The sequence below is a fragment of the Heterocephalus glaber genome, unplaced genomic scaffold (assembly GCF_053883595.1).
Source record: "Heterocephalus glaber isolate CG9 unplaced genomic scaffold, H.glaber_assembly_v1.0 deba00000331, whole genome shotgun sequence".
Classification (NCBI taxonomy): Eukaryota; Metazoa; Chordata; class Mammalia; order Rodentia; family Bathyergidae; genus Heterocephalus; species Heterocephalus glaber.
The window spans coordinates 3,199,074-3,333,800 of record NW_028258142.1 but is presented as its reverse complement, the minus strand read 5'-3'; the positions used below and the strand labels follow the sequence as shown (position 1 = coordinate 3,333,800).

At 39.6% G+C, this 134,727-nt stretch overlaps 1 protein-coding gene and 1 long non-coding RNA gene across 2 annotated transcripts; both read left to right on the top strand.

Moving 5' to 3' along the window:
- Positions 1 to 28,956: 28,956 nt before the first annotated feature.
- On the top strand, positions 28,957 to 52,242 carry Galr1 (galanin receptor 1). The gene is made up of 3 exons (XM_004861929.3): positions 28,957 to 30,917; positions 35,038 to 35,103; positions 42,697 to 52,242. Exons 1-3 carry the CDS (start codon positions 30,252 to 30,254, stop codon positions 43,012 to 43,014), a joined length of 1,050 nt encoding a protein of 349 aa, XP_004861986.1. The 5' UTR covers positions 28,957 to 30,251; the 3' UTR covers positions 43,015 to 52,242.
- A 7-nt stretch (positions 52,243 to 52,249) lies between these two features.
- LOC110345278 (uncharacterized) lies at positions 52,250 to 86,773 on the top strand. The gene is made up of 2 exons (XR_002388496.2): positions 52,250 to 67,090; positions 86,211 to 86,773. It is a non-coding gene; the product is annotated as an uncharacterized LOC110345278 (long non-coding RNA).
- The last annotated feature ends 47,954 nt before the right edge of the window (positions 86,774 to 134,727 follow it).

Here is a 134,727-nt window from a genome sequence, read left to right as displayed (position 1 = left end):
GGACTCTTACACAATATATAAGACACACACCTATACATATATACTTATATGTATATTCTCACTTTAGCATCACTATACCACTGCACCAGACACACATGTCCCCTTTACTTAATGTCTAACTCTAAGCTATCCTTGGATGAAGCTTGCCCTGCACTTATCCATTACAAAAGGGAAGGAAAGAATCAAAGGGAACAAAGAATGTAGATAGAGGTACTTAGGTTAGGGTAAAAGATAGCCAGAGAGCCAATCAGATGGTGACAACTTCCAAGTGCCCACATGGTATTAGATAGATGAGTTAGGTAAAAATACTATAGGCCATCAGATAGGGCTAAGTTCTCGAGAGGGCCAGGACAAAGGTGAAACAAACCACAGCTCCACATCAGCTGAAAACCAGGCCTTAAGATGGAGACAAGATGACCAGACCCACATACTTCTTCAAAGAGCTGGGCTTAGTGAAGTATAGATAGGCATCAACCACCTGGGAGTGACCAGACACCTCTGGAAGCCCCCTAGGAGAATCCTTGTTCTTCCCATCCACATTTGTTACATGACTTGCTTCCCAATTGGACTACCATTACCTAAGTGACTATACTTGTAACCTTATTGGATGTTCATGGCTGTGGCCCACATTGTACCCATGTGGGCTTCACCCTATAAAACTTCTCCATAAAATTGGGTCCTTGGGCTACCTATTCGGGACCCATCCTGCCCTCAGGAGATTTCCTATCTATAAATGTCTTCCTACTTTTAACCTCCATCATTCCTAGGACTCATTCTTCAACTTCTAGAGAACAAGAACTTGGCATATCATACAGTTAACAGGTTGAGAGATATAATATTTCATATTTCATATTTTCTTTGACAATGGGAGATGGGAGAAATCACCCGTCCTAAATAAAAAGAAGCTGAGGACAAAAATTTATTAGTATTCATTTCTGATGTCCCCTGCTCTTCCAGAGTAACTGTCTATCTTCTCTTTTTGCTTCCTTTTCCAAATAAACTGTCTTCCTTTATTTTAAACTCTGCCTCTTTATTACATTTCTGAAGCTGAGAGTTTATGTTCCCAGTAATTATGTGTTCCAGATGAGGAGTGGTGTGTACATCCCATCCTGCCTCAAAAGTGGTTCATCTGATTAATCAGGTTCAAGGAAAACACTTGACAAGTACACTGTTCAGTTAGAAACATCAATGTTACTTATATATAATTGCCACCTAATATCCCTTTCTCCAATCTCTTTTGATTCTTTAACATTTTTCTTTGTAGCAAAAATTACAATTTCTCTTTTCAACTATATTTTTCTGCCTGGCTTTGTCTTCTCACAAACATTTATTGAGAGAGGTCTTTAAAGCTATACTATTTTTCAAATACTTCTGGAAAAGTTCAAATTCTCTATAGGCACTTCTTATGGCTTATATCTAGATGTCCCCCCAAAACCTCGTGTGTTTATAGATGGGCTTTTGGAGGTGGTTGATTCTAGGGTGGATTAAGGGTGTGTGGTTCTAGATTAACCCACTGATTGGTTTAGCAGTTCTGGGTATGGATAATGTGAAGCCCCACCCTAGGTGTGGGGGGCACCAATCAATAGGTTTATAGCCTGGATAGAACATAAAGGGAAAAGAAGGAAGACTTGCTGATGCTTCTTGCTGCTTCCTGCCTACCCTGCTGTGGACTGTTTTTTCCTCTGCCATGCTGCCCTGTCTTGCAGCCAACTGACTATGGATTGAAACCTCTACAAACTGAGCTTTCCTCCTCTGACTTGGGGATGTCAGGTATTTTGTCCCAGAAACAAGAAAAATAACTAAGATAGCACTACTCCTTCAACTCAGTTATAATTCAGTTCAATACAGTGGTTGGATGACAGGTAATGAACCTCTATGTCTGTGACCTCCCATTGGTGATAAACTCCAGACTTTCCTCAGTCTGCCTAGTTTTAATATGGAGTCTTCTCTTACAAGCCATGATATATGACAATCTTTAAAATCAACTATATACAAGAGATTACAAAATTATATTCAAGAAAGTATAACTATTTTAATACATCACCATATCACACAATCTAGCGTATATTTGATGGGATGTCAGTATTCAGTAGCATAAACAACACTGAAGTGAACTCTGAATTATCTCAGATTCTAAAATTAAAATGAGGTTCTATCATGTTAAAATTTTGGTAGCATGAAAATCTGGGTCATCAGTAAGTAGGTACCTGAATGTACAACTATGATTTGGGGAGGTACTCATAGAAATTTCTGTATGAAAAGTACAAACCTGTTGTTTATGCTTTCATCTTAAGAGAATCCTTTTTGGGGATACTATTGGCGTTTTCAATAAAATGCAAATTCCCTGGAAAAAAAGCATATCTTTCATTTTTATTAACTAAACCTGGAAATGATTCTAGGGGTTAGACAACTAAAAGCAAGACACTGAGAATGGCAATTTTAGCACCGCAATCTCACATCGACTGAGGCCCCTGGAGCCCATCAGGAGGGTAGAATGCATGCAGGGAACCTTGGGTAGATGGCAAAGGGCAGGTTTATGCCTGGTGGCCCATGGGAATGTGGTGCAGATTTAAGTTCTGTTGTGCAGTTGGAATTGGAGATCAGCCACAGAATTAGATATGACTGCATTGGGGAGGTAGGTAGGAAAATGATATTAATAATCAAAGAGTGGCCTAGCATTGGCAGAGAACATACAGAGCACTCCTCGGGGGTTCACCATGTTATTTGATATTATTTCATGTTTGCATATCTCTGAAGGCTACATGTGAAAACATTTCCACCACTTCCATTGCAGCTTTGGAAGTTTCTTCAAGCCAGCTCTGGACATCTGAGAACAAATGAAACAGAAAGGTTAAAATAACTTAGGTTCCTATATCTGCCACCTTTTCTGAGCTTGTTCTTTTTGGATTGTTAAAGAAAGGAGAAAGGGTGCCTGGTCTAAGACTCTTCTTTGTCTCAGTGGTGTATGTGTCATTATAGCTTCAAATGCATGGGAAAGGAGTTTGTGTCTGGAGCTCCTATGACCAGGATTCTGTCCTCCTGAGGCATATAAGGGGCACGGGGCACAGTGCAGTGTCTCCATGGCTCATTGAGAATCATGTGCCAGCATGTCTAATTTCTGAAAATGTTGCCATCAAAATGGTTTCTCTTCCTTCTTAGTCCTCTTAGGACCCATAACAGGGGGGTGGGTGACTGATCCCACCAGGTGCAACCAGATGGGCATCTTGATGACTGCACTTCCACAGAAAACTACTCCAGAATCTAAGCAATCAATTCACCAGCTTAAAAACAATAACAAAATGCCTTCTATTTCTGCAGACTGCCTGGCTCTGAATCCACACAAAATCTTAGACACTTCAATTCTTTTTTTGACTGCCAGGTTAGTCATAATAAGTAAATGGAGTAAAAGTCGATTCTTCGATGTATGCAACGCCTCAGGCGATCCAGTATAAATGTCAGTTATAAATGTAGACACTGAAGATCTTTATCTAATTGAAAGTTTACACAGTCTTAAAGTTCCTGAGCTGTAAGCTTGTTTACTTTCTTTCTCACCAAAAGAGAAGAGAAAAAGATGACCTGAAAGTAGAGAAGAGACTTTTAGGGATTGGAAAAGGTAGTGGGAGGAATAGAACAAAGGAATGTGATCAAAGGTCCACATGAGCATGAAGGAAATGCCTCAGTGAAACCCATTCATAGGTACAATTAATTCATATACATTATTAATTATAATACAAATAGAAAAAAGGTGAAAATATTTTGAATACTTACTGTCAGATGATTCTTTTATTTAATGTTGAATTTCAATAGGACCGTTGACATTGATATGGTTATTATTCATTGTCATTTATGAACCTCTGAACACATAATAATTTGAGTTTTAAGTCAATTGAAATGCCACTGTCTGTGAAAGTACACAGAGTGAGTCCCTAGCTAATGAAGAGCTTTGTCAATCACTTGTCATTTGCATCTCAGTGCATCTTTGCTCTTGTAGATCAGCTCTTCATATTCATGAGTTGGGCAATTCAAGCGTCATGGAGAGTATCCTGAGACTAGAAGTCAGGAATCTAATGTAGATAATTCTTAGAATGAGTTTGAGGTTTTTTAGTCTTATCATTTAACACATTAAACACAGATGTCCTGAAATCTGTTTTGTCCACTTTACATCTGCAACCAATCATTATCTTGTAATGATGCTTCAACATTTTCATTAATTTGCATGTTCCCTAGTGCAGTAGTTTACTTCCCATTCAGATTAGAAATTACTCTATTAATTGAGCAGCTTCTTGCTGGCAATAGCACAGGATTATGATTTAGCAACATTTTTATTCTAATTACTTTCAGCCTGAATCTTAATTATGGAAATGACTTTCCTCTTCCTTCTGGCACTGACTGGGCAGAGCCTCTGTGATTCCCATGGGAACGAGGGCCTAGGCTCATCACGTCTTTTGATCTAGAAAGAGCAGAGCTTGTCCTTACCATTTTGTGCTTCCCAGGCTCTGGTACCCACAGCTCCCTGGCTCCCCATAGAGGGAAGCTTGTGTGGTGTAATTCCTTTCCAAAAGAGTCTGAAACAGAGGCCATCACAGTCTTTTAACTCTAGTTTTAGTAGTTTCTGTGAGTTACTTGCTTAAGGAACATGAACTTGTAGCTACTAGTGTCATTTGCTGAAGTCACTTGAATTCTTTAGAATAATAGTCTCCAGCTACATCACATTTGAAAAAAATCTTTGTGGTCTCCTTTACCCACATTACAACCCACTCCAAAGTTATCCATGTTATGGTACATGGAACACATGGGTCTAATGCTTGTAGACACATGCATATATACAGTCATACTGACACGTGCATATATGCACAAGTGCCCTCACAGGGACATAAAGGGAAGTCCTTTCTTTTTGTTTAACAGGATCATATTAATCATGCATTTCAACAACTTCAATCATGCAATAATATTGTAAAAAAGGCTCTAGAAAATGTGGTATAGATGTAATTCTCTTCCTTCTGATTGCATTGTTTTTCCTGGGGTTGTGTTGCCTATTTGTTCAGCCCATTTCTTATTGATGAGTATCATTGTTTTCAGCTTCTTCAATATAAACAATGCAATGGCACTTCAAACATTTGTTAGTCTTAGCGATGTAATTACTATGGGATAAATCCTCAGAGTAGGATTTTGGGGTTGAAAAATTTGTGTGTTTTTAATTAAAGACCTGTTTCCACATTGGTTTTGAAAAGAGCTACAGAGCATCACATTCCTACATTTACAATGTAGGAGAGTAACCTTTCCAAAATAAGGATTTCCTGAGGTCAAAACCTTTTCATCAACTCCCCTTTTTCTAGCCATAGCAAAAAGGCCTTTACTTGCTGCATGAATGAATTCTCACGACTGCCCAGGCATGGGATGGCAAAATACAAGATTCCTCTCTGGTGGTAAAACATGTTTATTTCATCCAGCTTTCACTGGATCTCTTGAGCCCTCTTTTCTGTGAGCCTGGGCTTGCCTGCTGTGGCTGCTCATCCACTTGGCTCCATCCTGGAAAACTTACCATTCTTCATCCCAAAGCACTGATTTCAACTCCTTTTCCCAAGTTTAATATTTGTTTGTGAATGCTACTTTAGATTTTAGAAATGAGAAATAGTTTGTGGCTCTTGCTTTTGCTACTTGCTATGGGTTAAAATTCTTGCAATTAAATTATCTTTTCTAAAATGACTGCCACGTTTTGAAAGTATGTAAGAGAGAGAAAGAAAAATTTGCTTCAGTTTTCTACTAAGATGGCCTGCTACTAGGAAGAACAGATTTAGCATCCTCTGGATAGTTAGTAGCATCAGTCTCTGAAGTAGCATAAGCCTGTGATAAGTGAGAAGATCTGCTTCATTCAATTTATTCTGTGTGTAGGAGAATAAATCCTGATATTAAAAACAAAACAAAAAATGCTTCAAAGGAGCAAGAGGTGTAAAAGACTGAGCAAACAAATGAAAACACTACTCAAAGCTCAGCTATCTTTTAGTCCTAGAATGTATGAGAATGGCTTCATGCACACACACAAAAGCTATTTGAAGTTGAGCCGGGAAGAACGTGTGGCTGTTCCCAGAGGACAGGTGCAGACAGGACCAGCCTAGACAGAAAACAACTTCTGCAAAAGCTCACCAAGTGCAAGAAGAGTGCTGGGAGTCAGGTGGCCCCTCTGGGTGTGGGGTGAGAAGGGAAGCTAAGACTGAAGAGACAAAACACGGAGAAACAGCAGCACATTCACGTACCCACTCATTCCTTAGTCATTCAACACGTATCTACTGCAGGCCTACTCTGTAGGAAGCTACTAAGGGCTGGAAATATGCTAGCAGGAGAAGAAGTGGGTACCAGTGGGGGACACTAGTCAAACAGGTACTTAAAAAAATAGGAAACTGGAATTGAGTCTGGAAGGATAGCAATTGTTGACTTCAACACATAAAGGCCATTTTAAAGAGATGGGAGGTTGTTGTGCTCTTCCTTACAATGAAAACAAAACAAAATAAGGGAGCAACTGAAAACCAAGGCTTTTCCTAGTCCCACCAGAAAACCTGGATTATATGGCAAACTGTCACCCAGACTCTGGAGAGACAGATGGGTGCATACTGGGTCACAACTGAGACCTGGTTACCCAGGGGAAAAGCAACTGGAGCCTTAGCCGCTGGGAAATATGACATCATCCTTTGAGGACCTGCTGCTGTGGGAGCACGAGGGGAGAGCCCTGGAGCTGTGATGTTGGAGGGGCACACTTTCGGGTTTTTAGTTGATGGAACTCACTGACAGAATCTCATGATCCCAGTGTTAAGCGAAAGAAGCCTCACACAGAAAAGTTCCTGCTGTATGACTGCACTATCAGGAGAGTTTAGAACAGGAAAAGCCAGTTAACATTTTATCTGTGCTCCTTGAGTCCCTCCTGGGAGGAGCCAGTTCCAGTGGCTTTTGCTCCAGGTAGCCAGGTCTTGGCTGTGACCCAGTATGCACCCATCTGTCTCTCCAGAGTCCGGGTGACAGTTTGCCATATAATTCCAGTTTTCCGATGGGACTAAGAAAAGAATTGATTATCAGTGGTTTTGTTTTCATTGGAAGGAAGGGCATGAGTTTGAAGTAATTACAGATTCTCAAGAATTTTTAAAAAATAAAAAGTATAAAGAGGGTCCAATCACTGTTCTTCCAATTTCCCTGCTGACAGTATAACAGGGACTTAGACGCAGCCCTGCAGACTCCCAGTGGGTAATTAAAAGCAAGACAAAGCTTGGTGTCTCTGCCTTCTCTTGATATCAGGTGTCTTTATTCCCTGAAGGTAAACCTTGGGTCAGGCCCCTGCCCAGTTCTCCATGTAGGGATGTTAATCACTTAAGGAGGATCTATTTATTAGCCCTAAGTTTACCCATCCTATCTTCCCCCCTTCAAAACTGAAGCCCTCAGAATAAGAGTCACTAAGGTCATCGTTATGATTTGCTGGACATCCAGTCGCCAGCTTTTAGACCTTCACTAATTCTGTCCTTGTCCTCTCCTCTCTACTCGGAAGCCCATTACCTGAAGTTTTTTTGTTTGGTTTTGATTATTGCATTTTTCAATTTTTGTTATTTCATTTGTTCTTTTTTCATTTCTTTGTTGAAATTTTCTAATTTTTATTTGTTCCATGAGAATTAAGTTACTTGCAGAAACGTACTTATGACAGTTATGCTAAAATCCTCAGATAATTCCGTCTCTAATTCATCTCTGTGCTATTAGATTTTTCTGATTCAAATTGTGTTTATCCTAGTTCTTAGCATAATGAATGGTTTAGAAGAATAGCCTGAACATTTTAGATATTATATCAAGGAGACTCTGGGTCTTTCTTCTACTGGACTGTTGTGTGTGTGTGTGTGTGTGTGTGTGTGTGTGTGTGTATGCATGCACATGTGGGTCCTGTTTGGTCTGCTGGTGCCACCAGCCATAAAGGAACACTGACCACACTGCTGACTGACTGCAAACAGGTGGGCAGACCCTCCCCTTCCTCCTGGCCCTTCCAGCACCTTCCAGGTGAAAGTGAAGCTTTGACCATACTCAGCCCCCTGCCCAGGCCCTGCTGACCCCAGGGAAGGAAAAGGGAGAGTTGGGTACCTACTAGTCCAGCCTCCTACCACCTGCTTCTGCCTCTTTGGTGCCACCCAGGGATGGAGCTCCCTTCTGAGCCCTGTTAATATGCTTTGAAATCAGTGACCCCAGATCTACTTAACATCAGGCCAGGAGAAGATTGTGTATTGCAGATGAATTTTGCAAATGACATTTCAAAGATAATCTTTTTAACCTAATTTAAGTGCATTCCATTGTGATTCACTACAAATTGCTTGTGAATAAAAATCTAATTACTGTAGCTAGACAAATTAAAATGTTTCTGGATGCAGCAATCCTTCCTTCCTTCCTTCCTTCCTTCCTTCCTTCCTTCCTTTCTTCTTTCCTTGAGAATGACAAAGAATGTTGCCTGATGTTATAGAAAGCAAATGCTGACATGCACAGACATGCTACAGGCTTGAAGTTTTCCTGTTCTTGTGAATTTCTGTCGAACTCTTATCTCAGTTTGTTGGGTCCTTGCCTCTGTAACAGCTGTGGAAAAGTTGTAATAATGTTTTCCTTATGGTAACTGTACTGCATTTTAACTATGTTGCCATCAAGTGATGATAAAAAGATACTTAATAGATCTGAACTGTTTATAGAATTGGATGCTAGAAATCATTATATGCTTTCAAGTCTTTTAAAAAGAAATTTATTTTAGAAATTAAACTGTGGCTGTATATGTTACATCTTTCATGTATTAAAAGTCAGATAAGAAAGGAAATGGTCTCTTTTTTAAGTCTTTACAGTCTGTATAAAAATCTAGCGGAACCCTCTTTACTCTGCTCCACTTTCCGGCTTATTTTCTTGGTCTGTGTTACCTTCCCACAGGGACTGTATATTTCTCACTCCTTGCTATTTGGCCCTGTTGCAGAAATCTCAGAAAGAAATACACGGAGACACAGAATTCAGATAAAATAATAAAATTTCTTCTCGCAAGTGGGCGGAAAGTCCAGAAACCAGCCTGGTTAGTATCCCACCCCCTTTGTTCAGCATTTCCCTTTTTATATCCTTTTTAGGCATTATCTCATCCCTAGTGGTCTTTGATGTGTAAATACAATTCCAGTTCCTATTTACAAGTCACAGACACAAGATAGGCACATACACATTGTAAATTCATGCTGGCATTGTAACTTTGTTAGGTTAATGAAGTTACTGGTTGAAGAGTCAGATGACCATCACCTTAAACAAGGAGTTATGGGAAAAGCAAATCATAAAAGAACTCATTACTCATTTTGCTTCTACAACTACCTTAATATTCAATCTATTAAATTATCTAAAACTTCCCTATCAGCCCCAGCTCATCAATTCTTTGGCCAAGTACTGTATTTTGCTCTTGTCCACAAAGTCCTTAGTATTTGCTTTGCTTAGGTAACTGGTACATTTTTTAGGAACACCCATGAGGAAAGTGTCAACCCAAGTTTGATTTAGTACAGAGACACAGAGGTTGCTGCATTTAGCCCATCTTTGTACAAGAACATGTTGATTTCTCTCTTATGAAGGTTCAGTCATCTGCCTTAGTTATTTTCGTTTACTCTCCAGAAAATTAGAAGATTAGCACTATGAAGACAACATAAAATCAGGTTAAATTATAAAATACCTTAGAAAAAGAATGAAAAAATGTCCAGAAACTTAAAAGTGACCATATTCCCTCCTTGGTGAGGCTTACCTTTCCATGGGTATCACTTCTCTGGATGGTCAATAATTTTGCATTTCATAAATATTCTGCGCCATACAAAAATACTTGTGTAATCATCTATTTTCCCTTAAAACAAGGCATCATCTTTACACACCTTTTCTGCAAGTTGGTTTCTTATCATAATTTTGAAAAACTATGCTCACTGTTATAAATCTGCTTCACTCTGTTGCAATTAAAATATTTGGTCATAATGAATATGTGTATGGTAAGAAACAAAATAGTACAAATGGGCTTCAGACGAAAACCACAACTATACCAGGCTTCTTCCCCCTAGTCTACTGTCATCCAGAGGGATTGCTCTGATCTGTTTCTACTTTCAGTTCTTCGGGAAGTTATCCCCAAACTCTAGATAATATATCTATACATTTTATAAAAATTTTTTTGCACTAGTATTCCAGGCCACCATACCACTGCTCTGAGCAGAGAGGAGCAGAGCCCCACCACCACTGAGGAGGTGAGCACACATACCCCTCCTCTCGCCTTTGAAATGAGAAAACATGTGAAAAAGTTTGAAAATCAGACTTCCATACCACCTACAGCAACCCCAAAGGGAAACGAGATGGAATACACTGTTACTCAACCACCTGGACTCCCTGAACTGGCAACAAAAAGGGATCTGGAAAAAATGAAATCAGAAATAATTTTTCAGATAACAGGAGAGATTGTGCCCATAGTGCAAGACATGATTAATAAATCTAGAGCAGACACAGATTAAAAAAATAGAGGAGCTGAGGAACATGATGGAATCCCAACATAGGAAACAAATGAAATCCATAAAACAGATGCAAACAGATTTCCAGGAGATTAAAAACTCCACTGAAAGTTTACAAAGTAGAATGAGCCAAGTGAGGACAGAATTTCAGATATAGAAGATAAGATTATAATTAATGACCAGGAAAAGAAAAATTTCTTAAAAATAGTAAGGGACCATGAGAAATCAATCCAGTAGCTGCTAGATGATGCAAAGAAGAATAACATAAGACTGATTGGAGTCAAAGAAGAAACAGGAGAGAGTGCAGATGACATAAAAAAACTGTTCACAGAAGTGATGGCAGAAAACTTCCCAAGCAGAGGAAAAGAACTTGACACACAGATCAGTGAGGCATATAGGACTCCAACTAGCCCTGATCAAAAAAAAAAAAAAGAAATCTACATATAGGCATACAATAGTTAAGATTCCAGAAACCCAACAGAAGAACAAAATTCTACAAGCAGTTAGAGAAAAGAAACAAATCACATACAAAGGAAAGCCTATCAGAATCACAGTACACTTCTCAACACAAACCCTCAAGGCAAGAGGAGCTTGGAGTGACATATTTCAAGCCCTAAAGGAAAACAGCCTGCAACCCAGATTGATGTACCCTGCAAAACTATCTTTCAAAATTGATGGAGAAATAAGATACTTTCATGACAAGGACTTCATGAATACCAAACCAGCACTCCAAAAATTTTTAGAAAATATCCTAGAAAAAGACAATGAGCATCACAACCCAAGAAAGCCCAGCAGAATGAATCCATTGGACATGACAAGAAATTAAATGCAAAGGGGGAGAATCCAACAGAAAGAAAAAGTCATAACAAGGACAAGTCAATACATATCAATTATAACCATCAATGTTAATGGTCTCTAATCACCAATCAAAAGAAATAGACTGGCAGAATGGGTCAAAAAGGAAGGCCCAACAATGTGCTGCATACAAGAAACACACTTAATTCAAAAAGAAACTCATAGACTGAAAGTTAAAGGGTGGAAAATAATATTCCATGTGACAGGAATCCTAAGAAAAGGAAGAGGAGTTATGCTCTTTGCAGATTAAGTGGATTTCAAACCAACACTGATTAAGAGAGACAAAGATGAACACTACATCCTTGTAAAGGGGACAATCCAACAGGAAGAGATGACAAGCATTAATATATAAGCACCAAACACTAGTGCACCCAACTATATGAAACAAATACTAACGGACATGAAAAATCAAATAAGCACCAATACAATAGTAGTGGGGGACCTCAATACCCCATGGTAACAAATTGATAGATCAACTAGACAAAAAATAAGCAACAAAAGAATTTCATAAACTCATGGAAATTGAACAACACACTTCTGAATAACCAATGGGTCACAGAAAAAATTAAAGAAGAAATCGGACATTTCCTACAATTAAATGACAATGACAATAGAACATACCAGAAAAACTCAATCGAGCTCTTGAACAAATGAACTTAACAGATATTTACAGAGTCTTCCACCCCACAAAATCAGAATACACATTCTTCTCAGCTGCACATGGGTCATTCTCAAAAATAGGCCACATACTCACACATAGAACATGGTTAAGTAAGTGCAAAGGAATTGGAGTTATCCCCTGTATATTATCAGACCATAGTGCAATGAAATTGGAGAACCATAGCAAAAGAAACTCAAAACATTTCATAAACATGTGGAAATTGAACAACACACTTCTGAATAAGCAATGGGTCACAGAGGAAATTAAAGAAGAAATCAGAGAGATGATGTGGTCCCAGGCAGCCACATCAACATCACCAGTTATCTGGCCTCACCCTGGACCTGCAGAGCAGAAACTATGGGGAAACTCGTGACTCAGCAAGGACTCCAGGGGATCCCAGGGAAGCACACTCCACAGTACTGAGGGTGGTTGTCACACTCTCCCCCTTCACCAGTTCTCAGCCTTCCTGAGAATAGGCTCAAGTGGTTGGCCAAGCACTTAGGACACATTCCCAAACTCTCAAACCAGCATGTGAAATCTCCAGACCTATGCCAATCAGGCAGGCCCTTGATTTTGTCACTTCATTATTTTTTCACAAACCTCACTAGAATACACTTCTGTGTAGGTGCCAGGTTACCATTTGATGTAAAATTTCCTTGAGTGGGCAGGTACCACTCCTGGAGCTGGCTTTCTCCTCCTCCTACACCACACCTGAGTGTCCAGAGAAAATAAAGATGCTTGGGAGGTAGGTTCTGGGGATCAGGGTCAGTTTGGGGAAAACCTGAGATGCAGTTACTGAAAAGCGATTATGCAGGAAAAGATGGTTCCTTGGGGAGCCGGGGCTTCAGGAGAGCTCAGGGACCTCAGCATCACCAGAATCTGTGTAAATGTCACCTCTCCCTCACCAGAGTTCCACTGCATGAGGCCTGCTAGCTCCCTCACCTGAGCAGAAGGCACCTGGGCAGGTGGTTGTTTGTGCCACACAGGCACATGCAGCCAGCTGGCTGGAGACTTACCTACTGTCCCTGCAACTCCAGGAGAAAGGGCACTGTCAGAGCCTTGGGGAGGCATCCGATCATTTCATGTTCTCAGTAGAGCATTTATAGTTTTTAATTTCCCCTTCTATGCTCTCTGGAGCAATCAGAAAAGCAACAGACTCCAAACATCTGTATCACAGCAGCCAAATGGATGGCCACGAATGTCCCAGTGAATACCTCTCCACCTGCACTCATCCAGACCCTTGCCTGTGACAAGCTTCTGTATAGGGGCAATCCATCTCAGGTAATAGCTCATCGCACCAGTGTGACAAGCCTGGTGGCTGCCACACCAGCCCTGCTTCTCACTAAAGTAACTGTCCTCACCTTGTCTAAGGAGTAAATAAACCACCAGCCCCTCTGATGTTGTTAGCATCTCTCTTCCCCACCCAGCCCAATGATCTCATTCTGTGACAGAGTTGGGAATGTGGGTACCTGTGGGCAGAGGGTTTCTACAGGGTCAGCCTCCTCTCAAAATCTCACAAAGACTCAGGTGTGCTGAGTCCACAAGAGCCCCCTGGTAGCTTATTCTCATCTCTGCTTGGGCCCCCAGGGATTCAGACTGAGCAGATTGGAGATCTGGTAAGTGGAAGGTTTCCAGCTTGCATGTCTGCTGTTTCCAGGAGACATATATAATTTATAATTTCCTCCCTTGTATGAGCTCTGGGGTTGTCCTGTTCTTCTTTTTCTAGAAGCTTGAGGTGCAGCATCAGGTTGTTTAATTGGGCTCGTTCTGTTTTCCTAATATGTCTATTCACTGCTATGAATTTCCCTTGTAAGACTGCTTTCATTGTGTCCCATAGCTTCTGATATGTTGTATTGTCATTGTCATTTAATTGAAGGAACTGTCTGATTTCTTCTTTAATTTCCTCTGTGACCCATTGGTTATTCAGAAGTGTGTTGTTCAATTTCCACATGTTTATGAAATTTTTCCAGTTTCTTTTGGTATGGATCTCCAATTTCATTGCACTATGGTCTGATAATATACAGGCGATAACTTCAATTCCTTTGCACTTACTTAACCATGTTCTATGTGTGAGTATGTGGCCTATTTTTGAGAATGACCCATGTGCAGCTGAGAAGAATGTGTATTCTGATTTTGTGGGGTGGAACACTCTGTAAACATCTGTTAAGTTCATTTGTTCAAGAGTTCAATTGAGTTCTAGTATTTCATTACTTATTTTTAGTCTAGTTGATCTATTTGTGACAATGGGGTGTTGAGGTCCCCCACTATAATTGTATTAGTGCATATATGACTTTTCATGTCTGTTAGTATTTGTTTTATATAGTTGGGTGCACTAGTGTTTGGTGCATAGATATTTATGATTGTCATCTCTTCCTCTTGGATTCTTCCCTTTACAAGGATGTAGTGTCCTTCTTCATCTCTCTTCATCAGTGTTGGTTTGAAATCTACTTGATCTGCCAAGAGGATAGCTACTCATGCTTTTTCTGGGTTCCTGTCACATGAAGTATTGTTTTCCACCCTTTAACTTTCAGTCTATGAATTTCCTTTTGAATTAAGTGTGTTTCTTGTATGCAGCATATTGTTGGATTTTGATTTTTACCCATTCTGCCAGTCTATTTCTTTTGATTGGTGAATTGAGACCATTAACACTGATGGTTATAATTGAAACGTATTGACTTGTCATTGCCATGACTTTTTCTTTTTGTTGGGCTCTCGCCCTTTACATTTAATTTCTTGTCATGCCAGATGGGTTCATTCTGCTTTGCTTCCTGGGGTTGTGATCCTCAATGTCTGTTCCTAGGATATTGTGTAAAATTCTTTGGAGAGCTGGACTGGTATTCATGAAGTTCCTGAGGTGCTCTTTATCATGAAAGTATCTTATTTCTCCATCCATTTTGAAAGATAGTTTTCCAGGGTACTTCAATCTGGGTCGGAGGCTGTTTGCTTTTAGGGCTTGGAATATGTCACTCCAAGCTCTTCTTGCCTTGATAGTTTGTGTTGAGAAGTCTGCTGTGATTCTGGTGAGCTTTCCTTTGTACGTGATTTGTTTCTTTTCTCTAACTGCTTGTAGAACTTTGTTCTTCTGCCCCTGGCTGGATTCTTTGGCATGTCTCTAACATGTGGACATATCACTTGACTCTTCTGCATTTGACTTTTTGGATGAATATTATAAATTAATCCGATAAATAATGTGTCCTGTATTAATCTATTCCTTGAAAACCTTGACTAAAACACCTACCAACTAAGAAAAGCCTAGGTCCAGATGGGTTCACTGCTGAATTCTACAAAAACTTTAGGGAAGTTTTAATACCAATATACCTCAAGCTTCTGAATGAAATTGAAAGGGAAGGAATACTCCCAAACTCAGTGCTGGAAGCTACCATTACCCTGATTCCAAAGTCAGACAAGGTTCTAACCAAAACAAAACAAAACTAAAACAAACAAAAAATAGACCAATCTCTTTACTGAATATAGAAGCAAAAATCCTGAACAAGATACTAGCAAACAGAATGAAATGAATCATAAAAATCAATCACGCATCATGTCCAAGTAAGCTCCATCCCAGGGATGCAAGGATGGTTCAACAATGCGAATCAGTAGGACAAAAATCATACTAGCCTCTCAATAGATGCAGAAAATGACTGACAAAATTCCAAATCCTTTCATCATAAAAACCCTGAGGAAAATAAGTATAGAGAGACCTTCTCTCAATCTAATAAAGGCATGTATGACAAATTTACTACCAACCTCATATTAAATGAGGAAAAACTGAAAACTTTCCCTCTAAAATCAGGAGCAGGACAAGGATGTCCTCTAGTACTACTTTTGTTTAACATAGTTCTTGAAACATTAACATGAACAATTAGGCACAAAAAAGAAATGAAAGGGGTATGTATAGGAAAGGAAGAAATCAAGTTATCATTATTTGGAGATGACATGATCATCTACATAGAAGGTCTAAAAAATCCTCCAGAACACTCTTAGAATTAATAACCAAATTCAGTAACGTAGAAGAATACAAAATCAACACATAAAAATCAGGAGTGTTTCTATATACCAATAATGAACTTACTGAGTAAGAAACTGGGAAAAATACCATTCACAATAACACACACAAAAAAGTACTTAAGAATTAACCTAACTAAGGAAGTGAAATACTTCTACAGTGAAAATTATAGTACTCTGAAAAAAAAAAATACTAACGAGACATCAGAAAATGGAAAGATATTCCTTGTGTCTGAATAGGCAGAACCAATATTGTCAAAATGGCCATGCTTCTAAAATTGGTATATAGATTTAACACAATCCCAAGCAAAATATCAAAAGCATTCTTCATAGAACTGGAGAAAATAATTTTAAAATTCATATGGAACCAGAGTAGACCTAGAATTGCAAAAGCAAACCTGGGTAAAAAGAGCAAAGTGAGAGGTATTACAATCCCAGATTAAAGCTATATTACAAAGTTACTGTGATAAAACAGCATGGTACTGGTACAAAAACAGACATGAGAATCAATGGAAGAGAACAGAGGATGCAGAAATAACAGCAAACACATTCAACTATTTGATCACTGACAAAGAGGCCAAAACCGTTCACTGGGGGAAAGATAGACTCTTTAATAAATGGTGCTGGGAAAATTGGCTATGGCACATGCAGAAGATTGAATCTATACCCATATCTCTCACCATGTGCTAAACTAAAATAAAAGTGGATCAAAGAACTAAATGTTCAAACAGAAACACTTAAACTGCTGGAAGACAAAATAGGTAAAACTTTCAAAGTTATAGACATAGGCAAGGACTTTCTGAACAGATCCTCAGTTGCACGGGAAATAGTGCTGAGAATCAACAAATTGGATCATATCAAATTAAAAAACTTCTGCACAGTAAAAGAAACAACCAACACATTGAAAAGACAACTTACAGAATGGGAAAAAAATTTTCCAGCTGTTCCCCAGACAAAAGACTAACATCTGGAACATATAAAGAACTAAAAAAATTGGACCACCAAAATAAAAGACCCAACCAAAACATGGGCAAGTGAAATGAACTGACCCTTCAAAAATAAGAAGTATACACGGCCAATGAGTAAAGAAATGTTCAACATTGCTGGCCATTAAAGAAATGCAAATTAAAACAACACTGACATTTCATCTTCCATAGGAAGAATGGCCATCACCAAGAAATCAAATAATAGCAAATGCTGGAGAAACTTCAGGGTAAAAGGAACATTTCCTCATTGCTGGTAGGAATGTAGACTAGAACAACTACTATGGAAATTAGCATGGAATTCCTCAAAAAGCTGGAACTAGAAATTCCATTTGACTCAGCTGTTCCCTTTCCTGAAATTTAGTTATTTCTCTTCCAGTCTCTTCTGAAAAAGTTAAAGACATCATATTAAAGTGATACATATATCCATGTTTATAGCAGGACAATTCATAATAGCTAAATCTTGGATCCAGCTTGTATATTTATCAAGAGATAAAGAAAACGTGGTGTTTATACACAGTGGAGTACTACTGCGCCATAAAGAAGAATAAACTTGCACCACTTTTAGGAAGATGGCTGCATCTTTTTTTTTCCATTAAGTTTATTGGTACATTTTAGGTATAAAATACAGTTACATTCAGCACTGGGATCTTGTACCATTACATGAGTCTCTTGGTTCTTATTTTTTCCCCTTCCCTTTCCCTCCTTTCACCCCCTCCACCCTTCCCTACTTGCAAAGACCTTGTTTCCATTTTTTTCCTTTTCTCATATTTTTTCTTTTCCCTTTTTTCCTTTCCCCTACCCCTCCCACTTCCCCGATCCTTTAGACCTTTTCTTCCTATTATACAAAATCTAATATACATTTTAAAAATTAAAATATCATGACCTAGGAGACATTACCACAGATTTTACAGAATTTAAAAGAATATAGAAAGCATATTACAAAAATCTGTTTTGAAATAAATTTGACAACTTCTAAGAAGTACCTTGGAAGACAAATTAATGAAACTAACTCTGAAGGAAATATAACATTTGAATAGCACCTATTAAAGAACGTATATTCCTAGCTTGAAAACCTACCTATATGACAACAGCAGGTTCATATATGTTTTAACTGTTAAATTATATCAAACAAAGCAGAAAAAAGAAGGAACACTTCTCCCCTCATTTTAGGAACTCAACATTGTGCTAATCCTAAAACTGGATAAAGATAATAGAAAAAAAAAGTATGAACACAGATAGAAATTTGTTTAACAAAACAAACTATTAGAAGTCAGATTTGGCAGCATGTAGATAGTGGTTTTGTTATAGGTATGGCAGTGTTGGTTCAGCATTGGAAGATCCACCCCCAAAAGTCATCATTTTAACAGAGGAAAGGAAAAAGCCATATGATCCTGTCAGTAGTTGGAGAAAAAGTATTGGACTAAATTCTACAGCTGTTCATGGTAAAAGCTATCAGGAAACTAGAAGTAGAACCGAACCTTCTCAACAGATTAAAGACATGTACTCCATACTTCCAGTGAGAATGCCTTATATGAATGGAGAAGATACAATGCTCTCTCCTTAAGGTGGGGAACAAGGGCAGATATGCTTACTCTTTATCTGTCCATTAAACTTTGAAACCTAGGCCCCACCAAAATAGTCTGGCAATAAAATGACACAATTAGGATAGGATTGGCAAGGTAGAAGCAAAATCTTTATATGTCAATGAAATGATCATCTACAGAGAAAATATTAAGAAATCTCTAGGAGCCCCTAGAACTTGTATTTGAATTTAGCAGGATTAGAAAACACAAGGTATATCTAAAAATTCAGGTCTGTGTATACTTGCTATAAATGAAGAATTGGATATGGAAATTTAAAAGTTAAGTAGGAGTACAAAGGACCTAGAAAAGTTAAAAGAAACAAAACAAAACAGTGTTGGAAGACGTTTAGTACCTAATTTTAAGACTTCTTCTGAAGCTACAGTAATCAAGGCAGTGTTGGTGTAAGGAAAGACATATAGATCATTTGAATAAAACAGAGAATCTAGAAATAGAACCACACATATATGGTCCACTGAGTTTTGAAAGATTATTTAACATTAGCATTTTATAGAATATAAACTCAATTTAAGAGCTGAGGAAGAGATAGTGTTTTCAGCAAATGGCACCAGAACACCTGGTATCCATATATAAAAAATTAACCTCAATGTTTTATTTCCATACATGAAAATAACTTGAAGGGATCTATGAATCTAAATATGAAAGCCTAAATGTATAAAACTAAGAAGAAATTATGAGGGAAAATGTTTATGAATTTAGTGTAGGGTAGACAAGAACTACCTAGGATACAAAAACCATGATGTATAAAAGAAAAAAATTGATAAATGAGATTCCATCAAAATTTAGAACTTTGAATGACATCATTAAAATGAAAAGTAGTCCTTAAATAGATCATATTTACAAAGCATATAACCTATGACCAGAATATATAAAGAACTCTTACAGCTCATTAATAGACAACCCAATTAAAAAGTAAGCATAAGAAGATGATAAATAGCCAGTAGAGCACAAGGAAAGGTGTGCAACTCTAGAATCAGAAAAATACTAATCAGTACAATAACCAGATTGAATTATACACTCATTAGGGAGATGAAGTTAAAAATTTTAAAAGCCTTGTCATGACTTTTTCTTTTTGTTGGATTCTCCCCCTTTGTGTTTAATTTGTCACACCCAATGGATTCATTCTGTTGGGTTTCCTGGGGTTGTGATCCTCATTGTCTTTTCCTAGAACATTGTCTAAAATTTTTTGGAGAGCTGGATTGGTATTCATGAAGTTCCTGAGGTTCTCTTTATCATGAAAGTATCTTATTTCTCCATCAATTTTGAAAGATAGTTTTGCAGGGTATATCAATCTGGGTTGGAGGCTGTTTTCCTTTAGGGCTTGGAATATGCCACTCCAAGCTCTTCTTGCCTTGATAATTTGTGTTGAGAAGTCTTCTGTGATTCTGATGGGCTTTCCTTTGTATGTGATTTGTTTCTTTTCTCTCACTGCTTGTAGAATTTTGTTCTTCTGTTGGATTTCTGGAATCCTAACTATTATATACCTATGTGTAGGTTTTTTTTGATTAAGGATAGCTGGAGTCCTATATGCCTCACTTATCTGTATGTCAAGTTCTTTCCCCCTCCTTGGGAAGTTTTCTGCCATCACTTCTGTGAAGAGTTTTTTTATGTCATCTGCACTCTCTCCTCTTTCTTCATTGACTCCAATCAGTCTTATGTTATTCTTTGCATCATCTAGCAGCTGCTGGATTGATTTCTCATGGTCCCTTACAATGTTAAAGAAATTTTTCTTTTCCTGGTCACTAATTGCAATCTTATTTTCTATATCTGAAATTCTATCCTCACATTGGTTCATTCTGCTGTGCAGACTTTCAGTGGAGTTTTTAATCTCCTGGAAATCTGTTTCCATCTGTTTTATGGATTCCATTTGTTTCCTATGTTGGGATTCCATCATGTTCCTCAGATCCTCTATTTTTTTTTATCTGTGTTCTCTCTAGATTTATTAATCATGTCTTTCACCATGAGCACAATCTTTGCTGTTATCTGAGTATTTCTGATTTCATTTTTCCCAGATCCTCTTTTGTTGCCAGTTTAGAGTCCAGGTGTCTGAGTATCAGATTGTTCCATCTTGTTTCCCTTTGAGTTTGCTGTAGGTGATCCAGAAGTCTGTTTTTGAGGCTTGTTTACGTGTCTTCTCATTTCCACAGGTGGGTGCTTCTGGCATCCACGAGGCTCACCTTCTCTGCCCTAGCAGCGTGGGATGGCAGCCAATGGCTGCATCTTGAGACCACAGTGTTAAGTGAAATAAATTAGACACCCAAGATTAAATATCACATGGATTTTCTTTCTTTCTTTTTTTTTCTTTTTTGGTACCGGGGATCAAACTCGGGTTCTTGTCCTTGCTAGGCAGGCAGCAGAACCACTAAGCTAAAACCCCAGCCATCACATGGATTTTCTTACAGGAGAAGTCCAAAGTATAAATAAAGAGCAAAAGAAAAGGTAGCTAATAGGAAGTAAAGAGGTAGGTCTTTCTCAAAGGAGAAGAGAAGCAAGAGATGAAGGGAGGAGAGAGGAAAGGAGATTTGTAAAAGGAATTAAAATTTGTTATAGACATGTACCAACTACACACTATGTATTGCAAACATATAAAAAACATATCAAGAGATTGTTGGAGGAGTGAATGAGGAAAGGGAAAGAGCATTAAAAAAAGGAATTAAGGTGTTCTATGTACATGAACCATTTCTCCACAAGGAATGTCAATATTACATACTACAAACATGTATTAATAAAAAAAAGAAAAACTATTGGACACCCACAGAAAAAGGAACTAAAATAATTAGACCCTCTAAACTAAAAGACATAGTCCAGAAATGGGCAGTAGAAATGAATAGACACTTTTCAAAAGAAGAAATACAAATGACCAATAAATACAGGAAAAATTGTTCAACTTCACTGGCCATTAAATGCAAATTTAAACAAGATTTTATCCTGCTCTAGAAAGAATGGCTATTATCAATCAGTAACAAAAATACTGGTGAGGATGTGGTGATAAAGGAACCTTCCTACATTGCTGGTGGGAATATAAACCAATATACCACTTTGGAAATCAGCATGGAGATTTCTCACAAAAACTAAAACTAGACATTCCATTGGACCAAGTTATTCCCCTCCTACATATCTTCTCAAAAGAGTGAAAGCATTATATTACAGTGATACTTGCATATATGTTTATAGCAGCACAATTCATAATAGCTAAATCTTGGAAGCAGACTCTATGTCCATTGACAAAGGGATAAAGAAAATGTGGTGTCTATACAAGATCTATACTACTCAGCTATAAAGAAAGGTAAGTTGAAACATTTGTAGAAAAATGGATGCATCTTGAAAACAATGTTAAGTGAAATAAATCAGACACACAGACTTAAATACCATATGTTTTCTCTCATGAGAAATCCAAAGTACAAATAAAGAGCAAAGTAAAAGACGGATAAAAAGAAACTGGGAGATCTTTTGCAAATGGCAAGGGGACCAAGGAGACCAAGGTAGGAGGAGAGAGGGAAAGGGATGCAATAACATTGAAGGCGTCTCACTCCCCACAGTGAATATCATCACTATGTGTCCTAAACATGGACTAAAACCATTAAAATGGGGCAGGGATCCAGAGAGAGAGGGATGGAGGAGAATGGGAAGGGGAATAAGAGGAACTGAAATATGTTAACCACGTTTACCTGTAAACATGTCCTGTAGACATGTGCTAATAAAAGAATGTGAAACCGTCGTAAGTACATTTTCACACAGCAAAACAACAGGCAGGAACAAATTTCCTAAACCAGCCAGCCAGCCATGAGGTTCTCTTGCTAGAAACCCAGGTCATGGTAATCCTTGTACTCATAATTGTTTACATCCTTTGAGTCCTTCAAGAAATAAAGTCATGACCTACACATTCAATCCGGGCAGGTGGAGTTTTTGTTCACAGATGACAAAAGCATAAGGTGAGCTCCAGTTTGCAGGTACGAGGTATTATGTTCAGCTGGCCAGTCAGCTACGAAGTTCATGCCCCTCCTTACAGTGACAACAGCCTCCAGAGGCCTGCAGAAGCCTCCAGAGCATGGTAACCTGTGCTGTGTCCCCCTCCCCTGGCAGAGTCCATCCTGGGGCAGAAGGCACTCCCTGTACCTTCTCTGCCTGCAGCTGTCCTCCTGTTCTGTGCGCTTGTCACAAATAGGGAAACCCTGTAGCATTGTGACTGTCAGCCAGGCAAAGTCAGCTTTTTTTGTGTCACACGCAAGTTTCTGTGCTTTCTTAGCTACAGTGGTGGGACATTTGCTTTAGGGCGTGCACTTTTCTCAAAGCATGTTCTGAACCCTTTAGTCTGGAAGTCTTCTCAGCTGCTGAATGTAGGGTGAGAAGCATCCTGGCCCTCTACAGCCCATGTAGAAGTCACCTAAACCAGCAAGACAGCTTTTCTTACTTTAAATTTCACATGAAGATAGATAGTGAACTATGCAGGAAATGACAGGAGACTTTTTTTCTGCTTTGACGTGGATACAATGAGGCCAGCTTTTTCCTGGGCACCTAGACATGAGCAGGTGACATGAGGTCCTGTCTAACAGCTGTGTATTGTATCTGTATGTTTGAGGGTGGGTTAGACAGAGTACAGGAGAAACTGGGCAAGCGCCCCCCGCCCCCAGCTCTGTTATTCTATCATGTTTTAAAAATTCAAAAGTGGTGCTAGTAATTTCAGCATTTCATATTACACCTATGTGTCTCTCCACTTGAAAAATAAATTTGGTAACATAGAATGCTGTCATGGAGCCTGTATATTTTTACTATTTACGTAATTTTAAACATGCATTGAATGTAATGAGAGATGAACAATTTCAAGGAAACTCAACCCCAAGATTATCACTCTTGTTTCTCAGGAAATGAAGGCCATTGTGGCTCAGTGATCTTCCTGAGCTTACACAGGTAGTGGGGAGGGGGAAGGGAGCCTTGGTCAGAAGCTGTGGCTACCACCCTACATTGTCCCCCGATAATGACATGTTGGGACAGCATTGGCCTGAGCAGATAAAGCCATGTCCCTAGTCCCCTGTGATGTGTCCACCAGCAGTGTCAAGGGTGGAGGAGGAAGCCCAGGCAGGTGGGACCCTGGCGGCCAAGACTTGGGAATAGGGATATGTTAGGCTGTCAGACTGAGAAGTGAGGAAAAACGTGGGCCATGGGAGAAAGTTTCTCCTTAATGGTTTCCCTAAGATGAAAGGTGGTGTTCTGGCCACCAATTATTTTGACATGAAGCTTAGAGATGGAATAAGGGTGTTAAAAATAAATTTATGAAGGTAATTGGATAGATGAAATCACTAATACCCGTGAAATATTAGAATTCAAATGGACTTGAAAAACCATAAAGATGTCAAATAATTTGTTTAGAAAGAGTTAAGTTCACACATTAAAAACAAATATGTCAATTATGTAGGTGGAACCGAGGCCATTTCTTTACCTTAATGAGCCAGAAGACACATCTGCCTGCAGGACACAGCCAGCTGTGTGGTGTCTGTGACGTGTGCCATGAGCCGCACCAACACTGCCCCCCTCAGGATTTATTTGTAGATGAGATTTAGAAACTCATTCACTAATGGCTCTGACAATTCAAATTAGGAGAATATTTTGCTTCATCTGATGAGATTAATGAAGAACATTGTTAGAGGATTCTAGATTATTCAGAGTGTCTTGTTTTCTGCCCCTCAGAGGTTTCCTGGTAAGTGATACAATGCCTTTCTGGAAGTGTAAATGACTTCGATTTCCAGGCCCCATTTTTGTAGCACCCATAATGACTTCGATTTTGTGGTAGGTGTACAAAGGCACTCTCAGCCGCCATTAAAGAAAATTTGAAAATTTTTCCATTTGTAGAATTATGCTCCGTGTACTTTTTTGTGTTTATCACACACGAGCTAAGGGACACTTGTTTAGAGAAAGGTGGACAGAATAGTCCTTTCTTCTTGCAAATTTCCCACATTTCATTTCTGACAGAAGTAACTGTGACTTATTAAATGAATTCCTCCAATGAATGAGTGGAATAAGTGCGTCAGAGTAGAGGGTGAGGATGCCCTGAGGTCAAACTGAGCTAAAGGTTTGAGAGATCCTATGCTTTGGCACAAGGACTGTGCATCTGAGGCAGGAGAGGGACTGCTTCTCCAGGCTGTGTTTTGGGTGAACACAGGGCAGAGTTTCAGCTGATCCGAGGCAAAATGTCATCAAAACAAGAAATAAACCTTTGCGGTTCTAATGGACTTATTACTGTCTCTTAACCTTGCAAAAGCAGATGGATGTATACTCACTTGCGGAGGAAGTTCAGAGCTTACTCTCTCACTGATGATGTCGCCTTCAAGGATCCAGGCTTCCTACTGGTCTCAGTTCCTGTTCCCATCTTGGTTGACCCCAAAGCCTTGTCTCTTCTAAGGGAAATTCATCAATAAATGTCAGGCACTGTGAATGTCCAGCACATGTTCACCTCTCCCTTTGCATGTACTTCTCAGCCCATGGCTCTTGAATAAGTCCCCCTGATTAGTAACATTCAATCAAATATGAAAGAAGTGCTATGTATCACTTTTAAGCCACAGTAGAGAGCCCTCTCTCTTGTCTAGTTTGCTCACCATGGAGGAGGCCTTGTGCTTTGATATGCAGCCATGAATGGAAGAGTAGATCACTTGAATGGAGGAGAGTTGCCTACAGAAGCCATCCTTTTGTAGAAATGAGAAACAACCTTTCCTGTCAAGCCCTGTACATTTTGGAATTGCTCTTTTATTGCAGCAAAGCCTGAAGGAAATGGATGTGACTTATTTCTACCCCTGAGAGAGGCTCAGGGACTTGCAATATGAATGAAGGATTGTATTACTTTCCAGAAAGAAGGGAGCAAGTAATCTAAGTACTCAAGCAACCTGCCCAAAGAGAACTAGAAAGCTCTGTGGCAGCCTGAGAGACAGGAGCAAGGAAAAGGCATTTCTGGAAATTTGTATCTGCATTGTATCTCTCATGCAGCTTTTGGAGTCTATGATTATCTTTGTGTATTTTAAGGCATGCCAAGTTGAGAAGTGGCTCTTAAAATTTCCTGACTTCTTGGTGCTTTGGGGAACAGGGTGGAAGCCATGAACACACTCTTGGAGGAACATACTCTTAACTCTGGGCTCATAAAATTCTCACAGCTACATCTTGGGCAAATAGAAATCTAAAGTACATTTTTTTAAAAAGCAGTAAATAAGCCACAATAAGATTCAATAGAAATGATGAGAAGACAATTATGCTTCGATGGGCTCAGATATTAGAATTTTTAGAATATAAAATCAGTAGACTTAAAGCATTTGAATAAATATGAGAGGTAATTAGATACCTGAACAATGAGGAGAAAAATATTTTAAAAATAGGGGTTTTGACAAAAAAATCTATTAGAACTCAAGAAGAACAATGAATTGGAGGGTGGGTAGCTAGAGAAATACCAATAAGTTGACTCAGATGAAGAGATGAAAAATATGAAGAAGTGACTAAGGGACTCGGAGGAGAGAGCGACATGACTGTCAGAATTCCAGAAGACAAAAATATCAAGAGTTGACAAGTTTGATATTGAAAGAGTTAATGGCTAAGAATTTTCTAGAACCGCTGAAAAATATTAATCCTTAGCTTCAAACACTCAACATCAAATGGTTTGAAAGTGAATACTATCACAAACATTAAAGTGCAATTATAAAACACCATTAAGAAAGACAAAATATCAAAAGTAAAGAAAAAAGTCAAATTATTTACACAGGAATGACAAAACGCATAACAGAAAACTTCTCAGGAGAGGGCCGGGGATTTAGCTCAGTGGTGCTGCCGTCTGCTTCACAAGCTGCAAGGTCCTGAGTTTGATCCCCAGTACCAAAGAAAGAAAGAAAGAAAGAAAGAAAGAAAGAAAGAAAGAAAGAAAACTTCTCAGGAGCAAAAATATAGGCTGAAGAATGCAGAATAATAGCTTCACTGTGCTGAGAGGATAGAATTGCCTGTCCTGTTATTATTCAATGATAAGGGGCAGTTAAATTGTGTTAGAAAGAAAATGAGCAATTTTTATCGTTGGTTCTCACTAAAGAAAATCTAAAATGCATTCTCTAAGCAGAAGGAAAAGGCTTAAAATGCAGAGAGGAAGATGAAGAAAACAGCTGACAAGCAGTTAGGTAAGTGAAGTGAACCTTGGCTCTGTAGTAATGATGCCTCATGGAAGAAATTTCAAAGAACTAAACGATGGAACAATAAAACCAGATAGAGTGAGAAGGGTGATGGGAGCTAAAAAAGTATTCTGAGGCTGAGTTGCTTGGAAGCAGCCAGTGATAGCAACTAATCTTAAATTCTATTCATTGAAATTTAGTAGCTTCTAGGGCCAGGGATTTAGCTCAGTGGCACCATGCTTGCCTTGCAAACAAATGCAAGGTCCTAAGTTTGATCCCCAGTACAAAAAAAAAGAAGAAGAAAGAAAGAAATTTAGTAGCTTCTAAGCTTATGTCTCCAGCTTTAATCTCTCCATTAACTCAATATTAATCTATCCAGTTGTATGTTTGCCAAGCCCCTATCTAATAAGCATCTAAAATGTTATTATTTTTTCCTGCTTACACTTGAGTGTTGATTGCGTGCCAGGAACTATCTTAGGTTCTGGAGATAGAACAATTAATAAGACAATGAAGGGAGGGCAGGAGAATGGGGGGTGGGGTGGGGAGAATCAAGGTAGATTATGTAAAGGTGCGAATTCCCAATAACGAATGTCATTATATTGTATACCTAAAATGTACCAATAAAATTAAAATATACAAAATAAAATATTTAGATATTTGAAATAAAGTCTCTTCTTCCATGGGTTTTCATGGCAAGACATTAAAAAAGAAATAAAACTATAATGTGGCACATGGTAAATGCTATGAAAGAGAATAAAGCAGGATAAGAGACAGAGACTGGTTTGAGAGTGCAGTGATGCACTGGGTGATTGGAAGCCTTCTGCAGACAGGGGAAAGAACATTCCAGTGAGATGACAGCAGAGGAGCAGCCTTCAGGAAGCAGCAAAGTGTGCAAATAAATGTTAAAAAGAAGTCCATGCAGATCAGTCCTACCAATAAATATACATGGACTACACTCACCAGTTCAAAAATAGAGATTGTGAAACTGAATTTTAAAGTAATGCATTTATGTGCTGTTTTGAAGAGGTCACAGGATATATGAAGGGTACAAAAGAATAACAGAATAGGATGCAAGGAATGTCAACTTTAGTAGTAACAGACAAATTATGTGTTAAAGGCAAAACCAAAAACAAGACATTTATCATAATACTAATTACATGAGACTAAAAGAAAGGAAAAACAAACCCCCAAACTGACAAAGCCACCCCAGTGCAACTATTTGAGAACACACCACAAATGCGTAAGGAAATGACTCGCAGCCGGTACATTTGGATTATATGGCGACTGTGTTTGGGGGTAAAAGCTGTGAAGTACATAAAAATGATTTCCATGTTACTGATGAGTTTTTAAATATTTTAAGCTGGAAGGAGGGTTTGTATGTTTGACATAATTTCATGATATGTGTTTCATGTTAAAAATAGTTCATAATGATAAAAATTCTCCCTCAAGTCACACTCGATTGTAAGACCTCTAGAAAATGGACTTGAATAAACCTGTTTGAAACGATCTCTTTATACAAGAGATAAAGTACACGGTAGGCATTTGATGAGCTGCATCAAAATTTTTCTATAAAAAGAGGGAGAAGAGAGAGAGGGAGATAGAGAAAGGAAATAGTAGTTGCTTCCCACACTCCTCAAAGCAAGGGCACTCCCCTTTCTTCTCTTTGTATACTTTTATTGCAGTTCTTGCCTGCTTTATTCACATTCACAGGGAGCCCCTTCAGGAAGTCATAGCCAGTATTCTTTGTGTTACTGTTCCCGGCAGCCTTGTGTCCAGCGTGTAATGGACACTCAGTCACCATGTGGAGAATGCTGGAAACATGCTGGTGGTTTTGAAATAAAATATGGACAAATCATATAAACATTACAAGTACGAATATCAATTTCAGCTCTCTCTTTGGGAACTACTCAAACAGGATACTCTTTACTACCACTACTTGAACAGCTCAATTTCGTGTTGCCGTATGCATTTGAGTTACAGCAGTGCTTCGGTATTACACCTGTTCTCTCACTTTAGAAGTATTTCACTTGTTGCTACTTCTGTTTATGCCACTCACGTGGGTAATGTAAGGCAAAAATGACCCAAAGTTAAGTGGTGTCAACGGTACACTTTTCTCTGTCCCCTCCCCCCGCAGGGATTGAACCCAGGGCCTTGGCACCAAGCTTCATTCTGGCCTCTTCTTGCTTTTTTTTTTTTTTTTGGTACCGGGGATTGAACTCGGATCCTTCCGCTTGTAAGGCAGGCGGCGGAACCACTGAGCTAAATCTCCGGCCCCCTCTTCTTGCTTTTTGAGACAAGGTCTCCCTAAGCCAAAATTGCCTAGGCTGGATTTGAACCTGCCATCTACTTGCCTCAGCCTCCCGGAGAGCTGAGCCCACTATACCCAGCTTATTCTTCTACACGTTTATAAGGAAAATCCGGGCTGTTCGCTTTTCTTTCTTGTTCATCTCCTCCCTAGCGTTTGAAGGGATGAGGTTAGGATTAGACAGAGAATTTTAGGAAACTCCAGGTAGCAGTGCCAAATCCTTGATTTCCCAGGTTTATTCTCAGGGTAGGAAGCGCTGGCACTGACAGCTGCTCCAGAAGAACACTCAGGTACTGACAACCGTGTACCCTTAGGGAGCCAGGCTGGGCGCTCCTTCGCCCACCCGCTGGGGCAGTGCTGCTCCCCAGCCGCCCCGCTGCCTTCCTTCCCCGACTCCCTCGGGTCTGCACCTAGGCGGCCCAGCGCACGGATCGCAGCCAGGAGGTGGGCGGCGACCCGTAGCTCCAGTCTCTGCTCGCGCGCTGTGACTTCCGGGGGTCACCCTGGAGGCCCACAGGGGGCGCAGACTTGAGCGGGGTTGAGTCTTCGCTATCTCTCAGAAGCAGCCTAGGTCCGGAACTCCAGGCTCTGCCCACCACCAGGAAGCACAGAGAGCGAGAGCGTCCACCCTGTGCACTACGGACCCGGAACCCCGGCAGACACTGGGAGGGAGCTGGCGGTGCGGCTCGTCGGGGAGGCGGCGTACGCGGGAAGCGGGCCGAGCCCTCCTCAGCGGCCGGGGAGTGCGCTGCTCAGCGCCGCGCAGAGCCTGGAGCGCGGCGGCTGGGGGAGGCCGGGAGCAACAGGTAAGGCCACGGTAGGGCGCAGGGAGGGCTCTGTCCGTCGTCTTGGAGGCAGCCAGCTAGTCCTTGCGCTTTGTGACCACGCAGAAGTTAAAGGCGGCTAGGAGGGACCTCTGTGCACTGGCCACCGCTGCCCCACCAGGAAAGCCCGGCAGCGGGCTTGCGTCTCCGAATCCTTTCGGCAAGGCCTGGCAGAAGGACAGAGCCGCCGGACACGGACCTGAGCGCAGCCGCCAGGCACCGACCCGGACTTGCCCACCCATCCGGGAAAGCTCTCGCTGAAGACTCGAGCGCCAGGTGACTGGGAGCTCGGCAATCCCGGCGCTTGCTTGCCCGGACAGACACTCCTCCAGCGCGCTCCGCTGCCCTGGGCTGGGGCGCCCGCGTGGGTGATGGAGCTGGCGGCCGCAAACCTCAGCGCTGGGAACGGGAGCGGACAGAGCCCCCTTGCCGCCGAGCCGTGGCCGCTCTTCGGCATCGGTGTGGATAACTTCATCACACTGGTGGTGTTTGCTTTGATCTTCATCTTGGGCGTGCTGGGCAACAGCCTGGTGATCACAGTGCTGGCTCGCAGCAAGCCCGGCCAGCCGCGCAGCACCACCAACCTGTTCATCCTCAACCTGAGCGTCGCCGACCTGGCCTACCTGCTTTTCTGCATCCCCTTCCAGGCCACGGTGTACGCGCTGCCCACCTGGGTGCTGGGCGCCTTCGTCTGCAAGTTCACGCACTACGTATTCACGGTGTCCATGCTGGTCAGCATCTTCACTCTGGCTGCGATGTCCGTGGACCGCTATGTGGCCATCGTCCACTCGCGGCGCTCCTCCTCCCTCAGGGTGTCCCGCAACGCGCTCCTGGGCGTGGGCTTCATCTGGGCGCTGTCCATCGTCATGGCCTCGCCCGTGGCCTACCACCAGCGCCTCTTCCACAGGGATGTCAGCAACCAGACCTTCTGCTGGGAGCAGTGGCCCAACCCGAGCCACAAGAAGGCCTACGTGGTGTGCACCTTCGTCTTCGGCTACCTGCTGCCTCTTCTGCTCATCTGCTTTTGTTATGCCAAGGTGGGCGCTGAGCGCGCGCTGTCTCCGGGAGGGCGGAGGGGAGAGGGGGCAGCTGGTCCCACATCCTGTCCCCGTGTCCCTGGCCGAGTCTCCCTGCACCCCTCCCCTTGCCCTGTCCCCCACGTCGTGTTCGTGTTCGTGTGAGAGATGTGTGTTAGGATCCTCTCCACTCCAGTTTGCTCTCCTGCTTGCATGATTGCTGTGGCTGGCGCGGGAAACTTCCTTGGAGTTTGAGAGAGGCTGGGGAAAGTTTGCCATTCGCACCAGCCGTCCCGCAGAACCGCTTCTCCTCCTCTGGGTTACTTGCTTTGCTGCCCTCCACGCCCTGCAGGTGCTGGGGCGGCGTGCGTGCGCTATGCGCCTGCTCCTCCGAGGGCGAGGGCGAGTCCCGGGCTCGGTTTCAGCGGCTCACAAATCGGATCCGCGGGCACATGGAAGTTAATTCCCTGCGGTGGTGGGAGCTGCCCGCGCGCGGTCGGATGCTCTTGGTCGCGACTCTCAGCTGGGACCTGCAGGGGCTTCTGCAGTGAGCCCTTAACGCCCTGGCTTTGCGGAAACCAGCCTTCTGCGCGGTGAACAGCGCTTCGGATTTTACTTTAAACCGGGCTAGCTTTCTAAACCCAAGTAGGAAAAGGTCATTTCTTCACAGAAGTTTGATGGGAGTCCCCAAACAACTATGGGCAGGAGGGAGTGGAGCCACGGTGTTTCCCCGTTCTGGTCCTTTTAAAGACAGAGCCTGGCAACAGCGCTGGGGGGTTTAGGTGTGGAGCTCCCACGGGACTCCCTGCTGATTCCCGAGCTCCAGGACGGCCTTGCCTTGCTGGGAGCTGGTCCTCATCTTGCTGCCGGGGAGCCCCCCTTTCTCATTAATTGCACAAGATTTGAAAAGTTTATACCCATCAAAACGCCTCAAACCTCGGGTACAACTTGTTTATGTTTGAGTAGCTAAACTTAATGTTTAGTAGTCATACGATGGGAGTTCTTGGGGGAAAGTCTAGTGTGCACATCTTCCCCTCAGGAAACCATCACCATAAGAAAAACCCCTCAGAAGCCGAATTCTGAAGCTTCTTTAATTTCATCTCTCCCTGTCTCTCATTTTGTTCTTGATAAGGTTGTGACTACAAGATCATATTTCTTATTTTCTATTCCTAAGGTGTTTTCCCAGAAAAAATGTTTAGAATAAACCAGATGCTCCTGCCCCATTTATACCATCTGTGCAGATTATGTCTGTTTTGAGTGGTTCTATTTTTGGATATTATCTGAAAGAATAGACCAGGCCAAAATGTATGCATAAGGAAATACAGTCAAAGTATGGGTTTTGGAAAATAACTCCATTTTAGCTATTTAAAAATGGCTTGTTTAATCATCTAGTCACTTGCAAATAAAAAATTAAGGCAGATGATTAAACGTTAGAACTGAAGCACATGTTTTTTTTCCATTTTTCCAAAGTCTTTAGGAAAATCACTTTAATTTTCATGGAAATGGCCGGGTAAACTTTTAGGACTGAATCAGGCTATCTTTCTATTATTTAACAGTTTATAAAAGTCATACAGAGGGCAGGGGATTTAACTCAGTGGTTCCGGCACCTGCCTTGCAAGGGAAAGGTCTCAAGTTTGATCCCAGATACCAAATAAACCAAACAAACAAATAAACAAACAAAAGTCATACAGAGTGCAAAGTTTAAAATAGATTTTTAGAATTTAATGAATAGATGGTCATTTGGATATTTTTGTATTGAAATAGCTTGTTTCTAAGATCAACTGCAAAAATCTTTTACATCTGAAGTAGTAATTGAAAATTAATTTCAGAGTGGGACTAGCAGGAGATAAGTTATTCTGAGTTGCTATTTTGTTTTTATTTTTATTTTTTGGCTCAGCTATTAAGTATACACTAGACAGTTAAGGACATTAATTTTTGAGTATTAGGTCTAGGACTGGCTGTTTGTCCAATGACCAAGTCTGGTGGTCAGTCAACATGAAGAATCCCAGATGGCTAACAAGGCACCTGAGATTAAAATGTGTGGATTTTTCTCCTTTCTTGGAGAAATTTAACCAGGGAACTACATGTTATAGTTTCCCTCTGCAGCAGTGTTTAGCAGTGTTTAGCTCTTTGCAGATGACAGTCTCTGGGGAACACAGAGGGCTGGAGAACAAACGTCAGTTGCTGGCTCAGTGCCCCTGAAGATGCCTCCCCTCTGGTTCTGTGTTGCCCACTTCTTGCTCCCCTTAATTGCTGCACAGAACCCATCTTCGTCTAACAAGGGAATAAACTCCTGATGTGCCCACCCACCACATTCTTCCACAGGATGTGCCCAGCATGACCTTGGCATGGGTTTGAGAAAGAACCTTCCCCCAAACACTTGGAAATGTATAGAATGGTGGGGAAATGCCACCATACCATCACCCTTAGGGAGACGGAGTCATAAACTATTGTGATACCCACCTTCTTTCTCCTGTGTATCATTGTGTGCTTATTGTATGAGCTATTGAAGAGAAATGGGGCTCAGAAAAATATTATTAGGGATGTTCTGCATTAACCATTTGAAGAATGAAGAAAACATTCAGCATTCCTAGGTGTTCGGAAGTTGCTGAGTGATGACCTGATTTACTATGGTGATGGTGGCTGTGGACCCCCTGTACCAATGTGAAACAGACCGCCTGTGCAGGTGTCCCTTGCCCTGTGATCACTGTCATCCTGTGGTCTCACCTGCAGGGCAGGCTGCTGCCAGTCAGCTGGACAGCCCTGTCTTCTTGGGCAGGGTCCTGCCTCTAGCCTCTGTATCTCACTTTTAAGGCTTTCTCACTTGTAGCTGTAAAAGGCTCCTCTCGTCTCTTTGCTTTACATCCAGCTTTTGGACCTCAGTTTTGGTTGGCAACACAGTAACCCACTGTCAATGTATTGGTTATCCCAAATGTTCTCATAGCCAGTAAAGACTGGGTTGCATTTCAGGAAGTGACAAGTGTTTTAACAGGGCAGAGGATCTGAAGTTAGAAATCCATACTCTGAAGAAAGCTGCTGAAGCTACATAGGGTTTAGAGAGTTGGTAAATAAATCTGTGGCTCCTCAATTAGGACGTGACTGACTGCCCCATAAGTGCTGCTTCTAGCCAAAGGGAGCAGGCTTCTGCAATAAGGCCAATTCAATTAAATTATTTCTGTGTTGTAGTGCTGGAGGGTAACAGAAGTGGCTGGTGTGCACCTCCACTTCTCCAGGAGAGCCCCCAGCAGTCCACAGCCAAACTAAAGCCCTTAGTCATCTAGATGCTGAATTGGCTCCCAGTTTTCTCATAAAGGGCAGAGAAAAATGAACTCTGGTGCCAGTCCTGCAGGGTTGGCATCCTCAGTCAAGTCTAGGTTGGAAATTCTTATACATAACCAAATCATTTCATATCATTTCTCCTGAATATTATACTGGTAAGAGAAGACAAAACAGTTTCTGAACTTAATGAAGCCAGTGTATCTCAGGGAGATACCCTGACAGGGTCATCGATTGTAAAGCCCTGCGAAATGCTTTACAAAGCATCAGAGATGCTGAATTCTCGAAAAGTAAGTTGTCTAAAAGCACATCACAGTGGGATTTGAATAACAAACAAAAGGAGGCTTGATGGTGAGTAATTTGCTTTATGGAGATTTCAAGTGGCAAGAGCTCATAAAAGGAACAGAGAAAGAATATGTGCATGCAAATGTTGCCATGATTGGGGCTGACCACACTGAAGAAATAGCTGATCCAATCACCTTAATTTAATTTGTTCACCTGCCTTTCCCCATTGGGAAGCAAACTCCCAGAGTGCTGGTTTCAATCTATCTAATATCTGATATTGTGCCTGATGCATAGCAGCGAACAGGTAATTGTTGACACATAGACTCCTGGAGGAAACTGAGGTAGAAGATAGATCAATAGCATGCAAAAGGGTCCCAGGATTTCTTTAAATGGTAGCAAAGCAAACATATTAAGCAATTTAGACTTTCTTACTTCTTACTTCATTTACTTACTTCATCTACTTCCCATTTTAGTGATTATACAGTAATGTTATTATTTCAGCATGTCAGTAATTTTCAGGGCAAAACTGGCAATGGGTTGTGGGATGCAAACTGAGATTTCATTGGTGTATGTTTTGCAGGTTCTTAATCATTTGCATAAAAAGTTGAAGAACATGTCCAAGAAGTCAGAAACATCAAAGAAAAAGGTAACATTCACAAACAATTGTTGTGTCTGACCTTTTCGAGAGCTTAGTTTATTTTTGTTTTAAATTATCTTTACATCTTCCCAAAGGCTATAAAAATCTTGATTCCTTCAGACAGATATTTGCAGGACTTGTTACTGCTAGGATGGAGAGGAGTGAATGAGGGGCTTGAGAAGGGTGGCCTGCATTCAAATGTAGGAGGAAGTAGGGAGGCAAGTAAAGGTAGGCTTTGGATTTTGCAAATTACTGACTTTTATTTGCATAAAAGTATAGTCATCTTACTTCATTTTTACCATCTCTCTTGTGATTCCGAAAGGTCTGGTTTAATTCCCATTGAGAGAGCATTGGTATAATTACTCCCTAAAGACTCAAGAGCCTTTCATTGTTCTTGACTCTTCCCCTGGGCATATGCAGGCGCTGGCCTAGAGGGAAGAAGAGGAAAGATTGCAAGGGAACCTAATCACCTTTAATCCTCTTTATCACCCAGTGATGCCTGATTTCAGCAGGCTTATCCTGAGTAATACTAAAGCATCCAGCTGTCGGGATATTCATTACCTTTTACATATTGAGAAAAAACTATTTCACACATCAGGATTAATTCAATTCATATTCAGATCAGATCGATATAATTTCTGATTTTAGACAGTGGAATGAAGTTATTAGATAATCTGATGAGGGAGGAAAAGATTATGACCAAGGTTTTAACCTATAAACATCACTAATAATTTAATAGCTTGTTTTTCCTTCTAAGTAATTATTATGATCATTGACATATGTAATTTGCAGAAATTATAATTTAATCACATTTACTCTAAAAAATTCTACTCGAGTAAAAGATAGTTCTTCCTGACTTTCCTGTTTGTAAACCACAATGTGGCTAAAACCTGCCTCTTTCTGGGAGTTGATAACCAACGGCAGAAAATTGGTTCGAAAGCACAATTTTAAGTTTGTAGGCCCCTCTTCAGGACATCTAACAAAGTTAGCTGTTGAATTACGTGAATGGAATAGAGCCCAAAGCTGATCTCCTCCTGTTTTCAATGAGGCACTGTTATACTGTAGCTTTTACATTTTTCAGCCCATTAGAAAGCCTTTTGAACCACAGTTCTCATTTCTAAGAAAATGAGTCATTAAAAACAATTAAAGATTATTTACAATTTTCCCTTGGACAGTTGTTTATAGAGTACCTACCCTGTGCAGGACTGAGCCGACCCACAGGATTATAAAAGGAACTGGCTGCATTTGGAAGCCAACACTGTAGTAGAAGAGAAATACCTGAATCCCAAAGCACTGTTCAATTGGAAGCCAGGGAGGGAAAGACTAATTTCCTTTGGGAGGGAGCAGGCTCGCTGGATTTTAACAGAGATGACACCATTGCTAAACGTTTATTATTGATTTAAAAGATTTTATGGTTACTGAAAGAATGCAATGATTTTTTTTTAATATTAAGTGGATTACATTTGTATCCATGGTTATTTTATTCTCTATATTTGAGAAGTGTTAGAGAGAAACTGTAAAGTTCCTAGAGAAAAGCAAAATGGTTAAAAGAAAGGAAACAAATTTTATAAGCAATGATTAGAAAAGCTATTTTATTTTACAATAAAAATGTAAATTTAGTAATTTAACAACTGCTTTGAATATAAGCATATATGTGTGAAATATATATTTATATAAAGCTATCTTTTGTTCATTCTTACTGTAGTAGAAAGAAGGTATTAGCATTTGAAAAAGAGAAGAAAATTTACCTTATTTTCTCACAGTCTCTGGCCCTTATTCACTACTGAACAGGTGTTAGTTCTCTTTTGATATATTTAATTTCCTTTTTGTTTACATAAGACAAATAAATGTGGCAGTGGTAGGGCACAAGTGTGTCTAAGAAAGAGATAAGAGAGATGCAGGGGAGGGGTATGAAAAGGGAGTGGAAAGAGAGAAAAGAGGAAATGAGGAGAAGGAAGAGGAGGTAGAGGTGGGAGGAAAGAGAAAGCAGAGAAAGGAAAGAGAGATGTAGAGAAGAAAGCAGAATAGATGGTCAGTTCCCGTGACGATGGATGCTGATCTGTTGTGAGCTTTGCTCCCAGATCTTAGCACAGGCATTGCTGCCCATGATCGCAATGTGTGGTGGCTAGTGGATCAGTGTCCTAGGGGCTTTGGTAGAGAATGGGCTGATGGGATATAGTTTTTGATGGATAACAGACTGATAGGATATAGATTATGATAGTTTGCTCTTTTTTACTTTGTTTCTTGGCCTTCTTCTCAAGAGCTAAGTACAGTTTCCTTTCTCTGCACTGTCATCATCTGTTCAGACTGCCATAACAAAGTGATACACACTGGGTGGCTTGTAAAAAAATGGAAGTTTATCTTCTGTGGTTCTGGACACTGGAAATCCAAGATCAAGTGCCAACAGATTCGAGATCTATCTTGGCTCATAGATACTGCCTTCCCTCTATGTCCTTACAAGTAGGAGGAGTCAGGCAGCTCTCTGGGGCTTTTTTACAGAAACACCAATCCCATTCATGAAGGATCAATGCCATGACCTAATCACCTTCCAGTGGCTCCATCTCTTAATCCCATTATCATGATAATTAGTTGTCAATGTGTGATTGCAGAGGGTGGACACAGACATTCATACCATGTCAGTATCAGGTGAGATTTATGACTCTTACGAAGTGGAGAGTTCACCTTTCCATGATAAACATGTTGAACGGTTATCCTATGTGTTTGGAGGAAAATGCAAAAGAGGATGTGATTTTTATTACAGAAATAATAGTATACAGCCTTATAACTGATTCAATATTTTGATTTAAGCTTTACTAGATACAAAACTGTGTTTCTGAAATGAGGCTCATGGGATACTAAAATAAATTCTTGTGTAATGTGTGGAAGGCTTCAGAATTTGATGGGCAGTGAGCTGGATGGATGCTTTGAGGAGATGATCTGGATCAAGGACTATCTCCATGTTGGATTAACCATTGGGTTTTTCACTAGGTGCTTTTTGGGTAGTTTTTACTTTCTATTTCTCTGATTTGAAATAGTTCTATAGCTTTTTGGCTGTCATTTATACAAATTGTTCAGTGCTTTTCATCGTTCTCATCTTCTAGTCACCCTTTTATTCCCAGCCTATTTTCACTACTCACATTGTGAGTGAGACTCTTTGAAGAAAGGACAGATGTTTCAAATGGGAGCAAAGGGAAAGATGTCTTAAATGGCTTGAAAAAGAGCATCCCATGATCAGAAGAGTATTTTTCAGATACTCTCAGTTTAAGGAACAAAAAGAAACCACCCTAATAAAGAATCTAATCTTGTGTAGTAAATATTAGTATACAGCTTTAATGACTTTTTCCTCTATCTGCAGGTAGTATTGGGATTCTATGCTTTAAATAGATGCATGAGGTTAATTGTTCATACACCGCCTGTAACTCCAGCTCCTGTAGAGGCAAATGATCCTGTAAGAAATGAAAACAAGTCTACCTCATTTTCACACAGGGAAGTCTCTGTGTTACATTCCCATTTCAGAGGGAAAGAAGGGAAGTAGATTTTCTTGCTTCTTCTGACAATGGGCTGCTTCAGCCTTGGAGGTTGTTGGTATTGAATAAAACATCTCTTTGATTCTCTTTAAGTTGAGGTGGGTGAAGTAATTTCTCTTTTGTTGTGGATTTTGTACAATTCATGAGTGCTTCTCCAAACATCCTCCTGAGCTTATTAAAAAGGCAGGCTCCCAGGTAAATATCCAAATCCATAAGGAATGGGATGAAGCCTAGAGCTCTGTACTGGGTAGTCATGGGCATACTGACCTCCCAGAAGCCCAGGGTTGAAATCAGGGTACATTCTGACCACATCTTCAACTCTGAGCTAGTGCATTCTAGACATAGTGTGATCTGAGTTGGACATGATGAAATGGTGAATCAAGAAGGCTGTTTTCCTACTGGCATGGAACTTCTTCTTCCTGCCCTGCTTCCCATCTTCTCAGTTCTGCCAGCATCTGTTCCAAGGCAAGAAGGAAGATCAGACTCATTTGGTATTTCCAGCCATGCACATATTTGGCTCCTGATGTTGCCATGTCTGAAGCAGCAGCCTCAGCACAAGGCCAGTGTCCAGGGTGCTGATTGATAAACCAGGGAAGAGAACACAAACTCCAGTGGGCTGAGACCTTGGATGAGAAGTGCAGAGGACAGGAAACCTCAGCTGAGAGCAAAGTTCTCTATTAAGCTCTTAGGAGTGATCTTAGGTAAATAATAGTTTATATAAATACCCATTTGGTATTGTATCCCAGTATTTATATTATAAATTGTAATCCAGTCACAGTTCAAAGCTACCAGTAGACCAAGAAAAAGAAATGACTCTTGCCCAGATTTCTTGTCCAAATTTTGAATGAATTATAAACACTCAGAGGAACAAATACTGCCATAGAAAATATTCCATAGTCAGGGCAGCTAGCTATTCATTTGCCCTATGGGTTTTGATAAGATATGGATCTTATCAATCAGCTGCTGAAGTCTGAACACAATTGTGCTTAGTAAACATATCCCACAAGAAGCAGTGATATGTAATGGTGTTTGGGTGATTATTTTGTGAAATGGAGATATGGTCTGATTGTCTTCAAAAGAAAAGGGGAGCTTTTCTGTTTTATTAGTGGACATAATCGTATCTAGATTGTTTGATTAAATCATCTGAGACTATTTCTCACACACTAATGGATAAATGGATCAGCTGCAAACACTCCCTTCATATAGGTGAGCAAATTACCTGTTTGCTTTGTGTGTCATGTGATAAGCAGCTTTAATACGTAAGCGTTTACCTTGTAACACCTGTCAACAGATTTTTACACCTCAGTTGTTTCAGTGGTTATATGGATGAGGCCCAGTCTGGGAATCATTTCCCTGTTTTTTCTCTTTACAGATGAAGTGCAAGGATGGACAGCCAGTGTATGGCCCAGACTTGCTGTCAGTTCCGTGGTCTTGCACAGCCCATGGTGCCTGTAGATAGAGAGCTTAGCTCTCATATCCTGAGGCTCCTGACTGCTGGCATTTGCTGGCCTTGACCTGAAATCTAACCTTCCTCTCCATTTCTGCCTGGACCCTGTTCCTGGCTTCCAATCTACAGTTTTGATAAATATCTACTTAGGTCTTAATAACTAGGATCAGTCCTGAAAAGGTTAGTATCTCACATATTAAATCCTCAGTATCATCTTCAAGAAGAGTAGGATCCCCACTCATGAGAAGTAGTAAGAAAACCCTCTTGCCCTTCAGGAATGTGCCCCTCATTCTTGAGCTGTGTGGAGCTGTGATCTCTTTCTCCTCTTTCTTTGACTAATGGTAGTCCTGCAGAGCATGAGGTCTTTGTGTTTTACATGGAAGGATTTGTGTCTTAATAGTGATTTTTAAAAGTTTTTGTATTGAGGATTGAACCTAAGCCTCATACTGAGCTACATGCCCAGCCACACTCCACTGTTTATTTTTTTATTTTGAGATAGGGTCTTGCTAAGTTGCCGGATTTCCCAGTCTGGACTTGAACTTGCAATCCTCCTGCCTCAGCTGCCCAGAATTCTGGGGTTATAGGTGTTTTAGGTGTGTTTTAACTGTGATGTCTTACTCATGCCCAGCTTTGACAGTGATGTCTTAGTCATGGAGCCATTTTCCCGTGTCTTATTCTACCTTCAGTATGAGAAAAATAAGCCTCTATATGTTTTCATCTTTCTTCTTTCAAAAACCTGCTAACTTTCCTTCCTGTTCATACCTTTTGGTCAGATTGCAAAAGAACAACAGACTGACAGCCATCAGTCAGGTCAAGCTTGTGATGCACTTCAGCACCCTGACTGGAACGTCAGGGCTTCGTGCCTTCTAGGTCTGTGAAGTAGGTAGCGATGCCCAGAGGGACGCAGTAATGCTATCAGCTCAAACTTCCGCTTTCCACTGGAAGTGTCCAAGTGTATTCTACAGTATGGCACCTTGGACTGTGTCTGAGGGAAAGCAAGAGGTCGCTTGATTTCCAGCCCTGGGACAAGGGCTGGAAGCCAGAGCTTGCTCGTCTCATCAAGTTGGAGAAGTGACACAAATATTCTCTTATGAAGGCCTTTGTCCCCCAGATGCTTAAGGAGCCCTGTGCAGCAGAGAGGGAGATATAGTTGATGGTGCCCAGGTAGGGTTGTGAGCCTCTCTTTGCGAAGCTCTCAGCATTTCTGAACGTGGATTTGGGAGCATGCAGACCTAGCCTTCACCTCTAACTTTGAATTCTACTGTGGGGAATCATGCAGCTGTCTTAATTCTTCTGAGTCTCAGTTTCCATGTTTACAACCCATGGGTCCCCCTAGGGTTTACTTCACAGGGCTGTGGAGGGGACCCAGCAATGTAGTGCATGCAGCCAGTGCTCAGCCAGTGTTGGATGACAGGCTAGCTGTACGGGTTCTGCTGTGAACAGCAAGACGCAGCATGGTTCTGGAGCTGTATCTCTTTAAGGAAGGAGCTCACTGGTTGCTTTGTATTTTACAGTTCACAAATACTAGATTCTTTGAATTGAGGCATTTAAATAAGATACACTATTGTCTTCTGTTTGAATCCATAGAGATCATTTTTAATAATCACAATTAGCTGTTGCTTTTCAACAGATACTGGATAGGGAAGTCCTTCAGAGGCTGAGTCCCAGACTTCTGGGTTTGTGGCCAGTTGGGGTCCATGTTCATGTACACAACACACAGGGCTTCAGCAGAGGAAGCTCATATCCTCTTATACTGAGGTTGTTAAACAGGGACAACTTCCTCCTAGCTCAGGAGGAATTGAAAAGGGAACACTTGGATCCTGTCTCAGATTTCCAAGTACTTCTGATTTAGGAGCAGTATGGGGAGGGCTAAGATAAAAGCCAGGGAGAAAATTGGCCAAGTGGTCCATAGGCTATAACTGGAATGCCTCAGTGCATTAATTAATGTGGTCTTTAATTTACTGAAGTTTAATGAGGAGAAATAAACATTTTCATACTTGTGCATGTAAATAACTATTGGGAACAAAGTTCAACGCTCATCTGAGCTACCACAGTGATACAGCTTAGTGTGTGCACATTTGAAGAGTTTTGCTGGTATAAAAGTTAAGAGATTTAACATTTGTACATTTCTATTTCCATGATCTAGAGCAGCGGTGGCAAACCTGTGGCACATATGTTATTTGTTTTTCTTTTAAGACAAAAGATGTTAATGCATAAGTTGTTTTTTCTTCTAAACTAAAACCTCAGTATTCATGTTTAATTTCAGTGTTGGCACTTTGTGATAAGTGGGTTTCAGGGTTGCAGTTTGGGCACTTGTCTCTAAAGGGTTTGCCATCACTGTTCTAGAGCATGCTTCTTATAACGCATTTCATACACATCGTAGAATTGTTGCTGTGGAAGGTAATGACCAATCTTGAAGAATTTTTACAAATGGAAATATCCTATGAAGTGAAAGTTAGCACGTGTAGCAGGTTTAGTATCTTTTGTTTGATCCCATGAAAATAAATATGAAATTAACCTATCCTAGGTTTTAGCACGCTAGATTCTTTTGGTGTTGTAGTCCATGCATCTCCTTTTCTTCCTCTTCACCCCTGCTTTTTCGCCTTCCTCTCTTTCCTCTTCCTCCAGACAGCGCAGACGGTCCTGGTGGTGGTGGTGGTATTCGGGATATCTTGGCTGCCACACCACATTATCCATCTCTGGGCTGAATTTGGGGCCTTCCCGCTGACCCCGGCTTCCTTCTTCTTCAGGATCACTGCGCACTGCCTGGCCTACAGCAATTCCTCGGTAAATCCTATCATATATGCATTTCTCTCTGAAAATTTCAGGAAGGCCTATAAGCAAGTGTTCAAGTGCCATATTAAAAGTGAATCACCTCTCAACGAGAACAAAGAAAACAAAAGTCGGATAGACACCCCACCATCAACCAACTGTACTCACGTGTGAAGAAGTCACATGGGGTTTGCCTGCCCAGTTCCCATGCATGTGGCTCATAAGAGGAAATTCAGTGCGCTATTGAGCCATGTTGCAACTTGTTATCCCAATAACAATTCATATTATTTTAGGTACATTCCACTTATGTTACAGGGAACTCTGGTTCGTTTAGGAGATTCCTAGGTCCAGTGAAGATTATTGTTCAGTTTTATTTTATCTCTTACTTATAAATCAGACACAAAAGAAAATGCTGTGTAATTTTATACCTCTTGAGGAGTGAAACCTTCATAGTATTTTATAGATATGTTTAATTCTTTATAGAATAAAAAACAACCACTTAAATATGGTGAGAAATATTTGCAGTGTGCATTTTGAAGCAGATTTATCTAGAAAAAAATTTGTGCTTTAATTCTTCAATGTTAAAAGAGGCAATATTATAAGCTGTGTTTTAAAATACAGTCATGAATACAGAGTGTTAATTTTACTCACCATTTATGTGGAGATACATCTTCTAAGTGAGAAAGAGACTTTCTGCTGTCTGAGTACACAGAGGGCCTCCACTCCCACTTGTAAATAGTGTTCAGAGCTAAGGAAGTCACACGATGTCTGTTTGTGACCTCCAGACTCACGTAGTTCATCTCAGGAGATCAGCACAGGATTGAAGCAGTGACTCTGTCCATTACAACTCCCCTATAAACTTGGACTTTTTGAGGTAACTAAGTGGAGCCAGGGGAAGACCTCAAGAACAACTGTTCTCACTGTAGAAGATGTGGATGAGTTTCTGAGAATAAAACTGGGTATCTTATGTATGTACCTGGCTCAGGTATTAGCTACGCCTTATATGGAACCAACTACCCAACCATATGGAGAGTTTTAAAAAGTCATAAGGATGATGTGTACACAGCAATTTCTATGGAATCAAAGATGGAACAGAATCCAGTAGTCATGTGCGTAACCATCAAGCCATGTGGATAAAGCATTCTAAATGATTGATCTCTTGTGAAAGAATATACTTAGGAATATTCTACCTTGTACAATTAATTAAATTTGTAGTAATGTTTCAATATATGTTTTCCCCGAATAGTCCCTCTGATAATGTTTGTTTGGGGTTAAAACTATCATACTTGAGTTATAAATGTAATTTTCATATTTATGTTTGCAATGAAAAAATGGTATGGAAATATTAAATTACCCTATATTAGGAGAGTTATTTTCAGACTGTAAGACTAATATATTTTAGGAGACAAAAGGAAGAACACTTTGTTTTTATAAAAAGAATTTTGCCTAATGTGTACCAATGCCAGATCAGGACTCCATATAAAATGTCAAATTTTTGTTAAAAACAAATTCAGTGTAAGCCTGAGGCATGTTAACTTTTCTGGCTCATCAATTTATTTTCAGTAACTATACCCGAGTGAATAGTACAGTGTTTACATTTGTATAAATAAAGCCCTGGGCAGAATAAGAGGAAACTGCTAGAACAATGAGAAATTATGAATTTTCATGTTTGTTCCTAGGGAAAGAGGCATTGTATGAGCGTATGTGAGTATTTTAAAGAATATTGTAAGTCTTTTGCATGGAAGTATTTTGTATTTTATGGAAATACAGGAGCAGAAATATTATATCTTGGAAATGATACCTCATGTGATTTGTGGGACTTGAAGCCACCATGCAGATGCTGGAACAGTTTTTTGTATATGAATTCATGGTGTACAAAGACATGCCCCTTGGCTGTGGTTGGACTTGCATGCACAAGCAGGATGATTTTATTTCCATGTTGTCTTCTGTTTTATAGGCACATTAATGGAAGCATTAAAAATATAATGGGTAATGCTTCCTTCCCTTTGCTAGCCGCATTGGGCACATTTATTGCCTCAGCCCTACCCAGATGCTGCTGGCCTGGCAGAGACTAGAGGCACAGCACAGAGGTGACTAGTGGCACTTGCAAGCCCCCAAGTTTGCTAAACATAGATGCACACACTATATTTTATAGTTACATAGGATATTCTTCCTGCATGTTGCTGTGCCAAATTCTATTTAGAATTTAGGTTGAGTCTACTTCTGAGACCAGTTTTGATATTAACAATAGCTTACTTTCTGCTGTGATCTAAAAATACATGAAATGTTCTGAATGGGGTGTAGTAGAGACCCTATGACAGATCACTTACCCAGAGATGTGCAAGCGGAGCGTTTGCCAGGCTTCTGCTTCCAAGGTGGATTTTTCCCTACTATATAGTTCACCATGCCCAGTTCGAAAGCATTCTCCCTTGCCTGACTTAGTGAAGAGGCCTCCTAGACACATGCCTTTTCTCCAGCAGCCAGGCTGAAGGAGAAAAGTTGTGTGTGGCTTTGAAGTCAGGCCGCTGGAGAGCCAGGGTTTTCAGTGTGCTTCAAAGAAAATTGATGCTGTCTCCAGATTTAGCTGCTTTGGTGTCCCAAGGTAGCTGTTATTTTTTTCCTAGGAGTTTTGCTTTTACACTGGGAGATGGGTTCTGAAGCACTTAAATAGCTGATGCTTGCTGCTTCCCATGTGCGAGCAGCAAGTCCAGTTCCCCACCAATGAATACAGTGAGGTGGTCGGAAGTACTTTCTTGTTCTGCTTCCCCAAGAGACATCCTGATAGATGGAGTCTGTGCTATCTTCACCATGTATGTGCTCAGGAATGTGGGATACTGAGGCAACTTTCTGGATGTTTTAGGAAAACTTTGCTTTTAACTAAATTGCTCTATTTTACACATTGAGAGTAGCTTAATCATTTCCTGGCCGCTGGGGTGCCAATCTCTTGTGCTTTTTTTTTTTTTAATTTCAACTTACTTCTCTCCAGAATTCCTCCTTCTAATGTTTACCATAGTTAGATTCTTCCTTTGGCTCAGATACAATGAGTTAGAGAGGCAGGGAGAGATGCTGGCTGAATCACATGAGTCATGCACAGCCTCTGACTTCTCATGACTCGTCTTGCAATCCTGAGGTTGAAGATTATTGCCTTTTCTCAGTTCTCTCAGTATCTCTGAGACAGTGCTGTGATAATTCCTCTCTATTAACTGGAACCCAAGATCAGGCTGCTTCTGTGCAGGAGTGGATGGCTTAACCTAAGCATCTGCTTCCTTTCCATATGTGGTTGTGGATACAAGTTGTAAAGTGCTTGTGTGGAAGCAGCATTACATTGTGTAGCTTCATCATGCTCTTGCTTAAAAAGCTTTATTAAATACATGTATATAAATTATATAATCAAGTGAATTGGGCTAAAGCACCAATCTGACTACTTCCTTGGGAAACTCAATATTTGAAATGTGTAAATTTTCATCTACATTATTTGAAAATATTCTCCATGTTGAAAGTGCATTGTAAATAGCTATTTTTAAAAAAAAGAATCACATTCTTATTCGCCATTAAGAATGCTGCATGTTAGGTCTTTCTCAATTAGATGTTAATGACATGTTCAGAAAATAATTTATTTATTTTATGAATAAATATAGAATAAGAGAACATGACCTAAAGTTCTCAGATATTTGTTGACTTGGAAAGTAAACAGTATGAAGTGGTCATTTATCTTATTTTAATTTACAGCGTATATGAATGTTTTCCTTTTTCAGAAGTGGAAAAGTTGAACCTGAAGAACAATTTAAAATGCTCAGACATTTTTTTTTTTTTTGCTATACTGAGGATTGAACTCAGGGATGCTCTATCACTGAAGTGCAACCGTGGTCTTTTCTTTTTTTTATTTTGAGACAAGATCTTACTATGTTGCCTAGGCTGGCTTTGAACTTGTGATCCTCCTGCCTCAGCCTCAGAATATTTGGGATTACAGGTGTGTACTACTGCATCTGGCTGCTTCAGACATCTTTGGTGTGACCTATTTTTAGTAAGATGAGCATATCTAATATTGTATGTTGTAATGTATTAGTTAGGATGTTTTACTCCAATTCCACACTGGGGTTTCTCAGTGTGGCAGGTTCAGCTGCTGTCTTAGGTTTCTGAGGCCAACACATCTATTTACTCTGTGAGATCGGTAGAGCATTACAGGCCCTGGGCATTGGCTTACTTGCAGGGCTTGGTGTAGCTCCTAAGCATTAGCAACCATGTGTACCAAGAGTAGCAAGGTGACTTGTGAGCAGTCTACCTTGTGTATATCGTGGAAATAACCTCAGCTGAATTTTCTCTGTCTCTATTTCAACACTGACACCATTTGCCATAGTGAGACCATGTTTAAGGAGCTAATCATATATCACGAGGTTTTGATGTCACCTTTGGGGTGAAAAGCCTCATCTTTTTGCTGGAGAACAAATTTCTGGATATCTCAAGGTACATTGTGCTGTTTCAAATTTTCAGTTGTCAGAGAAGTCAGATTGAAAAGATAACTGATGTGAATCGGAACTGGGCTCCACCACTTAAATTCTCTAGACTCTTAGGGAATGGCAGTCAGCACAATAACCTACAAACTGGTGTGAGTTTGTGCTCTGTGGGTTTTATATGGAACACTACATTACACTACTGTTTTTCAATACACTGTAAATTGATTATTAAAATTAGACTACCAATGTGCCATCATTCTAGAGATCTCTGTGGCTCTGTCAAGCTCTTTTTGTGTCCTTTAGTGGGCTTATTTTGGGCAGTCAAGGTGCATGTCACATGGTGGATGCTCCTGTAGTTGGGGCTGAGGAAGGGTGGTCTATGCTTGACCTGGGGTGTTGGGCAGTACTTTTTCAGAGCCCCAGGCATGCAGATACAGATAGGAGGTAGGCCCTTCAAGGGTGCATCTGTTTTGTGTGGCCTCCATACTGATGTGCCCCATAAGGGAAGAGGTTTTCTAGTAACTGGACTCAGTATCAGTCAGGAGACTTCTGAAAGATGCCAAAGATGAAACTTGAGGCCTTCAGGATGTTACGGGCTTATGTGGAGTATGAAATGGATCACTAAATTGTTCAGGAAATCAAGAACATTGTTTTATTTGGGCTTGCAGGGCATGGTCCTTGGGCCATAGGCTTCTGTGAACTTCTGTGGGGGCTGTTTACTGCAAAGGGACCACGGGAACTGGATGGACAGAAGCAGCTTCCAGGCTCCTGTTCTCTGATCCAACCAGATGATTTCTGCTTCAGTTGGCCTTTGGATGTCTATGAAATATTCACTGGAAATTCATCCAAGGAATGCATCATCCTCAGTGGTCTTGAATTTTTCTGGTCGTTCCTTCATGAACTATTTCATATGCATTGTCTTTTATTATTTTTCTCTGCTCGTTTCTTACAGTGAGTCACATTTCTATGCTCAGGCTTCCAGTTTCTGACAAAGTCAAGGAGTTCAAGAGGTTTGGCCCACACCCCCTATACCCTCATTATTTTGTCTGAATTTAGGGTTTGTCCTGGCTGTCTTATTAATACTTTTTAAAAAACAGCAAATTGTGAGGAATACAGGCTTCATGAGCAAATTGTTTCTAAAGCAGCCAGTTTCTTCAGAGTTACATGGCAGGACAGCCAAACCTGGCATCATCATCATGAGGCCCTTTGCTGGGGTGCTAGGCCTGGGGGACGCCACATCTCTGAGGATTCATTTCCCCGGAGTGTTGGACATGTGTTGTTTCTTTTTGAAGTGGCAGGATGCAGTGGTCCAAGTTTGCCAACAGGGTGAGTGGAATCCCAACTCCAGAATCAGACTCTGGCTACAGCAGCAGGCTCTTCTGGGACTGCTCCACTGAGTAGCAACCAAGCTGTGCTTCTACCTTGCTAAGGAGACTTGGGTAGGTGAATTGAGCTTCCATCATCCCAGGCTGGAACTCTTCCTGACACATCATTGAGTGAGGGTAATTGTAGGTGGGCCTTGGGGGCACCTAACAACTATGAAAGAAGACACAGAGTCAGAATGCAGAATGGGTGTCCTGTTATTGAATCTGGCAATGCACGTGTCCCTGGTTAAACAAAGTTGCCATTTAGAAATAGCAAAGATCCTAGAAGAGGGGTTGATTTCCAGTGGAAATCTTCCCATCTTGTTGGGAAGGAATCAAATACTAGTTTGCAGCATATTGTCAGGGCCATTCAGCTTTTGACTATGAGAAGGTGTTTTTAAAACTGAAAGCATGTGATTTTTGTTTTGCAGAGAATGTTGCTGGTATGTTGATGTAGCTAATGAGATTTATTTCAAAGTGCAGGCCCAGAATCAGGTAGATAAAAGGAGTTTAGCACCATCTTTAGGCATTTATTTTCTAGTTTCCCACAGCCTCACGAGCTGCAGAGGGACTTTTACCTAGCCTACAAGGATTGGAATAAACAAGGTGCAGGGTTTGAGACATTTTCTAAATAGGGCTAATGTGGATGAAGAGTCAAGCTTGATTTTTTTTCCTGAAATAAAATCAGACTATATTTCAGCCATATTCACAAACTAGAAATGAATATGTGTTATTTTGCATGTTTTGGTTTTCTAGAGTCCTGTTTTATTGTCCATATATTACATAAAGGTTGAAAAGTTGACAATAGGGATAGAAATCCAAAGTTTCTATGAACATGCTGAACAGCTGTAAATTTCTCAGGTTCAGCATGCCTCAGTGAGGATAGTTGTGGTGCATTGCAGGAAGGAAAGTGGACATGAGGATATCTGTATGGTTTAAACTGTTGGAAATTTGCTTGTCTTTTGTATCTTCCTCTATGGAGGAAAAATCTGGAAATGATAAATGACTTCTAAACTGACTGCCTTTGAATGAGCTGGGGTTCGGGTGTGTTTATGAGAGTACCATGCTCAGGTCTCTCCTTTCAGTAGAGCTCCTCAAACCTTATGGAACATCAGAATTACAGAAAGAGCTGGTTAGCACAGACTTCTGGTATACCCTCAGGCTTTATATTGCAGCAGCTTGGAGTGAAGCCCCTAAATGTGCATAGCTAGCTTGCTCTTTGGTTGCTGGTCCAAAGGCCACATGTAGAGAAACAACAGCTGAACTATTGGTTAGAAGGTGAAGGGAGAGCCCACGTGTGTGTGTGTGTGTGTGTGTGTGTGTGTGTGTGTATGTGTGTGTGTGTGTGTGTATGTCTGTGAATTTTAAAGCCTCTACCTGCACTTCTAGAGTTGAAGACTGTTCAGGTGGACATGGGCCTTACAAATGTCAACTTCTATGGTTCTATGAGAAAAAAAGTTTACGTAGGACTTAAATCACCTATATTTTTATTTATATGGACCAGATTCATACTATCTGTTCATTACATTACCTTAGCCACAAAAAAGTTAAGTTTCTAAGAGCATGAAGGGGTTTGCTAACTTACCTATATGCATTTCAGAATTATCACCATGTTTTCTCAAAAAAATAAAACAGCTTGGGGGAAAGAGCAACTATGCATTCCCTTTGTTCCCCTCAAATACAAAAGGTTGAAATAGTATTCAGAATTGTTCTGTGTGAATTTTGGAACTCAGTGTTTTAATTCAATGTTTAAATTAAATATGTATGTCTTTTTATGTGGCTGCTAATTTCTGTCTACATTATTATCTCCAAGAGATAAAGGTAACATTCTATATTCTTAATAAAATAAGCAGTATGAATAAGGAGTAAAGACCTGGGTATACTGTATTTTGATTTTACTGTTGTGATTGTTGAAATGCTGCTATCTAAATACTGCTGGATGTAGGTCTTCTGACGCCTGATGCTGCTGCAATCATTCCCAAAAGAGTTTGCTGTATACTTTATTTCATCTTGTGTTGCTCCAGCACGAATACCAGTAAGTTTACAAAGTCAAAAGCTTGAAATTAAGAATTTATATTAGTCCTTTTAGTACCAAAAGTAGCATTCTGAATCACTCTGCCTCTGTGTTCTGCATGAGATCTGGCTAAGTTCTGTGATTTGAACCAATTTTTCTTTAATGGAAAATAAAAATTGTTCTTCAAAATGTTCTAATTGAAATGTGTACTTTGTTTTCCCAGAAGATATGAAGTAGTGTTGTTTTCTAAGACATTTCTCTAATTATAGGAACATAACACAAAGTTGTTGAATTAAATTAATTTCATCATTATTGCATTCCACTATGGAAAATCTGATGAATCATATTCATAGAGAATTGATTCCTATGTTCGTAAAACTTTTTCTTTTCCTCCTCTATTTTAAAAAACAATAAATTCTCTTGTTTTTTGTATAAGTGAAAAAGAATTACTACAAAATCTTTTAAAGAAGAAACTAAACATTCACCCAAAATTCATTACTAAGAAATCATTACTATCTTCTGAATATTCTCTTAGACATGTCTCCACTGAACAGGAATGGTAACAGGCTAGAAAGACAGATGGAGGGAGGGAGAAGAGCTTTTTATAAAATTGGGGTCATCTACTATGCATATTATTTAAAATAAAAGTATTAACATTAATTTCACTTGAATTTGGCAAAATAAAGTGAAATTGGATAATTGCTAAACTTTAAATAGTTAATAACCATACATTTAAAAGAAAGTATGAAGAAAGGAGCCCTGCTGGAAAAAAGGAACTCTTTTCCACTGTTGGTGGTAGCGTAGACTCATGCAATCATGGTGGAAATCAGTATGTAGACAGCTCAAAGAACTAGATTGGAAGTCCCATTTGACCCAGTTATTCCCCTGCTGGGTATCTTCCCAAAAGAATTAAAAGAATCATACCCCAACGATATATGTGCACCCATGTTCATAGCAGCACAGTTTGTAATAGCTAAAACTTGGAAACAACCCAATTGCCCATCAACTGGAGACTGGATAAAGAAAATGTATTTTTTAAAAATATAAAATGGAGTACTGCTCAGCCATAAAGAATGAGAAATTAGAGACATATATAGCTAAATGGATGTACATTGAGTTGATACTCAAGTGAAATAAATAGGACACATGTGTCAATACTGAATAGTTTCTCTGGTGTGAGAAACTGAAAGTGTAAATAAGGACTAAAAGGTGTATAGATAATGTTAAATAGGAAGAAAAGGTCCAAAGGGATAGGGGAAAGGAAAGAAGGGAGTGGAATTAATATGAGAAAATAAAAAAATGGAAACAAAGTCATTGTAAATAGAGAGGGGAGGAGGGGTTGAAGGGGGGGGCTAGGGGAATTGGGGAAAAAGAATAAGAACCAAGATAGATTACATAAATGCACAAATTTCCAATGATGAATGTCATTATATTGTATATGTTAAGTGTACCAATAAAATTAATTTAAAAAAAGAAAATATGAAGAATTGAATTTTAACTTATAAACACATTTTAGTGTTAGGCAGTACTAATTTATTATTTTAACCTTAGTTAATTACTCATAGAAAATTAGAGTTCCTTTCAGCACCTCTCTCCCTACATTTATTTTATTATTTATATAATAATTTTTCCACTTCATGTAAAATCATCTTTCACAAACCATAATTATGTATATAAATCGATATATTGCTTACCAGTAAATTTTTTTGTTCTAACATTTTGAGATAGTATCTCTTGGGTATCTTTGAAGATATTTTAATGCATTTGAGATCACAGTATTTACACCATGTTGAACGCCACTTCTTGATTCCGTTTCAGGATATTATTTACACATGATTGTCTTTAAAAATTAAAAATAATTGTAAAATTTGTGGGATATAATGTTTTGTTTTGCCATACAAATACATGTGTAATGAGTAGAATTAGGGTAATTAGCATATCCATCACATCAAATATTTGTCACTTCTTTGTGTTGATAGATTTAAAATCTTCTAACTTTTTGAAATGTATGATACCTTATCTTTATCTATAGTCACCCTACTATGTGTGCAATGGAACAACAAGACTTCCTGCTTCTATTGAACTGTAACTTTGTAATTGTTGGCTATTGTCTCTCCATCCTCCTGCTCCCTTCCCTCTCCCGAGCCCCTGGTAACCACTATTTACTTTCAACTTCTATAAAATGAACTCTTGTAGATTCCACATGAGTGAGCTCATGCAGTGTTTATCTTTCTCTATCTGGTATTTCACTTAGTGTCTCCTGGTTTTATCTATGTTGTGGTAAATGATAGGATTTTATCTTTGTTTTGTAACTGAATTGTACTACCTTGTGTATATGTGTCACATTTTCTTTATCACTTCATCTGTTGATGGACACTTGGGACAATTCTATACCTTGGCTCTTGTCAACAGTACCACTGTGCAACGAAGGTGGAAAAGTACAGATGTCTCTTCAACACACTGATTTCATTTGCTTTGTCTATATACACATTAATGGAATTGCAGGATCATATGGGGGTTCTATTTCTGACTTTTTGGGGAACTTGGTTACTGTAGTTTGGTTTCATGAGAGTGAAAGGGCTTTAGTAATCACTTAGCCTGGTGATTTTCAACCTTTGGAGTAAATGGATTTTTGCATGTACCTTCCATACTCTCTTGCTTTTAGTGTGTATTGATAGAAAAATACAGTGTAAGAAATGTAACCACTCATCTTTCATGAACATAGACATGAAAATTCTCAACAAAATAATGGTAAATCACATTCAGCAGTGTTTATAGGAAATTGGCCAAGTATAAGTTTTAGATACATTTATCATATAAAAAAGTAATGGCATGAGATGGTAAAAGTTAATTTGCTTAACTGTAGCCATCATTTCAATATGTATATGTATATCACAATGCCATGTCTTATCCTTTTAATACACACTACACAAGTAATTATACATCATGAGCAAGTAGGTTTCATTCCAGGAACGCACTATTGGATCAACATTCATATATTAATGAATGTAATTCATCATATCAACAGATTACTAAAATATGACCATAACACAGAAAAAGCATTGGAAAAAACCCAACAGCCGTTCATTATTACAAACTCTCAGCAAACTAAGAGCAGAAGAAAACTCCTAAATTGATAAATAGCATGTGGAAACTTCAGTTAACATACTTCTTGAAGAAAAATGGGATGCTTTTCCCTTCAGCTAAAGAAAAAGTCAAAGATGTAACAAAAAGGCATTTCTTATTGACAAAGTGTGGAAATTCTATTCACTGAAATCAGATGAAAAAGTGTAGAAGCCACATACATCAGGTGGGAAAGATTAAACTGTTTCTACCTGGAGCTGATAAGATGCCGGTATAGAACATTCTCCAAATGCACGAAAACCTTCTCAAACTAATACATGATTTCAGTAAGGTCACAGGGTATAGGAGTAACACATGAAATATAAAATGAAAAGTGTTACTGTGAATCAGTGACATTTAAATGATTTATATTTTATCACCACAGCACAGTCTGCGGGCATTAAAAAGAATGAGATGTATACCTTATTCAAAAATGTGATTTCAAACTTGACCATTGCCAAAATGTCAGAGCTCCTTACCTTAAATGATGGGACTTGTTTGCAACCCTAAATAGGGGACTTGGCCATGGGATGTCGGAGCTGGGTCCCGGGTCCTTCAAGTGTGGTGTCCCTATTTCATCATTGTTTGAAGAACACTCGAGATGAAATCTATTTTGTGTACAATAATGCTTTTTAATATTGTCTCCTCCACAGTCAACCCTTGTGTCCAATTCTGTGAGGCTGCAGAGGATTTCATAGTACCAAGTTTTTCCTTTCCGCTTTGTCATGTTTATTATTTTATTTAGAGAGAGCAAATGCCATGCTTTCCTTTGGCATAACAGACAGATTCAATAAGATTTTCTGCATACATACATGAGAAAAGATCCTGGCCCACAGGAGTTGCCATCTATTGTCAAGATGGTTGTAAAAGTAAGCTCAAAATTATGTATACAATATTAGTAATTTGTGCTTCTTTTAAGTGAAAAATGTTTATTTTAAGTTAATAGACTTGGTAGCTAAGAGAAAAATTATGCTTTAATAAGCCATTTAAAAATGTGTTTTCTAATATCATCCTTCCTAGGTGTAGGTACGATTTAAGACACAGTAAGATGTCATTTAATATTGGAGACAAACAATATCTAACACTAACAGTATCTTGTAAATCCTTAAACATGGGGACCTAATAGTGTCTTGTAAACCCTTAAACACAGGGACCTAAAGAATTAAAGGAAGGAAGAGAAAAGAATAAAATGAGAAAAGAAGGAAAAATGGAAACAAAGCTTTTGTAAATAAGGAGGGGAGGAGGGGTTGAAGGGAGGGGAGAGGAATGGAGAAAAAAGAGTAATCAAGATATATCATGTGCAGGTACAAGTTCCCTATGATCAGTGTGATCATTATGTGCAGCTAAATTGTACCAATAAAATTAATTTTTAAAAATTGCATGTACCGGGACACCTATCCGAAGGCTGTGCCACAGCAGGTGCATGGGCTCCACCCCCTTCTGAGGACATCAGATACACTGGTGGCATCAGATACACCTTTCCATGCCTCTCACAATGCCCTGTGAGCTGTGTCTTCTGGGATGTCACGGGATTCTATTGATGGCTGCACCTCCTATGTCATCAGGGTCACTCCACCCTTGCAGCTGCCATTCTCTGCCCATCTGTTCTGCCTCTGTTGTGCTCATCCAAGAAACTCCTGGTCAGAGGGCATCTCTGTCTATCTCTCTTTACCCCTGATATTTACAACCTCTTTTCATATATAGGCATAGGCAACAGCAGTCCTTTTTCTGTTCCTGACTCATTGGTCCTTATAGCAGCTTGGTTTCCAGAGGCAGTGGAGGGGCTGGAAGGCGCCCTCCGCCGTGGGACACCCCTTGTTCCCAGAGCACCTTTCCTGGAGTGGTGTTGTCACATGTGCCCATTGTTTCCCAACTTTAGGCTCTATGATTTACAGTCGTGGGAGCCAGAGCAGAGGTGCTGTCTTCACAAAATAATCTTGTGGTTATTATTTTTTTTTCTATGCTCAGAGCTTTCCTGAGAAGTATACTGTTGCATTTTAAAGTTCTCATTTGTGAAACTTGAATTGTTAAGCTTAATATTGTTCATTGCCTTTTATGCTATTGTGTAAAATGTGATGAACATATTTGACCTTATGTGGCTGTGAAAGGAGAAAATGATTGTAGAGATTAAAATGAAGATATTAATATTAATAAATACAAATGACACTCTACCTTCTGAAGCCTAATGTAATTATTAGGATGTTTCTGATAGGCGCTTATCTAGATATAATTCCCATCTAGTGTCATAGTTTCTCTGGTGTGAGAAACTGAAAGTGTAATACGAACTAAAAGGTATAATAGATAATGTGAAATAGGAAGAAAAGGGGCAAAGGGGAAGGGGAAGTGGGAAGGGTAGGGAAAGGAGAGAAGGGAAGAAAAGGAAAAATGGAAACAAGCTTTTTATAAATAAGGAGGGGTGGAGGGGTTGGAGGGAGGGCAGGGGATGGGGAAAAAATAAGAACCAAGATATATTATGTAAAGGTGCAAATTCCCAACTATGAATGTCAGCAAATTGTATACCTAAAATGTACCAATAAAATTAATGGATGAAAAAAAAAGAAGAAATGGGGAGAGAATGAATAAAATTCCAGAGATCTGTTGTTATATAGGGTGATTACAATGTAGGTAAAGAGTATACATCAAATGTCCATGTAAATCTTAAGATACATTACCTGCATAAGCTACAGACTAAAGCATATGATGATATATTTCATGATGAAGCATATCTTATTCAATCTGTGTCTTTTACTCCAAAGTGTTTCATAAATATGACTTTGTGAATATTGTATTACCTTGATGAATAGTAGTTTGTGGTCCCAAGATAGATATTCCTTGAATTGAATCCTTTCTCATTGAGTCAATTAATAAATATTTTTGAGCAACACCTGTGTGTGCTTTTACATTTAGGCATTTTTGGAGGTAAAAGGGAATATAATACATGATTTTTATGCCCCAAGGAATATCACCATATAATTTCAAGGAAGAAAACTACTTGATAAGACAAATTCACAAAAATATCAAGTGGCTAGTGAGTGGTTAGGCAGAAGTCGTATAAGAATTAAGAGAGAGAAAACTCACTAAGTAGTAAAATGACCTGAAATATATTATCTGGGAGTTCTTTTTTTAAACCCTGAAAAGACTTACAACTGTCATCCTTTTTATTCCATCAGTCACTGAAACTCATCAGCCTTTGCTGGTTGTGATCCATTTAGCCAGTGGCACAGTCATGATATTTGACTTTTAGAAAGTAGATGAACCTTCTTTCAACTGCAAAGAAAAAGACAATTATTATCCAATTTTAGCAAAGTCACAAAGAAATAATGGTGACTGATAATCATGGTTTAACGCATCTCTACTATATGTCCTTGAATTATTCAACACATAGACATATACCAAAGCTCTATTAATTGATGCTATACTAACTCCCTAAGATGAATGTAACCATTATGTGCTGCAAACATAGTAATAAAAAGAAAAGAAAAGTAATTTTCCAAACTCAGTATGTATCAATCTCATTTGTAAATAAAGCTTGTGAAAATGGAAATCCAGATGTTTTAACTTAGCAGGCGTGCAACAGGCCAAGCATCTGGAATTTTAATTAGTTGAAAGACTGCTCTGATGCTCCAAACCTTTTGAGACTTAATGAAAGATTTTGAATTCTTACTTGTCAATAAAAGTTAAAGACATCAGTTGGAAAAATTAGAAAATATAAAAGTAGGGAGGCTGAGGCCGGAGGATCACATGTGCAAGTCTCACTTGGGAAAATTAGTGAGACTCTCACTTCTCTCTGTCTGTCTGTCTGTCTGTCTGGGCTGGGTATGTAGATCAGTGTAGAGGGCCTAGGCTCAATCCTAGGTACCATAAGAAAAAAAATGATGTAATAAGTGATTGGATCTAAATCTAAAAACCCATTTTTTAAAAGGCAGTAATATACCATGTTTTAGTAAATCAAGTGTTTTAAATCATCATTAAAAGTCAACACTCATGGGGTACATCAGTGAAAATGTCAGAGTAAGGACATTCAAAAATTCACTCTTCCCATTAAAGCAATACAATAACTGACTAAAATAATCAGCATCAAATTTCTCTTAACTTTAGAAATTAACCAAAGAGTTTCAGAAATCTATGAAGGATTTCATTAAAAAAAAATAACTGGATCTTGGGGAAAAAAGTAAACTTTATGGACTTTCAAATTATTCTAGCCCCATTTCTGCTCCCTTACTCAGTGGTAGATTTGAAAAATGGTAGCCCATGTGATGGTTAATTGGTGATTGTGAACCCAACTGAATTGAGAAATCCCTGGCAGATTAGGAAAGCGTGCTTCTGGGTGTCTGGGGGAGTGTCCAGAGGTTATAGGAAAATGAGCCAGTAAACTGATGGGAAGACCTGCCCTGATGTGGGTGGCACCTTTCAATAGGCTTGCAGTCTGGATGGAATGCAAGAGAAGGAGGAAGAATTTAGCTTGCTTTTAAAAAGTTCCATTCTGCTTGAGGAGGTGAGTTTTTTACTACGGCCATTGGCTGTGGACATCAGACCCCAGCTTCTTTAGCCTTTCAACATGGACTCACACCAGGAACTCTCCAAGAGCTTCCAAATTGTCAATCTCAGTATGGTGTGCATCCTTGATCCCTCTTCTTTTATAACTTCCAGCTTTCTGGCTTGAGCAACTACAGGATCCTCTGGTTCTGCAGCATACAGATGACCATTATGGACTCTCCTGCCTCTTACCTGATCGCCCTGGCTAATACATCCTCTTGCATACACAAGCAATTATATACAGGGTTCCTCTAGAGAATCCTAACCAAGAAAGTCCACAGCCTTAGCCCCTGAAAAAGAAAAGAGTTGGAGCTGTTTCAAACCCTCATTCCCCTCCAAAATGGTCATTTTCTTGACCTGATGGTTCCTTGGAAGACTTCAACTATTGCTTGCTTTTATTCACTCTCGCCTGAACCCCAACCCCACCCATAATCACTTCTCCCCGAGGGTGTTTGTCAAATGTCTTAGTGTCTTAGCTGTCTGAGATAATGGATATCAAAGGAGGCACATAATACACTTGAAAAAACCTAAAAGAAAAGCTGAATAATGAGATGTAGCTGGATTTGGATGTAGTCTGTGTCCAATAGTTCTCAAGTTGGAAGCTTTGTCCCCAAGGTGGCAGTATTAAGTGGTGGGACTGTGAGGAGGAGGGCAGCCTAGTGCAAGGTGACTGGGCCAGTGGGGCGTCACTCTTGGAAGGGACTCAGTAGTTCTTGTGGGGTCCCACTTAGTTCTCTGAGAATGAGTTATAAAAGACTGACTCTGGTCCCTCCTTGCCTTCTGGTTTCCTGTATCACCTTGTGGTCTCTCACATCTCAGCGGTGTCACATTGATCACTGTGATGTCATCCACTGGGATGTGATGTACTAGAGGGTACTTGCCATAGCTCATACCATGCTATCTCCAAAAATGTGAGTAAAATGAATCTCTTTTCTTGATAAGTTACCCGGTCTCAGGTGTTTTCTATAACAATGGGAAATGGATGGATCCAGGTATCCATAGGGACTTTGAAAAGCCTGGAAATCTAGAAACTCATTGCATTTGTAGGGCTGTGTGCAGCCCAGGACCATACAATGCACTCAGAAAAAATGGAGAAGTCCTTAAACTCTCTCTCCTAGCTCATCTTGAGGCTCTGAACCGCAGGAAGTAAAGGCTACACAGCAGAGCTGTAAATAACCTGGCTGAATATTGAAGGTGAGTTCAAACATTCACACAGAGTCTTTTGCAAAAAGGAGGCATTTATTGGTCCAAGGTGTCTAAAGAAATCTCTTGTCAAATCATTAGGCAAATACTAAGCTAATTGAATAGGGACTTCTATGAGCATACATATCAAAGATACAGATTTTCCAGAATTAACTTAGGGAAATTACTAAATAAATTGTAACTACAGATGTCAGCAAACATAACAAGCAAGGGAAGAAAAGTCTGACTTTTAGAGTTGTATATTACATTATTAGAAATGTCCATTTTTCAGTCTTTCACAAGACAAAAGTAAAAACAACAGTGTATGACCCACACATAGGAAAATAAGAAATCAGTAGAAACTATCTCTGAAGAATCCAGATATGTTACTTGCTAGATGAAGACTTTAAATCAGCTAGTTTAAATATGTCCAAAGAACTAAATGAAGATATGTTTAAAGAACTGAAGGAAAATATGTGGACAATGTCTCAACAAATGAAGAATATTGGTACCTTGAGTTACAAAAGAAAACTAAATAGAAATAATGCAGTTGAGAAGTACAGTAATTAAAATGGAAATCCACCTAAGTAGGCTCAACAGTTGAACAGGCAGAAGAAAGAATCAGCATACATGGCAATGGGTCAGGTGAGATCATCCAGTCTGAAAAACAGGAAGAACAAAGACTGCAGTAAATGAAAGAAGTCTCAAAGACCCATAAGACATCACCAAACAATCCTATGAGGACCATGGTCTGGTTGTGCTGATGAGTCCAAAAAGTTGGCGAGACTGGCAAAAATCACACCAAAAGTCTTGGAAGGGACTGGGCAGCACTTTAAGGTTGGAAATGCTTGAGGAAAAAGCAGCTCCCTTTATTGGAACTATCTCCTGACTGCATTCCTGTGTTGGTTGATTAAACTGTGGCTAAACTACCCTGCACCAGCCTTGTTCTCCACCTGCCTCTTTTTGCCCTAGAGGACTGGCCATGAAAGCCACTCCAATATTGATTTAGAAAGGAGGGGAGGTGTGTGTATGGTGGATCAATTGCTTTTGCCATGTGTTAGATGCTAACAAACAACTTGAGCCTCAATTCATGGGGGAGACCTCTGTCCTTGCATAAGCTCTTGTAAATTGTTTTTTTACCCACCAAGCCTATGTTTAACGTAGGATATCTTTCTGCCTGAATAGATCTTTAAATCTTAAAATACAATTTTCTTCTGCGAGAAAGGACCAGGGAAATTTATTTATTTATTTATTTATTTATTTATTTATTTATTTGGGTACCAGGGATTGAGCTTGGGACCCTGTGCTTGTAAGGCAGGTGGTGGAACCACTGAGCTAAACCCCCGACCCTATTTTTTGTTTGTTCATACATTTAACTTTGTTTTTTTCCCTAAATATTACATTATCTAATATTTTTAGCTACTTTTTGAAGACAGTGATTTCAAAACAAGTGAGAAGCCTCATGTATTTGGCTCATAACAACATTTTAATTTGCTAAGCACATATTTAATGCCTATTTTTGTCTCTGCTTATTATGATATCAACATAGGGTCATATCTCATATATGCATGCAACTGAAGAGTTAGAGATGAGACTAACTTTCGATCTATTTTAATGCCACATTGCAAAATGCAATAAAATCTCTCAACATTACTGAGAGGGTTATAAGAGATAAAAGATGTATAGACACACAAAAAGTAGCATATTAGCTACATTCACATTGGCATAGCCTGCAGGACACCCAAGCTATGTCTATGTGAATAGGTTCCCAATTTGTGCACATAAGGCATGTAACATCTCAGTTTTAATCATATGTAGAAGTTTTAAATAAATATGTACACTATACATATTTGTTAATTCACTGGGGTGTTTTTTTTAATTTATTGGTTATTCTCCTTCCCAAAAGAGTCATTGGTTTTTAAATACACAATAGTGAAGGGCCTAAGAGGCGTTTGGATATGAGAAGAAGTCATTAGACATGGATTATTTTCAGCAAATGATGCTACAATTAATATTTCCTATTGTTTGGGAAATAATAATTCTCTCATGTATTATATTGGATCAGGATTTAGATTTAAGCTTCCACTATGTCAATGAACATAATAAACTCATTTTATACTGTAAGTATTTGATAGATTGTGTATGGTTCTTAATTTGGTGACATTTTCCAATGCCATGTATTGGTTTATTTTTAACAGAAAAATCCATACATTTTCATCAACATGTAGCAACCATAACTGGAGTGCTCGCTAAGCTCCAGGGGCTTAAAAATCAAAGACTCCATTATGAGCTTGGTGTTCCACACAGCTCATTTTGGCCTACAAGCCACCAGCTCCATATCAGTTGCATTAGATATTATAAGGTTTTACAAGATACTGATCAACTTCTACTAAGGTTTTCTTTGCAGTCCTCCCACTGTTGATACGAAGGTTAGGAACAGACATACAGGGTTACTCTTTTGAGCCTTGGACAAGGATCGTGCCCATCTTAAGCTCTTTTCTTTGACATTACAGGGTACATCCATGGGTTTTATAACCTTCATAGCATAGTCTCACTCACAGCAGCTCTGAGAGGTGGGCAGTGTGCTCTGGGAGACCAGGCTGCTGGCTTTGGAGCTTCTGAGATTTAGTGGAGGACTGAGAACTTTAGATCAGACGTGGTTTTTATGGCTTCCTCTTGTTCTCCCCCAACCCCACTACTTGGATGACCTCTGTGAGCTAGGGTGACCTCTGAGTTTAGGTTTTCTTATAGAAAATAAGCACTATCAATGTCTTTAGTATAATCTGTCTACAGAATATGAGGAAAGCATACTGGGAAAAACCAAAGCTGTGTAGTCAATGGAAGCTTCGAAGGGACCTGTTGAGAAGCATAGATTTCTGAATCTTGTTAGCAGCACGAGTCCCAGAAAGTTTACTTTAAGTGCTTTCCCTTACCCACACTCCAGCCAGTCCCTGGTCACTGTTCCCTATTCAAAGTAATTTCTCCCCTTTGTGATCCAGTGAGATAGTCAGAACATTGATGCGCAAAGTGTTAGGGAGTAAAGGTGAACAGGGGGCCAATGACTGCATGTATCTACCTTCCGTAACAATTGCAGCTGAAACAGTCAGGGCTGTGCTGGTGGATATCTCCTTATTTTAGAGATCAAACATTTGAATGATTCAGTCAAGGGTATATAGAGATCATGGCAGGCCCAGAGCTGCATCTGAGGTCCCCTAATTACCGTACAAGGCCCTTTGTAAACAGGCTATACCAAGGTGCTGTGTGTTCTTTAAAGGATGGAGACGTCTGAGGTGTAAGAGGAAGGGATGGCAGATGGGAAAATTTTAGAAAAGTGACGATAACACACCTAATCTATGTTCTAAGGCAGATGATGATGGTGATGAAGATGATGATGATGATGTTGATGAGACTGATGATAAATCAAAGGTCAATCTAACTCTTCCCAGAACAATGCTGGCCCTCTGAAAAAAAAAGGAAGGCTGAAGATCAGTGGGAGCCATGTGGATATTAGCCAACAGGAGTACAGTTTTGTCTTTCATAGTGCATCCTTTGTGTTTGGCCTATGGTGGCACTGAGAAGTGGAGCTCTGGCCCCCGAATCAAATTTCCTCACATGTTCAACATTGATCCCAACCACTGAATTTGATTCAGTTCTCGTCCAATTTGGTTTGTGACCAGAATCATGGGAAGAATAAAGTTTGTGAACCTAGGTACTATTCAATATAACAGAATCTCAGTATTAAGTTGATCACTGTTATTAAACTGTGCTAAAATCAAAGGCACACGGAGGTGAAATACCGGTACGTCTGTGAGCATATTTGATACACCAGATAAGTAGATCCTGGGAAGGGTATACCGTCAGTGTTCACTCAGAAATGCTAAGAACTCTGTGCATGCTGCAATGTTTGGGGCCATGGAGAAAATGCTAACCCCAAACTAGACTCTGTTCAATCCCTCATGGAGCTTGCAGTGCTGTAGACACCAAATACGCATAGACGTACAAGTATCAGTGCATAGTTTGGATGGTGGTAAGTGGAAACATTTGGGTGGGAAGAAATGAAGATTTTCCTTTGATTGCATGGGAGGGAAAACATTTCGAAGGCAATTGTCCATAGGCTGAAATACCAATGTAAAACAGCTAGCTGTGTGCACAAGTTAGAGGTGTGATTTTGGTAGAACTAACAGTAAGAAAAAGAAAAAAGGCTTATTATATTTAAGTGATTTTTGAGAGTTTGAATTATGATAAGCCGGGGAGAAAGTGATTCAGATGAAAGCAAAGGCTAGCTTATAGACACCATTAAAGATGTTGCTCTTTATAACAGGGCAAAAGGAAGGTGTTAAGGAATTTTTTTGGTCAGAAGTGATGCTGGGAAGAGTCAGGTGAGCAACTTTGATAGCGCAGGTAGAAGTGCAGGAGGCCGGGCCTGGTGTGGCTGTGATGGAGGGTGACAGGTCCAAAGGCTGTGTTTTGAGACAAAGGTAGCCATTTCTCATTGTCTCATTCTCATGGTTACTGCATTGTGTGTTGTATGGCTTTTAATTTGTATGCAATTTTGATTAAAAATTGTAATTTTTGGCACCGCCTCCATCCCAGGCTCCTAGGGCAGAGAACCTGAGCCGGTCCCAAAACCCGGAAGGAAGCTCCCCCGCTGCCATCCCAAGCTCCTAGGGCACAGAAGGTGAGCCTCGTGGGTGCCAGAAGCACCCCATCCTGTGGAAATGAGAAGAAACGTAAACAAGTCTCAAAAACAGACTTCTGGATCACCTACAGCAACCCCAAAGGGAAATGAGATGGAACAATCTGATACTCAACCACCTGGACTCTCTGAACTGGCAACAAAAGAGGATCTGGGAAAAATGAAATCAGAAATAATTACTCAGATAACAGCAAAGATTTTGCTCATGGTGCAAGATATGATCAATAAATCTAGAGAGGACACAGATAAAAAAATAGAGGATCTGAGGAACAGGATGGAATCCCAACATAGGAAACAAATGGAATCCATAAAACAGACACAAACAGATTTCCAAGAGATTAAAAACTCCATCGAAAGTCTGTGCAGCAGAATGAACCAATGTGAGGATAGAATTTCACATATAGAAGATAAGATTGCAATTAGTGACCAGGAAAAGAAAAATTGCTTTAACATTGTAAGGGAACACGAGAAATCAATCCAGCAGCTGCTAGACGATGCAAAGAAGAATAACATAAGACTGATTGGAGTCAATGAAGAAAGAGGAGAGAGTGCAGATGACTAAAAAAACTCTTCACAGAAGTGATGGCAGAAAACTTCCCAAGGAGGGGAAAAGAACTTGACATACAGATAAGTGAGGCATATAGGACTCCAGCTAACCTTAATTAAAAAAAATCTACACATAGGCATATAATAGTTAGGATTCCAGAAATCCAACAGAAGAACAAAATTCTACAAGCAGTGAGAGAAAAGAAACAAATCACATACAAAGGAAAGCCCATCAGAATCATAGCAGACTTCTCAGTGCAAACCCTCAAGGCAAGAAGAGCTTGGAGTGATGTATTTCAAGCCCTAAAGGAAAACAGCCTCCAACCCAGATTGATGTACCCTGCAAAGCTATCTTTCAAAATTGATGGAGAAATAAGATACTTTGATGATAAAGAGCACCTCAGGAACTTCATGAATACCAAACCGGCACTCCAAAAAATTTTAGACAATACCCTAGGAAAAATTGTAATTTTTAATAGCTCAATTTATTAATATTTTCCTTTAGGTTCTTTTGTCTTTGCTTCCAAAGGTCTTTCCCTAATAAAGTTTAATCCATATTTACCTGTGTTCTGCTGCAGGACTTTTATATTTTTAGTTTACATTTACAATTTTAGTATTCTCAAATGTATTTTGTTGAACAAGAAGATGCAATAATGTAACTTTAAAATTTTAAAAATTGTGTTACTCTTTATTGAACAATGCACCATTAGTGATATATAATAAAGTACTCATGAAAAAGTCTTGATTCTGTGCCGTTTAAGGTGGTCACTTAAATGGACAAGTATACTCTGTCATCTATAATGAGGCCATACTATTTGGAGAATAAACATTTGAATGATAACTTTATGTAAAAACAGTGTTTAGTTCCAGTGAGTCAGGGTACATGACAAATCCAGTTGAATAAGTTCTGTGCTTGCTTCTACCTGCAATTCAGTCTGCCCTGCACTCTCCCTGGTTAGAACTTTGTTCATCATTTTGTTCTCATGCCTGGCATTTATAAATCATTTTGAATTGCTAGTTAATTTTCCATAAGCATTTGTTCCACTTCACCAACTCTCCAAATATTTAATCATTTCTATCATTTCCTCTTGTCAGGCTCCCTGTAGTTAAGGAGAAGAGAATTATCAAGAACGGGCAGAAATGAGTAGGAACATGACATAATCATTTGAGCTTTGTCTATTTGCTGTAACTTTGACATAATTGGAATATTCCAGCCCAACATGTACCTCTTAAATTGACTAATATCTTCCTTGCTGTCATCTGCATAAGCTCCTCTGGCATAATTGTGCAGTCAAGAAAACTGTTTTTTGCAAACATGAAAAATAAAGTTGGTACAATTTTCAAGTCATTCCTTATGTACTCTTGGTTAATACTTTGCAGTCATTTGTCTACTCAATAATTGTTTTGATAACTGGTGCCAGAAGCAGTGAAAAATGTTGAACAGCTAAAGGCAAGCAGGATCCCAGGATTAATACCTAAAAGAAAGAGTAAAGTGTGCAACCAAAACAATAAAACAACAGCACTGGCCTAGAAATGGATGACAGGTCCACCATGACATGGGTTATGAGTGCATCTTTGTGCTGACACCAGTATCTTATTAAGAGCTGCTTGAAATCAGAGCACTTGCTCCTGGTATAATTGGCAGACTGATGTATGATTTTGCCTAAGGTTTGAATTAAATTTCATACTTTCAAATGGAGTACTTGGAAAAGTAGATTTAATGTTGAGAAATTTTTGCTCTTTCTCATATATTTGAATTTCTCTCTTTTAGAATTAACTGAGAAAAAGTATTTAAAAACCTTTAAGTGCTCTAAGACTCATCCAATGGCATGCAAAATACTAGTACTATATAATCTCATTAGCGCAATGCCGAGTATTAGCTACATTTTCATGAAAATAAGGAAAATTGCTTGCCTTTTTGATTTGGTGTCACAGAGGTTTGTGTAACAATAATTGCTCAGAGCCAGCCCTGGGGTTGTGGGGAGCTGAGACACCCATAGCCCCAGGCAGGAGTTCTGCAGATCTGCAGGGTGGCAAAGGCAATAGTGCAACGTGGAGAAACGGGTTCTCAAGGAACTAATTTCTTTTGAGATCCCTCAGCTGTATCCACACAGCATTGCTTTTGATAAACTCTGAAGCTGATAAAGATCTTTCAAGCAAAAGCTGTTTTCCTGAAAAATAAAAATGTCCTCATATGTAACTTGGCAGTGAAACAACGGAAATGATGCTGTTCCCATCCTTTCAGTAGATGCTGCTCAGAGATGGCCAATGTGTGGGGGAAATGATGGAAGGTTGGCTGAGCAAGATTTCAGAGATCATAGTCAAAGTGTTTCTGGTAATTTTTTTTTTTAATTTTTAAATTAATTTTATTGGTACATTTTAGGTATACAATTCGTTTACATTTATCATTGGGTGTTTGTACCTGTACATGATGTATCTTGGTTCTTTTTCTCTCCCCTATTACCTGTGTGCACTTCACCCCCTCCGCCCTTCCCTATTTACATAGATTTCATTTGCATTTCTTTTTCTTTTCTCATAGTTTTTCCTTTCCCTCTTTTCCTTTCCCCTTCCCCTCCCTTCACTCCTTCGTCTTTGGACCTTTTTTCCGATTTCAAATTATCAATTATTCATTTTAATCATTTTAACCCTTGTTTACACTATCAGTTTCTCACACTAAAGAAACTATTCGGTATTTACACGTGTGTCCTATTTATTTCACTTAAGAGTATCGCCTCAATATGCATCCATTTAGCTATAAATGACTCTAGTTTTTCATTCTTTATGGCTGAGTAGCACTCCATTTTATTAAAAAAACACATTTTCTTTATCCAACTTCCAGTTGATGGGCACTTGGGCTGCTTCCAAGCTTTAGCTATTACAAACTGTGCTGCTATGAATGTGGGTGCACATATATCACTTTGGTGTGATTCTTTTAATTCTTTGGGGAAGATCCCCAGCAGGGGAATATCGGGGTCAAATGGGACTTCCAGTCCTAGTTCTTTGGGGTATCTCCATACTGACTTCCACAGTGGTTGGACCAGTCTGCACTCCCACCAACAACAGAGAAGAGTTCCTTTCTCCCCACAACCCCACCAGCATTTGTTATTAGTTGATTTCTTGATAGCAGCCATTCTTTCTGGGGTGAGGTGGAATCTCAGGGTTGTTTTCATCTGCATCTCTCAAATGACGAGTGATGTTGAACATTTTTTCATATATTCGTTTGCTGCTTTTACTTCTTTGTCTGAGAAATGTCTGTTCATTTCAGATGCCCATTTTTGAATTGGGTCTTTGACTTTAGGGGGTCTGATTTTTTTCAGTTCTTTATATATTCTAGATAGTAGTCCTTTGTCTGAAGTACAGCCGCTAAAAATTTTTTCCCATATTGTACGTTGTGTGTTAGCTCTGTTGGTGGTTTCTTTTGCAGTGCAGAAGCTTTTTAATAAGATGAGATCCCAGTTGCTGATTCTTTCTGCTAGTTCCTGTGCTGCTGAGGTTTTGTTCATAAAGTCTTTTCCTATGCCAATGTCTTCAAGAGTTCTACCTAACTTATCTTCCAGCAAGGTTAGTGTTTCTGTCTTAATATTTAGATCTTTAATCCACTTTGATCTTAGTTTAGTGCATGGTGATAGGTATGGGTCTAGTTTTAATCTCTGACAGGTTGAAATCCAGTTTTTCCAACACCATTTATTAAATAGGCTATCTTTTCTCCAATGAGGGTGGTTGGCTCCTTTGTCAAAGATGAGGTAGCTGAGTATGTCTGGAGTTTTTTTCTGAATCTTCTAATCTATTCCACGGATCCTCAGGTCTGTTCCTTTGCCAGTACCATGCTGATTTTATCATAGCAGCTTTGTGGCATAGTTTCAAGTTGGGGATTGTGATACCCCCAGCCATGTCTCTGTTGCTTAGAATTGCTTTAGTTATTCTAGGTCTCTTCTGGTTCCAAATGAATTTTTGGATTGTTTTCTCTAGTTCTCTGAAGTATATTGTTGGAATTTCAATCAGCATTGCATTGAATCTATATAGTAGTTTTGGAAGTATGGCCATTTTCCCTATATTGATTCTTCCTACCCAGAGGCAAGGGATGTCTTTCCATTTTCTTGTATCCTCTTCAATCTCTTTTTTCAGAGTGCTGTACTTTTCAGTGTAGAGGTCTTTTGCTTCCTTTGTTAGATTGATTCCTAGATATTTCATTTTTTTGGATGCTATTGTAAAAGGAATTGTTTCCCTAATTTCTCTCTCAGTGAGTCTGCTATTTGTGTACAAGAAGGCTATTGATTTTTGAGTGTTGCTTTATACCCAGCTACTCTACTGAATCTGTCAATTAAGTCTAGAAGTCTTCTGGTGGAGTTTTTTGGGTCTTCTATGTAAAGTGTCATATCCTCAGCAAATGATGACAGTTTAACTTCTTCTTTTCCTATCTTTATTCCTTTTATTTCTTTCTCTTTTCTAATTGCTGTGGCTAATGTTTCCAGAACTATATTGAAGAGGAGTGGTGATAGTGGGCATCCTTATCTTGTTCCTGATTTTAGTGTGAAGGATTTCAGTTTTTGACTATTTAGTATGATGTTGGTTGTTGGTTTTTCATAGATAGACTTAATTAGGTTGAGATAAAAACCTTCTATTCCAATTTTCTGTAGGGTTTTTATCAAGAATGGGTGCTGGATTTTGTCAAATGCTTTTTCTGCATCTATTGAGATGATCACATGGTTTTTGTCCTTGACTCTGTTAATATGGTGTAATACATTTATTGATTTACGGATGTCGAACCATCCTTGCATCCCTGGGATAAATCCAACTTGGTCAGGGTGTATGATTGTCTTGATGACCCTCTGTATTCTGTTTGCCAGTATCTTGTTGAGGACTTTTGTATCTATGTTCATTAGGGAGATTGGTCTGTAGTTCTCTTTTTGGGTTGAGTCTTCCCCTGGTTTTGGAATCTACAGAGATGGTGAGCAGAGTGAAAGGCATGATTAGAGGATCTAGAACAGAAACAGATAAAAAAATAGATGAGCTCAGAAACATGCTGGAAGCCATGAATACCCAGCATAAGAAAGAAATAGAAACTATGATCGCCCAACATAAGAAAGGAATGGAATCCATGAAACAGATTCAAACAGATATTCAGGAGATCAAAAACTCCATTGAAAGTATCCACAGCAGATTAAGGGAATCTGAAGATAGAATATCAGATATAGAAGACAGGATCTCGGTTAGAGACCATGAAAATAGAGATTTCTTAAAAATAGTAAGGGACCACGAGAAATCAATCCAACAACTGCTAGACAATGCAAAGAAGAATAACATAAGACTGATAGGAGTCCATGAAAAAACAGGAGAAAGCACAATTGACATAAAAAAACTGTTCACAGAAGTAATAGTGGAAAACTTCCCAGACAGAAGTAGAGAATTGGACATACAGATAAGTGAGGCATATAGAACTCCAACTAGCCATGATAAAAAAAATCTACATCTAGACATATAATAGTCAAGATCCCAAAAACCCAATAGAAAAACAAAATCCTAAAAGAAGTTAGAGAAAAGAAACAAATCACCTACAAAAGAAAGCCCATCAGAATCACGTCAGACTTCTCAACACAAACCCTCAAATCAAGGAGAGCCTGGAGTGAAGTATTTCAAGCCCTAAATGAAAATAACTTCCAACCTAGACTGTTGTATCCTGCAAAATTATCTTTCAAAATCAATGGGGAAATTAGATACTTCCATGACAAAGAACACCTGAAAAATTTCATGAACACCAAACCAGCACTACAAGCAATTCTAAACAATATCCTAGAAAAAAGCAACGAAGGCCACAACTCCATGAGGCCCAACAGAAGGAAGCCACCAGGCAAGGTAAGACACTAAAGGGAAAGGGGGAAAAAATAAGAAATAAAAGAGCCAACAAAAGTAAAACATCATGACAAGGATAAATCAATATCTATCAATTATAACCCTCAATGTTAATGGCCTCAATTCACCAATCAAAAGAAATAGATTGGCAGAATGGATTAAAAAGGAAAATGCAACAATATGCTGTGTACAAGAAACACACCTAACTCAAAAAGAAATTTATAGACTGAAAGTAAAAGGATGGAAAACAGTTCTCCACATGACAGGAACCCAGAAGAAAGCAGAGGTAGCAATCTTATTTGCAGACAAAGTAGATTTCAAACCAAAACTAATTAAAAGAGACAAAGATGGTCACTACATCCTTGTGAAGGGAACAATCCAAGAGGAGGAGATGACAATCCTAAATATATATGCATCACATACGAATGCCCCCAACTATACAAAACAAGTATTAATAGACATGAAAAACCAAATAAACACTAACACAATTGTAGTGGGGGACTCAATACCCCACTGTCACAAATATACAGATCATCTAGACAAAAAGTTAACAAGGAAATTCTAGAACTGAACCAAGCCATTGAACAAATGGACTGAATAGATGTTTACAGAGTGTTCCACCCCACAAAATCGGAATACACATTCTTTTCAGCTGCACACGGGTCATTCTCCAGAATAGACCACATGCTAGCTCATAGGACATGTCTAAGTAAATGTAAAAGAATTGAAGTTGCCCCCTGTATATTATCAGACCATAGTGCAATAAAATTGGAGATCAATAACATAAGAAACAGCAAAACCCCAACAAACACATGGAAACTGAATAACACCCTCTTGAACAACCAATGGGTCACAGAAGTAGTTAAAGAAGAAAGTGCTTCTGGTAATTTTAAAATGTAGCACTAGTGATTGAACCCATGACCTTCACACTGAGCACATCTCCAGCCATCCTCATCCTTTAAAAAAAATTTGGGACAGGGTCTTGCTAAGTCCTAAGTTGCCCAGGCTGGTCTCAAACTTACAGTCCTTCTACCTCAGCTTTCCAGAATTCTTGGAGTACAGGTGTGTGCCACACTACTTGATTAGTCAAAGCTTTTCTTAGATGAGGCACAAAGGGCTCACAGAAGGTAAGAACTGTCCGGGGTCTTTGAGAAAGCTGGCATTCCTGTATACATTGTTTCTCCAAGAGATTTTTTAGTATAAAAGTCAGCTTACTGAAGTCTACTATCCTAAGGAAAATTACTTTCTTCCATAGTATATTCTCCCTCAACTAATTTCTTCACTGTTACAATGTTAGCTTGTCTAATGTAACAAAAAGTTATTCCGATGAGAATGTCATTAGCCCTTCTTAGACTTGCTATTTTTAGTTTTTAAATGAATTATTTAGATATCTGTAATTATTTGGAATGTGATATGTGGCACTAAATCAGACAAACTGGATTACTGTTTTGATAGTTCTGATTATATTTTTCTTATTTTCCCAATAAAATAATTATTGCCCCACCAAAAAGCTGAAAATGTGAAATGATGCTGAAAGTTAATAGACATCCTAGCATCCAGGACTGGAGGAATCTTGCATCTAAAACAGCTGGTTTAACGCAAGTGCACCCAGGCTTTCCTTCATTACTCGGCCTTGGTTTTGACTCAGGAAGCAGAGGTGGTCTGGTCTCCGGGAGGAAGATATTTCACCCTGTGCCTTGAGCTCTATAGAAATGCAGAGTTTGTATCAAACAGAAAGATGCAAAAACTCAGTCAGCAGGATTCCAAAGCCCCAGAATATCTGTACCCTGTGGGAGACAAGAACCAGGAAAACAACTGGACAGGACAAAGGAGGCCAGCTCATGAAGCTCTTTCTCAAAAATTTTTAGCAAACTGGAATTCTCTCTCTCTCTCTCTCTCTCTCTCTCTCTCTCTCTCTCTCTCTCTCTCTCTTTTGTACTAAAGATCAAACCAAACTCAGGATCTTGCTCTTGCCAGGCAGGTGCTGTGCTGCTGAGCTACATCCCCAGCCTGGAATTCTTAATAGAATGTGTGTGGTGTGTGTGTTTAAATTCTTAATAGAATGTAAGAAGACTTAAGTCCAGGAGGAGAGGAGAATGATAATAAGAAAAAGAATTGAGAAGGCAATACTATAAGCCTTCTATAAGAGAGGTGAGATGAGTTTTTTTCAGTTGAAAAAAACTAAAATATTGATTTGAGAATTAAAATATAGCTGGGGGTGTGTAATGCTGTGGACCCTAAATGTGGAAAAGAAGTTTGTGAAGCCCTCAGAAAGTGATGGAGAGGTAAAAGTTCACCTATGATGATAGAGTGCAAATTCAAGTATAGAAATCTGACAGAGTGCTTCCCCAGTAGAAGTTAAAACCAACTAATTAGCAACAACTCTCCAATAATAACAGAATAATTTTTTGGAAATTAAATGAGTTTCATAGATTCCAAGGAATTTCCATAAAACAAAACTGATGCCCAAACTCTGAAAATTTATAAAAGGACACCAACAATAAAGTGAATGTATATACTTCAGGATAGAAACAGATTACCTGTGAAGGACAAGGTCATTCTGTACTCAGCCTGTCCTCGGTAATAGACTCTTGGAAGGAAATTGCTGGGAATTGTCATCCTGGTCCTCATGATCTTTCGTTGTCTTGGTAACATTTTTGCATGTATCAGGGGGCTTCATAAAGACATTTATGAAATGTGTATGAGGAAAAAACATTCCACACATACACTTAAGTGTGCTGACAGGACTAACCTGACTAGAAAGCAGTGTGCCTTATGTGTCAGAACCTCTTTACCCTCTTGTCACTCCTCTTCCATCTGAAGGGTTTAGTCAGGAATATGTGGACAAGCTTCCTTCTTCCATGGTACATATATTTAGAGCAGAACTTGGGAACCACTAAAATGTCCAATGTTACAGGGCTAACAACATTAATTATGATGCGTGCATAGGACGAAATGCTTGTCAAATACTTTATTGTATAAAAATATTTCACAGCATAGAAATATGTTGACAACAACAGTAGTTATTTTGATCATTGTTAGGTATTGGGAACAGGCCCAGGAAGAAGGCAGATGAGGTGCCTCCTGAGTCCCACCTTGAAATTCTAGTGGTAATAGCTACTTGCATAAAATAGTAAGTTAAATAAGGCATACATCTGTTTTGGTGAGTGCATGTGTGTATATACATGTGTATAATTACTGGAAAATTATTTTATTATACCCATATTTTAGGGATCAGGTGGTTAGATATTATGGATCATTTTTAGTTTCCTCTTTGCGCTTCTGTGCATTTTCCAAATCAAGTAATAGACAACATTATCTAATCAGAAATATATCTGTTCATTTTTAAAAACAGAAAGGAAATTCAGAAGCATTTTTAATGTTACTACATAGTGATAGCTTACAATTTCTAGTTATGTATCTCGATTTGAGATTAACAAAAATATATTGGTATTAATCTATATGCTCCCAGCTTCTTTAGCATAAAAGGCATCCTACTTCCATGTAGTGTGCAAATAATAATAAATTATGCTCTGCCTGCTCACCCATAAGATGCCTGCCCAGGCCCTCTGTGTTAGTTACTTTTGTCTTGTTGCTGAGACAAAATACCTGATGCCAAAAGTTAAAAGAGAAAGGATTTATTTGGCTTGTAGTTTATAGAGGTTTCAGTTCATAATCAGCTCACTCCAGGGCAGGTATGGCAAACAGGCAGTGCAGAGGAGAACATGGTGCGAACAGGGCAGCAAAGGCAACAGGGAGTTAACAGTGTCTGTCTTTCTGCCACTTTTATCTTATTCAGACTACTTAGGGTGGGTAACACTCACACCCTTAACCCTAGGGCCCTTGAGCCTAGCACAGCATCATGAATCACTTCCAGCTTCACACACTCTAGATCAAGCCTATGCCCACAGGAGGCTTTGGGGGGACCTCTAGACCCAAACCCTAACACCCGAAACATAACACCCTCCCTCTGTCCTTCCTGCCTCCCTTCCTTACTTCTCACTAGGTTTCTATTACCACCTACTATAGGGAATTTTCTTATTTTTTCCTTGGTTCACAAATCTGCTGTCCTTGCAGCATGTCCTCTAAGCCATTGGTGTTGTCTTCTGCTTTCAGCCAGCTCCAGCCCACATAAGCTGGCCTCCCAGTGCTCTCATCTAGATGTGTATATGGATGACATCTGGTGCTGGAACATGGCACTCTCAGCCGGAGCTTCCTCATGACGCTTGGCTAGCGATAGGGATCCGGCGTGAACTCCAGCCATGCCTACTGGAGGGAACAGACATCCTGACACTCCACAGGGCCTCTCCTTTATCTCTGGCTCTGGTCCTGTTGAGAAATTGGCCAACTGCCTCTGGGAATTGGAGTTGAGACCCCTTAGAGGAAAGCAAACGTGTTAATCAGATTTCTTTTACTGTAACAGATACTTGAAACAATCAATTTATAAAAAAAAGAAGTTTATTTTGGCTCACAGTTTTAGAAGTTTCAGTCCATGGTTGATTGGTCCCATTGCTTTGGGGTCTGTGGGGAAGCTGGACATCATGGCAGAAGTGTGTGGTGAAGCAAGCCACCACCTTATGGTGAGGATGTGAATAAGAGGGAGGAACAGCTGGGGTTTTATTGTTCCCTTTGAGGACAGGCATAGCTCTAGTGACCTAAAACCTGTCATTAGACCTCACCTCTGAAGCCACCATCTGCCAGAAGCATCCCAGAAGAGCACAAACTTTTGACACATGGCCTTTGGGGGACATTCTAGCATTAAACTAAATCATTAAGTAGGAAACATTGTCTACAGTGACACCATCTCCCCTGCCAGAGAGAGAACCTCTATTTCGTTCTTTTACCACTCCAGCACCTCATGATTTTAATCCTCTCTTCCAAAAGTAGTTGCTTATATTGTAAAAGTAGCAATTAAATTAGTTTACCCCCCAAAAGAGCTATTAGTAAGAACTTGGGGTGAGCCTCCATGATCTGAAAAAGTACAAAGTGGCATGGAGAGAGAAGTTGGTTCCCTGAAAGTGTGTCTTTCCTTTCCACTGTTGGCTTTGCCCAGGCTTTCTTGGCATATTCCATGAACATCTGCTGTGCCACGTGGGTTCATATGTGCTCTTCTGAGGAAGCTTACATTGTAACCACATCATGAGATCCGGCCCTGGGAAGCAAGGCTGTAGAAACAAGTAAAAAGGCGAGATTTGCTTTGAGTGCTGGCAAGATATTAGTAGTCTCACTGTGATTCTATGAGCGCCATTTTAATGGTAATAATGTTGGATGGGAGAGGACAGTGCCTCAAACTACAGGGATTTCCAGCCTGCTGCCCAGTCACAGGTCTGTGCTGAAAGCCAGGTCTCCCCTCTCTTTCTATTCTGTGCCTTTGATGTTTCATTTTGTCATCTAAAGAGGTAGGTCCTACTTGGCCCATAAACCAGTCTGGCCTGCCAGTTTTTTTTTTTTTTTTGGTATTATTTTATTGGTACATTTTAGGTATACAATATAATGACATTCATCTTTGGAAATTTGCACCTTTACACAATCTGTCTTGATTCTTATTTTTTCCCCCTTCCTCTGCCCTCCCTTCAACCCCTCCATCCCTCCCTATTTACAAAGACTTTGTTTCCATTTTTTCACTTTCTCATATTAATTCCATTCCCTTCTTTCCTTTCCCCTACCCCTCCCACTTCCTTCCCCTTTGTCCCTTTTCTTCCTATTTCACATTATCTATTATACCTTTTAGTCCTTATTTACACTTTCAGTTTCTCACACTAGGGAACTATTCAGTATTTACACATGTGTAAAATAACACTCACTTTACGATGATGCATCTGAAAATGATATCGGTACACTGCTAATAGTTAGACTCAGTGTTATTTGGATCTTGCTTTTTTTTCCACTCATGCTGTGTGTCCTTACAGGATGTGCTCCAAGACAGCAAGCGGCACTGGTGGTCAAACCTCTCCAGGCTCTGCCAGTCTCAGCACTTCCTTGCTTTTGATAGTCCTGGCAGTCCCTGTTTCCTGTGTTTGTGAGGTGTGGAAAATTCCTCCCTCACAGAAATCTGTATTTTTATCTCAGTTGCTGACTAGCTTTCACAGCTCTTATTAAATGTAGTTAACAGTGAGTCACTAACTAGGGAAAGCCTGCCAGTGTGTTCAAGATATGAGGTACTGATAGCTGAATAATTTTTTTCTTTTCTAGTACCAGGGATCAAACTCAGTACCTTGCTCTTGTGAGGCAGGTGTGGCGCCACTGAGCTAAATCCCCGGCCCTTAGAGCTGAATAATTTTTAACACATTATTTCTAGTTTATTTTCTAAAGGAAATCAATCTTATGCTCCCCTCACCTCTCTCTTTCTCTCCGTGTGTGTATTACTAGAGACTGAATCCAGGCCCTTCACAATGAGCTACAACCACAGCCTTTTAAAATTTTATTTTGTGACAGGGCCTTGCTAAGTCACTAAATTGCCTAAGATGGGCTTGAACTTGCTGTCCTTCTGCCTCAGCCTCCCAGAGGACTGGGAGTACTGGCATGTGTAACCATGGCTGGCTAAATAGTTTGTTTTCTAAATGTGTCTGACTTTAATCAGCATATGAAGGAGTTTTGTAGATCCATAGTGAGAACTTTTCCTTACGGAGGTACACCTTCAAAGGCAGTTAATTCCCTTGGAAGATTGAGGACTCATTCCCTTCAAAGAAGAAACCAGAAAGTTTTATTATCTTGGAAAAATAGATCCAAGTCTCCCAATGTACTTGTGAAACTCTCCAGCTTTCTAGAAGAACTTTTATCTTTTGGTGGCCTGAGCATCTTGATTTGCTTGATCAAGGGTACCATTGTCAAGGGAAGATGGAGCCAGCCTGTCCGTGAGATTGATAACACCATATAGCATTTGTATTTAGAGCCTCTTCTGATTTTGTAACTCCTTCTTGGAATTATCAAAGGTAGAGTGAAGGCTGAGTCAAGACAGGAGCCTGGAGCCTCATCTAACTTCCTAACTCACCCAGGATATCAGATTTAGATTCTGAAATCTATCCTGGCTGGTGGCAAGGGCACATACAAGAATGAAAAGCCAAGCGTTGTTTTAGGACTCTTCTTTGAAATCCAGTTTGAGATTAATTTAATAAAACAATTTCTACTGTAAATTTATTTTCTTTCATGAAATTTGTTTTAGTATATGTTTGAGATATGTACTGATTACCTTGAGCTTGGGGGATTCGTAAGTATGCATATCACATCCTGACTTTTTTACTCCGTGGCACTACTGCTCTCCCATGATCGTTCATCCCCAGATCCCTGTCCCACCTCTACAGAGTCTGCCTCTGTACGTCTTAATATTGTCTCTTCTATTTTGATGTTTAAATTACTGATATTTTGGTTCTATCACTTTAGAGAAACCATGCAATATTTTACCATCTGTGACTGACTTATTTCACTTAGTATTATGGTCTCAAGGTTCACCCATTTTCCTACAAATGACTCAAATGTATTCTTGTATAAGGTCGAGTAATACACCATTGTGCATAAATATCACATTTTCTCAGTTCATTCATCTGTTGATGGGCACGTAGGCTGCTTCCATGATTTAGCTAGTGTGAGTTGTGCTGCTATAAACATATCACTGTAATATGATGACTTTGCCTTTTTTGGGGAGATATCCAGAAGAGGGATAGCTAGATCAAATGGAATTTCTATTTTTACTTTTTTGAGGAATCTGCATACTGATTTCCATAGTAGTTGTACTAGTTTACTGTACATTCCTGTCATCAATGTAGAAAAGTTCTTTTCCCCCAAACCTTGCTAGTATTTGCTGTTTTTGACTCCTGGAGAGTGGCTATTATTACTAGAGTAAGATAGAATCTCAGTGTTGTTTGGATTTGCATTTCTGTAATGGCCAAAGATGCTGAGCCTTTTTCATGTATTTATCAGTCATTTGTACTCTTTCTGAGAAGTGTCTACTCATTCCAATTTCCCATTTTTGATAGGGTCTTTTATTTTGGAGGGGGTCTAATTTTTTTGAAGTTCTTTAGTCCTCTGTATGAAGAATAGCTGGCAACATTGTTTCCCATTCTGTGGATGTTTCTTCATTCTGTTTGTGGTTTTCTTTGCTGTGCAGAAGTTTTTTTTGTGTTTGTGTGTGTGTGTGTGTGTGTGCGTGTGTGTTTGGTACCAGAGATCAAACTCAGGACCTTGTACTTGAGAGGCAGGCAGCAGCACCACTGAGCTAAATCCCTGGCCCAGAAGTTTTAAAATTTGATATAATCCCATTTGTTGATTCTTGGCATTATTTCTTGTGTAATTTGAGTTCTGTTCAGGAAGTCCTTGTCTATGCCTATGTCTTCAAGAGTTTTTATCAATTTTTTTCCCCAGTAGATTTAATGTTTCTGGTTTTATCCATTTTTATTTTTTGTATCCATTTTTATTTGATTTTAGAACATGGTGAGAAATATGGATCTAGATTTATTCTTCTGGGTATGGATAACCAATTTTCCAAACATTTGTTTAAAAAGTCTATCTGTTCTCCAGCGTAACCTTTATTATAAAAAACAGATGGCTGAAGGTGTTTGTGGTTTTTCTGCTCCCTCTCTTTTATCCCATTGGTCAACAGGTCTGTTTTGGAGACCAGTGCCGTGCTGTTTTACTACTGCAGCTTTGTAGAATAACTTGCAGTCTGGTATTGTAATGCTTCCTGCCTCACTCTTGTTGTTCAGGATTGCTTTGAGTATTTGGGTTCTCTTCTGGTTTCATATGAATTTCAGAAATATTCTTCTATTTTTGTGAAAAAAGCTGATAGTATTTTGAATGAAATTTTATTAATCTATGTATTATTCTGCTTAACAAAAAAGGAGGCAGTCTTTTCATTTTCTGATGTTCTTTAATCTCTTTTCTTCAGACCAATATAGTTTTCATTGTAGAGGACTTTTTCTTGCTGAGTTTGGTTAATTCCTAGGTATTTAAATTTTCTGAATTATGAATGGGATTATTTTCCTTATTTCTTTTTCAGTGCATTCGTTTTTGGTATGTGGGAGCACTATTGATTTTTTTGTATGTTTATTTTGTATCCTGCTACTTTGCTGAATTTGTTAGTTCTGAGTCGTCTGGTTGAGTATTTTTGATCTTCTATGTAAAGGATCATGTCATCTGCAAACAAGGATAGTGTGACTTCGTCCTTCCTATTTCAATCCCTTTTATTTATTTTTTTTACTGATTGTAAAAACTAAAGTTTCAAGTACCATGTTGAACAGGAGCAGTGAGACTTTGTCTTGTTGTGATTTTATAGGGAATATTTTCAGTTTTTTTCATTTAGTGTGATGTTAGCAGTGGGTTTGTAACAAATGGCTTTTATCAATTTAAGATAAGGTCCTTCTATACCCATTTTCATCAAGGGTTTTACTATGAATGGATGTTGGATTCTGTCAAAAAAATTTTTTCTTCACCTATTGAGATGATCATGTAATTTTCATCCTTACTTCTGTTTATGTGGTGTATTACATTTATTGATTTGCTTACATTGAATCATCTTTGCAACCCTGAGATGAAACCATTTTGTTCACGATGTATAATCCTTTTAATGGCTTGTATTCTGTTTGCAAGTATCTTGTTGAGGATTTTTGGTATGTACTCATAAAGTTTTCTTTCTTTCTTTTTTTTTTTTGGTAAATCTTTGTCTGGTTTTGGTATCAGGATAATGTTACCTTCAAGGAATGAGTTTAGCAGTGTTCTTCCCTTCTCAATTTCATGGAAGAGTTTGAGGAGCATTGAGGTCAATTCTTCCCTCAAGTTTGGGTAAAATTCTGCACTAAATCCATAGGTTCTGGATTTTTTCTTAGTGGGCAGAGTTTTTATTACTGGTTCAGTTCCATTGCTTGTTTTAAATCTTCTTTGTTTAGGGCTGGGGGTTTAGCTCAGTGGTTTCGCTGCCTGCTGTGCAAGCACAAGGACCCAAATCTTCTTTGTTTAGTTTTAGTGACTCATGTACCTGGGAATTTTTTGTTTCTTCTAGATTTTTCAACTTAATGAAATACAGGTTTTTGAAATAGCTTCTTATAAACCTCTGAATTTCTGCAATGTCTGTTTTGAATGTGCCCTTTTAATTTCTAGTTCCATTGACATATGCAGTTCCTGGGGCAGAGCTTGATCAGTTCACATCTCAGGAGTTTATGCCTGTTGGGGAGGATTTAGGAAATTCTCTCTCTTCCCAATATTTTCAGCAGGTCCTTCTGGAGCAGTGGAATGCTCAGTCTTCTCTGCACCAACTCTCTGTGTGACGTCTGCTGGCCACAGGATATGGTGGGGCTTCAGCTGATGTACAAATATGGAGGTTATTTCCCAGATTCGTTTCAGTTTTAATGTTGAAGGGCTTTGTGGTTTATTTACTAGGATAAAAATTAAATTCTCAGAATAGAAGTGCCCTAAATACATTATTACATTATTCAGTTTTTGACAAATGCACTTTAACATTTAATTTTGCATTAGTAACATGTAATCATTACTTGTTACAAAGACACAAAGCAAAGCCTAGTGCCTGTTAAGGCAATGAGCTGTAATTGGGCTTCTAAATTGTCTTTCCTGCAGCACTCCGCATTATTACTTTTTTAAAAATTTGATAGCAGCCCCCGTTAAGTATTTTTTATTGTATCCTTTTTCATTTAAAATTTTCTTCCTCTTGCCCATAAGGCATATCTCTACTTGATTACTGTATGAAGGAAAACTAAATTAAAATGAAAACTGTAGCCCTACTCCTTGTATATGATGGTTTGCATAATTATGAAATTCTAGCACATTTACCAATTCCTTTTTACATTTTTAGTGTTACTTTGTGTGGCTGCTACTTTTCTGTGTCCAATATTCTTCAGAGTTTTGCATATTATAGCATATCAGCTCAATTTTGTGGACAACAAGACAACAACTCAGATGAAACTCAATTACAAAAGTATGTGTGAGCAAAGCATCAATTTGCCCCCGTAGAATCTTGGAGTGTTTTAATTTTGTGTGCTCTTGTTTTGCTATTTGGGTCATTATTGAGTCTTTTCCTTCTGGTTTCAGATGTGTGTTAGCTGCTGTCATTTCCCCTCCCCAGAGACCAGACACTCCTGGTGGCCACCTTTTCTAAGGTTTTTAGAAAAGACAAAGAATAGAAACAAAGCCTTGACATTCATGGTTAACTACCTTCCTCTTTCTCTTCCTCCCTTCTTCTCTTTATCCTGTTTTCCTTTCTCCCCTGTACTCCTGCAGGGAAATTTTACCAAAACTGTACTTATTGCAATGTGTGTCTCTCGCTTAATGACCTAAGAAATTTCACTTCTTTTTAGTATCAGCTGAAAGACAAAAAGTAGAGGTATACATATGCAGGCACATAGTAGTTAACTTTTAAAAGTCAATTTAAACTTTCAAAGGGTATCAGGACTGTGGAAAATGAATTTTCCATGAGCACCCTCCTTTCTGGCCAGTCCCACCTGCCACCCCCAGGAAAGCCAACACAAAGCAGAATAGGGGACTCCCGATTTGGAACATCTTGGCTCTCATGCATCACACAGCATAGCTCTCATGCAAGCCACAGCCCAAGGGCAGGATGAGAGTCACATGTGCCTGGAATGCCCTGACTTGGGGTATGACAAACATCAGCAAGACAAACCGACCTTGGTGACATCCCGCACAGCCCATTTGGCTGATGGCACCTGCTACTCCCCCAGGACTCTAAGTGTTTGTGATACCAGGATGGAGCTCTGTCCCAGTCTGGCTAATTCACCTGCATGCACATGCTTGGGTTTCTAAGACTCCCCTATATACACATGCTAAAGTTTCTACTGTGAACTAAGCCCTAGAAAATCCTCAGAGGAGTGGTAGTCTGTGAGTAAGATGATTCTAAAAGAAACCTGAAAAGCTTGGACCACCATGACATAACTTTCTGCATTGATATTTTAGGTTTCTGTATAATATTAAGGATAATCTAAAAGGGGTTGTTGTGAAAACTCAATTGTCAACATTTTAAGCATTTCAAACAATATATTTACATATTTATATTTATAATGTCTTTAAGTTATTAAACATGTTTTTTAATGAAATATATTAATAATGAATATCTTTCATATGTTAAGTATGTTTCTCAACCTTAAATATACTAATATTTGGTATTTAGCATATTCAACATGTTTGTTTGTGTACATATGCATCTATTCTTACGTACATTTGCATACACAGACTTTACTGCTCCTGTTCTGGGCTCTGTGGCTGCCTCCTTTCTGAACCATCTGCCTGCCATGTTTTAGCTGCCCTTGCTGCCCCAGCTCTGCCCCCTGGCTACCTACCTCAAAGTCTGTGCTAGAGTCCTGGCTGTCTGTACATTCTCACTGGGGAGTCCTGGCTGCACACACATCCCCTGGGGAGGGACAGCTGATGGGAAGCCATGTGAAGGTAGGGAACTGGGAACTCTCTTCCCAAGGCATGGCTCTCTTCTCTTTTCTGCCTTTTTCTCACCCTCTGGTGCCTTTGGCAACTATATTTTGTGTTTCACTCTGAATTTGTCATTATTTTCTGTAAAAACATTGGCCCAGTTTAAATGACACAGATATCATCAGAAGTGGACAGCTGTGCTTTTCACAGACAGAAGGGTCAGAGATATAGAGGTCAGGGCTTGGTGGACAGGACAGGACTCTTCAGGGCCATCCATGCAGTGGCTCCCTCTTGCCAAGGAGAGGGGGACCAGCCTCACAGTCATGGCAGCTGGTGGAACCCTGGTTTAGGAGGGTTATAGTCTTTTCCCTGTGGCCATAACATTCTGAGCTTGTCTGTGGAGGATATTGGCAGGATAAGATAGTAATCAGATGTGAATTTCTAAAAAATTGTGACAGCTTCTGTAGAGACTAGGTGGAGGATGGACAGAAACTTGTTGGGAAAGTTTTGTTTTAGGAAAATGCTAAAAGGCAGTATTATGGCTTTTGTTTAAATTTCTCACCCAAAGCCTCTTGTGGTCATAGGTGGGCTTTTTCAGAAGTGGTTGGATCTAGAGTGTGTGAAGCTGCAATTGATTCATGGTACAACGCTAGGGTCAAGGGCACTAGGATTAAGGGTGTGAGTGCTATCTGCCCTAAGTAGCCTGTATAAGATATAAGTGATAGAAAGAGCTGTAGTTGGCCCTTGCTGCTTTATTACCTTCTGCCCACCATGAACTATTTCTCCTCTGTGATACCACCCTGCCTTAGGATCAGCAAATCACGGACTGAAATCTCTACAAACCATGAGCTAAATAAACCTTTCTTCCCTTAACTTTGGGTGTCAGGAATTTTTTCTAAGTAATGAGAGAAAAGTAACAAAGACAGAATTTAGTACCAGAAAAGTGGGGTCATTGCTGTGACATCACCTGGCTGTGTGGCTCGAGAGCTTTTGGAACTGGCTTGTGGGAAGGAGAAGAGTTAGGAAGGTTAGGAGATGTTGGCTGAAAAAGAAGAGCAGGCGTGCCTTAGGCTGTACGTGATGGGAGATTCTGGTCAGAGTTTAAAAGAAGAACAGAATGCTGATAGAAAAGTTCTGGTAAAACCAGGCTCAGGAAGTTTCTGCTGGGCAAAAGGACTGCATTGGGTGTTGTACCTTGGCAGAAAGTTTGCCTGCATTTTGCTCAGGTCCAGAGACTTTGCTGAGATTAAGATTAAGGGTGGCTGGCCAATTAATCTTGCAGAATAAATTTCAAGGCAGTCTAATGTTGAGGCGATGGCATGGCTACTGTTGGGGTTTTTAGCCAGATTTATGTTGAGAATGGAGGGCAAAGAGCCCAGTACCATGATTCAAAATGTGAGTTTGGCCAGAAAGGAAGCTCCAGTAAAGTTGCATCCTGCAAAGATGGAACAGAGGAGAATTGGTTGCTGAAAAGAGTAGCAAGGAAAAGCCAAGCATTTCAGAAGAAGACAACAGAAAAGATGGTCTGAGGCTATCACAAGAAACAGCAGAACTCCAGCCTTTGCAGCCTCAGGGTTGCAAAGGTGAAAGAATTTGCTTTGAGTAGAGAACCTCAGAGCATCATGTTCCAGAATGGCAGTGGCCTAGAGAATTTGTCCCTTAGAAATGGGTTCAAAGTGCTCAGTGATCCAGGCACTCAATCCCTACAACCAAAAAAGAAGGAAGCCTGGCTTCTGCTCTGGCTGGTGGCAGATCTTGGCATCATCCACATGGCAGAATGCAAGAGTTGTGGAGTCAGAAAGGCTTCCACTCAGATTTCAGAAGAAGGCCTGGGAGGGCAGGCGGTGTGCCCCTGAGAGGGCAGTGTGTGAAGCTGGGAGTGTGAAGCAAAAGTTGCAGTGGAGACCCCAGAAGTTTGGGGAAGCCAGGAATGTGGATCATCTGAAGAAATCTGCAAAGAAGAAGCAGAGAAGCCCCAAGAGAGAAGCCATAGAAGCTACAACCACCAGCAGTGCCATAGGGGCAGAGGCACCCAACCCCTTTGGAGTTCACAACTTGCCACAGATTGCCAGGGATGCTAGAAGTGGAACTGTGGAATTTAACATTTGCTCTGCTGGATTTAGATCTTGATTTGTTTTCATCCCTTGCTATCCTCCTGTTTGTAACTTTTGGAATGGAAATGTTCATCTTGTACCATTAATGTTGGAAGTGTTTAACTTTCTTTTCATCTGTACAGGGGCCTGCAGCTAAGAGTTTGCCTTCAATCTCAGAGGAGACTTTGGACTGGGACTTTTTAGCAATCCTGAAACTGTTTGCACTTTGGCAACTTTAGGAGATGCACTAAATACCTTCTGCATAAAAGGATATGCATGAGTCCTTGGTGTCCCAGGAGCAGAACATTATGGCTCATGTGGTGATAAGTGGGATTTTTCAGAGCTGGCTGGATCTAGGGTGTGTGACACTGGAATTGATTCACGGTGCAACACTAGGTAGGATCAAGGGCACTAGGGTCAAGGGTGTGAGTGCTGCCCACCCTAAGTAGTCTGGATAAGATATAGTGGACCATTGACGAGGGCTGGTTGTATATCAAGTTGGTTGCAAGTCAAGACTATTTTTTCTATAAGAAATAATGGAAAGACCCATAATACATTCTGAACCTCCCAAAGCACCCCTTAACTAATCTTTTCATAATAAAAGGATGTATAATATACATAACTTACCGGAAACACTAATAATTTTTCCTAATGTATTCACCAAAAAGTTATAAAATGTGCCTAGTTTACCAGAAGCAACAATTCCATACTGTACTCACCATTCAAGCAGACATCTTTGGCTTGCAGGAAGGGAGAGTGAAATGGAAGGTAGTTATTGTTTGAAAGGAGCTTCCCCTTCCATAAGAACATCAGGAACCTGGCTCTCTGGTGTCCTTTCTCTCCTTGGGAGAGTCTGTAGCCCACTAGGACCTGCCTCTGGCTCACAAGGTCTCAACATTTTTAGAGCTAAAAACTGATCTGAAGTTGTCTGTTTCTGTTTTTTAAAAAACAGTGTTCTGTAGTATGACATGACATTGTCATTAAGCAAGTGAATGCAATGATTGGGTTTTTCTCTGTCTGGGTGGGTTTTCTTGACAAATATTTGTAGCTCTGTTCATTTTTTCAAGATTTCCTTTATTTCAGAAGAAGAACTTTGCTGCACTGATTGTTGATTCTCTCCCTCCTCTTTAGAAAGCTTCTCAGCTGCCATTCTCTGTTGCTCAGCCAGAAGTTGCTGAAGTTCCTCTGTAGACAATTCCTCCAAGTGTTCCTTCACCAGTTCCTCAACATCACCACTGTCTATCTGCAAGCCTATGGATGCTACTATAGTGAAAATGTCATCAACCACTGGATCAAATGAAGGCTCAGGCTCCTCTACACAGCCTTCAGTCACTCTCCTATATAGTTTTAGGCCACACTTTCTTCCAGGCAGATCTAAGTGTCCTTAGAGGGACACTGGCCCAGGATTTCTCAATTCACCCCAAACAGGATATACCAGTATTTCAGTTGTAACTCAGGACTTTGGTCATAAATTAAAACTAAAATTCTGGTCAGAACCCAAGTTGTTTGGCTGGCTGTAACTTGAGGGTCCACTGTTAAGGGATAGAAAGGGCTGTGGTTGGCCCTTGTGCCTTTGCTACTTTTTGCCTGCCATTAACTGTTTCCCCTTTGTGATACCACCCTGCCTTGGAGCCAGCTGATTGTAGACTGAAACCTCTACAAACTGTGAGCTAAATAAACCTTTCCTTCCTTAACTTTGGGTGTCAGGTATTTTGTCTCAGCAATGAGAGAAAAGTAACTAAGACAGGCAGTGACATGATTTGATGCTGATGATATGTGCTATGCGTAGTGCTTTATTTAGGATTTAGCTTGAAGTTAAAGCCAACAGGACTGGCCGTGGGAGGCAGGAGGAAAGAAAGAATTTAAGTGTAACAGTTTAGATCTGAAATGTGCCCCCAACGCCTCATGTGTGCAGAGGTGTGGCTTTTGGAAGGTGATGGATTATGGTGACCATATAGCTGACATGTTACTAGGAGGTGGTGCCTGATCACAAGAGACAGGTGCCTGCCAGGGTGATTTGAAAGAGCCTGTCTGCCTTCCTTGCTCCTCCCTTCTCTTTTTGCTTCTTGGCTTCCAGGACAAGAGCAGCTCTCTTCCACCCTGGCCCGTCCACTGTGCAGTTTCTGTGTTTGAGCCTGCCAACCGGTAAGGAAACTTCTCAAACTATGAGCCAAAATAAAGCTCTCCTCCTGTAAGTTTCAGGTGTTGGGTATTTTGTTCCGGTGACTATGAAAGACACTCAGACATGTCAGTGTTATGTGAGCTGCTGGGATGGGACGGAGGCAGCTGAATTTTTGTGGATTACAAAATTTGAGCTGTTTACTATATATGAAATGGACAGCTGAAATAAAATAGTCTGGAAAACTAATGAAAAAGTTGAGGCAGAGATATAGATGCAGCCAGAGCTGAGAAGTGAGGATTAGTTCCCCTGCCTAGGTCAAATCTAAATGTTAGGGAATGTGTAAGCATCCTGTGCTTTGTCATAGAACCATTTTCTGGGGCAGTTAAAATCTTCAGATCCAATTAAGAGTTGCTTGATAAGCCTCTCTCCCAGTAGGACTGAAGCCTGCAGACAGCAGCCACTTCCTCTGTTTTGTCCACTTCACGATTCTGCTGTAGTGTGTGCTTTGGAGACATCTTCCCAGAGAACATGCCCAGCAGTGTTGCTAGCTATAAGCCTCAAGTGTTGTGAGTCACTGCTTAGAAACAGACCAGTGTGAAGGCAGGGTGGTGAGGGGAAGCAGCTCAACACAGAGGCAGTTAGTGCATTCTTAGTGGTTGGATGGAGTGGGAGGGACAGGCTATTTAAGTGGAAATTTCCAACCCCGGAAAGAGTTAGTCTCTGGCAGAAGGAAAGGAGCATGTCTGTTTCTAAATCTTGGGCACCTGTTTTTTCAATGAAGTCTTCAGAAGTGTCCCATTGCTGGGAGCACTCTGAGATATCACAAACAGTTTAAGTCATCACAGACAGAAAAATCATCATCTGAAGAGAAGTACAGCTCAATTAGAAAATGTAGATGAAAAACTGTAAATGTGCCAGTCAATGCAATTAAAGTGAATTAAAAGATGAAACTCAAGGCTGTGTATTGGATCTACTTTCTATGAATTGTGGCAATATATAATAAGAAATAGCACTGCTAATTGTTTTTGATTTGAAATCACCTTCAGGAAATGAATCTCAAGGAAATAACTCCTTATGAAGTTGGACAAATGTGTGGTAACTCTGTGTTGTAGCCAGGGCTTAGAAGCTTCCTTAGAGACCTGACTGAATGGCAGATCAACAGGTTGTGCCCTGAAAGCACAGTGCACTTATTCAGTGCCCACCACAGTGCCACAAAGCTGTGGCCAGGACTCAGCATGGGTACATAAGGAAAAGGGAGGAGGCAGAGAGCATCAGAGAGGCAGCCACTCTGGGTGCAGATGGGAATGTCAGGTGCATTGGAATGGGAGAAACTAATGGAGAAAAAAGTGCTTATTTTAATTACCAGATGTTATTTTTAGAAAGGGTAGGTAGTGAGACAAAGTACTGTGTTTAGGGTCCCATTAGTCATGTAAAGGAGGAAATGATCACATCCATTCAAAGTTAAGATCTATTGACTGAGGACATTGCTGTGACCAGGGCACTTGGGAAAGATGCCTTCTTTTAAAATTTCCTGCTGAAAATGCATATGTTAATATTCCGGACTTGACCATTACATGTAACAAAGGCCCAAGTTTTGGACAGGCAGAGAGGGCAGAACAGCTTTTATGAAATTAGACTTTATGGTGCAAAGCCAGCCATTAAAGAAACAAAGAAGGTTCAAGATCTGTTAGAAATGACATTAAAATGTCAAGCTTTGTCCTGAATAACACACACTTGATATCAGGGAAGTTCCCATCAGAAACTAGAATGTGATAGAAATAACACTTTTAAGGCAACATTAAAAGTATGTGTGAGAACAGTCTCTGCCCCTTATGGAGTTAAGCGTAGTTTTTACCTTTCCAGGTGTCTGAAAAGCCAGAGTGTTTTGTGATGCCAAAATCAGATTGAATTCCAGTTCGATCCTCCCTACACAAGATGCTCTTGGGACACAGGTATGTTCTCTTGCTATGCGACCACAGTGGCGAAGCTGTGTAGCTGTGACAGAGAACACACTGTGAAGATCAGACTGCAGGCTGTGAAACCCACTTGCCATTGCCTCTTTACAGAGAAAGTTCGCTGGCCACACATGGTATACATCGTTTTCCATAAAAGCAAAGCGCCAGATCATTACTAAAGAGAATTCTTGGCATAAATGTGAATATGAATCACTGTACCCAGGTGCCCTCCTATAATATGGTGACTCTGGAAAAAATAAAGTGATTTCTTGGGGTATGAGTGGAGTCTTCTTGATTTCTCACAAAATCACCCCAGTTTCTGCAGAAGGAAGATTTTCACATAATTGCTTTGGGTCTTTTCTACACAGTAGGCCCATGGGCATAGCAACTACAGGCTAGGAATATCAGCTAATAAACACTCAGAATGAGCTGGGCATGGTATCCATACCAGTAATGCCAACACTCTCAGAATTAGTGTATATTTAACTTGCTATTATAATATAATATGCAATATATCTTTATCATACAAACTATGTATAGGTTACTGCACTCCAGAACTTTAACATATCCTCTACCTCTGTCATCTTTTTGAAATCTGCTCCACTGGCAAAATTCAGTCTCTAATACAATGGCGTTAGTTACCTATAGGCCTCATACAGACCATTAGATCTCTAGACTTGTCCATCCTCCAAAACAGCAAACATACCCATAGACCTAAATGCCCTCATTCCCTTTCACTCTCTGCCTCTAGTAAATGCTCCTCCGCTCTTTCTGTGCATTTAACTTTTTTAAAAATATAGATTCTACATATAAGTGTGCTCACAAAGAATTTTTCTGTCTTTCCGTCCGTGTCTGGACTATTGCTTTAGCATAATAACCTCCAGGTTCACCCATAGCTCCACGATAGTATGTCACTGGGTGGTTGAGAGGGTCCCTGAAGAGGAGACGTGATCTCAGTTGGCTTCTCCACCAAACAGGTTTGTCATCTCTCATCACAGAGAAAGAATTCAGAAGGTCCCAGGGAGAGGAACAGACAGATTTATTAGGCAGACTATCCACTCAGGGAAGCATACACTCAGGGGGAAAATGGAAAATAAAATGAGGGTGCTTAGGAGAGAGATGTGCTATGGCTTGGGATTGGGGAAGGATATAAGGTCTTGGAGGTGCCCTTTGAGATGTATGGTCTAAGATGTTTTACTGAGATTACAGATGAATAGTTTTGATTCCCACCAACAGTGATCTCCACACCTTCCCAATACTTTTCTCTTTTTGATAACAGCCCACCTAACTGTTGTGAGGTTATATTTCATTGCAGTTTTCATTTTCATTTTCTGATGATTAATGATGTTGATCACAATTTCTTATACCTGTTGGCCATTACCACATCTTGGATTGGACAAACTAATATTTTTTAAATGTCCATTCTATCCAAAGTGATACACTGTTTCAAAGCAATTCCTACCAAGAATTCCAATGGCGCTTTTCACAGAAATAGAAAAAAAATCTGAAATTCATATGTAAGCAAAAGATCCCAAATAGAGAACAATCTTCAGTAAGAGAAACAAAGTTAGCAGCCTTAACTTCCTGTTTTTGAATTATATTATAAAGCTTTAGTAATCAGAATGATATGGCACTTGGATTAAAATGAATACATAGGCCAATGGAGCAAAATAGAGAGAAATAAACCCATATAGCATAGATAGTACTGACAGAAACACCAACAAGCTACAACTCAAAAGGACAGACTCTTTAGCACATGAGTTGAGAAAAGCAGATTTCTACATGCAAAAATCGGGACCCTCTTGTACATACAAAAATCAATGTAAAATGAATTAACACTCAAACTAAAACCTAAACTGTAAAACTCCTAATAGAATGTATAGGGAAAAATATCCTTGTTACTGGTACTGGTAACAATTTTTTGGACATTGTGCCAAAAGCTCACAGGACAAAAGCAAACACAGACAAATGGGATGACATCCAATAGGAAGGCATATTTAATCGTTGACTTGTGAGAAATCATTTTGTATTTTTAGAAGCTTAAATTGGTTATTTCTGAGTTTGCCAAAGCATACTTGGCAGAATACTAATTGTGTCACATACTTCATAAAACAAAATTCTAGGATTAAAAACAAAAAATATCAAATGAGACTTATAAGTGAAAGCTTTGTATACACGTGAACTCCACAGCCTTTCCTGGGGATATCTAGGAAATGTTGTTTGCCTATAAGTTTCATTTTGAGACAGACTGTGATGCAGAGACTTAAATTCAGTGTTTTCATTTTTTGACTATAGAACTCTCTGCACACCCTCTATTTTTTTGGTGGAGCATCTTTTCACTGTCCATTACAAAAAATGAAGAATTTCTTTACTTGCCACTAAACAATCATGACATCACTGTTTTTACGTCACTAAGGTTTTAAGATTTCTATTTGGTCTGGAATACTAGTTCCAGTGGGTGTTTATCTGTGGTTCTTCTTATGAAACTGGTTGGGGTCTTGCTGGCCATGTCTGCCATGGCTCCTCCATTGCTGGACCCTGTGTGTTAACGCAGCTCCCAGTGGTCTCCATAGCAAAAAGGTGGCACAGGAGTTGCTCAAGGGAGTCGAGCTTCTTGAGACTTTAAAATTTGCATGTGTCCTCTGTGTCATGCTCTATTTGCACCTCAATTTAGCATGTGCCTTTCCTTTCTCTCAGAAATCTGGGGACTGTCCCTGTAGGGCAGCTTCTCATGTCCCAGTCCAGTTCCCATTTCTTAACCTTTAAGTTCAGTTCTCTTATGCACCAAATACTCCTCCCTCCAAGTCTAACTGCACAAGAATACATGTTGGTGTCAATCAGTGCCATTGTTTTCCTGATATGCTGTCTACCCTTTGATTTTGAAATTCAGATGTTCTTTTACTTTGAAAAACATTTTATCTTATTATATTTTCTAATAGTTCTTCTGGTCTTATTTGTTTTCTTATTTCAAAATACCAATTATGCACATGTTGAATTTCATTGGGCTCTTTCTTAATCACGACTTTTCTCTCCAATTCTCTGATTGCTTTTTCTTTTTGTGACTTTATGAAAAGTCTTCTGTATCTCTAAAGACAGTTTTCAAGTTTTTTTTTTTTTTTTTTTGGTACTGGGGATCGAACTTGGGACCTTGTGGTTGCAAGGCAGGTGGCGGAACCAGTGAGCTAAATCCCTGGCCCTCAAATTTTTATTTCAATTGATACTTGTAATACAGCTTTCATAAGTTTAATGATTTAGCTTGATTTTTCTTTTTTGACTTTCCTATCTCTCCTTTGAGTACATTTCCCTCAGAGTTCACACTCCTTTCTTTCTTTTCTTTTTTTTTGCTTAAATTCTTTTATTGGTACATTTTAGGTATACAATACGTTTACATTTATCATTGGGTGTTTGCACCTGTACATGATGTATCTTGGTTCTTATTTTTTCCCCATTACCTGTGCGTCCTTCACCCCCTCCACCCTTCCCTATTTACATAGACTTCGTTTCCATTTTTTTTTCTTTTCGCATAATTTTTCCTTTCCATTCTTTCCTTTCCCCATCTGTTTCCCAAAGAGATGGTGAAGTGTTTGCTTGAACATTTATTTTGTTTTGGGGTTCATTTCGTTTTCATTCTATGTATTTCTCTTCTCTTTAGGGCCAGTGTGTGGGTGGTGGCAGTTGCTGCTGTTGGTAATATGTATGTTCCATGTATGATTTTGTCTTACTTGTTTCTCAGGTTTGAATGGATGTGATTTCAGTCATTTGAAAATAGCTATTTGCATAAAGAAGATATGAAGAGGAGGCCTGCACAGTGAGCTGGGGCAAGTGGTAGTTTTCCTGGGCATGTAGTTTCAGAATGCCTTCCAGCTGAGTTCCCATGTTTTACATTTTGTGTGCGTGTGTGCGTGTGTGTGTGTGTGTGTGTGTGTGTCTAGAGGAGCAGCAGCACATCTTTTTTAGTCTCCCCACACTCTTCAGAAACCCCATGTAACAGGCTCCCTACTTAGAACGGGGTCTATTCTCTCACTACCCAGAGGCTGGTGGCTTCAGTATCCTAGCATAGCCCTCCTCACTAAGGAAGCTCCTCACCATGGTTTCATGGTCACATTCCTTAAGTCTGAAGGGCCCTATCCCAGAGCTGCCCTTCGTCAGCCTTGGCTTCTCTGTGACAGCCTGGTCCTGCTTACCCACTGCCTGGAGAGGACCAGCCACCTGGAGGAGCTTCAGGTATACAACTGCAACCCAGACTCACAAACAGGCGCAAAGCAAACTGATCTGTGTTGTGATTGGCCCTAGGATTTTACTATAGTGATTCACACTGGTCTGTGGAAAGGCATATGATTGCTGTTACTGTTCTCTTCCCTCCGATTCCTCCTCTCTGGGAGATCAATGCACCCTATCATCTAAATGTTTGCTTCTCATTGGTGTTCTGTGGAGCCCCACAAACTCCTCTGTGTACCCTACATTTTGAAAATACTCATTTGAATCTCTACTTAAAGATTTACAATGTCAATTAGCACCTCAACAACCCTGAACAATCCTGTCATCTCAGGTCGACTAACTCAGCATTTTCCAATCATTTTTGTTTATAAAAATTGTTCTTTCTTATATTAGCATTTACTATTTTTTTCAGGGGTAGAATCATTTTCATGGGAAGTTTTCTTGTGAAATATAAAGCTAAAATACAGATTTTTAAAAAATCGGCTGTAAACTATGCAAAGCACAGAGAAATTTGAGTAAAAACCTGATGATTTTGAGAATATGCTAGGGACACTATTTCTCACTTCTAAATAAAAATACTAAATAATTTATAAATCATGAGACTAGTGAATTCTTAGTTTCCATTATTTTGTTTCTATGCTCACATCCACTAAGGCATTTTTGTTTTGCCCGGGCCATTTCTATGTATCTACGTCTACTCATTTTGCTGCATGCCCATCTGCCAATTTTCTCTGAGTTTCTCTGGGAGGTAGTAGTGGAGAGAATTTTGCACTTGTGGTCAAGGATGGGAGTTATGGTTTGGCTTCAACACTGGGGCGTCTGTACCTTCAGTGTCTGTGTTTTCTCATTGCTTCACAAGGATGAGAATAATCTGTACCTAATCTTTTTTTTTTTGGTACCAGCGATTGAACTCAGGACCTTGAGCTTGCAAGGCAGGCACTGGAGCCACTAAGCTAAATTCCAGCCCTCTGTACCTAATCTTTAAATGTGGTGATGAGACTCAATGAAAATATGAGTGGGAATGAGTTTTAAAGTTCGCAGGCAGTAGTTAACTCCAGGTTTTGGACGAAGGCAGTGTGCATGCTAATTTGGCTCATAGTTATTGGTTAAATATGTCCGATGGGAAGGAGGGGTGACTGCCACCCCGGCAGCAATACAAACACTCTGTGCCACTGTTCTAATTACATCCCCCAGGGTAGTTTTCCCACCTGGTTCTGAGGCAGGAGTTTAGGGCATGGCAAAGAGGCTGGACAATAGGGTGTGACCTGTCAATCACAAAACACTGTCAAATCATGGCTGGGATGCATGTGCAAAGCAGTTTCCCACAGCCCAGATCTGACACCAAAAGAAGATATAAGAGATGGGAGCCACTGACTTCCCACAGACGTTGACTTCACGCTCACTGCCCTCTTCTTGCAGTGCGCTGTCCTGTGCACAGGGCACGTCTTTTCTTCAGAGCCCTTCTTCTTAAGCAATTCTTTTCCTTCTTCTTCTTCTTCTTCTCTTACCTTTTCTTCCTTTCTTTTTTTACTTTCATCAGATGTCCCGTCCAATTCTTTGAATAGGACAGCAAGAGCCTGGAAAGGACCACTGGCCACCACGCTATCCAATAGCAGTTTCTTTGCTGAAGGTGTTTTCGGAGCCATCCGTGAGGCTGAGACAGTGATGACGTCCTGCAGTGAATTAGTTCCGTCACTGATTTATCTTACGAACATGAGAGATTTTGATCACATAATTGAGGACATTCCCAATTTCAAGTTCCTTCCCTCCTATATCTTCCTTTTTTTCTTTCTCCTTCTTTTCTTTCTCCTCCCTCTCCTCCTTCTCCTTCTCTTTTTCTTCTTCTTCTTTTCCTCCTCTTTCTCTTTTGTTGCACTGGGGATTGAACCCAGGGCCTTCACATTGAAATACAACCCCAATCCCTTTTTATTTTTTATTTTGAAACAGAGTCTCACTAAGTTGCCCAGGCTGTGTTCAAACTTTCGATCCTCCTGCCTTAGCCTCTCAGAGTGCTGGGATCACAGATGTGTAATTACTGTGCAATGGCTCCCGTGTCCTCTTGTCGGGAGAATAAATAATGTGCAGTCTGCAGGAGCATGAAGTCTTACTCCTGCAATCCGCTGCGGTGCAGGTCCCAGGTCCCACCACACCCTGGGCAGCACCGGCACCTGGTGAGAGAGCCCACTTTACCTCCAAGACAGAACTCACGTGGCCCTCCTGAGTGGCTTGGTTCTCACATGTGCCCACGTGCCACTTGATGGGGACACAGCAGAGCCACAAAGTCCACAACATGGCAAACTCCTGCATATCTTCTCCAGTCACCAGGTCTCTTTGAAAGTAAATAATATGAAATGTTTCAAATTCTGTGACAGAAAGTAGTTCCACCTACAGAAGAAATAAGCGTAAGCACAGGATCAGCAGCCCTGGCTTAGTGTCAAAAACAAGAGAAGGCAAATGATTTACTAATATGAGAGACTGTCCAGGAAATTACTGCCTCACCCTTCCAAATTTAGATTCACAGTTAGGAATCTTAGGGTAATAGTAGAATTTTGTTTCTCTTCAGTGGGATTTTAAATTGACTGTGCCATGGGAATGAATCTATCCTTTGATGATTAGGTGTCATATAAGAAATGTTGTTTAGCTTTCTGAATTGCGTTATTCTCTTCTATGATTTTAAATGCCCATATCTTTCATCCTCATGGAATTTGGATTGAAAGGAAAAGATTCAAATCATTCATTATTTGAAAACCTATCTTTAGATCAAGAAATGTCTGGAAGGCAAATGGTCCAAAGTTCTTGGCAAAGTGTGATACATAGGACATTTTACTAAGGGAGATGTAATTTGGTTATCAGTATCAAATTACTATTTGTTTTTGTTATTCTATGATAGAATAAAGAAAACCTAGCCACTAACAGATATATACTCATTTGTCTCAATGCTTCTCTTAAATATCTTAGTATTAAACTTTTATGTATCTTTTCACATTACTTAGCCTATTACTTATCAGTAGTTGTTGGTTATTAATTGACAAAAGTAAAAAATTTTCAATTGTGTCAATTGAATTATTTTTGGACAAGAATCCTTTAGAAACTTTTACAGTGTCAGTTTTTACAATCTCACAGAGAATGTTTAATTTTTCTTTTGGTCAGGAAACACTTGGGAGGTTGCCAAGAATTTCAGACCAGCCTGGGCTACATAACGAGTTCAAGGCCAGCTTGAACCTGTCTTAAAAAAAAAGACTTAAATTTTTAATGAGAAATTGAAAATCAGTCATGTTTTAGAAAGCAAATGAATCTTACCAAAACTATTGAGTTGCTTTTTCCAACTAAGTATTACATAGCTAGTTCAAAACATACAGCAACAGGAAGAAGCAAAAAACCCTCAAATGCTTTGTTATTTTAGGACTATAACAGAGAACAAGCATCACATTTAGTCTGGATACTTTAAAACCAAGTGTGACTTCTCCACTAAGGATCTAGAAAGAGCTACTGGAATCTCTACCTTCTCTTCAGACCTGACTTTACATTGCATTTTTTCTATGATTTATACGTGAATAAAAAGACTTTTTTTTTTTTTTTGGTACTGGGGATCAAACTCGGGATCTTGCGCTTGTGAGGCAGGTGACAGAACCACTGAGCCTAAAAAGACATTTTAAAATTTACTTTCACAATATCAATGGTGTGTGGAAAATGCTCAAATAAATGTGTTCTGAAATAAGCCATGTTTTCATTTTGTATCCCACAAGTTTTCTTCTCACTCCCAAAATGTGATTTCTTTTGGATTTGGGTATAGAATGGATTTTATTCTCAGAGACATATCTGCTCCCTCTAAAGAAAAATGTGCATGCTGGCTGTGGGGATTATTTTGACTCACATATGTTTTGGTGCAGTGGTTCTCAAGATGTGCTCCTAGAGGCAGGAACATCAGCATCAAGTGGGACCTCTGCAGACCCCATCTGCCTACTGAATCTGGAGCTGGCAGTGATCTGTGATCAGTCAGCATCCAGGCAATTCCAATGGACTTGCCCAAGGAGATCACTCTCAGGAGAATCAGACTGTTGCCAACTACCTGTGCCTATGGCCATTGCTCTTTAATGAATGTTTCTATCCAGCCTTCTTCCGCTACTTTCTCTTTTCCACTGAATGAAATCTTCTGGCCATAGAAATGTGACAAGATGCTTGATCTCTCTAGTAATCAGGCAGAACTTTGGAACAGTGAAATATCATCAGATTGGCAGTGATGTTAGAGCACACACATCCATGGCCTGTGGGAGTAGAAATTGTCTTTTGGAAGACTGATTTAGCTTCATCTCTAAAATTTTAAACATCTCTGTTCTTTGATCCATCAATTGTACTTTTCAGAACCAATCACATGGAAATGATCACAGGTCACAGGTGTGCATGGGCACTGATGTTCATTGCATGGTATTGGTGGTGGCAAAGAATTGCAAACCTCTTCAATGGAAAATTCTGAGTTTCAGAATTGTTAAAAGCAAATCTCTTCACATATGAACAGAAAGACATATTTGGAAAGTATTTTGGAACTATATTCAAGTTTTAAATGTGTAGAGAAGATGGGATAAAAAACCTTCCAAATAAACAGCAGTGATTATTTTTAGGAAAGGGTAATAGGAATAAAACAGAGGCAAGTTGGGACTTTTATCATTATTCAAGAACTTCTGTACTTTAAAAAATATATGAAGAATATATAAGACTATATAAAATATATATAAAGAACATACAAGGATATCCAAATTTTATAAATAACCCCCCTTCCAAAAAAAGAAAAATGAGAGTAAACTGAATGTGCAGAGCCATGCTTTAATCAGATGTTGTGGCTTGTACTCCAAAGTAGCAGTAGTGGACACAGGCTGGATGATGCTGTTGGGGCAGAAGAACTTCAGTGCTCTGATACATGGGATGTCTGCTCAGTGGTACTGGGGCCAGGAACACACTCCAAGCTTTGGCTGCAGACTACAGGGCCCAAAGAGGCTGCACACTGCAGAGTTTGAGTCTCGGTGCTGTTTTTACCCAACCCACTCTGTGTATGGAAACTGAATGCCCTCAATGGGTCTCATAAACTACACCTCCCAGCTTGCAGGACCAGCAGGACAGAGGAGGTCCCAGCTGGTAGCCTATTCTGCTCTATGGAGTGCCCTCCCTGCACCCTCCCCAGCTCACTTCTTGGGTTTAGAAACTACAATTCTGGTGCTCATACCTCAGTGTCTCTGGCTTATTGCTCTATCTACATCAACTGCCCACAAGCCACAACCATGGGACAGACTGTGTCAAAACTTGATAAGAGGCCTGCTGGCCAGGTCAGGGCTCATCTCTGTTACTGGTATCTGTGTTAAGCTGAAGCCAAACACAGGCACTGACCCTACCCCTTTACTGGAAGTCTTGTCTACCACTTCTTCCTCCCGTCTACGTCCCTCTGGGTGTCATGGTCTTTCTGGGCATCCTATCCATGCTCCTCCTCTGGCAAGCTCAATAGAAATGGCTGTGTTCTTGCTAATTGTACTGCCTTTCCTCATCTCCTCAGGTGGTGTGAGGTGGGTGGAGTAATGAGTCCCAAAGACAATCCTGTCCTGATCCCCAAATTCTGTACGTCACCTCATGTGCAGGCGAAGTCAAAAGGATTGAAATGGGAAGATGATCCTAGGTGATCCAGGTAGCCCCACTACCATCACTAGCATCCTTCTAAGAGGCAGGCAACAGAGTTAGTGTCAGAGGAAGAGGTGTCACTGTGGAAGCAGAGAAAGGGAGAGAGAGAGGTTTGAAGATGCTGTGCTGCTGGCTTTGAACATGGTAGGTGGGGCCATGCATAGAAACAAGCTCCTCGGACCCTCTAGAGGAGTCCCGTTGTGCTGACACCTTGGCTTCAGTTTGCAGTGAAACTGATTTTGTGGCCTCCAGAAACATCAGAGAAAAAGTTTGTGCTGCTTAAACCACTGGGTTTGGGGTAATTTGTTACAGCAGCCAGAGGAGTCATCCAGGGCTCCTGAGGAAACAGTGTGGGCCGTTGGATTCAGATGAGTTTAATTAGAGTCTGCCCAAGGTGTCCAAGCCACCCGTGTATATATCTGGACTGTCCTGTTGCAGCACAGTTTGCTGAAGGTACTAACACACCTAGGCCACTGTTGGAGTCACCAATTCAGGAGTTAATCCTACATGGCGCCATAGAGGTGGCCTGCTTCCTTCTGAGGAGTCTGTGGGGCTAAGGACAGCAAATTTGGGGCCGACACCTCATTTGCACAATCCCAGCACTCATTCTGTGGAATGAACACAACCAATTTGGAGAAGAGATAGTATGGTTTTCTGGAAGCAAAACCAGAAATTGCCACCTGTGCCAACATGGCCGGTCAGAGTTGGGCTCGGAGGGGAGGCAGAAACCTGGCTCCACTCTCTTTTCTGGTCTGCAACACCACAGCCCAGCAGGGAGAGCAGCTTACTTTCTGGCCTCACTGTGTGCCCCTGTCTGGACGAGGTCTTTTTATTTCTCCTTCTCATTACTTTGGAAATGAGTGTTCTTTAAAGAACAAAGTGACCTCGCCAGTGAGTTACAGGCAGACTAAACATCCTGCTTAAAGGAACTGTGGCTTTGACTTCCACTGTAATAGTGAAGAGGCAGTGTCTTTTCGTGTTTTCAGAAGGTGGATGCAGCTCATCGATTCTTCCTGCCAGACAGAGATGGAAAACCTCAAAGGCAAAACCACAACCTTTGCATATGATGTGCTGCATGGGAAAGTGCTTTAAAATAAAAGCCTGATTTTCCCTTCCTACTTGAACCTATCAGTGGACGCATATTAACAAACATCTGTGTGCCCAGGACAGCACAATCTGCCTCTGTGTGCTTCAATCTCTGATTTCTAATGAGGAAGCACACAACTATTCCAGTGACTTTAGACAATGTGCTCTGCACTTACTGGATGATGATGGGACCGTGTCTTAGCACTGAGGCAAGCCTCTTGATTAAGCAAATCTCAGTATTTGATACAAAGTGATTAAAACTATTCATCGAAATTGTCTGTCCTTCACTGACAAATATAATTAAATAAACTCATTGAGTACACACTATGTAACCATAGAAATGCTCTGGGAAACAGAAAAAAATATCCAAATACATGAAGAAACCCCTGGAGACAGGCTGAAATGGGAATTTTATTTTACAAAAGAAGGGAAGAACATGAGGAAATATAATCTGCAACAAACTGGATAGTTTGTCAAAGGAAAATGGAAAACAAGGCATTGTTTATTTTAAAAATAATGTCAAGTGCATAATGAAACGTCACTGCACATGAAATATTCTTTGTTTTCAGTTTTCCAATATTGAGGGAATGAAAAGACTGGAATTCTACTTAAATAAATAATACACTTAATAAAGTATTTAAGCAGCTCAGGTGCTATGGCTTTTGTAGTTTTGGATTTTGTCCATAAACAAAAACTATCCAGCAAGGTGACCTCTTCATGAGAAGTGTGTGTGTGTGTGTGTGTGTGTGTGTTCCTGCAGACAAGGCCACCCCCAACTGGTGAGAGGGAGGATGAGGATGGCTGGAGGGAGGTTGCCCTGGTGGGGAGAAAGGACAGAAGTGTCGCAGGGACTTGTAGAGAAGGTGGGGGGAAGAGACTTTCTGGCTGCATCTCAGATCCCTATGCCACACCTGGGCAAGAGGAAGGAGACTTTCTCAGAGGCTGCATGCATCTGTGCACACTTAATTTCCATATGGAAGACTCAGAAAGGGGCGAAGTCACAGCTACCAAGCTTGCAAAGGGAAGGCTCTTGCTTAGATACCCTGGTGTAGAGGACCCAGAGCAGGGGCTGGGGTTCTTTTCCAAAGAGCACAGCTGGGATACGTGGTTTTGGGAAGGAATCAGAGCAACACACTAAAGGACACCTGAGATAGTGGGGTGGGCGGTGGTCACGTAGAATAATCAATTTATTAGTATTTTGTAACCTGATCTCATCTCTAGCCCAATATTCCCTAGTTTCTTACCTTTTGCTTTACCATGATGCCATACGCAAATAAGAGCTTAACTCACAATCTAAGGAGCAGAGCACAAATCCCCTGAATTGACAGCTTGACCTTCCAGAGATGCTTACAGGAGAAGGGTCCCTCTACCTGACCTCTTGTCTGCTTCCCCACCTAGTCAGTAACACAGCTCTAAACTGTCCTGTTTCCTTCCCCAGTGAATGACTCAGAACCTGCTGTCAGTGATACCATGTGGGGAAGGTACTAAGACCCATATCTGAATCACTGTGGAGAAGATCATGGGACTGGAGGAATCTATGCGTCATGATTTTCAGGACCAGATTAAGTCTCTGAGCTGTGAGAAGGGTCTAGGAGAGTTGACGGGCATCAGGAGAACTGGGGAGTCTTCACTGTGGAGGTCAGCACCAGGGCCCAGCTCACACACAGGTTCATGTGGGCAGAGGCAGGAATGGCTGAAACAGTCTCCATGGAATGTCCTCCTGAAGAGTAGGGGGCTCTGGCCTCTAAGGCTTACTGTGGAGGGAATCTGAGAAGGCCCTGTTTTCAAGCAATCTCACCATGAGACCTGAGGACATCAGTGAAGACTGACTTTTTAAGTCCTCAAATTCTTTGGCTCTCACTATAGTGCTGTTAAAACACTAAAAGTACACAGAAGACACCCAGCTTAGAGCCAGGAAGTCTACCTGCACTTAATCCGTGACTTCTAGTTTCCTGATTACTGAGAGATAAATTCTTTGTTTATAAGCCACCCAGTTTATGATATTTTGTTGCAGCAGACGGATTGGACTAGGACGTCCCACAGGCATCAGGTCACTCAGCAGAGCCATGAGAGTCAGGGCAATGAATCTCCCAAGTAGAAGATTCCCTATGATTGAGCTGTGGGATAAGCTGTTGACAGGGCCATTGGCCTCCATGTCCCTCACTTTCAGCCTACCTCAGTAGTCTGTCCTGCCTGCGACACTTCTTTTGAGCTCTGTGGAGGGAGAAATAGGGAGTTGTTAGGTTGGGATCTAGAATATCCTCCAAACATTTCATTGTGTGGAAGGCTTGGGTGCTGAGAGCTGATTGAGAAGTGATTGAGTCAGGAGAGCTGTAAGATCATCAAGTGGATTATGCACTGATGAGATCACAATTTGACGGTATTATTGGGAGATTGGGCCTGTTGAAGAAAATGTGTTATGGTGGTGGTGTGGCCTTGGGATGCTATATGGTCCCTGGGTCCTTCCTCTCATGCTCTGAGTCTTTGTCTCCCTGATGGCTTCCTGGCTGGCATGAAGTGAGCAGCCTTACACCACTACACCCTTCTACCGTGATATTTCTGCCTTTCCACAGGCCTAAAAGCAACGGAGGCAGCTGACCATGGATTGAAACCTCTGCAATGTTTCAGTCAAAATTAACCTTTTCTCCTTAAATTGTCACTCTCAAGTATTTGTCACGGCAGCAGAAACCTGACTTACACAGATGACACTTTCCTCTTCTTAGACTGGGAGACTAGGACTCAGAAAGATTAAATGACAACCACAAAACCAAAACAAAACCAAAAAATACTAGAAACCACGTCTTCTGGCTCTTCCTCCGATACTTTTTCCAGGACAATGAACACATAGGTTCTGCATGTGTGTCTTTCTGTGGGGCCTCCCTCCCGTGACGCCTTAGGGGATAACGAGCAAATGACTTTGCTCAGATCCAGCTGGAGAGCAGGAAGAGGGGAGTGTTTACAGCAGAAATAACAGAGAAGCTCTGATATGCTATGGTGTGGTGTTGTTTCCATCTATGGTCTCCACAACAGTCCTATCAGGTGAGGGCCTTGCAGTTGCCAGTCCCCTGCCAAGTCCCCTGCCGTTCTTCAGAGCCATGTAGCATAACACGAGTAAGTCTAAGAGGAAAATTTACTTAGGCCACAGTTTCAGCAAGAGAAGCCTGGGTGCCCATCTCCATCTTTTTTTAGGAGGTCGCAGGGTAAGCAGGCACCAAGATTTGCATTCCAGGGGAAAGACCACTCCTCCTATGAGAAAGCAGCCATGCTGGAGGGACCAAGTGCCAGCTACTTACAGATGTTCAGAAAGGGCAGGTGTTCAGTCCCTGTGGTCCTAACAGCTCCTCTCATGGAATGAGGGAGCCCTTGGCTGGAAGAGGCCAGCCCACCTCCACCCCGGCTGCTGTGCTGTGCACCCATCAATCAGAGTGGGTTTCCAGTTCTATTTTGGAGAATTCCTCTCATTTCAGCACAGTTATGTAGTCTTCTGAGTGTATATTCTGGAGATAGAGAAGACTACAGCCACTTATATCATTACAGGTACACGCAGAAAAACTTGTAAGCATTTGGAGCATCTGATCGATTGGCCCGTCATAGACATTGGTGTCAGGAAAGGCAGTGAGCTTTGCAACTGCGCTCATTTGTGGACAGGGATGGAAGCATTGGGTGGTGACAGCCATGGCAGATCTGGGAGGAGACTGAGCTTTCTCAAATATGTTGTCTGCTCTCACATTGCTAAGGAAACTTCATAAGATTACATAAGCCAGAAACAATTTTGCCCTCCATTATCTCAAAGTTCTGAAAGCCATGACTGGGCAGGATCCAGTGGAAGCCACAGACATTTCCTGAAAGGCCATCCAGTAAGAGATGCTGAGCTATGCTATGTGCCTGGGGAAAGGAGACACTGATGGTAGCGATATTACTGGGTGAAGGCTTAGCGCTTGATCCGTTAAGCCTGGTATCCCTTAAGAACCATTTTGTGGAGCAAGTACTTTAGTCCCCTTTACATACTAATTTTCCAAAGTCTCTTGCTGCTAAGTTACAGAGCTAGGATTTAAATGCAACTTGCCTTCTTCAAGTTGATGACTTTTTATGCCTTCTAGCAAGGGTCAGACAGCCAGGCAGAAGTATTGTCTTGACCTATGATGACTCTGAAATACAAAAATAAAAAAAATCATTTAAAGTTGTGCATGTCTATGGTTCTGGGAGATCATGCCTTATAACACACATAGGAAAAGGATTCACCATTGGTAAAATGTAATTTAAAGATCAAGCTTTTATCAAAGAGATTGTTTCCCAGGGCAAGGCTTTACATATGGCAGAGATATGAAGGGAATGAGAGGCTATTGGTAAACAGATAGGGAGGAAAAAGAGCCAACTAATGTTCATCACCTATACAATTCTTTGTTGAACTCTTATCTGTTGCTGGGCCCCCTGGTAGTGCAATAATGAAAACCAAACCTTTAGAAATACATTCTTTCTTGGCTAGAGCTTTTACACATGATAGTATGTGAGAGATAATAAAGATATAAGGAAACCTTCTCAAGGTAGCAACAGGGAAACAATAAACGTTTTGCCTTTTTCAAGCCATTCTATCAGCTAAAGAGGGAAAACAAGTAGAATAAGGTTCCTTGGGCTTTCACAGCCAAAGCGCAAAGTTGACCTTGGACTCAACAGTAACTGCACCCAGGGAGTCTCAAGGTGTGTGTGAAGATCGAATGGAAATACCTGCTGAAACCCACAGACCCAGTGGCTGGGAGTGGTGAGAGGAGACAGCACTGACAAAGACTGGGCCGTGCTGGGCAGCCATTCCCAGAAAGATGCTTCTTACAAAATTCCTTATAGAATGATTCTTTCGGTGTGCGAATTTCTGTATTGCATGTGAGAATGTATGTTGGGGTGGATATCCTATCCTGGTGTCTATGAGATGGAGGCTTTTCAGGGCTCAACATTACAGGTCTTTTGTGAACAGGGCATGCTGGGTGGGACAGTGAATCAGCCCTCAGCCCTCCCTGATAGAACAGGAGACAAAAAAATTATTTTCAGATTTTGTTCAGTGAGTATATGTTATAGTTTAGATTTGAAAGATCCCCCAAAACTCGTGTGCTAAAGGCACATTATTCGCTGATAATGTGGGAAAGTGACTGGGTCCATTATAGCTCTAACTCCAGCAAGTGGTTTAATCCACTGATGAGATCCTAGCCCGATGGCTTTACTGGCAGGGGATGGAAACAGGAGGTGGGGTATAGTTGAAGGGAGAGGTTGATGGGGAAGCGGCCTTGGGACTCTATCTGGTCCCTGCCCTTTGCTCTAGGGCTGACTCACTCTCTCTCTCTGCTTCCCGGTTGCCATGACCTGAGCAGCTTTGCTCTACCACACCTTTCTGCCATTATCTCTGCCTCATCATGAGTCCAAAAGCAAGGGAGCTGGCTGGCCATGGGCTGAATAGTTGTTTCTTTTGGGTATTTGGTGACTGTAATTAAAAACTGACATAGTAATACAAATTTCACAAAAAATTACACATTCTTAAATCATATAACCCTCATGTCCCATCTTCTTCCCAGGGGTCGCTACTGTTAAGTTTGTAAATTCCAGGATCTTTCTAATTAATGGTGTACATTAAAACAAACAACATACACACACAGACACGTGCATGCACATGCACATGCGCACACTCACAAATGCCCACAAAGGGTTTAGTTATTTTTAAAATAACTGACATCATACTATATCTTGTTTTTTTTTTTAAAAAAAATCTTAAAGATATTTTTCACATGTCATGTCATGATACATGGTTCAACATAGTTTCTCTCTCTCTCTCTTTTCTCCATTAAGTTCATTGGTACGTTTTAGGTATACAGTACAGTTACATTCATCATTGGGAGCTTGAACCTTTACATAACGTATCTTGGTTCTCATTTTTTCCCCATTCCTCTGCCCTCCCTTCAACACCTCCACCCCTCCTTATTTACAAAGACTTTGTTGCCATTTTTTCCTTTTCTCATATTTTTTCCTTTCCCTTCTTTCCTTTCCCCTATCCATCCCCCCCACTTCCCTTACCCCTTATAGTTTCTCTGGTGTGAGAAACTAAAAGTGTAAATAAGGTTCAAAATGTATAATTGATAATGTGAAATAGGAAGAAAAGGCTCTCTTTTTGATACAAGAAGTCAGTTCTTTCATTGCAAACACTTTAGCACAATTCTTTCACATGGCTAGTAAATGTAAATGTGGCCTATGTCAAGACATTTTCATGCATAGAATGATTGGATATTTATTTGAAAGTCTACCTTTATTTGAAAGTCAATGATTGTAAAATGTTACTATGGGTGAATTATAATTTACTGATCATTTACCACATGAGAGGCTGTAAGATAGTTGAAAAACATACCTGGAGCCAAGAATACTGTGGCCTGTGGGAAATGTTTGCTCTCCTGATCCCATCTCATGTAGAAACAAAAGGTGATGTTTGGTACAGGTGACACTCCTTTTCTTTTGAACCACTTTACTCACTTTCATGCTTTTAACTTTATCTTCTCTTTGGTTTTTGCTAATTCTCCTAGCTTCTTCCATTGTCGATTTACTGTTCTTCCTCCTAAACCATCTTTGAATATTTGAACTCTTTGGGACTTTGCTCCATTCTCCCTCCTCTCTGCTTCTTCCTTTGGTAATCTCACTAATCTGAGGGCTTTAAAAATCAACTAAATTCCCTGGATCCCAAATTACATGTTTATGAACTTTAGATCCATAAAACCCACAGGTTGTATCACATGGGACTATGAAGAGCATCTCCAATTTACTGTTCTTCAGTTTTGCTCACTTTCATTACTTTTTTAATCACAAAAGTCAGCTGCTTCTGAGGGCTAGAAGTAGATGAAGGCCATTGGTTTCTCTCTAATCTGGCTTCACACAGCAACTGAATTCTCCCACATGTAGAACCATTATGAGCAGCAAGGCGAAAGGGAACCTAGCCAGCTCTCTGCTTTCATTCAGGCTCTTTACAATGTCTTTGCATTTATTCACAATAAATGTGACAATGTTAGAGGAAAAGTTCAGCAAATTTTCTAATCAGAGCTTGATGAGTGAATTTTCCAAGTGACAAACATCGGAATCCTAAGGCCAAGACACAATTCCAAGTGTGCAGTTTCTTGCTGTTGCCCAGTTATTATGCTCTGTTCCCGCTGGGAGCAGCAACCATGTGTATCCAATTGGTATTTTGAGCACCATTCATTTCACCAGTCGAAAATTAATTAGTATATATTTGCAACACACAGTAATTACATTCGTTCTGGGGAACGGGTACATATACATACAGCATCTTAATAATTTTCACTTCCTTTCCTCCTCTGCCTCCCTCCTTTCCTCCTTTCTCCAGATCCCTTTCCCATCTCCCTGTTTCCTACAATCTCCCAATGGGAAATTGTTTCTAACATTTACTGTGACAATTAACAATTTGTGGTTCTTATCTTAATAAAATAAGTTGTAGACTCTTCAGTGTGGCTTTTGGAGTATGTATTCTGGATTGGAGTCATTAAAATTTTTATTAACACCCCTAGCATGTGTAAACTAAAGCCAAAGTCACACACATATTTATTTAAATGTAAGTGATAGCAAAACCCTAAAGCACACAATGCTTTCCACTCCACGTCCTTCTTCTCAGTAATGCTCACTCTTTCCCTTAGTGGCTCCTTCTACTCTGGGCACTGTCCTCCGAATGCTTCTTTATTTCCTTCCTCAAACATTTGTTCCTCAATTTCCGCTGCTTATTCTGTAAAATATTTCTCCAACGTGTCCAGTTACTTTAACTCCTCTTTTATCCAACTGTTCCGTCTGGATCATGGCAATTGCCCGATTTGTCCCTTTGTTCCTACTCAGTTTTGGGCCGCACGAATTCTAGACAGTCCTCTCCCATTGAACCGTCTCTCATTCTTGCACATCCCACTTTACTCTTACAGAAACTGCAGTATTATCTGTTTGTAATTCATGCTCTGAACATTCATATCCATTGACCATTTTCCAAGTGTATTGGTTTTGCAGTTGTTTTTTGTATTTTTTAATACTAATCTTCACCTGTAACTATTGCTGTATATCCTTTCTATTACACTGTAATTTATTAGTGCCATATTTGGTAGTACAGAAATTTCACGTTTTTATATAGTTGAGACCGTTGATTTTTTCTTAATACTTTTCCGTTTTCTTTGCTTCCTTTATATTGAATCTTCTAAATCCATCTATAATTGATTTTTAGATTGTAGTATGAATGATGATCTATTTTTTTCCCTCCACTGGATAGCTAATTATTTCAACATCATTGAATGTATTGGCCACACTTCAGAGCTATTTGCAGCCTTAACTGTAATTCACCTGCAATGGGTCTTAGTCTCTGGGACATTTTAGTGTGAACTTTACATTACTCTTAGAGAAATTCTGTTTGACTCAGTTTTGCTTACATAATTGTCTTTTGTTCCTGCTGAGCACCAGGATGGTCACTGGGGCCTACTCTGGCTTGCAGCTACCCCTCTGGCTCACTGCAAGAGTGATCTTGCATCTGTAGCCACAATTCCAGTGCACTAAGCACCACCTCACACTGCCTTCATATGACTTTATTGTTCAAGTTTCCTCATATCTATGAGAGCCTCCCTAATTTATTTTGAAGTCTGGTGAACTAGTATTAGCTGAAGGAGAGGAGAGGAAAAAGATGCTTGAAGAGAAAGAAAAGAAACAAACACAGCTGAAGACTGACTGCTAGAGCTTGGGTCTGGAGTGTTCCCAGCAGCTCTTGTATTAGAGGCTTGGTCCCCAGCCTGTGGTGGCATGGGAAAGTGGTGGAATCTTTCAGAGTTGGGGCCTGATTGGAAACTTTAGATCATTTGGGGTGTGACCTTGAAAAGATGGTGGAACCCAGTTTCTTCCAACATGTGCTGCCTCCCCATAGGCCCAAAAGCAGGAGGGCCAACTGACCATGGATCAAAACCTTCAAAATGGCAAGGCAGGCCATAACATCACCCCCAGCACTGAGGAGGTGAGCCAAGTGGACACCTGTAACACACATTCCCCCTACCCCTAGTGAAATGAGAAGACACATAAGTCTCAGGACCAGACTTCCAGATCACCTAAAGCAACCCCAAAGGGAAACGAGATTGAACACTCTGATACTCAACCACCTGGACTCCCTGAACTGGCAACAAAAGAGGATCTGGAAAAATGAAATCGGAAATAATTTCTCAGATAACAGCACAGATTGCGCCCATAGTGCAAGACATGATTAATAAATCTAGAGAGGACACAGATTAAAAAAAACTAGAGGAGCTGAGGAACATGATGGAATCCTAACATAGGAAACAAATGAAATCCATAAAACAGATGCAAACAGATTTTCAGGAGATTAAAAACTCCATTGAAAGTTTATGCAGCAGAATGAGCAAATGTGAGGGCAGAATTTCAGATATAGAAGATAGGATTGCAATTAGTGACCAGGAAAAGAAAAATTTCTTTAAAATAGTAAGGGACCACAAGAAATTAATCCAGTAGCTGCTAGATGACGCAAAGAATAACATACGACTGATTGGAGTCAAAGAAGAAACAGGAGAGAGTGCAGGTGACATAAAAAATCTGTTCACAGGCTAGCAGCTCTCATGCTCTGCCTGAGACCCCTGGTCTCGTGGATGCCAGCAGCCTGCATGCCCCTCTGGAAACCATGCAGTGTGGATGCCATGCCCCACTCCATCTAAATCTGCAAAGCAGAGGTGCCACGGGGAACATAAAGACCATGGTTACCAGCCCCAGAAGATAGAGCAGAAGTGAACAACAGAGACTGCCTTTCTGACTCTCCTAAATGAAAATTGAAGCGCACTGAGACTCTTCAATAAAAGCACACTGGACCATCGTGGTTGGTAAGTTGGTGGGTTCAGCACCTCCCATAGACACCCGGACTCACATAGGGGGAGGAACAGCTGGAACCTGCAGAGAACCTTGGAGATTTTAATCCTGCAGGAGGTCAGGGACCTCAACTTGGACCTTGCAGCCAGAAATCAGCCTGAATCTCAGTAGACTACAGCTGAGTTGCTGAGACTAATTGACTTAGACCCACACACTACTGCCCACATTGTCTACCAGAACAGCAGAGACATATCCTGAGGGAGAGCTTTGTTTGTTTTGTTTGATATATAAATATATATTTTTTATTTTCTTTTCTTTTTCTCTCTCTATACCTTCTGGATCTATATTTCTCTCCCTCTTTGTTCCTGTTCCTGTCCCATTCTGAATTTTTTTTCTCTCTCTCTGTCCTCTCGAATGTCACTTTTATAGGAACGTGAATACAATTTCTATTGTCACTTTGTTCTATACTTGTCTCTGTTCTTTCACTCTGTCTTCTCCTCCTGTCTTCAACAGGTCCCCACAATTTGCATGATTTTCCCATGTCCTCTAGCCTCACCTCTAACCTTTCCCTCTCCCTCTATCTTTCTACTCCTCCCTCCCCAACCCCTGTTAAATCCTTATCCTGAAGGGCAAATTTGCCATATTGAAGGATTTATTTACTACAAACATATTTTGGGCTGGCCCTAGATTTTGATCTAGCTCCTGTGGTTAAAGGTGACAGATTAACTGCTACCACGAATTGTCACTTCCTAAGTTGTGTTTGATGCTGATTGTGTCAATTGGACTAAGGTATTGTGATTGATCTAATCAGTTGTCCTCCCTAGTATACTGAAAATCAGATTGCCTAAGAGTCATTAGAGACTCAAAGCCTAAAAAGTCCAGCTATACCTGGAAGATATCTCTGAGAAGCAGTCACTCCATAGGGGCTCTAAACACCAGTAATGAAAATACTCAAAATAAGAAATATTGGAGTATCAGCCCAGCAATTAAAGCAAAAAGCAGAAACAAAAACAGAATTAAAAATGAGAAGACACCTTGGCAGGACACAAACACAGACTTCCAGCTCACCAAAGGCAAATTCTGGGGGAAATGAGGTGGAAAAATATGACAATCAACCACATGGACACCCTGAACTGATAGCACAGGAAGTAATGAAACAGATGAATGAGGCTCTAGAAAAATTTAAAACAGAAATAATTTCCCAGATAACTACAAAGATGGTGAGCAGAGTGAAAGACATGATTAGCAGCTCTAGAACAGAAACAGATTAAAAAATAGATGAGCTCAGAACCATGCTGGAAGCCATGAATGCCCAGCATAAGAAAGAAATGGAAACCATGATCACCCAACATAGGAAAGAAATGGAATCCATGAAACAGATTCAAACAGATATCCAGGAGATTAAAAACTCCATTGAAAGTATTCACAGCAAATTGAGTGAAAGTGAAGATAGAATATCAGATATAGAAGACAGGATTGTGGTTAGTGACCATGAAAACAGAAATTTCTTAAAAATAGTAAGGGACCATGAGAAAGCAACCCAGGAGCTGTTAGATGATGCAAAGGAAAATAATAGATGACTGATAGGAGTCCACAAAAAAGCAAGAGAAAGAACAAATGACATAAAAAACCTGTTCACAGAAGTAATAGTAGAAAACTTCCCAGACAGAGGTAGAGAATTTGACATACAGATAAGTGAGGCAAATAGAACTCCAACTAGCCATGATAAAAAAAGCTACACCTAGACATATAACAGTCAAGATCCCAGAAACGCAACAGAAGAACAAAATCCTACAAGCAGTTAGAGAAAAGAAACAAATCACACACCAAGGAAAGCCCATCAGAATCACAGCAGACTTCTCAACACAAACCCTCAAGTCAAGGAGAGCCTGGAGTGAAGTATTTCAAGCCCTAAAAGAAAATGACTTCCAAGGTAGACTGTTGTATCCTGCAAAATTATCTTTCAAAATTGATGGGGAAATTAGATACTTTCACGACAAAGAACACCTGAGAAATTTCATGAACACCAAACCAGCACACCAAAGAATTCTAAACAATATCCTAGAAAAGGATCAAAACTCCATGAAGCCCAACAGAGCAAAGCCACTAGGCAAGGCAAGAAACTAAAGGGAAAGAGGGGAAAAATAAAAAATAAAAGAGCCAACAACAGTAAAACATCAGGAAAAGGATGAGTCAATATTTATCAATTATAGACATCAATGTTAATGGACTGATTTCACAAATCAAAAGAAATAGACTGGCAGAATGGATTAAGAAGCAAATCCAGCAATATGCTGTACACAAGAAATATACCTAATTCAAAAAAGACATTCATAGACTGAAAATAAAAGGATGGAAAACAGTTCTCCATATGACAGGAACCCCCCCAAAAGCAGGAGTAGCAATCTTATTTGCAGACAAAATAGATTTCAAACCAAAACTAATTAAGAGAGACAAAGATGATCACTATATCTTTGTGAAGGGAACAATCTGAATAAGAAATGACAATCATAAATATATGTGCAACAAATAAAAATGCCCCCATCTATACAAAACAAATATTAATGGACATGAAAAACCAAATAAGCACTAATACAATTGTAGTGGGGGACCTCAATACCCCATTGTTACAAATAGATCATCTAGACAAAAACTTAACAACAAAATTCTAAAATTGAACCACACTTTTGAACAAATGGACTTAATAGATGTCTACAGAGTGTTCCATCCCACAAAATCAGACTGTGCATCCTTTTCGGCTGCACAGGGGTCATTCTCCAAAATAGACCATGTGCTAGCTCATAGGGCATGTTTAAGTAAATGCAAAAGAACTGAAGTTACCCCCTGTATATCATCAGACCATAGTGCAATAAAATTGTTGATCAATAGCATAAGAAACTGCAAAACCCCCACAAACACACGGAAATTGAATGACACTCTCTTGAACAATCAATGGGTCACAGAGGAAATTAAAGAAGAAATTAGACAGTTTCTACAAGTAAATGATAATGTCAGTACAACATACAGGAATCTATGGGACACAATGAAAGCATTTCTTGAGGGATATTCATAGTAGTGAATGCCCATATAAGGAAAACAGAGGCACTCAAATAAGCAACCTAATGCTGAACCTCAAGCTCCTAGAAAAAGAAGAGCATGACAAACCCAAAGCTCATACAAGGGAGAAAATTATAAATATCAAAGCAGAAATCAATGCAATGGAGACTAAGAGAATGATACACAACATCAATGAATTGAAGAGTTGGTTTTTCAGAAGAATAAATAAAATCAATACATCCTTAGCCAAGCATATTAAAAAAAGGAAAGAAAAGGCTCTAATCCATACAATTAAGAATGAAAAAGGTGAAGTCACAACAGATCCAGCAGAAATCCAGAAGATCGTCAATACCTACTTTGAGAACCTGTACTCTAATAAAATGGAAAACACAGAAGAAATGGATAGATTCCTAGATACATACGAATTGCCAAAGTTAACTGAAGAAGATATAAAAATTCTAAACAATCCAATTGCAATCAGTGAAATTGAAAAAGTAATAAAAAAAATACCAACAAAGAAAAGCCCAGGTCCTGATGGTTTCAGTGCTTAATTCTACAAGACATTTACAGAAGAACTATCACCATTACTCTTTAAACCCTTCAATGAAATTGAAAGGAAAGAAATACTTCCAAATTCATTCCTGGAAGCAAGCATTACTTTGATTCCAAAACCAGGGAAAGACCCAACCATAAAAGAAAACTACAAGCCAATCTCCTTAATGAACATATATGCAACAATCTTCAACAAGGTACTGGCAAACAGAACACAGAGCGTCATCAAGAAGATCATATACCCTGACCAAGTTGGATTTATCCCAGGGATGCAGGGATGGCTTGACATACATAAATGAATAAGTATAATACACTGTATTAACAGAGCCAAGGACAAAAACCATATGATCATCTCAATAGATGCAGGAAAGCATTTGACAAAATCCAACATGCATTTATGTTAAAAACCCTACGAAAATTGGAAGAGATGGCCTCTACCTCAATCTGATAAATGCCATTTATGAAAAACCAACAGCCAGTATCATACTAAATGGCCAAAAACTGAAATCCTTCACACTAAAATCAGGAACAAGACAAGGATTTCCACTATCACCACTCCTGTTCACTATAGTTCTGGAAACATTAGCCACAGCAATTAGAAAAGAGAAAGAAAAGGAATAAAGATAGGAAAGGAAGAAGTTAAACTGTCATTATTTGCTGATGATATGATACTCTACATAGAAGACCCAAAAAACTCTGCCAAAAGAGTTCCAGACTTAATTGACAGATTCAGTAGAGTAGCTGTATACAAGGTCAACACACAAAAAGCAGTAGACTTTTTGTACAAAAATAACAGACTCACTGTGAGAGTAAAATTAGGGAATCAATTCCTTTCAAAATAGCATCCAAAAAAATGAAATATCTTGGAGTCAGTATAACAAAGGAAGCAAAAGACCTCTACACTGAAAATTACAGCACTCTGAAAAAATAGAAGAGGATATAAGAAAATGGAAAAGCATCCATTGCTGCTGGGTAGGAAGAACAAATATAGTGAAAATGGCCATACTTCCCAAACTGCTATATAGATTTAATGCAATGCCAATTGAAATTCCAACAATACATTTCACAGAACTGGAGAAAACAATCCAAAAATTCATTTGGAACTAGAAGAGACCTAGAATAGCCAAAGAAATTCTAGGCAACAGAGACATGGCAGGGGGTATCACAATCCCCAACTGCAAACTATACTACAAAGCTATTATAAAAAAACAGCATGGTACTGGCAAAGAAACAGACATGAGGATCAGTGGAATAGATTAGAAGAACCAGAAACAACTCCAGACATACTCAACCACCTCATCTTTGACAAAGGAGCCAACTATCCTCACTGGAGGAAAGATAGCCTCCTTAATAAATGGCGTTGGAAAAACTGGATTTCAACCTGCCAAAGATAAAAACTAGGCCCATATCTGTCACCATGCAATAAACTAAGATTGATCTAAATATTAAAACAGAAACACTAAACTGGCTGGAAGATAAATTAGGTAGAACTCTTGGAGACATTGGTATAGGAAAAGTCTTTGTGACCAAAATCTCAGTAGCACAGAAACTAGAACAAAGAATCAATAACTGGGATCTCATCTTTTTAAAAAGCTTCCACACTGCAAGAGAAACCACCAAGAGAGCTAAGAGATAACCCACAATGTGGGAAAAATTTTTTAGCAGTTGTACCTCAGACAAATTACTACTATGTAGAATATACAAAGAACTGAAAAAAATCAGACTGCCCAAATATAAAGACCCAATTCAAAAATGGGCATCTGAAATGAATAGATATTTCTCAGGCAAAGAAGTAAAAGTAGCAAATAAACATAGGAAAAAATGTTCGACATCACTGGTCATTCGAGAGATGCAGATGAAAAAACAACACTGAAATTCCACCTCATCCCAGAAAGAATGGGTGCTACCAAGAAATCAACCAACATCAAATGCTGGCGAGGGTGTGAGGAGAAAGAAACCATTCTCGATTGTTGGTGGGGTTGCAGACTGGTACAATTACTGTGGAAATCAGTATGGAGATACCTCAAAGAACTAGGACTAGAGGTACCATTTGACTCAGATATTCCCCTGCTGGGGATCTTCCCAAAAGAATTAAGAGTCATAGCACAGCGATATATGGGCACCCATGTTTATAGCGGGACAGATTGTAATGGTAAAAGCTTGGAAACAACCCAAGTGCCCATCAGCTGGAAACTGGATAAAGAAGATGTGTGTGTGTGTGTGTGTGTGTGTGTGTGTGTGTGTGTTTTATAAAATATGGCACTACTCAGCCATAAAGAATGAGAAATTAGAGATATTTATAGCTAAATGGATGCATATTGAGGACGTATTCTTAAATGAAAACAATAGGACACATATACATAAATACCAAATAGTTCCTCTGGTGTAACAAATTGAAAGTGTAAATAATGATTAAAATGAATAATTGATAATGGGAAATAGGAAGAAAATGTCCAAAGGGATAGGGGAAGTGGGAGAGGTAGGGTAAAGGAAAGAAGGGAAAGGAAAAATGATGAGAAAAGGAAAAAATGGGAACAAAGTCTTTGTAAATAAGGAAGGGTGGAGGGGTGAAGGGAGGACAGAAAATGGAGAAAAATAAGAACCAAGATATATCATGTAAACGTACAAGTATCCAATGATAAATGTAAATGTATTGTATACCTAGAATGTACCAATAAATGAATCTAAGGAGAAAAAAAAAACTGTTCACAGAAGTGATGGCAGAAAACTTCCCAAGAAGGGGAAAAGAACTTGACATACAGATAAGTGAGGCATGTAGGACTCCAACTAGCCTTGATCAAAAAAAACCTACACAAAGGCATATAATAGGTAAGATTCCAGAAACCCAACCAAAGAACAAAATTCTACAAGCACTTAGAAAAAAGAAACAAATCACATGCAAAGGAAAGCCTATCAGAATCACAGCAGATTTCTCAACACAAACCCTCAAGGCAAGAAGATCTTGGAGTGACATATTTCAAGACCTAAAGGAAAACTGCCTCTAAGCCAGATTGATGTACCGTACAAAACTATCTTTCAAAATTGATGGAGAAATAAGATACTTTCATGATAAAGAGCACCTTAGGAGATTCATGAATACCAAACCAGACTTCCAAATAATTTTAGACAATATCTTAGGAAAAGACAATGAGGATCACAACCCCAGGAAACTCAGCAGAATGAATCCATCAGGCATGACAAGAAATTAAATGCAAATGGGGAGAATCCAAAAAAAATAAAAAGTCATGACAAGGATAAGTCAATACATATCAGTTAAAGCCATCAATGCTAACAGTGTCAATTCACCAATCTAAAGAAATAGACGGGCAGAATGGGTCCAGAAACAAGATCCAACAACATGCTTCATACAAGAAACACACAATTAAAAAAAGACTTGTACACTGAAAGTTAAAGGGGGGAAAACAACATTCCATGTGACTGGAACCCCCCCAAAAAGCAGGAGTAGGTATCCTCTTTGGAGATCAAGTGGATTTCAAACCAACACTGATTAAGAGAGACAAAGAAGGACACTACATCTTTGTAAAAGGAAGAATCCAAGAGGAAGAAATGACAATCAAACATATATGTACCAAACACTAATGCACCCAACTATATAAAACAAATACTAACAGACATGAAAAATCAAACAAACACTAATATACTAGTATTGGGGCACCCCAATACCCACTGTCACAAATAGATCAATTAGACAAAAAATAAGCAAACAAAATACTAGAACTCAATCAAACTCTTGAACAAATGAACTTAACAGATGTTTACAGAGTGTTCCACCCCACAAAATCAGAATACATATTCTTTTCAGCTTCACACAGGCTGTTCTCCAAAATAGATCACATACTCACTTATAGAACATGGTTAAGTAAGTGCAAAGGAATTGAAGTTATCCCCTGTATATTATCAGACCATAGTGCGATGAAATTGGAGATCAACAGCAAAAGAGACCACAAGAGTTTCATAAACACGTGGAAATTGAACAACACACTTCTGAATAATCAATGGGTCACAGAAGAAAATAAAGAAGAAATAGACAGTTCCTACAACTAAATGACAATGCCAATACAACATATCAGAATCTATGAAACATAATGAAAGCAGTCTGATGAGGGAAATTCATAGCAGTGAATACTCATATTAGGAAAAGAGAGCAAGCCCAATTAAACAACCTGATGCTGAACCTCAAGCTTCTAGAAAAAGAAGAGCAGGAGAAACCCAAAGCCCATAGAAAGGAGGAAATTATAAAGATCAGGGCAGTAATCAATGCAATGGAGACTAAGAGAATGATACAAAAAAATCAGTGAAGCCAAGAGTTGGTTCTTTGGAAGAATCAACAAAATTTTGAAAAACGCTTAGCCAACCTTATCAGCAAAAGGAAAGAAAAGGCCAAAATCCATGCAATTAGGAATGAAAAGGATGAAATTACAACAGACCCAGCAGAAATCCAGAGGATCATTAATACCTGCTTTGAGAACCTATACGCTAATAAGATGGAAAACATAGAAGAAATTGACAGATTCCTAGATAAGTATGAATTACCAATGTTGGATGAAAAAGTCCTAAAAATCCTAAACAACCCAATATCAATCAATGAAATTCAAAATGTAATTAAAAACTTACCAACTAAGAAAAGCCCAGGTCCTAGTGGCTTCACTGCTGAATTCTACAAGACATTTACAGAGTGACTTCTGCTACTACTGTTTAAACTCTTCAGTGAAACTGAAAGGGAAGCAATACTCCCAAGTTCATTCCTGGAAGCAAGAATCATCTTAATCCCCAAAGCAGAGTAAGACTCAACCGAAAAAGCAAACTATAGGCCAATCTCATTAATGAACATAGATGCAAAAATCCTTAATAAGATACTGGCAAATAGAATGCAGAAGATCATCAAGAAGATCATACACCCTGAGCAAGAGCGATTTATCCCAGGGATGCAGGGATGGTTCAACATATGTAAATGAATAAATATAATACACTATATTAATAGAGCCAAGGACAAAAACCGTATGATCATCTCAATAGATGCAGGAAAGCATTTGACAAAATCCAACATGTATTTATGATAAAAACCTTACAAAAATTGGAAGAGATGGCCTCTACCTCAATCTAATAAAAGCCATCTATAAAAACCAACAGCCAATATCATACTAAATGGTCAAAAACTGAAATCCTTAACACTAAAATCAGGAACAAGACAAGGATTTCCACTATCACCACTCCTGTTCAATAGAGTTCTGGAATCATTACCTCCAGCATTTAGACAAGAGAGAGAAATAAAAGGAATAAAGATAGGAAATGAAGAAGTCAAATTGTCATTATTTGCAGATGACATGATACTCTATATAGAAGACCCTAAGAACTCCACCAAAAGTCTTCTAGACTTAATAACCAAATTCAGTAAAGTAGCTAGATACAAGGTCAACACACAAAAATCAATAGCTTTCCTCTAGACAAACAACAGACTCCCTGGGAGAGAAATAGGGCAAACAATTCCTTTTACAATAGCATTCAAAAAAACTGAATTACCTAGGAATCAACCTAACAAAAGAAAGCAAAGACCTCTTCTCTGAAAACTATAGCATTCTGAAAAGAGAGATTGAAGATGATATCAGAAGATGGAAAGACTTCCCTTGCTCCTGGGTAGGAAGATTCAAAATAGTGAAAATGGCCATACTTTAAAAACTGCTGTAGAAATTCAATGCAATCCCAATTGAAATTCCAGCAGCATATTTTATGGACCTTGAGAAAAAATCCCAAAAATCAGTTGGAACAAGAAGAGTTTTAGAATAGCAAAAGCAATTCTAGGCAACAGAGACATGGCACCAGATGTCACAACCCTCAACTTGAAACTACTACAAAGCTACAGTGATTAAAACAGCATGATACTGGCAAAGAAACAGACTGGAGGACCAGTGGAACAAATTAGAAGATGTAAAAACAGCTCCAGACATACTCAGCCACCTCATCTCTGACAAAGGAGTCAAAAATCCTCACTGGAGGAATGATAGTCTGTTTAATAAATGGTGCTAGAAAAATTGGGTTTGAACTTGCCAAAATTAAAACTAGACATATCTCTCACCATTCACTAAACTAAAATTGAAATGGATTAAAGATCTAAATATTAAAACAGAAACACTCAACCAGCTGGAAGAGAGGTTAGGTAGAACTCTTGAAGACATTGGTGTAGAAAAAGATTTTATGAAGAAAACCTCAGTTGCCTGTGAACTAGCACAAACAATCAATACTTGGAATCTCTTCTTATTAAAAAGCTTCTACACAGCAAGAGAAACCACCAACAGTGTGATGATACAACCCACAATGTGGGAAAAAGTTTTTACCTGCTGTTCCTGAGACAAAACTCTACTATCTTGAATCCATAAAGAACTTAAAAAATCATACCTCTCAAATTTAAAGACCCAATCCTAAAACGGGCATCTTAAATGAACAAACATTTCTCAGACAAAGTAAAAATAGCAAATAAACATATGAAAAAATGTTCAACATCACTGGTTATTCAAGAGATGCAAATGAAAACAATCTTGAGATTCCACCTCACCCCAGAAAGAATGGCTGCTATCATGAAATTAACCAATAACAAAGGCTGGCGGGGCTGTGGGGAAAGAGGAACCCTGCTCCACTGCTGGTGAGAGTGTACACTGGCGCAACCACTGTGGAAATCAGTATGGCGATGCCTCAAAGAACTAGGACTGCAAGTTCCATTTGACCCAGCTATTTCCCTGCTGGGTATCTTCCCCAAAGAATTAAAAGAATCATACCAGCGTGATATATGTGAACCCATGTTCATAGCAGCACAGTTTGTAATAGCTCAAACTTGGAAACAGCCCAAATGCCCATCAACTGGAGATTGGATAAAGAAAATGTGGTTTTTAAAAATAAAATGGAGTACTACCCAGCCAAAAAAATGAGAAATTAGAGACATTTATAGCTAAATTAATGCACATTGGGGTGATACTCTTATATGAAATAAATAGGACACACGTGTAAATACCAAATAGTTTCTCTAGTGTGAGAAACTGAAAGTGTAAATAAGGACTAAAAGGTATAATAGGTAATGTGAAGTAGGAAGAAAAGGGGCAAAGGGGAAGGAAGTGGGAGGGGTAGGGGAAAGGAAAGAAGGGAATGGGATTAATATGAGAAAATGGAAAAATAGGAACAAGATCTTTGTAAATAGGGAGGGATGGAAGGGTTGAAGGGAGGGCTGGACAAGGGTGAAAAATAAGAACCAAGAGAGATTATGTAAAGGTGTAAATTTCCAATGATGAATGTCATTATATTGTATACCTAAAATGTACCAATAAGGCAAAATAGACCTTTTGTCACTATAACATGATGATCTTGGGTATTTGTTACAGTAATGGAAAGCTGACTCCCACTTTGACTTTCCATGATTTGCTTTCATCCTTCTAGTTTATTCTTTATCTGTGTCCACAAGTGCCTCAGAGGAACGCCCCTCATGTCTGTGCTTATCTGTATGGTCCTATTATAAAATCTGTTTATAGTGTGGGTGTTTATTGTTCACTTTCTTTGTGCATTATAGAGATATCCTGGTTACATTTTCTCAAAGTACTTGTTTATTTTGCAAATTTTTCTCTTAAGGCTTAACTTATGTATGTAATTAGTACAAACACTATTCATTTTTGTTCCATTGAAGATTTTCATTATTTTGGGGAGGATTTAAAAATAATCATAGGATATCTGTAGGTGAATGGATTTAACTTTCTGACATAATGTTAAATGAAATATGTCATAAATACAAGCTCAATTATCACATGGTTTCTTTTTTTTCCACATAGTTTCTTTTATATGAGAAACATAAAAGAATAAAATAGAAGAGAGATAAAGAGGAAATAGGAAGAAGTTCAAATACTTCCCCAATTTACAAATTCTATTTTTTAAAAAACATTTTGATATACATATTAATTGATTTCAGTTATTCTAGTAGTTTATCTCAGTGAATTGAAAAGAAAGATTTGTGTTGTTACCTGTTTATTTCTTTTTTGTAAGAATCTTTTTGGTTTATGTCTCGCACTCTAAGTAACTACTTTGAAGATAGTGATGCCCAGTGTAAAAACTATTGCTATACTCTTACTATTTGATTATGAAATTTTATTCTATTTTTTTCATAAAATGACAAAGACGGATAAGTTTTTAGATTTTAATTCCTTTCTAAAATAAAACAAAAATATCTTTTTTGGTTCTTGATATTATTCGAATGAGTATGTTTGCAAACCAAACTGAAGAAACCTCAAAAAAGTTGCAAGGAATTGAGCTGCAGCACCCATTACACTTGTCCATGGGACGAATGAAATAGCCAACTGTCTTCCAGTCGCAGAGAAAAGGTGATCGCTGGAGGACTCACAAGCTTTGGCCTTGGGTGAAGATTCAGCATATGCTTAGACACACTGTACAGCAAACTTTTTTCCACGTACAGGTACTTTGAGTAATGAATGTAGAGAACACGAGTTTCTTGTCTTTCATAAGAAAGTCTCAGCCCAGAAAACTTGCAATGTGTGGCTCACTCTTGATGTTTGCAAACATTACAGTTTACACTTTTAGACATTTCCAATTATCTGCCACAGAGTATTGGTTGAGATATTAAACACAGCCTGAGGCACAGTGCTGACATCTAAGGGAAAAGAAAAATGGTCCCAGAGTAAAGGCTGTCTCTCTGGATACTCTCTAGCCAGTCTCAGATATCTGCTGCTTTCTCATTGTTGCAGTCTCATTATTTCCTGGCTCTACATGGCCTCCAGGTCAGCTCTGATGGCCTCCTTGCCTTCCTCAGTGTCCTTCACACAGATCCACCTCTCTGCACTTGGGTTCAGTCCAGGCTCCAAAGCTGCACTCTACTCACTTAAAAGTACACTGAAACAAAAACAGAAAAGCAAGCCAAACTGCAACAGGAGCATCTTCATTCCCTTCTGTCCACCCTGCTGTGTGCAGATTAAAGATAGTACAGAGACAGCTCTCTACTCGATAATGATAGTATTTTAAAGAAGCATGTGGGATTTGTTATAGGTTGAAGGTTGCATTCTTTTGCTATTCTGAAATATTACAAATTTCACATATGTTGTTTCTTTTGGTTTACCTCCTTACTTTGATATAGATGCTTGTTTTTATTATTCAATCTCATCTGTAGTTTTTAAGAATTTCATTTTCAAGGGAATTTTACAAGTGATTTTTCAAAGTCTAGCACTGAGTTATTTCTGTCATTTACAAAAATAAATCTCATTTTCAGAAAAATTTCTTCTAGGCTTATCTACAGAGGGTGGGTTAAAGAAATTTCATCTCTCAGTTGACAATATCGTGGGTGGTAAAAGCAAGTATGAGAAGGACAAAGATCCCTCTGTATGATGTGCAGCCTGACTCTTTTCTTATTGATCTCCAGGAAACGTTGCTTGATGATCTACATTTTCATTCGCTTCTTTTCCAAAATGGGGTAGAGAAGACAATGCTACGGAGCGAGCTCATTTTCATGATTCAACCTCATTGCATCCACAGAGGTTTAACTTGAATACACTATAGATTTTTTGTGTGAATTATCATTTAATGATTGTGTTTCTTTTCTAAGCGATTATGCCAAGGAAAGTGTCAGTGAGATTCTTTCTCTTCATTAGGGATTACAAATTGCTAAGTTTGTTAGGTGTAGTAATTTTGAAAATAATTGATAGTACTACTAAACACATCCCATGTACTAAGTAGTCAAACTTTAACATTGCCCAAAGTAAGCATGACTGTTTCCATTTAGAAAGGAAAAATTGAAGCTCAGAAAGATGACCAGCTCTGGGACAAAGCTTGCTATGGCAATGCCAGGTGTCAAACCCATAGCATTCTGGTGATAAAAGTGGCACCTGTTGTGCGATTAAGGTGTTTCCATTTTTGAACTGCAAGTGTAGTCAAAAGTATATGAGAAACTGTTACTGAACAATTGCCAGTTGTTAAGGATATTTCAATGTATGCTTTTATTATTTTTAAAGGACTCAATCAGGTAACTTTATTTATTTATTTTTTGCATATCCTTTTATTGGTACATTTTAGGTGTACAATATAATGACATTCATCATTGGAGATACGCACCTTTACATACTCTCTTGGTTCTTATTTTTTCCCCCTTCCCCTGCCCTCCCTTCAACCCCTCCATCCCTCCCTATTTACAAAGACTTTGTTTCCATTTTTTCATTTTCTCATATTAATTCCATTCCCTTCTTTCCTTTCCCCTACCCCTCCCACTTCCCCCTCCCCTTTGGCCCTTTTCTTCCTATTTCACATTATCTATTATACCTTTTAGTCCTTATTTACACTTTCAGTTTCTCACACTAGGGAAACTATTCAGTATTTACACATGTGTGTCCTGTTTATTTCACTTAAGAGTATTGCCTCAATGCACATCCATTTAGCTATAAATGTCTCTAATTTCTTATTTCTGATGGCTGAGTAGTACTCCATTTTATAAAAAACCCACATTTTCTTGATCCAGTCTCCAGTTGATGGGCATTTGGGCTGTTTCCAAGTTTTAGCTATTACAAACTGCGCTGCTATGAACATGGGTGCACATATATCACTGTGGTATGATTCTTTTAATTCTTTGGGGAAGACACCCAGGAGGGGAATAGCTGGGTCAAATGGGACTTCCAGTTCTAGTTCTTTGAGGTGTCTCCATACTGATTTCCTCAGTGGTTGCATCAGTCTACACTTCCACCAGCAGTGGAGCAGTGTTTCTCTTTCCCCACAGCCCTGCCAGCATTTGTTGTTGGTTGTTTTCATGATAGCAGCCATTCTTTCTGGAGTGAAGTGGAATCTCAGCATTGTTTTCATTTGCGTCTCTTGAATGACCAGTGAAGTGGAACATTTTTTCATATGTTTATTTGCCATGTCTACTTCTTTGAGTGAGAAATGTCTGTTCATTTCAGATGTCCATTTTTGGATTGGGTCTTTAAATTTGGGAGGTCTGATGTTTTTAAGTTCTTTATAGATTCGAGATAGTAGACCTTTGTCTGAGGGACTGCTGGTGAAAATATTTTCCCACATTGTGGGTTGTCTCTTCACACTGCTGGTGGTTTCTCTTGCAGTGCAGAAGCTTTTTAGTAAAAAGAGATCCCACTCATTGATTGTTTGTGCTAGTTCATGGGCAACTGAGGTTTTGTTCATAAAGTCTTTTCCTACCCTAATGTCTTGAAGAGTTCTACCTAACCTCTGTTCCAGCCAGTTCAGTGTTTCTGTTTTTATATTTAGATCTTTAATCCATTTTGATTTTAGATTAATGCATGGTGAGAGATATAGGTCTAGTTTTAGTCTTTGGCACCAATCAGGTAACTTTAAAAGGCCTACTTTATTACCATTAATTTATGATCAAATATCCAGTAGATTCAACCAAAAACCAGTTGTCCATGGGTCTGATGTTAGTCATGAACAGAAATTTCAAATGAAGCCTCAGTAATAACAGGACATCTATAGTCCAGAAAACAGCCCGTTTCCATTTTTTTTAACCACTGACACTTCTGTTTCTTCCAGGGACTGATGACTTTGGCTAAAGCTGACCCAAGAAATTTGTTAGAAATAGAAGAATTTCTCTTCATAACCAGAAGTAAAAGTTTGATAAACATTTGTAAATGAATGTTTGTTTCCCTCGTGTCCTTTTTCTTTTAAATAAACCCTTAAGGGTGGATTGGTAGTTTAATTGTTAAGATACTTACAAACTGTTTTCCAAAGTTTTTGTACCACTTTGCATTCCCAACTGCAGTAGGAATTTTGTTTTTGTTAGCACTTCCTATTGACAGATTTTTGGTGTTCATCTTTTTTAAGTTAAAAAAAAATGCCTTCTGATAGCTGATAGTGTTTCGGAAATCACAGAAAGAAATATTTGGAGACACAGAATTCAGGGAAAATAATAAAAGTTTACTTGCAAGCAGGTGGGGCAACCAGAAACTGGTCTGGTCAGTATCTCCCACCAATGTTTGTTTTGTTTTCCAATTTTATTCTCTTTTTGGTCATTATCTCATCCCTAGTGGTCTTGAGTGAGTTAAAATTTCAGTTCCCATTTAATGATTAAGCACATGTGGTTTTGTTAATGGTTACAGCCATAAACACATGACAGTTTAAACACATAAAATACAAATTTGCCCAAGCATCACAACTTTGTTTTGCAGAGTTAAGATGTTATCTATAGTAAAGCTACAGGTCAAACAGTCAGATAACCATCACCTTAAACAACAAGAGCTACAGGGAAAAGCAAATCTTAAAGGGATACATTACCTATTTTGCTTCTACAATTACTTTAACATTTAATCTATTAAGCTGTCTAAAACTTTTCCCTATCAATAGTAGTAGTTTTAGCTTGCATTTTCCTGTAACCAGCGATGATGAAATAACTTTTTGCATATCAACTTGGAATTGGTATCTCTTCTTTGGTGAAATGTCTCGAAATACATCCTTCCTTTTTCTTTGAGTTATTTGTGTTATAAATGAATTGCAAGAGTTTTTTATGCATCTGTAAGTATTGTGCATAAACTTTTTATCAATATGGTTTTGCAAATATTTTCTCTTAGTCTCTTGTCATCTCATTTTATTAAGAGAGAATCTTTGAAATTTTAATGTTAATGAAGTTCAATGCGCAAATCTTGACTTGTTTGATCTTTGACCCAAAATGATGGAATGTGGAGCACTTTCCTGCTACATCAGGTTAGCAGGCCTTGTTCACCTCCTCAAACCCTTGTGGATTGTCTCTAAGGCATCTTCTGCAATGCTTTGTGGGAGAACTGTTGAGTTTTCAATTATAACTTTAGATTTGTCTACTTTCCTTAGTTCTGTCTTTTTGTTTCTGAAACTGTTGTGTGGTGTATGCACATTAGAATTTTTGTCTTTTTGTCAAATTAGTCTATTATATGAAATGGCTCACTTTATCCTGAATAATATTCTTCAGCTCCAAATCTACTTGCTATTAATGTAGCCACTCTTTCATTGTACAGTGCCATGGTATTAGTATGGCACGTATTTTCTATCCTTTTAGTTTTAATATGTTTATGTTTATATCCTCATATTTAATGCATTTCATAGTTTTGGTTTCTTTTATTAAATTTGACAATCCTTGCTTTTGAATGCAATTTAAGTTTTGAGGTACTTGAATTTAAATAGCATTGTATTAGTTTTTAGGTACTGTCTTACCTGTTCTTTCCCCTCTATTTATTTCTTCTTTTAGATTGAAGACAGTACGATTCCATACTTTCTCCAGTATTGACTGCTTATTGTATATCTTTTTAATTTTTAAAATAGTTGCTTTAAGGTTAAAATATGCATCTATGGTAAGGAGAGTAACGGCTTTTCACGTTCTCTTCACAGCCTACCTTCAGCTGATGTCATACCACTTTATTTGCAGTGGAAATCTTGCAATAGGGTCTTTGTGCATGTTCTCTGTTTGACTTGTATGGACTTTACTTGTATGCGTTAGTTGTAGTATTAGTTTTCATGGAAAATGGTGTCACCACAAAAATAACACAGGTTTGTTGTTTTAGAGTTCTGATGGTCAGAAGTCATACAAGTCTCCTCAGGCTAAAATTGAGGTGTCTGCAGTGTGATGTTCCTTGCTGGAAACTTTGAGAAAGCATTCTCATCTTGCCTTTCTCAGCTTCCACAGCTGCCTGAACAACTTGGCCCAGAGTCCTTCCTCCATTTTCAAATACCTTCTAGATTCCTCTGTCACCTCTCCCTCTGCTTCAGGCCCATGTGATGAGATTGTTCCTGCCTGAGTGATCCACAATGCTTTTCACCTACAGATCCTTAAACTTGATCACACCTGTAAAGCCCCTTTCACTTCTGAAGTGATAGATTTAAGGTTTCAGGGTTTAGGAAGTGATTATCTTTGGGAGTCGACTATCCTGCCTACTGTACTATATCAGAGACCAAACAATGAACTGTTCATATTTTATTGTTAAATATCAATTACACATTTAATGTAAATAAAAATTAAAATGTGTTTTGGATTTACTTGCATCTGTACCCTTTTAGAACTTTATTTCTCTGTGCAATCCACATAACTTTTGGCATCAGACTCCTGCTTGAAGAACTATAACATTTTCTTCTTTCTTTTTCTTCTTTTGACAGTGATGGACTGGAACCCAGGGTACTGCATGTGCTAGCTTAGTGCTCTACTGCTGAGCTACAGCCAACACCTTTTACATTTCTTGTAGATCATATCTTCTGGAGATGTAGTTACTCAGGATTTTTTTTTTAAATTTTTTTCCAGTAGGGTCTGGAAATTTTCAACTCATCATTTTTACAAAAAGTATTTTTTTGAATGTAGGACTCCCATAAGTAGTTATTTTTCTTTCATTGTTTAAAAGGTGGTGTTCCATTCTGAGGAAACAGCACTAAAATTCTCATTTTTGTTCTGCAATATGCCATGCTGAATATTTCTGTTTTCTGACTGCTTTTAAGATTGCTATTTTTCCCCAAAAGTTTAAGGGGATTTTTATTTTGTTTGTTTGTTCCTCCTGCTTAGGGTATCCTGAGCCTCCTTGATCTATAGCCCTTTTCTTTTCTTTTCTTTAGTTTTGGAACCTGTTTCTTTAGTCACATCTATTGTCATCTCTCCTTCTAGGGCACCAGTAAGAGGTATGTTGGACACTTGTAGACTCATTGGCTTGGGTCTTTTTGTTTCTCTCATTTTCTCTCCCTGTTATAACTTTTAAAAATTAATACATGTTTGCTATACATAATAATCATAGTCATCACAAAAAATTTATACCTGTACATTATATATCTTCTTTTTTCCCCATTCCCTTCCTCTCCCTTCAACACTTCATCCCCTCCCCATTTACAACTTGTTGTTTCCATTTTTTCTTTCCATTCTGTTGTTTATTCCATTAAGATTATTGGTACATTTTAGATAAACAATACAGTTACATTCATCATTGCGAACTTGTACCTTTACATGACATATCTTGGTTCTTATTTTGCTTCCATTCCCCTGTCCTCCCTTCAACCCCTCCAACCCTCCCTATTTACAGAGACTTTGGAAAAAATATGACAAAAGGAAAAAATGAAAACAAAGTCTCTGCCTTTATAGATCTGTTTTACAGATTAGTTCTTTCCCATGATAGGCATTCATAGTTTCTGTGTCTTTGCTAGGCTTCTCCATTTTGAAAAATCTCTTTGTATTCTAAATTCACTAACCATTTCCTTCATTATGGTCACCATCTCTTTAATTATCTGTATAATTATTTGTTTTAGTTCTGTCAAGAGACTTATCCATCTATTTTGTTACTTCTACTACTACCATTTCAGAAAATTCAGCTGGGCGGCTTTTGATTTTTTCCACCTCAGTGCCTCCTGAATTTGCCCTGGGTGAGTTGGAGGTTTTGGGTTACATTTTGCTCCATGTTTTCTCATTTCCTATTTCTAAAATTTATTTTCTGTGTTGAGGCTTGTTAATTGCTTATGGTAGGTAGCTTTATTACTAGTATCAAGACATCTTAGGGAAATGACTTTTCAGAGATGTTTTGTAAGCATAGCTGAATTTTAACCTTAGAGTCTTTCCCAGGATTCTGACTCTTTTGTTTATTGTGGTTGAAAGCTTGCTGCCTGTTTGACTTAGCACCTAGTTCTTTGGTAATGGGCTGTATTATTGTTTGTGGATACCACCTCAACTCCCCCCCCCCCCCAACAACCTAGGTATTGACATACAAGGAAGATCAATTGATCACAACAGCTATGTGACCTTGGCTAAAGTAGTAATAACAATAGCACTAAACACAGACTGTAAATGACAAAATGTGATCACTAATAATTTGCCACCTTTAACCCTAGGTACAAAATTTATGGTTATATAATAAAATCTAACATGAATCAGAAAATTATATACTGTAGATATCCACAAGAGCAATTTTACCCTCAGGGGAGAAAATATGAAAGGAAGAAGAGGAAAAAATAGAGAAATGAGTGAAGCAAAAGAGATTAGAAGCAAAGCTGTAGGACCAGGGAAGATTACTTAAGCCACAGGAAACTGGTGAAGAAGACAGGAGGGATGGAAAGAATAAGAAAACAAGAACAAGAAGAAAACAAAACAAACCCTAAAACCAATGTTTACACTCATAAAACCCACCAAAAACAAACAATAAAGAAAAAACAAAAAAAGAAATGAAAGAAAAACCAACCCAAAAATATGAAAAGCAAAGAAATTTCTCTGTGATTTCAAGCCTTCGGTTATCTTCTGAGGTCTACCATTTTGTGGCACTGTCCAGTTAAAAAAGTGATTCTGCTCTCATTGTTACACAAGGGAGGCAGTCAGTACTCAGATTCATGCTAAATAATCCTAGGAAGCTGACAGTAGGATTAGGGAGGGGTGCTGGTTCTGGAACTTTCAAACACACAGAAATTCAGGTTGAACCTGGCCTCTGGTCATGAGCATGGGGCCTGAGTCATTTAGCTTATAACACTCTGGGTGTCTCTTGCCAGCTTGACCACAGCTCCCTGACCATGGACATCTCCCATGGCTGTCCCTCACCCAGTCACTCTGGGATTATAACACTGGAAGCCCTGAGATGAAGCCAATTCTTGGGGCCTCTGAGTCCCAGATTCAGTTGGCCCCTCCCTAAAATGACATCCAATCAGGTACTCTCTCCAAGGGATATGACAGATGCTGGGACTTGAATCACTTACCAGCTGTACTAGTACATGGCATCCACTGCTGTATTCCACTGGTGTTCCTCCCTGAAGTCACCTGCTTTCACTATAGCTCTCTAAAATTGATCTTTCTCTTGCCATGAGCCAGGAGCTGGTGAGCAAGTGCAGTTTGCTTCTTCCTTTTTCTGTGCTGTGGTCTGTCTTCAGTTGCTCTGTAGGGTCCGATTTTCCTTTCAGATCTTTCCTTGACACCAGGGATCTACCTCCTTTCTTCTTCCGCACCCTCAAATTGTTATTTTCCAATGTCTGTATTCCAAATCTTAGAGAAGCTCTTTTGCTGCTGCTTAGCACTCTGCCATCTTTCTGAGAGTCTCATTTTCTCACTCTCGTGTTTCTTGATATTGCAGTTTGTTTGTTTGTTGTTAGCTCAGCTTGGAGTCACTGATTTCTACCTGTGGAAAAGAGCAGTTCCCCCGGTTCTTCTGTCTTTGGGAGAAAAGACGGGTCGGGCAAGTGGACACACCTCTGTCTCAGTGGCAGGTGCGCCTGGACGGAGGCTAGGCCAGAAGAACAAACAGGCTCCCGATGTTGCTTTCACTAAGATGGGTTCAAGCACGGAGCAGAGTGGAGCAAGAGCCTGTGTATGCCGTGGGTGTCTAGGGCCTGTTGAAAGCGGAGGGCTGCCAGAGCACTGTGCAAAGCCCTCCTGGGTTCTGGCACTCCTTCGGGCACAAGGTACTGACACTGCACTGACTTTCCTCATCATAACCAGAAATAAAGCTCCCCATTAGAGAATTTAAAAAACCCACTGTCTTAGACTAGATGAGTGTAGGTAAGTACATTTCAATATTTTGAAATTTGTGTATGCATTCAGATATTTAAAATTACTCACAAACTTTATAGCCTAGGCTACTGACATTCCAGTTTCCCAGTATTTAAAATTTTGAAGGTTAAAAGTCCCTTCTCACTGTGTCTTCCTTACTGAGATTTCCAAGAGTAGAATATTTTAAAAATGGTCTCGTGTTTCACATGTGAAAGATCAGAAAAATTTATTCAGTAGGCGAATGTCACATCATAATAGTTTGCTTTTGTTTCTTTAATGAAAATGTCAATTTGTTTTGTGGTTAGTCAGTAAGTAAATGACAGAGCAGTTCTTAAAAATGATAGGATATATTTTTTAAAAGGAGAAAAATTGTCATATATTCTATAAATTTGGCTTACATGAATAAAATAACTTACTAGCATCCTGTTTTCTTCTCCCAAAGAAAATTTTACCTTAATACAGTATGTATGCTTATATTGAAAGTCTTAGTACCAGAATGAAATAGATGATTTAATTAATTAGCTGGATACTTTAATGACACCCCTATTTCCAAAAGGTGTTCTCAAACCAGAGTTATGTTTTAACTATGTCTATGTCTTTGTCACTGAATACCAATATTATTTCATGACACTTTATATGTAGCTTTTCTAATCTGCATTACCTTTGTAATTACAATTATCTGCCCATAATTTAGGCCAAATTTGAAATACTTTTTAGCTTACAATTTCAGATAATTGCTAATAGGGCACGATCTACAAATGAAGTTCCTGAGTAAGTGAGTTGTGGGACTCTGGCTGTAATCGCCTATGGAAACAGCATTATGTGCACGTTCCATCCCTAAGCTCTCCAACCGCATCCTTTTAACCCATTGTTTAACTGCAGTAGAGCATGACCCCAGAGTTGTACTCCAGGATTCAGCCATGCATGCAGTGCAATGAAGCTAATGTTAAATGAGCATTCAGACATTTGTTCATTAGAGATCTAGCGGAGAGCTTGTGGAGAGATGGCGGAACAACAATATCCCACATGTCCATTGAGTTGGTAACAAACTCCTCCACTGGTAGTGCTGCTGATGCTTGAAGGAGACCTATGCACTGAAGACCTGGGGAACATGCCGTATTCCTAGTGACCCTTTTTGTCTACGCTCCTGTGGGACTGCATAACTCTGTAATCATAAAACTCCCCTAGCCTCAACTGTGATTGAATGTGAGTTAGTAGATAAAGATGCTTGTTAGTTCTGGGACACTAGATAAGATCTTTATCAGCCATAAGGTCCCCAAGTAAATTACCCAACTCTTTGTTTGTTCGAAACTGATGTTCCGGACACCGCTAACTGTAGAACAATCTACAAACATCTGCTGACCATCAGTACGTGTCAGCTGACCACTAACCTTTGTTCCTCTTCTGTAAATTTCCCCTGTTAACTCCCCCACAAGCCCCTATAAAAAGAGCCTCGGACTCTGAGCCAGTTGCCTCTCTAAGCTACTTTGCTTTGGGAGTGCCGTCTGGCCAGACTAAGGTCTGTTTTACTTTCCAACTTGTCCGGTGTGTTCCTTCCTGGGTGTTCTTCACTGCAGTCAGCTCCTCGGAGCATTTGGTAAGGCCCTCGGTCTTAGACTCTTAAGTCTGGTTCACTTGTGAGCACATGATGATAAACTCCCCTTGGGTGCCTGAGGCATTATGTGTGGACTTTCAGACCCCTTCCTGAGATGTGAATTGCTTTTCCAATGTAGAAATGAGTTCTTTAGGGGGAGAGCACTATGATTCTGGTGAAACAGCAGGTAAAGCAGCTGTTGAATTTTATCTAGGGGAAGATATTTAGCTTTTTTTCCCCTAATGAGAAAACACCTTTAGATTGATGGAAAGGTTTCCCTGGGTGAGATACGCTTTTTGTCACTAAGACCTACAACAGCAAGACTAATACTGAGCTCACCAGCACTCCTGTCCTCTCATGCTACACTGCTGTGTTGTAGCTTCAAAGGGAGTGGAGGTCAGAAGGAGGCCTTGTATTCCCATCTTGTCTCAGTGGCTGAAGAACGCACTAAGAAGGACTCAATAGAAAAAGGCAAAATTCAAAGACATGACGTGGGGGAGCTAGAGTTTCATCCTTCTCCCTAGATTAATGAAATGGTTAGCATCCTGTTGTCTATGCCAAATACTGTAGGGAACAGGGAAAGGGGACATTACTAGAACTTCTGCAGTAAGTCCTAGTTTCCTGTGAGCCACTGCAGCACAAGGAGAATTAACTTATTATACAGGAAAGGTAGAAAAAATGAGACTTTGAGAAGAAGCTGAGCTTTGAGCCTGATCGGTGCTGCTCTGGGCAGCAAAGACAAAAGCCCCAGAGCTTGCTACCCCTTTATTCAGTAAATCAAGAGAAACAAAAGTAACAGGACTGGGGAGTGGCAGAATTCCTAGATCAATGAGGAATTATGCAGATGAAGATTTGGTTCCTCCCTGGATGCCTCCCACAGGTGTGGTCTTGCCCTGGAGCATCACAGCATCATGGGATTGTTGAGGTCTCAGTTGTGAACTGAGGCGAAATGGAAATATGTCTGGAAACGCCGTAGCTGGCCTTTAGGCAGGAGAACTAGGCCTAATCAGATGATTCTCCCCTAAAATTATGTAGCATTGCTCCTGACAAAATACAAGTGTAATACCACCAAGCAGACACAGAGGGACCCACAGCTCAGTTTCTGCTGGAGGCTGATGTTCAGTCTGGTTCTGTTCATTCTCCTATAAACATGAGATATCATCTTGGGGCATGGTTCCTGGGGTCATTTTCTAGAGGGTATATCTGCAGAGGATGTAACAGTTTCTTTTCAAGGTTAGGAAACTGGTCTAAAGTTAACTGTGGCTTTGTTGTATAAATCTATGAGTATGCAAAATCAGGTGAATTATGCATTCTAAATGGGTGAATTTGCTATGTGAATTCTATCTCAACAAACAAATACACAAAACAGTTCTGTGTTCACCTCTGTGAGATGCTTTTCTAAGATGGGCATGTGTATATCTATCTAGTGGAAAACACCAGTGATTCTCTATTGAGTCCTCATGGCTTTGATGCCTTTCTTTAGAGAGTTTTCTGTCTCTTACAAGCACTAATGCACTGCTATTTTCTTATTGGAGTAAAATTTAAAGACAGTAAAATTCATGATTATGTGTATATTTTTAAAAGTTTTGACCAATTAATAAATATGTGTGACTACTACCTTAATGGATAGAGGCAGCATTTCCATCACTCTAGAAGACTCCCTAGTCACTTTTTAGGAAAACCCTTCCTCCCACATTTTAAATTTTAAATGACTCCGTTCTGCATTTCTTCGGAACATCGAAAGAGCAAATTTTTCATGGCTTGCCCACAACTGGGACATTCTCTGCTCTGTGTCTGCCTTCTGTGACTCTCTAGTATCTTTAAACAATAATCATTTAAGAATAATTTCCCAGGATTTTTCATGGTTATAAGCAAGAAGGTAATTTTCAAAGAGTGAGAATGTACCCTATGATGTTAGCACATGAGAGTATTTTTTGTCTTAAGAAAGCTTTGAAATTTCTTAGCACATCCCTTAAATTTAATATATTTTGAACTGTTACCATACCCTGAGCTGAAAATGAATTGCTTTGTGTTATCTATCTCAAACTAGG

Bases quoted from the DNA above. Each gene is read 5' to 3' on its own strand.
- Galr1 (XM_004861929.3), top strand. From the start codon at position 30,252: ATGGAGCTGGCGGCCGCAAACCTCAGCGCTGGGAACGGGAGCGGACAG. The intron at 30,918-35,037 runs GTGGGCGCTGAG...TATGTTTTGCAG, and splicing joins TCTGCTTTTGTTATGCCAAG to GTTCTTAATCATTTGCATAA. The intron at 35,104-42,696 runs GTAACATTCACA...CTCTTCCTCCAG, and splicing joins CAGAAACATCAAAGAAAAAG to ACAGCGCAGACGGTCCTGGT.